This window comes from Argopecten irradians, chromosome 11 (assembly GCF_041381155.1).
Source record: "Argopecten irradians isolate NY chromosome 11, Ai_NY, whole genome shotgun sequence".
In the NCBI taxonomy this organism is placed as follows: domain Eukaryota; kingdom Metazoa; phylum Mollusca; class Bivalvia; order Pectinida; family Pectinidae; genus Argopecten; species Argopecten irradians.
Window position 1 is genome coordinate 8,240,701 of NC_091144.1, and position 121,896 is coordinate 8,362,596.

The window sequence follows — 121,896 nt, forward strand, 5'->3', positions numbered from 1 at the left end:
TTCTCCCTAGATACTTTTTCTATGACCATCAATAAAGTATCACCCCCCTAGATATTAACATTAAATCCCTGAACTTTTTCTATGACCAACAAATATGTATCCCCTAGTATTACCCCCTAGATATATACATTTTTCTCCCTAGATACTTTTTCTATGACCATCAAATATGTATCCCCCTAGATATTACATTAAATCTCCCTAGATACTTTTTTCTATGACCATCAAATATGTATCCCCCCTAGATATTACATTAATTTCTTCCCTAGATACTTTTTCTATGACCATCAAATATGTATCCCCCAGATATTACATTTATTTCTCCCTAGATACTTTTCTCGAATGACCATCAAAATATGTATCCCCCCTAAGATATTACATATAATATCCCACTAGATACTTTCTCGATTGCCATCAAAAATGTATCCCCCCTAAGATATTACATTAATTTCTCCCTAGATTACTTTTCTGTGGCCATCAAATATGTATCCCCCTAGATATTACATTAATTTCTCCTAGATACTTTTTCTATGACCATTCCAATATGTATCCCCCTAGATATTACATTTAATTTCTCCCTAGATACTTTTTCTATGAATTACCATCAAATATGTATCCCCCCTATTATAAATATTACATATTATTCTCCCTAGATACTTTTTCTATGGCCATCAAATATGTATCCCCCCTAGATATTACATTAATCTCTCCCTAGATACTTTTTTATGCCATCAAATATGTATCCCCCCTAGATATTACATTAATTTCTCCCTAGACTTTTTTCTACTTTCTCGATGGCCAATCAAATATGTATCCCCCCTAGATATTACATTTAAATTTCTCCCTAGATACTTTTTTCTATGGCCATCAAATATGTATCCCCCCTAGATATTACATTAATTTCTCCCTAGATACTTTTTCTATGACCATCACAATATGTATCCCCCCTAGACTTTTCTAATTACATTAATGTATCCCCCTAATTCTCCCTAGATACTTTTCTCTATGGCCATCAAATATGTATCCCCCCTAAGATATTACATAAATCTCTCCCTAGATACTTTTTCGATGGCCATCAAATATGTATCCCCCCTAAGATATTACATTAATTTCTCCCTAGATACTTTTTCTATGGCCATCAAATATGTATCCCCCCTAGATATTACATAATTTCTCCCTAGATACTTTTTCGATGGCCATCAAATATGTATCCCCCCTAGATATTACATTAATTTCTCCCTAGATACTTTTTCTATGGCCATCAAATATGTATCCCCCCTAGATATTACATTAATTTTCTCCCTAGATACTTTTTTCTATGACCATCAAATATGTATCCCCCCTAGATATTACATTAATTTCTCCCTAGATACTTTTTCTATGACCATCAAATATGTATCCCCTCTAGATATTACATTTAATTTCTCCACTAGATACTTTTTCGATTGCCATCAAAAATGTATCCCCCCTAAGATATTACATTAATTTCTCCCTAGATACTTTTTCTATGGCCATCAAATATGTATCCCCCCTAAATTTCCCCCTAGATATTGGCCACAAATATGTATCCCCCTAATATTATTCATTAATTTCCCTAGATACTTTTTCTATGACCATCCAATATGTATCCCCCTAGATATTACATTTATTTCTCCCTAGATACTTTTTCTATGACCATCAAATATGTATCCCCCACTAGATATTACATAAATCTCTCCCTAGATACTTTCTCGGTGGCCATCAAATATGTATCCCCCCTAGATATTACATTAATTTCTCCCTAGATACTTTTTCTATGGCCAACAAATATGTATCCCCCCTAAGATATTACATTAATTTCTCCCCTAGATACTTTTTCTATGACCATCAAATATGTATACCCCCTAGATATTACATGAATCTCTCCCTTGATACTTTCTCGATGGCCATCAAATATGTATCCCCCCTAGATAATACATTTATTTCTCCCCTAGATACTTTTTTGATGGCCATCAAATATGTATCCCCCCTAGATAATTACATTAATTTCTCCCTAGATACTTTTTCTATGACCATCAAATATGTATAACCCCCCTAGATATTACATGAATCTTTCCCTAGATACTTTTTTGATGGACATCAAATATGCATCCCCCCTAGATATTACATTTATTTCTCCCCTAGATACTTTTTCTGTGTCTATCAAAAATGTATCCCCCTAGATATTACATTAATTTCTCCCTAGATACTTTTTTTTCTATGACCATCCAATATGTATCCCCCCTAGATATTACATAAATCTCTCCCTAGATACTTATTTTCTGTGTCCATCGAATATGTATCCCCCCTAGATATTACATAAATCTCTACCTAGATACTTTTCTCGATGGCCGTCAGAAATGTATCCCCCCCTAAGATATTACATAAAAATCTCTCCCTAGATTACTTTCTCGATGGCAATCAAATATGTATCCCCCCTAGATATTACATTAATCTTTCTCCCTAGATACTTTCTTGATGGCCATCAAATATGTATCCCCCCTAGATATTACATTAATTTCTCCCTAATACTTTTTCTATGACCATCAAATATGTATCCCCCCTAGATATCACATTAACGTTTCTCCCTAGATACTTTCTCGATGGCCATCCAATATGTATCCCCCCTAGATATTTCATAAATTTCTCCCCTAGATACTTTTTCGATGGCCATCAAATATGTATCCCCCCTAGATATTACATTAATTTCTCCCTAGATACTTTTTCTATGACCATCAAATATGTATCCCCCTAGATATTACATAAATCTTTCCCTAGATACTTTTTTCGATGGCCATCAAATATGTATCCCCCTAGATATTACATAAATCTTTCCCTAGATACTTTTTTGATGGCCATCAAATATGTATCTCCCTCCTAGATATTACATTAATTTCTCCCTAGATACTTTTTCTATGGCCATCAAATATGTAACCCCCCCCCCCCCCTAGATATTACATTTATTTCTCCCCTAGATACTCTTTATGTGTCTATCAAAAATGTACCCCTCCCTCTAAGATATTACATATATTTCCCCCTAGATACTTTCTTGATTGCCATCAAAAATGTATCCCCCCTAAGATATTACATTAGTTTCTCCCTAGATACTTTTTCTATGACCATCAAATATGTATCCCCCCAAGATTTTACATAAATCTTTCCCTAGATACTTTTTTGATGGCCATCAAATATTTTTTGATATTACATTTATTTCTCCCCTAGATACTTATTTTCTGTGTCCATCAAAAATGTATCCCCTCCTAAGATATTACATATATTTCCCCCTAGATACTTTCTCGATTGCCATCAAAAATGTATCCCCTCTAAGATATTACATTAATTTCTCCCTAGATACTTTTTCTATGGCCATCAAATATGTATCTCCTCCCCCTAGATATTTACACTTATATCTCCCTAGAAATATTACTTTCTTGATAGCCATCAAATTTGTATCCCCTTTTAATATTATACTAATTCCATTCAAATTGAACGATAAACATATGCATGTGTGATAACTTATAGAATGCAGAATTCATGCATGGTGAAGTTTTCAAAGTTTTTGATGCATACCTTAATTATAATTTATGCAGGTTTAGATGAAAACATACCTGCAGAAGTCAATTCACATTATTGCTATTTGTAGACCACATTAATTTTTTTGATTAGTTTTCAATGTTTTAATGCATACATTTAAGTACACATTGCATTGCCCTAGCTGTTAATGTATGATTTTTGCATTACACTAATTTACTGCCAAAATTCATTTTTAACTCTTAAATTATGATTTGTACACATAAATCAAGATATGCATTATAAGCATCCTAGTTCTCAAAATATTAATAATGGTAACTTTTGGTGATGAAAATATATTAAAAGCTCTTCTTTACGTTCAGCACAATTTTAAAGATATATATTTACTTTATATTCTCCCCCTAGAATTTTTTCTTGATGAGCACCATACATGCATGTACAATATTTGTTTTAAAAGATTATTGACTTGATTTTCCTCTTCTTTTTTTGTCTTTCATACTTCAACCTTTGTTTGAACATTGATAAAAATATATATATATAACATATATCATGTTACAGCATGCACATTACATGGTTCTTATATGACTACAGTTACATATGAGAGACTTTTTAATAAATCTATACCAATACAAATATAAAAGCATATGTATTAATTAAAAATTAATTTAAGAAAATATCTTATACAGGGTTCAGAACATTAATTATTGCAGTATTTAATATATACGTACAAGAACTTGCTCTGGCCATTTTCTTCTCTTTGGATCACTTTGATAATACTCAACAATATGGAGATAACCCTCTTCATCCATGTTGACCCATCAAACACAAAAGCGCCGAATGATGTTATATAAAAATTTGAACAGGTAATTTTTCAAAACTCATATTGGCAGCCCAATATTCAACACAATCCAATATCTTCTGTCTGCCTCTGTGGCTGCATCCAAAAATTGCTAAAACAACATCAGGTCACCACCTATTGTATTAAGTGTTGTGTGGATGAAGGTGACACAATCCATTTATATTGATAAAACAATGCTAGCTATAGCCCTGAGATAATCCCTGATAATTATATCCTTTCTTCTATATGTATATTTCAAATTAATGTCAATTATTGATCATTGAATCGTATAATATACGTATTTGATGTTGATCAATGCATGACACTTTAACAAAACTAATTGATTTAACAAATTATTTTAAAATATATATATTATACATCACATGTCCAGATGAGAATGTATACACCATTTATTTAATGGAAAATAATGTTTCCAATTTGCAAGAATATATATATCTGTAGACATGTTAATAATGCTTCATTATATTAATGATCGAATCATATTGGAACATGCATATTTATCAGCATAATATTAATAAAGTTTCTGATTTTCCATTTAATTTAATTGTTTGTGAAGAATTTCTAAAAATTTGTTTTTAGATATTATCAATTCTCTAAAATCACTATTATTTTCTTACTATATTACACTTTTTTGCTAGTGCATGCAGTTAAGTATACACTATAGCTTTAATTGCAATTGCATGTGTATAAATTTAAATATAATGCAACTTTCATAATACATTTGTACACTAAAAATGTATAGTAATTTAATTTTCAAAACAAATTTTATCTCATAGTTTGGTTTGGGATTGATGTTTATTCTCACTGTTTTGATTATGTGGTAAGATATACCCACAGGTAGTTTTTATAGGTGCCCTCTACCTGTATCAGTGTCAGGTGTGACCCCCCACTCACACCCCGAGTGTAGGACGAAAGCCCCCCTGGACAAAAGCCCCCCCGGACATAAGCCCCTAGGACAAAAGCCCCTCCGGACAAAAGCCCCTTAGGATAAAAGCCCCTCCGGACAAAAGCCCCTTCTTTATAAAATAATGTATTTTTTCTTATTTCTATTTTTTTAGATATTTATTTGCTATTTGATACATTTGGGTATTATCAGAGAAGAGTGTCAAACACAAGAGATCCCAGAGGGATCTTGGCGCCCACCATAGAATGATCTATATCTGACAAAGGAAAGATGGATCTTTGCTCTACTTTTTAAACTTTTTCAAACATACTACGTACATATAAAATTTGAGACAGATCGCTTCAGTACCTTTTGAGAAATAGCGGTAACAAACTTCAAATATCAAAATCCAAGATGACTCCTTGGCGGCCATCTTGTTGATCAATCGGTCCCAAATCACTTTATACACATCTAGGGCCCTAGGGGAACCTACATGTGAAATTTGAGAAAGATCCATTCAATACTTTCTGAGAAATAGCGATAACAAACTTTGAATATAAAAATCCAAGATGGCTGCCTGGCAGTAATTTTGTTGACCGATCAGTCCCAAATCACGATATATGCACAACTAGGGCCCTAGGGGAAGCTACATATGAAATTTGAGACAGATCCCTTTAGTACTATCTGAGAAATAGCCATAACAAACTTTAACTATCGAAATCCAAGATGGCGGCCTGGCGGCCATTTTGTTCACGATTGGTCCAAAAATGCAATATGCACAACAAGGGCCCTAGGGGAACCTACATATTAAATTTGAGAAAGATCCCTTCAGCACTTTTTGAGAAATGGGGATATCAAACCTTAACTATCAAAATCCAAGATGGCGCCTGTTTTCTATCAGCCTCAAAATCCAAAATAGGGACCAGGGTAACTCCATGGCGTTTGAACATCTTCAGTTTCTCAAGAAATTTTAACCTTCAACTGCCAAAATCAAAGAGCCCGATCAGCCTCAAAATCTGTATGGCACAACTAGGGACCAAGGGTAACCTCCATGTGAAGTTTGAAGAAAATCCCTTCAGTAGTTCTCAAGAAATATTGATAAAAATCTTCAACTGCCAAAATCAAAGATGGCTGCCTGGCGGCCATCTTGTTTTTTCGATCAGCCTCAAAATCTGTATGGCACAACTAGGGACCAAGGGTAACCTCCATGTGAAGTTTGAACAAAATTCCTTCAGTAGTTCTCAAGAAATATAGATAACAAACTTCAACTGCCAAAATCAAAGATGGCTGCCTGGCGGCCATCTTGTTTTTCCAATCAGCCTGAAAATCTGTATGGCACAAATATGGACCAAGGGGACCCTCCATGTGAAGTTTGAACAAAATCCCTGCAGCAGTTTATAAGAAATAGTGATAACAAGCATTGTTTACGGACGGACGACGGACCACGGACCACGGACGCAGGGCGATTTGAATAGCCCACCATCTGCATCTGATGATGGTGGGCTAATAATAAAAAAGCATAATTATGATGTGATCATTTGAAATCTTTTAATTTTTGAGTTATTGATATCAAAGAAAGAATAAAAAACATGTATACATAGACATTAGAATGCTATATATACAAGAAACCATTAATGTTTACTTTATCATAACACACCTACCAGGCAAACAGCTTGATGTTTGCATTGATTATATATAGATAATTAGGAAAGTATGTTTAATTACAAAATATTTCTATCATATAGTGTCATAATTAGATTAACATCAACATAATTTTTTACATTTTTTTTCTATAAATCATGAAATCAATTTATAAATTTTTTAGTAAAATCCCAATAATCCAGTAAATTATTACATTGTGTCTTATTTTGAACTACATATATATTTGAAGAAAAAAAACTGATATAAGAAAATATTTTATATTTTTTTTTACTATATTTTTGAATTTAATTTTTTTGAAAAATGGAGGGGCTTTTGTCCTCTTTTCCATTAGTATGGAGGGGCTTTTGTCCAAGGGGCTTTTGTCCTAGGGGCTTTTGTCCTAGGGGCTTATTTTCTTAACATTACCAATATTTATTAGGAAAACATAAACAGACGAAGGGGGGATACTTTTTTGATAGGGGGGATACTTTTTTGATGGGCAGAAAAAATATCCGGATACTTTTTTGATGAGGGATACTTTTTTGATATGACACCGGTAGTATACGTATCGTATCCAGTATCCCCTGCCCCAGGTGTATGGATCATAGGCCGGGTTTGCTGCCGTGTCATGAATAATCCATTTCTCAAATACTCCTTATTTGATTGGTTCTACATACCTTTGTTAACAATTAATGAGACTTATCTATCTAAATTTTGTGTCTGAAAACACATCGGGTATTCTTTGGGACACGAATGCATAGGGATAATTTACGTCCTTGATGAATAGTAAACAAATTGTAATAATATAAGACTCTTTCATATGTGGATATGAAGGAAAGGGGGTATTCTACCCGAGGGTCACAAAATGTTATAAAACCCGAGGCTTGCCGAGGGTTTTACAACATTTTGTGATCCCGAGGGTAGAATATCCCTATCTGCATTGTTTTATGTGCCTGTGTATATATCAGAAATGTTTTATATATTAGAGATTTTGTGTAATGGAATGTGTCTACCATTAATCCGTCTGTCTTGTCATTTTCTATTTCTTTAAACCATACATTTATTCTGTTCTTATCTGCTGAAGTTCCATATATACATGTACCCCAATTACACTGTTGCTTTTGTGCCTCTTAGTCTAAATCTATAGTACTTCTTCCTTCCTTTGAGAATCCTTGATATCCAGCGTAGTAAAAGTTTGTTCTTTTAATCCAATTTCTTTTTACTTCTTGAGTTATTGCGAAGGACAATAAAAATGTCGTTACCTTTGATGCATTCAATATTTTGTACTAGTCATTTGTCTACCAAGACGCAGGCCTTTAACAAGCTTATGGGTATTCATCTGCCAAATTAGATACTGATTGTGTGCTGAAGTATTCAATTCAACCGGGAGCTATTACCTAATTACTCTATCAAATAGAATGCATATGATTATCTAACAAAGAATGGATTGGATGGCCATTGAAACAACTTTCAGAATCTAAAAGGTACATCCTGAATGTGTAATAAAGTATGTGAATTATTATATGGACATTGTTTTAAATACAATGCGCTTATAGAGACCGCAGAACCAAATGATTTCGCTATATACGATATATTAACGTTTGCCACTGTCCAGGTTAAATGGAGTTTTCAAGTCTGGTCACCTGTCACTAATTTTGAAGAATGGCACCTAGCATACCTGTGAATGAAAAGAAATAAAGATCTACCATCTTGCTAAACTTTTATGTGTGTGTGTGTGGGGGGGGGGGGGGGTGTTCCATCTTATGTTGAATTCCGCACCAAAAAATTGACCAAAATATTCATGAAATTCCCATATTGATTACCTCCCCCTGTCAGACACACACTTGACAGAATTTTAAAATTTCTTTACATATTTTACATCTACATGTATTGCCAAACCCACACATTAAACATTTGAAACTGATGCGCCCTGAATACCCAATCAGCAGGCTCCGAAACATTCACCTCTCTATGAAATCTTGTGCCCAAAAGGGGATTTCCAGGAATCTATTTTTGGTTTGATTCTGCGGTCCCTATAGCATTTTATATATTTTTTAAATTTACCATTTTTGGAAAGCTACATGTCCATAAGGTCTGATTCCAAAATGGGAGTTTGCTCTCTGCATGGGTTGGTCTGGTACTGCAAGCTATGTACTCGTATCGACGATGGGAATTCCTGTAAGAAAAATTATGAGAATTGAAACAGTTTAGAAATAAAAATTTAAATATTTCAATGAAATTTGAACCTAGACTTTTGACTTTTACTTATAACTATAGTATAGTTAGTGTACTACAGGATAATATGAACAACTGAATTAAACTTGAAGATCAGGGGGAGATAACTCATATTCTTTACCCCCACCCCCCATTTTTGGAATATCTAGCAAAAAATATCCAGAACTGAAAATTTAAGCAAAGCAAAGTTCCAAAACTGGCCCAATACTATAGATATATATAACTTAGTAATCAAAACAATATCATAAAGAAATGATTATAACATATTATGTCATAATCTATCTGATATCACACAGAGAAATGATGGTGCAGCTTTTAAAATATGGATACAAAACAGCCCCAAAAATTTCAAATTTGCCCTGATTTTCTGCATGAGATGATTCTAAAATTACAAATGTATACCAATTGATGTGAAAAAGGGAATTATTAACCTCTGAAAGATTCCAGGGACAGATAAAATCAAATCTAGAGCAACGTTTGAACCCGAAAGACTGGTCAGAACTTAAGAATCGTGGCTATCAGAAAGAAAATAATTTTGAAAAATAGAATAAAGCTTATCCTTCACTCACATCTTGATGTAAACTAGTCAGTTACAAATTCACCTCTAAAATTGCACCAGGCTGACTGCTTATGACTCCGTTTACCAGAGACCTACAGACAATGGAAGGGAGATAACTCGAATTTCACTCGACTATCCATCTCGAAGAAATTAAGAACACTGATAATTGAACCAAAGAGGTATATAAGAGAAATATATAGAGAAAAAAGACAAATTATACTCACAAATAAATACTCAGGTCATTTATGGAAAGGTAAATCTGTCTAGTATTTTCGTGAAATGAGTTAACTCCCCTTGGCGCTGTCTTCAAGTCAGGAATAAGCTGTTAAACTTGTCCGCCCAAAAGGTATCATGTTCAAAGCTCGGCTGAAACAGAAGAAATGAATAAATAAATGATAAAATAACTAAAATGAATGAGTGAAAGTCGCTGATTAATGAACACAAACAGAAAGTGTTTTATATAGATGGATTAGGTTTCATGGCCATTTAAGGATGTGTCAATTGTACTTGGAGGAACCCAGAGTACCCAAATGAAAACCACCGACCTACAACCTGAATCTATTACCTATTCCTGACCAGTCTTAAACACTTAATAGTGAAAAAGAAGACTATTCTGTATATTTTATAGAACCAAACAACACTATATATCCATATGATGAATAAATACATAAGATATTTGAGTTACATGTACAGATAAATAGATTAGTGATTATGATAAATAGATAAATAGAGGGAAAGAGATAATGCCTAAAGCCTAATATCATGCCTGAATAACTCCTAATCACAGTGTATCACGCGGATTCATAGAAGTTTACTAAATATCATTGAAATACACATCATATTCTAAGTCAGCTGACTTCTTACATGTACCCCCACCCCCAATAATCCGCGAAACGGTTTATGATGAGAGTACACTCAGTCAAAAACATGCAGATTGGGTTCAGTCAAATGGTGTCCAGGGACGCTGAATGATGAAAACGTCATATCCGGTTGTCATCCTATAGATACCGCAGAGCCAAATTTCATGTTATTTAACATACAATGTAGAAGGAAATGGATCAGGAGGAGAAGGCTGTTCTAGATCAGAAGAAGAAGTTGCAATAGATGTAAAATAATCATTTAAAGATATAACTTTATCAATGGGATGTTGGATACTGACTCCATCATGGATAAGAGGAGGTATGCTCTCAGATTACTCCCATAACATGAGAGTCGACTGGTCAGCCGTTTTTTTATCGGACGTTATTTTGCTGACTGTCGACTCTCATTTCCGAAGGCCTATTTCTTTGATGCAGCTTCCGACGTCAGATGAAAGCGGAAGGAAAAATGCAATTATATCAATATCTATAGCTCTAACATTGATAACATCGATGTGTATTTACAGTTTAGGTATTAATTATTCCATTTATCTAGGGAAAACCGTAAGTTGAGGCCTCATAAAATAGTATTTTAGCGGATTAGATATGATGAATCTTTTCCTAACATTTTGACATAGTTTTAAATATGGCGGCTGGTTACTACAAAAAACGGAACGTGAATTCAAGCGGGCAGAATGCAAGTAAAAAGTAAAGGCATATCAAGCGTTTTGGGGACTTTGCAATTCGTTTTTTCTATTTACCGGCCGGATCGCTTTCATCATGAAGTTTTGTCTGGGTCATGAAAGTTTACGTTAGGAGATGTAAATATTTGTTTTAGATGAATTTTACGGCTGATTTTGTCAAAATACTTGTTGATATATGAAAAGAGGTAGGTATTTGACATTGATGATGATTTAAATATGATTTAAACGTTTTATATTGTCACAATCCGAACTTTGAAAATGTTACCCTCAGCATCGGGTAAATGGCCTATCGGAAGTTAGAGGTTAGACACGACGTAATGTTCCAAAAGTGTCTCGTTGTGCTATACCTCTAACATTGTTGGAGTAGCTCTCAGATATACGTTCATTTTTCAGAACTGATTTGGCAATTTTCCACCATTTAGATGGGGGAATAGATTTATCACATAAAGATTTAAAAAAAAAATTAATTCAAAAATTTAAAAAAGTAATTCTGTTTTGCAGTTCTAATCAGATTTATTACCTCATTTCGAATATTTCTAAAGTTTTCTCTATGTACAGGATTTTTACTGCACATGGTTTTTGTCTTTTTATGGATTCCATTTTTTTTTGACGGAGTATCAATCTGATTTCTCTATTCATCAATGGCTTATTATTAGGTCTAATAGTTATAACTTTTGAAGGTATACACTCATCCATCTGATTAAGAATAGCACCCGTTAGTAGGCTGTTAAAACTTTCAGTGTCATGATTTTGAGACAATAGTGTCCAGTCAGTTTCACTCAGAGCTGTGTTCATTTTTTTCATAATTTGCATCATTATATAATAATATTTTCTTTTAAAAATTTTGATATGATATGTTAAAATGTATAGGTGAGTGATCACTATATAATTGAGGACTGATTACTGTATACTGATCAATCCACTATTATTTGAGACAAATTATATCTAAAAATGTGGAGCTCTGTGGTGTTATTCGAGTTGGTTCTTTTAACAGACCTGACAGATTATATTTGGTTAGTAGCTTATAGAGGTGAGAGGTGGGTCTTACTTTTAACATGTCTACATTTATATCACTTGTGATGATAACATCTAATGAGGTATCTACTGCATGGTTTAACATAATATCTAATTTGTTCCAATATTCTACATTAGCATCAGATGGCCTATAAATACACCCTAACAAATTTTTTTGTTTTTCAATACAAATTTCAACCCAGATAATTTCAATGTCGTTACTCTCCAAATCATATCTCCGTTTTGTTATAACACTGTTTTTATAATAAATTAAAATACTTCCACCATTACCAGCTACTCTATCTCTTCTATGTGGTGAATTAGGGAAAGAGTCACTCAATAGGTCAGTGCTTGGTATACTACTGTTGAGGTGTGTTCCAGTTACACATAAGATATCATTTTCTAAATGTTTTGCATAACCTCGTTTATCAGATTTCTTAAATTGTATTGTTTTCATCAGATCCGCTAACCAATCTGTATATCAGCCCGATTAGTAGTTTTTCCTGAGCATTCAGAGATATTTCTATGAACAGATTTTCTTGAAAATCTGTCTCTAAATGAACTTCTTTTGGTTGAAGTAACTTGTTAATATATAGAATCGTACCTCTCCCTATATCATTTTCTATATTTTTGTCGAACATGGAATAGTCAGTGTTCCCTTCTATCGAAAATTCTTGAGGTTTCATATTCAAAGATCTTGTTTTATGTTTGACCTCGGTGATCCCGATTATCTCTGATTTTAGCTCATTTACCCTTATTGCCAGTTCTGAGATTTTATTTTTTAGTTCGTCTTCATTAGTGTTAAAACATTTTAAATGATCAAAATTGATATGATTTCCTTTTTTTCGAGATGTGGGTATTATTTATTCTCCTCCCTTTGTTTTTATTTTTGCTATTCTCCGGTCCCATGGAGGCCCCCGTACTTTGTACGTGAATTCCCCCGATGGGTTGTGGTCCCGTTTCTGTTTTGCCTCATCCCAAAATTTCTTTTCTTGTTCCTTCTCCGACTTTGTGAGGTTGTTGCTAATTTTGATGTGTGAGCGCTCCTCGTTCTCCCCTAGAGATTTTATTGGCGAGGGTCACCTCGCCATTGTGATTGGCGAGGGTCACCTCGCCATTGTGATCGTGGTTGCAAAATTCTCTTACAGTCAATTTCCTCAATATGATTGGCTTAGAAATTGCTCGCAGATACTAGCGCTCCTAGCGGCAGTGTATTCAACAACTTCGATTTTACCGGGAATTTTAAATAGCAAATTTTGAATATGAAAGTTACTGAAATAAGCGTATCTGTAACGTTGAAATCGGAATAGTATATTACGGCTTTCATATCCTTACTATATACACTATCCAAAAGATCTTCTGTTTGAAAATTTTCACCTGAATTGTTTACAAAGTATCTAGACTTTTCGTCCCCAAAATGGTGTTTACAATGAATGAAGACGTTTCGTCCCAAAAATGCTTCGCTCCGAAGCTGGTTCCCCCTAGACGTTTACTCCCTATTAGTGACAGTTATCCCGCAACGGAAAAAAATGAAATCAATATTTCACCTCGAACATCAAAATTGATACTATAATGAATTTTGTAATATGAATCAAATTTGTCTCGGAGCAAATACATTTCATGGCGAAATGGAGATGCTATCACGGCTGTGTTATGGCACATGGCCTTATTACAATGGAAGAAAGGCAACTCTAACAAAATTTTGGACAAACTTGGTCTACTGATAAAATAGCACGTGACAGACGGTGAACATTTTGTAAATGTACAAGGTGGCGTAATCTTAAAACTAACGGCAGTTAATAAGGTATGAATATTTACCACATCCATAATTATCGATAATTTCATAAGCACATGTATAAATATCAGATTATATCTAACGTTATATACTAAAGCACGTTCAGAGATTACCACTAAACCATACTTTAAAATATTTTAGTTATTTTCACCACAGGAGCTTGACGTTCTGATCATATACATACAGCATATTCATTAAACTAGGTAATACGAAGTAAATTTTTGGCCGAATGACATAAATCGTATATGGAATGTTCATATAACTCGAAGTGATATTTTTTGAACTACTGGATCGACGAAAATGTCGATTTCTTTTTCATAATTCTTCCGTAAAACGGCACTTAAAAAGTTGTTTCAATCTGTAAAAATGTAGAGAAAACTTTTAATTGTTTAGCAATTATCCTGAGTTATATTTTACCAACAAGCATCAGAGATTAGCAATTAAAACTTACATAAACATACTCCCGACGCTTGCATTGTGTGATCACTCGAGCGGAACTAATCTCTACCATCTGGCACAGTCTTACAAATGCAATCGCACAAATGCCCACATGATCACTGTTTTTAGTGCGATTACATCTTAGGGTGTTAACAATGTTATTTTTTTTTTAACTTTTTACTCAACAAAATAGACTTTACGCTTTTCATGATCAGCACCATCATTTTCTGTATAACTTATTAATTTACCACTGTACCCATGCATATGATACGTGTGTATATTTATACTTCTTTGTGCACATTATATAACAACTGCTATATTACAATCAATTTATGAAGGACAAAACTCTTACATGTAAGAACAGGAGGACTGAAGAACAACGGGAATTAAACTTCAATAATATTTCCTCTATGCTGGTATTGATATTAATGATTAAAATGTTTAATTATATGATATTAGCCTTTTCAGTAATTACTCTGTTAATACATTTATTGTTTCCTTATGTTTAACAGAATGTCAGCACGCATGTATCATTTCAACTGGAAACAGTCTAGGAGAAGAATTGTGTGAACAAAAAGAAGTAATTTTCAACTGTGGAAGCTTAATATTGTAATCATTTTCAATCCGAAAATAATTACTATCATCATCTTCAAATTCCTTATTGTGAATTTAACTGTAATATGATTTAAGCATATACCTGATATTTGTTTATATTCTATGACATGTACATGCTTGAAATGAAATGAATAAATAAAAGATTATTTAAATTTAAAACACACTATGACATTAGCTGTTTATATTTTTTGTCGAAAACATATTAAGCGTATCGTTCATAACACACTTATCATCACCTTCGAGACAATTAATGAAAATCAATTAAACATTAATTTGTATAACACAGATCGTCTTATGTTTTCCCCGCCTTGACTATCAATGTTCCCTGATCACTCTGAAAGTATTGATTTTACCTTTTTTTCGGTCACCACATGAACTGCTTTTAAATCAATCACACCAATGAGACATACATTTACTACATTCATTATAATGCTGTAAGGCAATTATGCAAGATCAGCGAACATTGTTGATTTACCTTGAATATCTACATGCACAGTATGGTACCATATGTAACAGGAGAGGAGAAAATGTAGCGGCAAGACCGGGATTTGATCCCGGGACTCTCCGAACACTAGCTTATTATGAGTGCTCTACCGACTGAACTACCTGGTCATCGATAATCGACCCAGTCCAGTCCCGCTACACTCCTCCCTCCTTTTTTTAATACATACGAGACCCTTTCAAACACCACAGCCGTTGGTTATTTAGCTGGATGCCAATTCTGTAACAGGAGAGAAGAAAATGTAGCTCTTCCGACTGAGCTACCTGATCACCGATAATCAACCCAGTCTGATCCCGCTACAAATATTTATCTGGTTATTTTATCTCCCTTCCTATTTTCAATCTACCTTTATGACTTAGAATCTTACATGGTGGAGAAGAATATTTTGTCTTACAAATCTTGACAAATTATGCACACTGTGATTGTTGGAAGCTAAACTACGTATCCGCTAGCTGATTGCTGTTGATTGTTAATGATCTCAAACACACTAATTACTTATTGTGCCAATTTAAGTAAATATATTCTACTCTTTTCAAATATTCCTGATTACTATTCATGTGTAATATCTTAAACATTGACATGTGCAAGGAGAACGGCGGACCAGACCGCCGATGTTTTGGACATCTGCTAGATATTTCAGTTTCAGGTTACGGTGGCCAATAAAAGAAAACAAACACAATGCAGTTTTCATATGTTATTTCTTCTAAATACAACATTTTTTGTGCAAGTTGTCAAGCATTTATGGGGAATATTTTGCATTGAAATTGTCACCTTCATACATCGGTTTTGGGACTCCCTGGACATTGTTTTTCCCCATTTTTTTGATGCGCTAAATATACTGATAGTAGATTTTTTTAAGCATTTTCAGCCCTAAAAAGTACCTGCGCAAATTATACCAGTTTTTACGGTATATGATATTGGAATATATCCCAAACTTTTTATCATATCATTTGCCAATAACACTGTTATGATATCAGAAATATCTGATGGTCTACAACAAATTTTACATGAATTTTAACAATATTGCATAACATGGAAATTAGAACTTAATATCAGAAAGATAAAAATTGTGATATTCTCAAGACGTAAATCGGTACAAAAACACCAGTTGATGTTATGGAATACAGAATTAGATTTATAAGAATTGTTTACATATCTAGGTACAGAAAATAATGTTAATGGTAGCGTTTTTAAAGAAAGGGAAAAAACCTGCTGAACAAACAATTAAATCGGTGTTTGCTATTTATAAGAAATAAAGGAATGCATCTCTTCCTGTTCATCTTAAACTGAAAATATTTGATTAACTTGTAATGACAGTTTTATTTTACTCATCAGAGGTATGGGGATTTGAAAATAAAAAATGTAGAAAAATTCATTTGTAATTTTGTAAAACAATCCTGAAGTTAAGAAAGTGTACAAACAATTTCATGGTCTATGGTGAGCTAACAAGTTATCCGGTTTGAATTGAAGTTCGGATACAATGTATATCAATCAACTTGCTGTTTTACAAAAGAATAATTACAAAACTTGTTAAAAGTAGATCAATTCACCAATTTATTCAAAAATTACATGGTGATATTGATAAGTCTTCTAGAGGACAGACATTCTATATCTAAGACATTTTGACATAGAGAAGTTTGCCTCTTGTCTTTCTCTGCTGCAAAACAATACTTGTTAATTGATACTGTACGTGGTCCCAGGAACTTGATCACAATAGTCATTAAGAATGGATATTTTCATTAACATCAAATTAACAAGGAAAATGCTAAAGGTGTTATAAAATCATTTGACATATAACATCATAGGAAATATTAGAATGGGCTTCCAAGATTTTAGTATGTGTCTCTTATTTTACACCTTGGTGTCCAAGGAATCCTCAAAAGTCCAAACTGGAAGGAACACCAGCCAAATTTATTTCTTATTGTACAAAACTACAGTAGTATTGACCTTAGAAATATATTCCTCCTATCCTCGAGATCGAGCCATTTAGTACTTTCAGTACTTTGATATTTCTTAACAGAGCCTTTTTAGTATCCGTGTTTGGGAATGATACCTATACTGGCCTGTTTTTAGATTTGTTCTTTTGATCCCCATCTTTGTTCAATTTACCAAGTTGAATGACTTTCTCGATGTCATTTTCCGACTCAGCATTGCATGTATCCAGAATGATTACTTGTTCAGTGTCATGTACTATCTAATGTTCCTTTGACGTAAAACTGCTCTTTGGAACCCAGTATTATACAGTTGTAACGACTTGTTTCGCTACGACCGCAGTCATTAACGTAGAGTAAGAATGATACAATTAATTTGTTTTGCCCTGGGTTCGACTGCCGCGTTAGCTTGCAGATTCCTATGTCTCGCTACAATATTCAAGGGTACTAGTGAGTATGGACAATGGACGACATCAAATTCATTTTACAGTTTATTAATATTTAACATGTGTAAAGGTGACAACAAGAAATACCCGCGTGGCTCAGTGGGAAGTACTGTGTAATGGACAGTTTTGCTGCTAATAAACTCCTACCCATCAATGAAAGACCGAGCACGTGGCGCTACACACCGGGCCGATTATCGATAGTTTAACCTCCAATTTCACAAACACCGTTCTCCAGCGAAGATTCTCAAAATATCTCCTTAACGGTTAACCCCGAAACTCAACACAGGAGGCTCCCACTCTTTTCCAGCCTACCAACGGCTCTCAACACAAGAGTGAAGACTTTTAATTACTATCGAAACCCGTCTAAAAGCGAGACATGCCAAGTCCGACATTGCACAATTTCACAAGTATTTCAAACTCAAAAATATAGCAAAAATATCTACTGACAGCGAAAAATACACACACAGTAATGTTAATGCATTTCCATACTATACGATAACAGCAAATTAGGGAAAGGATGGGCGACAAATATACAAAAATTACATAGGATTCAAAAACACAACCCTCACCTCCCAAGGCCCGGTAGAAAACTGAAAGCCTCGGCGCAGTCCCGAGATCTCGTGCCCAGCAAATTCCCGCCAAAGTCCCGGTTAATATAATTTCCGGAAAATATAGCAACGAAGCGCACCACAGCTTCGTTACACAGTTATTGAATGGGTATGAGGGAAATAGCACTTTTATTGTCCCCCGAGACATAAACTATTTCCCGAGGCGAAGCCGAGGGAAATAGTTGTGTCAAGGGGGACAATAAAAGTGCTATTTCCCGAATAAACCCATTCAATAAGTGTTTTATTATACCGTTGGCGTTGAGAATAATGCTATAACATATAACCCGTTGATATTTTCACTTGTTCCACATTCCATATCATCGATAGTGCCCAGTGATTTTTCTCGTACGAAGTCCTTTAAAATATTAACTGCTATTTTAACAACTTGCTGTGTATTTCCAATGTCCCTATCGGTTAACAATTTTTCGAGAGATTCCTCGTATACAGTTAAAGTATGGGGTTGAGGGATATAGCAAGTTTCTGGTTTCCCGAGACTTGTCTATTTCCCGAGGCGGAGCCGAGGGAAATAGGCAGGTTCGAGGGAAACCGGAAACTTGATATATCACTCAATCCCATACTTTAACTGTTTTAATATACCGATACATACAAAAGCTATAAGACTAAAAATATATTTTCTTTCATACGCTAACGTTCTCTATTCCTGTCGCGTACGGCAATGGCCATTGGAGATTGAGATAATTTTACATTGTAATCGATCTACGTAATCTTATCTTCAAACATACAAATTATTCTGAGATGATAACTGTGATTCTATGTCCGTTTTGTTTTGCTTCTATTCAAACCGCAGGTTAAAATTTGATTCCGCTATGATTTCTCGATATTTCAGCATTTATACCACTAGGCATAATACTAAATTTGTATATAAATAATGTTGAAATTCCGAGACGTTAACCACTTACAGGTAGCCTAAATATATACATAACAACTGTACGTACATGTAAAAGGTATTGTCCTCTGACCCCATTACATTTTTTCATAAGCCTCTCACAAGATAAACATGACGACGTGTTCGGTAACAGTTTCCGATCGATACTAACGTCGTCTGAGTACGTCAACGGAGATGGCGTGATCCGAAACTAGCTCCGTCCAATTGTTACGTCACCTAGCAACTGATGGCGTGATCGGAAACAAGTCCCGCCCACCTCAAATCTGATTGGTTAAACGGAAATACTCGAGTGCAAGGGTGTGCTAGCTTCCAGAGGTGTGCTAGTTCGATGACTAACACACAGCTGAGAGAGGTTTTTGGAAAAAGCAGGGAGCTAGTAAATTTAACAAAGTATCTTTTATATAGTGTAAATAAAGTAGAGGTATATTAATCTAGGTTGATGCATCTGGAGACCATGTTGTAAACAAGTTGTCGTCTGCAGCGTCAAATCTAGATCACCTAAGCGCTTTGTGTTTTTTCGTTGGAAGTGAGATACAGTCAGAGAGGTTCCGAATGAAGTACTCCCAGTGCGTTATCCAATCAAATTCATGATTAAGCAAAAGTCCGCGAAAATTTGGATGCAGGTAAATAGTTCGAATGACTATTTACCCGGTAAATAGCGGTTTTAAACGACTGGATTACAATTGGATTTGAATAGCATTTCTATTCTCTACTCTTTCTATAGTGAAAAGGAAGCAAAGGTATAATAATAGATTCTAATGGGAGAGCTATTGTGACTTTATGTGTGGATTATTACAACACTTTGTGTGGATTTATTCATATTGCCTGGAACTTTACAAATCATCTGTGGACATTCATTTTCCTCTTGGATTTGTGATTATTGTTAATTTGAAACCTGGAAGGATAAAGGACTATTCCAGGACATTCGCATACAGATAAGTAACACTTTAAATCATCATATTACTCTTGTACCACCACCAGTTACTTTAGATATTGTAAACCATCTCTGTATAATATTGTATATATAATTAAATTGTGCTTTGAATTTAGCTGCTGGTTTCTCATTTCTGTTATTCGTTCATGTAACACAGTAAAATGGTCCCCTAATGTCAACAAGTGACATAACATGGTGTCAGAAGTGTGGGATAAACTCGCCTAAATAATCGTTGAAGCAGACATGGCGCCGTATCAGTTTTCCCCACCGAAATAGTTTAATTTCAAAGCTCCGGAGGATTGGGTAAAATGGGGAAAACGTTTTGACCGGTTTCAAGTGGCATCAGAGCTGTCTTGAAAGGACGAAGCTCTCCAGGTAAACACATTAATTTACGCCATGGGTCCGGAGGCCGAGGAAATATTCGGTTTCTTTTGAAATTACGGAAGATGAAAAGAAAGTCTATGAAACTGTGAAAGAGAAATTTGAAGGTTATTTTGTGGTCCGTCGAAATGTCATATTTGAGCGCGCCAAATTTAACCAACGTAAACAAAAGGATGATGAACATGTTGAAACATTCATTACATCGTTGCATGCCCTGTCAGAACATTGTAATTACGGGACACTCAGAGAAGAGATGATTAGGGACAGGTTAGTGGTTGGACTGAGAAATTTGAAACTGTCTGAGACTCCAACCCGTGCAAATGTTGATAGGCTTCACACTAGAAATAAAGGCCATGGCCGTGATCATCAACAAATCCAAAGATGAAAGCATAAACCGATGTACATAAGCTTGATTAGTGTCCCGCGCAACATGTGAAATGCCACCATTGTAAGGAAATCGAACATTACAGCAAAATGTGTAGAAATAAAAGCCGGAGGCACAACAGTCGGCGAGGAAAAATCAACGAACTTAAACGTTGAAAGTGATTCCGATTAAAACTGCTATGATACCGCCTTTCTAGGGTCAGTCGGAACGGACAAAAATGATGTGGACCTCGAATGGTCGATAAACCTAATCCTTGAGCAAACAAAGATTACTTTTAAAATGAATACCGGCGCGGACGTAACGGTTATCCCTGAGAAACTGTACATCAGAATCCGTAAACCGTTGGTAACGTCTACAAAAATCTAAATGTGATAGGGAAATTCCAAGGACAGATGAAAGGTAAAAGCAGTACCGTGCTACTAGACATCAATGTTGTAAAAAAAAAAATCTACAGTATCCTAGGTGTTATTATACGTGTGGAAGGACCTTCTGATTCATGCGCAGGAATGGTCGTAGTACCAAAACCTAATGGAAATATACGAATCTGTTCCAATTATACGAAACTTAACGAGGCTGTTAAACGCGAGATTCGTCAGATGCCAACTGTCGACCAAACATTTAGTCAATTGAGTGGCGCAAAAGTGTTAAGTAAATTAGATGCCAATTCAGGCTTCTGGCAAATTCCGCTCTCCGCTGTCTATGTTGACCTGTTTTCTTACTCCCTTCGGAAGATTGCGGTATCATCGTCTCCCATTCAGCGAAAAAAAATTCTCGAGGGGCTAGAGGGAGTCATTTGCCAAATGGACGTCACACTCGTATTCCGGTCTACACAGGAAGAACACGATTTTAGACTAACTGTCGCTCTCGTGAAGATTGAACAGGTCGGGCTAACGTTAAATCAAGACAAGTGCCAGTTCTCAAGGTCATAGGTCACCTTTCTAGGACACGTGATAGACAGTGAAGGCTTAAAGCCATATCCGAAACGAATAAAGGCACTTGAGGAAAAGCCAACGCCGGAAAACATTACAGAACTCCGTAGATTTCTCTAAACGGCAAATCAACTTGGAAAGTTTTTCCCGAGTTTAGCTGAGCTGACGAAACCCCTTAGAGACCTTCTAAGCGTTAACTCCGAGTGGTATTGGAGTGAGACTCAGGACGCAGCCATGGTAGCAGACAGACAGACATTCTTTATTTCCTCCTTCAAGGAGATTCTGTGTCATTTTACATAATAATGGTAACATAATATCAGAGTGAGAAACTACAACATACAATATTATAATATACAATGTATTTTCCAAATGCATCTCATAATAAGCCTATCCATTATTTAACAAGAATAATTCACATAATTAAACAATATTTGTTTAACATAGAATACATACACGTATATAAATAATAATAATATACAAATACACGTCACTTATTTGTTTACACAAGTTACAACACTTGTATAAAGTATTATAATAAAGTGTCCAAACGCATCTCATATTCAGTTAATTCATTATTTAACTATAATAATTCACTAATTTAAACAATAGTTGTTTAACATTGATAGACTATGTATACAAATAAAGAACAAATACATGTTACTTGTTATTTTATACTAATTAGAAGTAATACAAAATAAAAATATGATAATGTTAAGATGTTAAATTTATAATTATTTATTAATAAGTAAGTACTCGCATAGCATTTCTTTAGTATTACTCGCTACATTTATCATCATATCCTCCCGTTGTTCGTCTGGCAAGTATACATTTGAACGATCCCCAAGTAAAAATCTGCGTTGATTTTCGATATTCATGTTTGAAAAGATTATGTAAATGTTGCATCTATCGAATTCACAACACCATCCAGAAGTTTGTCACGACTCAAATATAGAGATGGACATTCTAGTATAAAATTAATATAATATCACTACTTGTTTTACTACAAAGTTTACATTGTAAAATATCATTCTCACATGATAGAGAGTACTTAAATAAATGTACTATATCCCACACATTGTGCCGAGAGATGTGCTTCATACTTAGTTGTAAAATAGGATTTACACCAGGATTACTGCGAATAGCGGAGTACCTCTCAAGCTCTTCACAATTTTTAAGATTTCTTTCCATCTTATGTAATAAAATCATTCAAAAATCTGTTAATGAAACGCTTCCAGCACATTGCTGGTGGCACAAAGACATTAAGAATATAGTCATTTATAAAGGATTGTATATTAAATTTAACCATTATATTGTATATATCAGGTATAAATCCTGTTTGAGTACAAGTATTACATATATCGCCATACAAAAACTGACATAGTCGAGTAATAAAAAGTGTTTTCCATATAAATTTAGCTTTACCCAGGTACACTTTATTCCAAAACAATAACTTCCGTCTTTCTACTTCGCTCCAAATATCAAACGATCCTAAACATTGGACTGTTACAGCTGATGAGGACGTTTTTGGGATACCAATACAACGTCTACAGGATTAACTTTGTGTTCGTCCTAATTCAGCAACCGCACTTTTGGTATACAAATTCCAGAGTTCACAACCATACAACATACTGGAGTAAACAACGCTTTTAACAATATTAAAACCTGAAATGGGGTTTAGCCCATTTGGATGAATACCAATTGTTAAAAGTGAATTTGAAATAGTCCTCCCTTTAACACAGGCATCTGTAATATTGCTGCTTGATTGCAGATTACTGGTGAACAGTATCCCTGCATATGTTTTTGAGATGATACTGGAATCCTATCTGGGCCAATTTTACACTGTAAATTATTATTATCCGTCTTTCCACGTTGACAACTAGACTCAAATATTACCACAAAACTTTTTTTCAGAGTTATAGTTTAGTCGCCAACGGGTACAATATGAAGAAGCTCTTTGGAAGCTGATAGTACTAACGTATCGTCAGCTAACAACACACATGGGATGTGTGATTCTGTTATAATAAGGCCAAGACCTCGATTATCTAACTCCTTTACGAGTCGATCAATCATGACAAGGAAGCACCATGCTGAGAGGACTTGGCCTTGACCTACTCCCTGCTCAACAGTGTAGGTCATGCTTTTCTTGCCATCAAAGAGGACAAACGCCTTTATATCAGTAAACGATATCCATTAGTATCCATTAATAATCTATCGCGTTTTCCACCTTGTTATAGTATCACTAGCAAACTTTATATGTTCTAATACCAATCCGTCATGACCCCCTGCTTTTCCACAATTCATATTAGATATGACACGTTTTACTTCCGGTTTAGATATCGGCTTATCACATATGTCCTGACAATTGTTAAAGCTTTCTAAATACATTTCGAAGAGCCTTTTCAATATTATCTTTAAATTCATCGTTGAAGTGGGGTTGATTTACTGGACATGCAAGCTTGCTAAAATGTCCACGCCATGCTTCTCTTAACGCTTCCGGATCACGCGTTATTGTACCGTTTACTAGCAGCTCATTAGGATGCAGATTTCTCCCTATGGACCTTTTCCGCCGAACGGCTTGATAGAATGTACCGAGATCTATCTCTGCCAACGATTCAAATTCCGCAAACTGTTTGCGTTCATATTCTTCGCTCGCTTTATGTCATTCCCGCCTGAATTGTCTTTTTGCACTTTTGTAGTTTGAATAAGAATCAAACTGAGAGCCTCTAGGTCGACCTTCACTCAGCCATATCAGCCTTGATGACCTCATGTTTGTGTGAAAGGCTCGAACTTCACGAGAGTTCTAGTTAAGTTTCAGGAAGTACCTATTTTTTTTGATAGGCAGAGTTAATTTTGCTGCGGTATGAAATAACTTTGATATTTGTTCAATGTCATTTTATCGACGAACTTCTGATTAATTTATCCAGTAACTGTTTATAATTGATAATATGAATCTCGATAACTTTTTTTCCAATTCACAAAATAATCGTTTGTCGCGATTTGACCCTTAAATAGTCGTACGTTCACTGTTAGTTGTATAGGTCTATGATCAGACACGTTAAGAAAGTAGTCATCGCATATACGACACGTGTCAATAAGGTCGACTTTAGACGAATGTATCAAGACATGATCAATCATTGACATTCTTTCACCATTACCAGATAAATAAGTGTAGTTCGGCCCCGAAGACCAATCTTGCGAATTAGCAGATATAAGATACCGATCTTGCATAAATTTTTGAAGAATTATACCACAACATAATGACATTACCAGGAAGACAGCTGGTCACAGAACAGTATTTGCCCTTGCTTGATCCTAAGAATAGCTCAAATAAACACAAATTTCTGTTTTTGTCACCTCTCATGCATGACCGTGTCGGTTGCACGTGCAAACTTTCCGATCAGTAGAAATCCTGTCGGAATTCTAAATTCTCACACAAACGTTATATAAGAATAATACTAATACACGACCTGTGATTCTTCCATAATAGTTCTTGAAAACTTCCCGTCAATCCAGTTGTAAATAATGCCGTAGTTCTAATAAGAAATTTACAAGTTTGTGCACATATGTGTTTCCAGTAATAACAAGCAAGGTTATTGTTGACATGGCCTCCAATGTCTCGGAATACTATCCCGTACTGATGACAGTGAAGGAAAGATAAGCAGGTGTAATATAGAACCGGCAAATTTGGGAAATGTGAGAACACGGTGGATAAAGTCGACACGGACATGTACAGGTCTGTGGTGAGTGGAAAGACGTTAACACCCTACTCAGGAGAGCAGTTGAAATATGTCAGCAAGGTCCGGCTCGGTGCAATAAAAAAATAAGACCATGGTCGCCAACATTGCCGAAGCCATTAAAAGAAAACGCCACTGTCACTTGGTATGGAAAAGTCAGGTTAGAACCAACGGGGCAGTCGATCTCTTGGTCTTAGCCAGAAAGATCTCGATAATAGACATGAGGAAATGTAACAGGATCGCTACTGCGAAGAAACAAATGGAGGAAAAGATAGAGATCATGGACGCCAGGGCGAACAACATCAACAGGATGTATAGACTCATCGGCAGGCACAGGGGCAATCTAGGAGACTGTGTGACAGAGAAACAGGCTGGGGACAATACTTTCAGCAATCAGGATATTCTTCAAGGCTGAATTACTCATTTTGACGCCTTAGCAGCCCCATGAACTAATAACTTGAAAATGAAAGCTACACATCGCAAAGTCCAGCTGGATGAAGACGACATAGTGGACATCTGCAAATCAAGTGATGAAAAGGTAATCTTCTCTAAGACAGAGGTCCTATAGGCTTTCGCCAAACTAAAAATGAAAGCAGAGGACGTCCACGGTTTGTTTACCGAGCATCTACTGGTGGCGAGGGAGGAAATAGTAAAGCCAATCGCCGCGATCATGAACGCAATTCTGGAAACGGTCCACATTCCCAGTGCTCTCAAACAAGGAACTACTACTCCAGTATACAAAAGGAAAGGAAGTAAAAGTTCGAGGCCAAGAACTGTAGAGGAATTACCATCAATCCGATCTTATCGAAGGTACTAGAGGCTCTCTTTCTGACGCTCATGCGCCTAAACTTTGAGCTGATCCAAAACCTACCCCGAAGAGGATTCACTTCTCGCGCCTCGACCCTGATGTGTGCCACCATCCTGGAGGAAGTATTGCGTGAAGCGTCGAATAGAAAGAAGGTGACCTACGCAGCATACTTGGATGCTAAGTCAGCCTTTCGGTTTTCGTGGGCGCAGAAAAAGTAGATAATTCAGACTTCAAATACAGAAAATGCACCGAATAAAGATTAAATTCTGCTACTGGTGTATAAAAACTTTGTAACTGCACGTGTAGATTAGTTTCCTGCTTAACCCGCATACGTGTATATATGAAGTGTATATATTTCAAGACCAAACCAGTTGCCCTTATTCAAACTTAGTTTTTTTTACTCTAACCGGAGGTTCTTCTATAAAGGAGGAAGTTACTACACAGATACAGATACAGATACATGGCTTTGAACAGGAAGCAGGAACTATGTGTCATGTATAAATTAGCATTCAGACATCTTAACATTGTAGTATAACGATGCCTTGATATGAAAATTTAATTTAAAGATTTAAGTTAAAGTAAGCTATATATAACTTGATAATTTGATTGACCAATGTGAATATATCTTCAGGCAGTTGATTCAGGAACATCGTCTAAGAATTAAGTCCATAAAGGAAGTTATTTTATATCTAGGAAGTTGTTATTCAATCATTGTCTGACATTATTTTAATGAAACGTGATCTTTACGCCATTCCTGCTTCTTGGTATCGAATATATTTATAAGCGACTAGGGATATTCCTTAAAACACAACACACTCCTGACACAACATACACAACAGACACTCCGGACACAACATACACTACAGACATGACACACTTCACACCAGGACACCTCTGTAGATACCAACACTATGAAGCATGAAAATTAATTGTATGAACATGTATTTTTCTCAGAACGTACTGAAGGGATCAGTCTCAAATCTCATATGTAGTTCCCTAGTGCCCTAGTTCTGCATATCGCATTTCAGGACCGATCGGACAGCGAGATGGCCTCAAATTTAATATATAAGTTCCCATTGAGCTCTAGTTATGCTTATTTTATTTTGGAACCGATCGGTTAACAAGATAGCTGACAGGCCGCCATCTTAGATTTTGACAGTTAAAAATTGTTACCGCTATTTCTAAGGAAGTACTGAAGGGGTCGTTCCCAAATTCTATGTGGGTTCCCCTAGATCCCTAGTTGTGCATATGAAATTTTTGGACTAATCGGCCAACAAGAAGACTGACCGCCATCTTTGGTTTTGATAGTTGAGGTTTGAAAAGCAGAGAAAAGATACTTCTATCAACTGTCAGTCATAGATCAATCTTTGGTTGGCGCCAAGATCCCTTTGGGATCTCTTGTTTGCAGTGTTTTGAAGTAAATTTGTTCTTTGTTCTAATTCGTACTTTATAATTCTACTGACGAATTTATGAAAATGTAAAATAGATATCTCTTTAAATAAACGACGAGAAATTATTCAAATATGTTCTACTATTTGCTTTTCTCAACGTTCACACAAATTTTTTGCTAAAAAGTTGGAGTCTAAAATGCTCAAAGGGAGGTAGAACATTATCGTCCACATTTGCCTACCAAGCGATACCGACATTAAAGGTGTGTAATGTATTATCTTGCCTTGACATGTGAAGATGAGTCAATATATGTGGTATAAGTATTTCGACAACATCGGGGATCTAATGCCCTAAGGTACTTTCATGCCAAAGGGGTTTATTGCATCATGACTTGAAGTCAAAAGACACTTAACCGGACCAAATCATCTGCCTCGTCAGTTTCATTTACAGGACCTTCAGGTTTGCATATGACATATCCCAGGGGTGTAGATCATGTCAGTGATAATAACCCCTGGACTATCGAGGATGTTTTTTGGTTAGATACAATGCAGTGTTTACTTTACAATAGTGTGTCAGCTATGATCGATGCGTCTTATGCAGTGTGATTGGATGAGAAAGGCCACACAAACAGATAACGATGAAATCAAATACGAAGAGAATATTTCGTAAATCAATATATTTTATTGCGAGAATATCGCTGAATTTACCGAGCTTTCTAGACAAGTGATCAACGATATTGTAACACAGATACACAAATCTAATACTGAAAAACAGTTAACAGCAATATGACTCAAAGTTTCTTTTCTGTATAATATAACTTTATAGTTGAAACTACATGTGCGATATTAAACATTCATTTCACTATAGTTTTAGATATATTCATATAATAACATGTAAGTGGATGCCAAGGAGGCACCAACAGTCAGGGTAATGTAAGGGCAGGTGTCAAGGAGACACCAACAGTCAGGGTAATGTGAGGGCAGGTGTCAAGGAGACAGCAACAGTCAGAGTAATGTGAGGGCAGGTGTCAAGGAGACAGCAACAGTCACAGTAATGTGAGGGCAGGTGTCAAGGAGACAGCAACAGTCAGGGTAATGTGAGGGCAGGTGTCAAGGAGACAGCAAAAGTTAGGGTAATGTGAGGGCAGGTGTCAAGGAGACAGCAAAAGTTAGGGTAATGTGAGGGCAGGTGTCAAGGAGACAGCAACAGTCAGGGTAACGTGAGGGCAGGTGTCAAGGAGACAGCAACAGTCAGGGTAATGTGAGGGCAGGTGTCAAGGAGACAGCAACAGTCAGGGTAATGTGAGGGCAGGTGTCAAGGAGACAGCAACAGTCAGAGTAATGTGAGGGCAGGTGTCAAGGAGACAGCAACAGTCAGAGTAATGTGAGGGCAGGTGTCAAGGAGACGCCAAAAGTCAGGGTAATGTGAGGGCAGGTGTCATGGAGGCACCAACAGTCAGGGTAATGTAAGGGCAGGTGTCAAGGAGGCACCAACAGTCAGGGTAATGTAAGGTGTGAGGGCAGGTGTCATGGAGACAGCAACAATTAGGGTAATGTGAGAGCAGATGTCAAGGAGACACAAACAGTCAGGGTAATGTGAGGGCAGGTGTCAAGGAGACAGCAACAGTCAGGGTAATGTAAGGGCAGGTGTCAAGGAGACAGCAACAGTCAGGGTAATGTAAGGGCAGGTGTCAAGGAGACAGCAACAGTCAGGGTAATGTAAGGGCAGGTGTCAAGGAGATAGCAACAGTCAAGGCAATACAAGGACAGATGTCAAAAAGGCGTCAACAGCCAGGGTCATACAAGAGTATGGGTCAAGGAGACACCAACAGTCAAGGTCATACAAGGGCACATGTCAAGGAGACACCAACAGTCAGGGTAATGTGAATGTAGGTTTGATATAAACAGCCAGGTTAATGTGAATGTAGGTTTGACATCAACAGCCAGGGTAATGTGAATGTAGGTTTGATATAAACAGCCAGGTTAATGTGAATGTAGGTTTGACATCAACAGCCAGGGTAATGTGAGGGTAGGTTTGACATCAACAGCCAGGATCATGAGAAGAGACACCTATTGTCATATAAGGAGTTCATATCAATGTGACATTATTAAATTGTCAAACACTCGGTGTTATATAATATACATTTCATGATGAGGGCTGATGTGATAAAGGGCTGTGCAGTTCTTTACTTCTCATTGGGAAAGTAACCATCTGTTATATCAGGGTGAACACAGTTCCCTTCTTCATTCTGTTTGATGTTGTACACCAGTATGGTAATTTCTCTTATTTCTCTCGTACCTACTGGTGTAATACTGCTTTATCCCAAGCAATACCCACATTGACTGAGGTTGTACTACATATCCATGCAACACAGCCTCATGACATTACTGCATCAACAAAATCATTGATTTCTCAGTAAAATTGTAAAATTGTTTTCAGCAACTACGATGATTTTACTATAGAAGATGCAAACAACAGGATCTGCGAGAAAAATATCATTCAATTTTCATTTATAGAGGGTTTTTTTCAAACTTATTTGTCAAAATGGCGGACTATCGTAATTGTAAAATTGTAACCAAATGTTGAGGTATGAAAGAAAAATATACTCTCATATGTGGATATGATGGATATAGGAATATTCTTCCTTGGCATCCCGAAATAGTGTGAACACCCTCGGCAAACCTCCGGTACTACAACGTTTTAGACTCTCTAGTAGAATATTCCTATCTTTCATATCCATATATGAAAGAGTCTTATAATCTCTGTTTGTGAGCTACCAGAAACGTTAGTGGAACAGTGTCTAGACAAACAAACTACCAGAAACGTTAGTGGAACAGTGTCTAGACAAACAAACTACCAGAAACGTTAGTGGAACAGTGTCTAGACAAACAAACTACCAGAAACGTTTTTTGGAACAGCGTCTAGACAAACAAACTACCAGAAACGTTAGTGGAACAGTGTCTAGACAAACAAACTACCAAAAACGTTAGTGGAACAGCGTCTAGACAAACAAACTACCAAAAACGTTAGTGGAACAGCGTCTAGACAAACAAACTACCAGAAACGTTAGTGGAACAGCGTCTAGACAAACAAACTACCAGAAACGTTAGTGGAACAGTGTCTAGACAAACAAACTACCAGAAACGTTAGTGGAACAGTGTCTAGACAAACAAACTACCAGAAACGTTAGTGGAACAGTGTCTAGACAAACAAACTACCAAAAACGTTAGTGGAACAGTGTCTAGACAAACAAGCTACCAGATCCGTTAGTGAAACAGCGTCAAGAAAAACAAACTACCAAAAACGTTAGTGGAACAGCGTCTAGACAAACAAACTACCAGAAACATTAGTGGAGCAGCGTCTAGACAAACAAACTACCAGAAACATTGGCGGAACAGCGTCTAGACAAACAAACTACCAGACATGTTAGTGGAACAGCGTCTAGACAAACAAACTACCAAAAACGTTAGTGGAACAGCGTCTAGACATACAAACTACCAAAAACGTTAGTGGAACAGCGTCTAGACAAACAAACTACCAAAAACGTTAGTGGAACAGCGTCTAGACAAACAAACTACCAAAAACGTTAGTGGAACAGCGTCTAGACAAACAAACTACCAGAAACGTTAGTGGAACAGCGTCTAGACAAACAAACTACCAGAAACGTTAGTGGAACAGCGTCTAGACAAACAAACTACCAGAAACGTTAGTGGAACAGCGTCTAGACAAACAAACTACCAGAAACGTTAGTGGAACAGCGTCTAGACAAACAATCTACCAGAAACGTTAGTGGAACAGTGTCTAGACAAACAAACTACCAAAAACGTTAGTGGAACAGTGTCTAGACAAACAAGCTACCAGATCCGTTAGTGGAACAGCGTCTAGACAAACAAACTACCAAAAACGTTAGTGGAACAGTGTCTAGACAAAAAAACTACCAAAAACGTTAGTGGAACAGTGTCTAGACAAACAAGCTACCAGAAACGTTAGTGGAACAGCGTCTAGACAAACAAACTACCAAAAACGTTAGTGGAACAGTGTCTAGACAAACAAGCTACCAGAAACATTGGCGGAACAGCGTCTAGACAAACAAACTACCAGAAACGTTAGTGGAACAGCGTCTAGACAAACAAACTACCAAAAACGTTAGTGGAACAGTGTCTAGACAAACAAGCTACCAGAAACATTGGCGGAACAGCGTCTAGACAAACAAGCTACCAGATCCGTTAGTGAAACAGCGTCTAGACAAACAAACTACCAGAAACCAGTGTCTAGACAAACAGTATCTGGTTACTCTAAGAACATGTTAAAATAGTAAATTAGTGAATATTTAAAGTTTTGTTCTTGTGTTACATTGAGATACACCAGTATTTTTAATGACTAGTTTAGATATTTATTCATAACAACTTCACAAAAACAAACACAACTAAAAGGGACTCCACTCCTTTGGTACAGGGCTACAAAATATTTATCAAATGAATGGTTATGATAATACAAATTTACATGTTTGGTTTACTCAGTTAGCTTTTTAACTAATTAGATGTGATATTGGTATGTAAATATTTGTCACCTATTTTGTTAATATTTTTACGGGATATGGATTTAAACAAAGGGAAGTCACTCTGATAGATTAGAATATAGCCCATAGAGATACAACTAAAAACTATATGACAGTTCAAAATATATATCCTTAGGTGTCACTCTTCAAAAACCATAAATAAATGATGTGGAAAATCATTATCATAACATTATTAAAAATTACTTAATTTAAAAACAAATACACACTATTGTTCTTATGAATACTTTCCTTCATTTATAGGTATTGGTGTCACCTTTTTATTCATTCCATTTGGGTATGAAAGAAATTTTATTTGCAAACAATTCATTTTTTTCAGTAAAATCCTAATAGCTGAATATTTATATATCTATACATTTGTTAAAGTTGTTTAGAATAAAACATATTGATTATAACACATTCATTCATATAAAGGAAACATCCGACACACCAACAGGCCAATATACATTGATTTATAAAATACTACCGTGGTAAACATAAATTTATGGTTAAATTGATTCAGAGGGAAAAACCAGTATAAACATAGGACATTTTTTTCCAATTTTTCAAACCTTTGTTTTCCTGCAGGAGCAAGTAGATTCAATCAACAGCCATTATGAAATAAAAAGAATAATTTCCCTTATAGACAAGACTGAATATTTATCTTTACTAAATGATATATAATCACACTTTTGAATCATCTTTAATATAATTTTCCATCTATTTTATTATACATAACTACATAATGTACTAATCACTCAAAAATCATACAAAATGTAATATATATATCTAAGGATCTTTAATACCTTAGTTGTAATATTCTTTGCTGAAAAACATTCCAAAATGTAAATATAAACTGTTCATCATTGCAAGGCATAGTTCTACAGCGATCTAAAAACATGATCTGCTGTTGTGTCAACACACCAGGAATGTGTAAGTTATACATGTTAGAGAAATTATCTATATACAAACTTAGATACACATAAACAAGTGAATGAAATTGTCAATGTGACAATGTCATATAGAACAAAACTTCAAATGATAGGAACTAACTGTTTTCGAATGTCATATACCTTGTAAACTGTATTTATACTACATATGATTTAAATACATATAGTTCACACATTTATAATAATTGTAGTAATCTATAAATTGAAGATATGTCAACAAATTTTCTGATAACTACTTGTGAATACAGCAGAAAAGTAATACATGTACCGGTATGTATATTTAAATATTATTTTCATGTTATTTCATTGTAACATTGATAACAAATTACATTGCTAGTTCATTTACTATTAATCTATCTTTTTAGAAAAAATGCAGCATCAAATTACTAAAGACGAGAATAATAACTTTCAAATTAATGAAAATAATGTTTTCCTTATTTAAGATGTAAAATGTATAAAGTTTGTAATCATTATGTATTAACAAAATCAATACTTAATGATGACATCTGTAAAATTACAAGTTTCATCTTTCATAAAAGAAACACTGTTAAGAATGTTCATAACAAAAATTTGCTAAAAAGACATTTTTTCTAAATATTATCTGAAAATGTTCATCAGATCAAACAATTAAGAAATGAGAATGTTATGTTAACATCTATATAAATACAAGTTGATCTGTTTTAACATAGATCGGTAACTATAAACTCTGACACAGCTTACAACAAATTGTAAAAATACATTAAAGGTTATCACAGAAAATATGTTACCCTATATAAATATCGTATTTCTTTAAAATCCTTACTTATATCACCTTACCTTAATACATGTGTATATGGTATCCAAAGCAACCAAGATCATGAAACCATCTAGTCAAATACACAGAGATGAAATGAACCATATATTGACTGTTGGTTGGAAATTTGTGCCAAGTTCCTATGATCAAACACTGCAAGACCAATCAAAGATACAACTACATAAATATAACAAAGATTTTGATTGGCTAAGCAATTTAAATAATTTTGAAATTGTTTCATGATCATGGAGCTACTATTGACAGTACGTGTACCATCCATGTGCCACACACACACCGTTGGATAACTGATGATTGCCTTACCTGAGCATAACAACATACCGTTATACATCCAAAACTGATTCATCAGGGTTAAGGTACGGTAAGTGTGTAAAATTTGTATTGATAACTCAAATACACCCTCCCAACTTAGATGAAAGCTTAATCAAGGGCAATTAACAAAATATATCTCCTGAGCGATAATATCAGACTGGACGGATCAACATTAGAAATCACAGTATAATACACATTAAACTTTAAAGTAAAGCAATGTATTTATTATCATAAGAGCAAGTAAGGGTGTACATATATTACTCCAAACCCAGAGATGAAGGGGTTGTAATTGATTACTTAACACCTTTTAATTAACCAATTGACTGCCATAATATGGTCCATGTGAAAATTAATAAGTTGAACGATCAAATGTGTATGTAACTGTAACTATCAATATATATATAATCAAGGAATAATGTACATGCGTTGTAAGTTTTTACAAACAAGGAATGTTGAATTTACACTAGGGGGAAATTTATGCTAATTACACGAAGGACATCTTAGTGTGAACATTTTCCATGAATATGATGTTTCATGTATTATACAGTATATAGGAAACTATGATGCAAAATGTTAACAGGTGTATTTATCGCGAAAATAACAACATTGTGAAATGTTTACATGTGGAAATTGCAAAATGAAGCAATTGCAAATATATCCACATGAAAAGTACTCCATTTGTCATTAATTGACTTGATAAAATATGAATGAACCTTTTTAACTTGTAACTGCACTCACATATACCGGTATTTTATATCTGCCGAGTGTTATTACATGTATATACATGTATACTAATCTACCAGTGTAAGTAATGGCACCTTTTAAACATTACATTTGCATTATAATGACCTATCTGGCACCTGCATTTATATACATAAAAAGTATGTAATCCATTTTATCTATAACGGCCTATGATTTATTGCACAAATAAGAAATGTGAAACACATGATAAATTTCATGCCAATCCTCCTCCTTCCCCAAAATACCCCCCTCCCTTACCCCATAAGAAAAACTGAAATCCATGCTTACATGCAGAATTCCAATAAATTATTACAATTTACTAATTAACATTATATAATAATGAAATAGCAGATACCTGAAATTGTTGGACTCAATACATTTAGCTGCTAGAATTAATGTTCAATCTTTATCAATGCATAAGAAATTTTAGCACATGTATTTATTAATTTTCAAATGATATTATGCAAATGTCTTAAATGATGTATTTTCACTATTTTCCTTTATTTTTATACTCATAAAAACCCTCTAAGATAGTTTTCTGGATCTGTCACTGTATGAATTGATTAAACATTATATAAAAAATCCAATATTATCTTTTATAACCATAGATTAATACATTGAAGCTGCTTCAAATATACTTATATCTGTATCTAGATAAAGAATATAAGCATATTTGAAGTATCTTCAATGTATCATTATGGTTACTGCATGTTAATCATTTATAAAAAAAAACCAGGGGTGATCTCAAACTCAAAATGAATAAATAAATAAATATAAAAACATTGAAAAATGTGGGTTATACTTCAACAGGAATATATCAGTTATCAACAACTTACGCTTTTATCACAAAGCCTACACTACAGTATACTATTTCTGACTACTGTACCCAAAAATATGCTTTATGAACACATGTATATTGTGAACAATTCTGGAGATCTACTTTGAAACAAGGGAGCAAACATTCCATAACCAAACATCTAAAAGAATAGCAAAATTATTTTTAAATAATTCTCTATTTTAAATTAATTGATTTTCAGTTTCCACCACTGAAGGAATGAGTAGCTGACCAATGTTGGTAAAGTCAGCTGTATCTTCTCCTAAACATTTTATGAATCACAGCACTTTCCGATATGAATATTACATACATATTCCATTTCAATAATAGTTAGGTTTGTAACAAGGTAGTAAATAGGGTTGTCAACACTCTTATCAACAGTCATGAATAAACCTGTACAGTTTACAGTTCATGACACACATTTAACCAATCATAACCGTCATGTTGAGGTCATGACCCTATAACCTTATTGAGTTATGACAGTTACTGTAGAGGTGAACCACCATAGTTGATAATAAATAATATTTTACATATATTAACAAAATATTTACTTATGATTCATTGATATCATTCTAGATATTAAAAGGTAACTTGCTGTCAATACTCTTTGTAGAAGGTGGTAGAGTTTATAATTCAGGTGTAGTCTAAATATTCAGGATGCATGTTTCTGGTGAAATTCGGTGACTCATCATTCCAGACCGAATCCCTCAGCGTTGTGGATGGCTGTTACGAGTTTCGTTTTGAGAACCTTACGGCTTCGGTAAGCTGGTAGAACAAGCTGGTTAAAGCAAGTGTGCGACATAGGGAGTCTGTAATAAAGGGGAGATAATTAGAGTACTCACAAACTAGAAAGCATGAACCCTCGGTTTAGAAGTAAGAAAATGATCATCATTTACAGACTATATACTACATGTGTAGGCCACGGTTACCTTTTAAAACACTTGTTGAGAACAAAGTAAATAAAGATGATTTTAAAATCCGCTCCAAGTTCATATAAGGTGTTAATTGTTACTATGTGTATGACAAGCTGTTTATAACAAATGACTTTGTTAGTCCCCAGATGGTTCGTTATGACCATGTTTTACAGTACATATCATGGATTGCACAAATATTTGCACCACAATAATACTTACAGATCAGTTCCTTCTATGCGCGAGATCTTGAAAGTCATTTCTGCCATGCCTCCAATAGGGATCCGGTCACTCCCCGTAGTAAACAACAGAAGTTTCTTCTGCATGTCAAAGGTCATGGACAGCACAGTATCCCAGAAGTACCTAAAACAGACAACAGATGACAACATGTCCATAGAGAACACACTCTCTTATTCTGTTAATAATTGGTTTAAATCATAATCATATTTGATTTATATCCCTTTGATATTATTGCCAATAAAACAGATTGAATTATTGAAATTGAAAGGTATGAATATCCATCAGACTCCAATCCCCTGTTTAACTCAAGTATTATATCATATATTCATTGTGCCAAACTGTTCTAGTTTCAATCTGACCAACTGATGTACATTTTTTGTATCTTCGTTTTGGTTATAAAGCTATGACTACCTTATAGTGGGGTCTTGAGCGTTGTAACCGTCATACGTTGCCACTTTTCGTAACTGATTCATGTCTATCTGAGGATTGCCACACACTAACATCTCCACTTCCTGTGGCCTCAGCATCTAAAGAACAACAAAAGACGATCTACATCAAGGTAATCACAATATTGCACACAGTGCACTTAATATCAATGTCAAGGTCATCTGCAAGTGTCAAGGTTATCCGCAACTCATCCTGGTGATCTTCTACATTATATTGTTTATGTGAAATGTTTGATGTCAAATTATTTCATGGGTGGAAAAAAATGTCGTAACAGACCAATTTTGAAAACCATGAAAACAACCAGATTTCCTGCACCATGAAAAGGACATGTTATACAGTATTAGTGTGTTTATTAAAGTGTGGTCAAGTGTGGTCAAGTACACGTCACTGTGTCCCTAAACAATGACCAATTACTTTGTATTTATTAAGCAATGATTAATAAATCTGTATTTTCATGTGGTTGCAAATTATGTTGAAGTATCACACTTTAGAAATTATATACTGAGTGAAATGATAATGATAAACCATTGGTATTCTTACAATAAGAGCGTTTGAAGCACAGACGCTATGGAAACCGTGGTAGAATGCCTTGAACTGAGCATAAATAGCTTTGTTGATGATCCAGTCAATGTATAGTTGTACATATTCTGTAAAATAGACATGCAAAATTAGCTACACAATCAACAGAGCAAGGAAACACAAAACTAGCTACACAATCAACAGAGCAAGGAAACACAAAATTACCTACACAATCAACAGAGCAAGGAAACACAAAATTACATACACAATCAACAGAGCAAGGAAACACAAAATTACCTACACAATCAACAGAGCAAGGAAACACAAAATTACCTACACAATCAACAGAGCAAGGAAACACAAAATTACCTACACAATCAACAGAGCAAGGAAACACAAAATTACCTACACAATCAACAGAGCAAGGAAACACAAAATTACCTACACAATCAACAGAGCAAGGAAACACAAAATTACCTACACAATCAACAGAGCAAGGAAACACAAAATTACCTACACAATCAACAGAGCAAGGAAACACAAAATTACCTACACAATCAACAGAGCAAGGAAACACAAAATTACCTACACAATCAACAGAGCAAGGAAACACAAAATTACCTACACAATCAACAGAGCAAGAAAACACAAAATTACCTACACAATCAACAGAGCAAGGAAACACAAAATTACCTACACAATCAACAGAGCAAGGAAACACAAAATTACCTACACAATCAACAGAGCAAGGAAACACAAAATTACCTACACAATCAACAGAGCAAGGAAACACAAAATTACCTACACAATCAACAGAGCAAGGAAACACAAAATTACCTACACAATCAACAGAGCAAGGAAACACAAAATTACCTACACAATCAACAGAGCAAGGAAACACAAAATTACCTACACAATCAACAGAGCAAGGAAACACAAAATTACCTACACAATCAACAGAGCAAGGAAACACAAAATTACCTACACAATCAACAGAGCAAGGAAACACAAAATTACCTACACAATCAACAGAGCAAGGAAAACACAAAATTACCTACACAATCAACAGAGCAAGGAAACACAAAATTACCTACACAATCAACAGAGCAAGGAAACACAAAATTACCTACACAATCAACAGAGCAAGGAAACACAAAATTACCTACACAATCAACAGAGCAAGGAAACACAAAATTACCTACACAATCAACAGAGCAAGGAAACACAAAATTACCTACACAATCAACAGAGCAAGGAAACACAAAATTACCTACACAATCAACAGAGCAAGGAAACACAAAATTACCTACACAATCAACAGAGCAAGGAAACACAAAATTACCTACACAATCAACAGAGCAAGGAAACACAAAATTACCTACACAATCAACAGAGCAAGGAAACACAAAATTACCTACACAATCAACAGAGCAAGGAAACACAAAATTTACCTACACAATCAACAGAGCAAGGAAGGAAACACAAAATTACCTACACAATCAACAGAGCAAGGAAACACAAAATTACCTACACAATCAACAGAGCAAGGAAACACAAAATTACCTACACAATCAACAGAGCAAGGAAACACAAAATTACCTACACAATCAACAGAGCAAGGAAACACAAAATTACCTACACAATCAACAGAGCAAGGAAACACAAAATTACCTACACAATCAACAGAGCAAGGAAACACAAAATTACCTACACAATCAACAGAGCAAGGAAACACAAAATTACTACACAATCAACAGAGCAAGGAAAACAAAATTACCTACACAATCAACAGAGCAAGGAAACACAAAATTACCTACACAATCAACAGAGCAAGGAAACACAAATTACTACACAATCAACAGAGCAAGAAACACAAAATTACTACACAATCAACAGAGCAAGGAAACACAAAATTACCTACACAATCAACAGAGCAAGGAAACACAAAATTACCTACACAATCAACAGAGCAAGGAAACACAAAATTACCTACACAATCAACAGAGCAAGGAAACACAAAATTACCTACACAATCAACAGAGCAAGGAAACACAAAATTACCTACACAATCAACAGAGCAAGGAAACACAAAATTACCTACACAATCAACAGAGCAAGGAAACACAAAATTACCTACACAATCAACAGAGCAAGGAAACACAAAATTACCTACACAATCAACAGAGCAAGGAAACACAAAATTACCTACACAATCAACAGAGCAAGGAAACACAAAATTACCTACACAATCAACAGAGCAAGGAAACACAAAATTACCTACACAATCAACAGAGCAAGGAAACACAAAATTACCTACACAATCAACAGAGCAAGGAAACACAAAATTACCTACACAATCAACAGAGCAAGGAAACACAAAATTACCTACACAATCAACAGAGCAAGGAAACACAAAATTACCTACACAATCAACAGAGCAAGGAAACACAAAATTACCTACACAATCAACAGAGCAAGGAAACACAAAATTACCTACACAATCAACAGAGCAAGGAAACACAAAATTACCTACACAATCAACAGAGCAAGGAAACACAAAATTACCTACACAATCAACAGAGCAAGGAAACACAAAATTACCTACACAATCAACAGAGCAAGGAAACACAAAATTACCTACACAATCAACAGAGCAAGGAAACACAAAATTACCTACACAATCAACAGAGCAAGGAAACACAAAATTACCTACACAATCAACAGAGCAAGGAAACACAAAATTACCTACACAATCAACAGAGCAAGGAAACACAAAATTACCTACACAATCAACAGAGCAAGGAAACACAAAATTACCTACACAATCAACAGAGCAAGGAAACACAAAATTACCTACACAATCAACAGAGCAAGGAAACACAAAATTAGCTAAAAGTTTATTGTAACTGAAGGATTAAGTCTTTAATGTTTAGTTACTAATAAACAAGTCAATGTGAGAATTAGCAGATACAATCCAAAGCGTGAGCAAACTTTCTCCTATAGACAGTCAAAGGTCAAAATATAGGTTACAGTTATCTTTTTGACCCCATTTTGAAGTAAATGTACAAGTGAAAAATAGTAATTGTAAATCATTTTACAATACTGTATTTCTGCTTAGAATCAAATATAAGATAAACATACAAAATCATGTTTGAAGCAGACTGTATTTAAGAAATCAAAGATGTCAGTTTTCACCAGCCCCAGCAATACTATGCTGAAAGTAAAACATTTGAATATATAAGTGAGCTGACCTGATCTGTTGCTATTGGTAACAGGAATGTTAGCACCACCAGTTTTGAGATCAACTGTCCTCACATCACCAAACTCAGTCAGGGAAATCTGAAAGATTTACATTTGTATTTAACATTTTACTAAAATACTTATATCACATTCCTGACTATAAAATTAAGAATGCTATATGCAGTGAAACATTTGAATCTTGGTTCCACTATACTTCCAATGAGCTAGCAGCTACCTAATGGTGCTCTTTGAAATGTTGTAGCATTCCTTACTTTGAACATGAAGTGAAATACCACATATGCTGAGCACATGTTACTATAATCATAAGTAATCAACGTTGTTTATGCTATAGAAGTTACAATTTTGTTGTATTAATCTCAAAATGAATATGAAGCATGGTTGTAGTTTACAATATGAAATCAGGAACTAAAGGAAAATATAACTGTGCATGCACTTTAATCTTCTGTACATTAATGGAAAACAGTTTAATACTTTAATAGGGTATGTGAGCATATTTCCTCCCTTCCTGGTAATCCTCACAAACATTTATTTACTGGTAATCAGACTATCTTTACCTGAAATGTCATACAGAAATCCTCCTCCACGTCTCCTTCGTAATTCAGTAGGTCTTCCAGTCCACTCGCCACGCCCTGAAGTATAAAATAACTCACTGAGTACATTACTAACCCAAGACGGTAGTAAATGAAACCACATAATAATAATGGACATATTGACTTCAGTTGAAAGTGGAAGGTTTAATGATTGTTAGAAAGTCTATTTTAATTTGGTATACAATCATGTACTTTATTTATACGGCACAATTTACATGGACCTACATTTGTACAAACTCTTGAAAAATTCATGGAAATGAAATTTTTAGAATCCTCAGTCTATATTAATTAGCCTTAGTTACTCCTTTACAGTAATCACTAGATATTCTGTAGATATAGATATTGAAATAAAATATAATGACATCAAAAAGTTAATGCACACCTTAAATACACCATCATAGTCAAAAACAGACCAAATAATTTTGGTGAAATTTAATCCAACCATCATCAAAGTTAATATTCTACATCAGATATTTCAGCATTTGACCACCTACTGGTTGTACGAGTTTGAAGTCCTCCAGGGTTATTGGAGTAACGCCTACAACAGCATTAGGGTTATTATACGGCACCACTGCTGGGCTGAGGAGCTTTTTGTAACAGCATGGTGGGAACCGTATATCTAAGTTAATACTGTTATACACAGCTAGTCCCATCAGCTGAGGAAGAGTTAAGGCCCTTTATTTAACATACTGTCAGCACTTACATCCTAGCCTAACACATCAGCTGGTGTTATCTCATGTTTCAAATGGAAATGAGAATGAAACCTTGATTGTTTTCTATCAATCGATTCCCATTTTACTTTAAAACAAGGCTACATCCAGCACTTTCAGAACAAAATTCTGGAAAATTTGCTACAGAGCAAATATTCGCTTGACAAGGCCACAAAATCACTTCGTATCAAAAGATAATTCATTATAAGCAAATTTGTTATAGTCACAACCTTTCTAAAAGAAGTATAGATGAAGAGGAGCCAGAACCAGGGATTTTAGTTTATATTGTATTCAAATAAGCAGAAATTCCTATCAAGAAGATTTGTCTCAAGAAAGTTTCACTGTATATGGTATTTCAAAATGAACAAAGATGGGTTCCATTTAGATTTACAGTGAAATCTCTATATTCTGTATTTGCATATTACAGAGTTATCTGCCCTTGGGGGTAGGTATTGATTGTGACATCATGTGTTGCGAGCACAACGTCATACTTTTCGGAGAAAACAATGTAAATTGCGCTCACAAAATAATGACATTACAATTAATATCTACCCGCAAGGGAGCTTACTCTGTAATATGTAAAGACCGAATAAACGGGATTACACAAGAAACATTGGCATTCTAAATAGAAACATGAACCGCTGTGTAAGTCAATGATCCAGCCAAACACTGTATAAAAGGATACAACACCCATCAGGTTGAACTCCTGGTAACTCTCACATGGCGCTGAACTGAACCAGTGAACTCCAGCCTTTTTATCATAAGTAAACATGCCTGTTGGAAAGAAGAAAGCTCCAATATCAAATTATAGTACATTGTGATCAAAGTTCATTGAAAAGTTCTGTGACAAAATTGAAAGGTTTTCTTTACAAACTTGTTTTAAAAATCAAAGCAAGGAGCTGACCAAAAGCAATACAAGCAGTTTTTTTAACATTCAATTTTTTTTGAAAATACACTTGTGTTACCAGCCATTATTATCATAAAATTGCATGTTTTCAAGAATTTTCTTATACATTTATTATTGGGTTTTCATTGCTCAAAGAATATTTGAAGCTTTTCAAGAGATAGCAGACTTTAGCACTTGTTTAAAGTTTTCAATAGTATCATTTAGTAAACATTTGGCAAATTTTATCAGATAAATACATTTTCATCTTATCATTCTACACTGACAGACTTGAAGTTCATCAAACTTACCGTAGTCAGACTGAAAAATCTGTCGGATTAGGAGAAGGAACCATTCCTTTGTCAGTCCCCCCATATCTAGTCCTGCTTCACCCATAAACGTCACTTTCAACTTCTTTTTTAGATCATGCTGCTTCCTTGCGATCTGTTTGTTATTAATCGTAAGAGATAAAATTGTGACAAAAGCAGACAGCAAACTTTTGTTTGCAGAATCCATCAAAGGTAGTCCCAAATAAAAAAGAAAAGCTTTTGGTTTGGTGAATTCTGCAGATCATATTGATGTACATGTATAATTATCATAAAACTGCATTTACACATGGTGTCATTAATCATAGAATTAAAATAATATATTATCACAAAATATTTTTTCCAAAAAAGTTTTTTCTTAGTTTAGCATGTAGCAGTAACCATAGTCAAAATTCTATGTTAATTCACATGCAATAAAAAAATATGAACTTTTAGGAAATGAAAGGTAACATGTTTTTTTTTAAACTGGAGTTTTTAGCTTTTACCTCATTAAGGGAATCTGACACAATGTGTGATCTTCTCACATTGAGATTCAAAAACAGCATTCCTACATCTGGTAGTTGTCGCCGCTGAACCTTAGCAACCAAGCTTCTCTATAAACAGGGCAATGACAAAATCAAGCTTTTGTGTGAAAGTGACCATTTTTCATCAATGTTTATACACAGAAAGCTATACATTAGATGATGAATACCTCAGTGTAACTGTATCTCATATATGATCAGGCATAAAAGTCTTTGTAATAAAAATTTGGATGGTGTTATTGTTGAACACTCTAATTTTAAATCTGGCAAAAATGAAAGAAAGTCATGACAAATAATTTTTTTTTACCCTGGCCATGATAATCATCTGTTGTTCAGAATCTTTCTGCAATATGGACCTCTTGGCTGAAATACTGAGTATGAATGGGTACTGGCAGAACGAAAACCTGAAATACAATATCACCTTTACATTAAAGCAGAATATACCAACAAAATTTCTACTGAGTTATCAATACATATTCATTACTAAAGACTTTTGTAATGTCTCAGAAATGCACAGAAAATTACTTACTGTTGAAGGTTACCGGTACCACTTTGTTCAAAAAATCTTAATACATGGTAAACTTAAGGTAAACTTAAATGCCATTATGATAACATATCTGATTCTAAGTAATCTTTACCCTCATACATTGTAGCAATGCAATATGAGAATTAATATTTCTTTTAAAATCCCACTTCAGTCATAGTGCCATTTAGCAAATTCTTAAACTTGTACAACAAAAGTAACTAGAACTGCTGTACAGGAGGTCAACCTTATATTATCCTCACCCCCGCCCCTACTTTACCATAGCCATATATTTTGCACTTTCAGTCTCACTTTACCTGGTGATGTCACACTTACCAAGAGCAGTGACTAGGATCTGATGACAAAAGTCCACTGTTTTACCCAGTGCTGACACACTTACCCTGAGCAGTGACTAGGATCAGATGATAAAAGTCCACTATTTTACCTGGTGATGTCACACTTACCAAGAGCAGTGACTAGGATCTGATGACAAAAGTCCACTGTTTTACCCAGTGCTGACACACTTACCCAGAGCAGTGACTAGGATCAGATGATAAAAGTCCACTATTTTACCTGGTGATGTCACACTTACCCAGAGCAGTGACTAGGATCAGATGATAAAAGTCCACTGTTTTACCTGGTGAGGTCACACTTACCCTGAGCAGTGACTAGGATCTGATGATAAAAGTCCACTGTTATACCTGGTGAGGTCACACTTACCCTGAGCAGTGACTAGGATCTGATGACAAAAGTCCACTGTTTTACCCAGTGCTGACACACTTACCCAGAGCAGTGACTAGGATCTGATGATAAAAGTCCACTGTTTTACCCAGTGAGCAGTGACTAGGATCTGATGACAAAAGTCCACTGTTTTACCCAGTGCTGACACACTTACCCTGAGCAGTGACTAGGATCTGATGATAAAAGTCCACTGTTTTACCCAGTGCTGACACACTTACCCTGAGCAGTGACTAGGATCTGATGATAAAAGTCCACTGTTTTACCCAGTGCTGACACACTTACCCGAAGCAGTGACTAGGATCACATGATAAAAGTCCACTGTTTTACCTGGTGAGGTCACACTTACCCTGAGCAGTGACTAGGATCTGATGACAAAAGTCCACTGTTTTACCCAGTGCTGACACACTTACCCTGAGCAGTGACTAGGATCTGATGATAAAAGTCCACTGTTATACCTGGTGAGGTCACACTTACCCTGAGCAGTGACTAGGATCTGATGATATAAGTCCATTGTTATACCTGGTGAGGTCACACTTACCCTGAGCAGTGACTAGGATCTGATGATAAAAGTCCACTGTTTACCTGTGAGGTACACTTACCTGAGCAGTGACTAGGATATGATGATAGGTAAGTCCACTGTTATACCTGGTGAGGTCACACTTACCCTGAGCAGTGACTAGGATCTGATGATATAAGTCCACTGTTATACCTGGTGAGGTCACACTTACCCTGAGCAGTGACTAGGATCTGATGATAAAAGTCCACTGTTATACCTGGTGAGGTCACACTTACCCTGAGCAGTGACTAGGATCTGATGATATAAGTCCACTGTTATACTGGTGAGGTCACACTTACCCTGAGCAGTGACTAGGATCTGATGATATAAGTCCACTGTTATACCTGGTGAGGTCACACTTACCCTGAGCAGTGACTAGGATCTGATGATATAAGTCCACTGTTATACCTGGTGAGGTCACACTTACCCTGAGCAGTGACTAGGATCTGATGATATAAGTCCACTGTTATACCTGGTGAGGTCACACTTACCCTGAGCAGTGACTAGGATCTGATGATATAAGTCCACTGTTATACCTGGTGAGGTCACACTTACCCTGAGCAGTGACTAGGATCTGATGATATAAGTCCACTGTTATACCTGGTGAGGTCACACTTACCCTGAGCAGTGACTAGGATCTGATGATATAAGTCCACTGTTATACCTGGTGAGGTCACACTTACCCTGAGCAGTGACTAGGATCTGATGATATAAGTCCACTGTTTATACCTGGTGAGGTCACACTTACCCTGAGCAGTGACTAGGATCTGATGATATAAGTCCACTGTTATACCTGGTGAGGTCACACTTACCCTGAGTAGTGACTAGGATCTGATGATAAAAGTCCACTGTTTTACCTGGTGATGTCACACTTACCCTGAGCAGTGACTAGGATCTGATGATATAAGTCCACTGTTATACCTGGTGAGGTCACACTTACCCTGAGTAGTGACTAGGATCTGATGATAAAAGTCCACTGTTTTACCCAGTGCTGTCACACTTACCCTGAGTAGTGACTAGGATCTGATGATATAAGTCCACTGTTTGACCCAGTGCTGTCACACTTACCCTGAGCAGTGACTAGGATCTGATGACAAAAGTCCACTGTTTTACACAGTGCTGTCACACTTACCCTGAGTAGTGACTAGGATCTGATGATATAAGTCCACTGTTATACCTGGTGAGGTCACACTTACCCTGAGTAGTGACTAGGATCTGATGATATAAGTCCACTGTTATACCTGGTGATGTCACACTTACCCGGACCAGTGACTAGGATCTGATGTTTACCCAGTGACATCTCACTTACCCGGAGCAATGACTAGGGTTCTGCCAGGTGTAGTATTCAGCCATGAGATCCAGAAAGTCGAGACTGCTATTGTAGAAATCAGATATTGGCACTAACAGGGGACTAGATAAATTGTTGGCAGCATCTGAAGAACAAAAGCATAACCTTTGTGTGCATCCTCAACAATGTCATCAATATTGGCGTGAAGTGGACAGACCAATGTTCATGTTGCAGGAGGATCATTTGTGACTAACACTACTTTACATGGAAACCGTGAAAAAAATATGAAAATCCCATGAAACTCCCATTAAACCATGAAAACATACCATGAAATTTAGTTCATGGTGCCATGAAAAAGTTGTAATATATTACATGGGACAATGAAAACACAATGAAATGGCTGGTATATACAAGCAATTACCCCATGAACTATTTTCATGGTCATGATTTCCAGTGACAACAACATTCATAGCCATGATTCCTTGCAATTTAATGGCCATGAAGAGAAAATGCAGTTGACAAAGTGATCATCATAGCCTTACAATCTCCTTTAAAGTTTGAAAGATTTTTCACCCCATGATCTCTATTTGTTATTAAGCTTTCATGGCCATGAAATATAACTTCGTTTATTTAAGTAAAATAGTTTTAGCTTTCATGGCCATGAAATAGAACATAATAGTTTATTTCAATTAAAATAGTGAGAGCTTTCATGGCCATGAAATGGAACTTCAAAATAGTTCAACTTAACATTAAACTAATTAATAACATTGATGAGAAACCCTTTCATATTGAATTAATTTTCTTTAAATTAAAGTTTCTAAATATCCAAGGTTTTACATGCTGTATCTTCTGAGTGAAATTTCTAAAGTTCACAAATAATTTCCTATCTCTTTGCTTATAACTTTTAAGTCACATGACTTGTCACATGACCACATGAGTCACATGACTTCCATATAATATATTTCCCGCCAAAACAGTGAAAATCGAAAATGGCGGTGGTGTCTGCAGGAATTTGGAAGGGGAAACATTATTTGTCTTAAAATAGGAAATTTGTCAAATTAGTGAAAGGATTATCTCATTCCTGAATTTCTTTAAGCAATTTGGGTAAGTTTTAATTTATCTGCACTTCTTTATCAAGAAGAAATCTTTGCACTGTTCATATACATACACAATGAAGATGGTTTGTTTATCTGTCAATTGTTATTTAATTATATGGTCCATATAAACTATCATGCTTTACCACTGTAAGTTTATTTTGGACAAATACTAATTTACTGAGAATGTATAATGACATCAATCGCTGCATATCACTGATAACAGATTTTCATGGCATTTATATGTGGCAGTATGAAAACATGATGAACACAGTAAACTGTTGGTGATTCCAATTAAGTTGAACTCTTCTGTTGAACATTATATATTAATGTAGGGATATATATTTACAAAAATGCTATGTAGCAAGCTAATGTAGCTTGTAATACATGTTCAAGTTTCTTGGTATTATCATTTTTCTCATGGTTTCCATGTGAAGTTACTGTAGTGAATTATAATTAAAGGCGGATGGAGAAAATGGAAATTTATCATGGCCTTGAAGTATATTCATGAAAAATCCAATTCTCTTCATGATGAAGTTTCATTGGTAAAGATTTGAAACAGTTGTTAGAAATATCAAAGCCATAAATAATTTCATTTAGTAATGAAAAAACCATGAACTTTCAACTACCCCATGATTACTTTACCTTATTCATGGCCATAATCATGTTCACGGCCAGGAAAATATATATATTCATGGTCATAAAAATACTGAATTATAATCATGGTCATGAAGCTATTGTGAAATTTCACGACTATGAAATTAAAATCATAAAATTTAATGGGCGTGAAATATGAATTTCATTGATTTTTTATGATCATGATTACTTTACCTTTTTCATGGCCATTTTCATGGGTTTGCCAATGGTTTTTTATTGCTTTTTTATAATCTAATTCATGGCATTTTCATGGACTATATTCCAGTAGTGTAACTCATCTTTTCAAGACTACTATAAGATCCTTTTCTTTTGTTTTTGGTGTAAAACATAACAATTACCTACCTTGAGAGTGTGACAACAAAACTGCAACTCTCAGGGAAATTCATGAATGTCCAACCTCTGCAAGCTCCAGGAGTTGGACATTCATGAATTACCTCATAGATTATGTTTTTGTTGTTACACCCTCAAGATAAGGAAACATTCTATTAATCTGGTATCTATACTTACTCAATAATGCCATAACCTTGGTGGCACTAGGGATCCACCATGTACACTTAGCAAGGGGAGGTAAGTCCTGGGGCTTAGTGGGAAACAGTCGCTGTACTATGAAACTGTGTAAACGTCGTAGAATTCGAGAAAATGTTCCTAGCCTTAATCTGTAATGGGAATTAAACCTAGCTATTAAAATGGCGAGTTGGTCAAAGAAACAATTTTAATTTATTAACTACATCAGCTTGTTTTTTAAACTTCATAGGAATAATACTCTAAGGTTTAAAATGCCACAAAAAACTGTAAACATTTAATAACAGCATCCCACACTTTCTCTTCCTTTTTGGATAAAATATATCAGGCAAAAAAATTTTTTAAGTAGAAAGTCTCTTTATAAAATATTCATGACAAATTTCATTATGATAAAATTATTATATGTATGTGTTATCAATTTTGTTCCAGTTATTAAGTAATTGACTATATTTACAGAGTTATTCCCCTTTACATTACTTTGAAAGTAACATTGCCATCCCATTGCCCTATCAAGATTCTTATAATTCTATTACAAACTTTCTCATCCAATGCACCAGGAAATGGTGGTCATGGTCGTTGAGAGCAGCAATCTGACGTAGTAGATGAGCAAATATCACAAACGTTGGCATGTTTTCAAACTGTGGATTCTGAAATAAATACACGATTTTATCAAAATCATGATCAAATTGATTGTGTACAAAAGTATAATCTAAGGAGTTAAAACAAACTTTTAAAAATCATGGCAATCATGTATTTAAGAAAATTAAGCCTGCATCAATCCATGCATTGATGGTTGTATATTCACAGGGTCATTTTAATTCCTAACTTTAAACATTATGTCACAAAAGCTAATCATCAGATTTATAATGCAATTAATTTCATTATTAATGTATCATATCTTTGTTCATTGAACAGGGTACATATTTATTAAAAGAAAGAATTCCTACACTGCAGTTATCAATGAAAGATGAACTTGTAATAGAGGACACAGTATTGACAATACTTGTAACACTGATGTTGGTATGAAATATCTAACTAAAGATTATATAATGAGATTAACATTAGCAGACAGAGCTAGGTCCTTAGCAATACACATCTAAACAGACCATAAATTCAATAAAAGATAGTTTATAGTGTTTATTATTAACTCATTTTAGGAGTTTTTGCATTAAGGTTTAAGTTAGACCAGGAAGAATGGTTATAAACAACAATATATGCAGGAACAGTTATTTTGATGGTAAGAAGGCAATGTTTCTACATATATGTCAACATTAGTGATGTCATAATGGCCACGTTTTGGGCATCAATTATATCCAAAAATAGATCCCTTTGGCCTGCTTGTTCATATATTAGAAGTGACAAGTGAATGTAAATATTTTCAAATGTTTTACATAAAATAACGTTTAGCGTCTTTATTTTAAGATTTGATTGATTTTCATGCTTTACCTGCAGAAGGACAAGATAGGCCCTCAGATCATCCTTGGTGTGAGGCCTGGAAGTAGGACAAAAACAATAACTCATATTAATACTACATGTATTAATATTACGTAAATAAAACAACCGAAACAAGCACCTGAGCTGTCATACTTATTACAGTAATTGTCATGTTGGTGAAATTTCAGGAAGTTATAAAATGGTCCTGAAAATGTCATCGGTAAAACATTGAACAAAGTGTTGAGCCCAGTGCACCCCAAGTGTAAGTGTACTATAAATGTATGAACACGTAACAGCTAGAGTTAAATTATACTATATTTGTTTGACTGAACAATATCAATGAATCATTTAGCAGAATATCTGACTCAGTAGACTGCAGTGTCACTGATCAGGAGCTCCTGTAATTGGTTACAATATAAGAGGCCCAGAGGGCCTGTATCGCTCACCTGGTTTGTAATGTTAAGCTATGTTCTGAATACAGGTTCATTGTTTCTTTTCTCAAGGAATTTTACCTCCAATATCCCTATTGGGTTCCACTCTTTCTACTCCACTGGGTCAGAGCCAAAATTTATACAAATTTTGCCCCACAGGCATGTTTCTTGTCAAATTTGGTTAACATCTAAGCAGAACTCTATGACATGTAGCGATTTAAATGATTTACCTCTATTTCCACTATTGGGCCCTGCCCCCCGGCGGTTGGTCAGAGCCAAAATTTATACACAGTCTATTACCCTTCCCCCAAGGATGTTTCTGGCCAATTTTGGTTACAATCCATGCAGAACTCAATGATGAGTAGCGATTTTAAACAAGAGGCCCAGAAGGCCTGTATCGCTCACCCCTTTTTTTTTAAAGTAATTATCACAAAGACTCTTACAATTCAAAAGATTAGCAAAATTGACCCCAACCATATAATGTACATGCTATAGATACCATACGACCATGAGTGCTATCCAAGACTTAGTTTCAGAGAGGAAGTAATTCAAATGAAAATAGTAGCCTAATTTACCCTTTTGGCCCCATTACCTCAGGCCCTGAGGGGTTAGCCAAATCATTTGTACTATTTTGAATCACTGCCCTATAAGGATGCTACCATTGCATTATGAGTGCTATCCTTTGCTTAGTTTAAGAGAAAAAGTTGTTATAACAAAATAGTCAAATTGACCCCTTTTGATCCCACCCCTCAAGCCCCCAGGGGGTCAGCCCCATCATTGGTACAATTTTGAATCCCACCCTATAAGGATGCTACCATTGCATTATGAGTGCTATCCCATGCTTAGTTTCAGAGAAGATGTTGTTTATAATGAAATAGCCAAATTAACTGCTTTTGACCCCGCCCCCAGGGCCTCAACCTGACCATTTGTACAATTTTCAGTCAGTAGCCCATAAGGATGCTACCAGTCAAATTTTGTTAAGTTCTGACCAGGTGAGCTAAAAAAGTATCCATTTTTCCCCTATTGAGCCCTATCCAACCTGCCCCCACGGGGTCAGAGACAAAAGATATGCAAACTCTGTTCCCCTTCCCCCAAGTGTGTTTCTGACTAAATTTGGTTACAATCCAAGCATAACTCTATGACTAGTAGCGATTTAAAGAATTTACCCCTGTTTCCCCTATTGGGCCCTACCCCTCCTGCCCTTGGGAGCCAGGTGCGCTAAAAACAAGAGGCCCCATGGGCCTTAACTATCATCTGACTGTTAATACAATATATAGGACAACTAAAATACACAATAAGTTGTTAAAAGATTGTAGTATTTTTTACCCCTGTGATGTTGAAGGTCAAGGTCATTCATTTGAACAAACTAGGGTGCCCTTCATCCCAGCATGCTGCAAGTTAAATATGAGTACCTTGGGTATTTTGGTTATTAAGAAGAAGTCATTTAAAGACTTTAGCCTTTTTGACACCATGTGACCTTGAATGAAGGTCAAGGTCATTCATTTGAACAAATTTGGTAGCCCTTCATCCCAGCAATTATTGCTATAGTCCCAATATGATTACCTTCGGTCATTTGGTTATTGAGAAGTTGTTTAAAGATTTTAGTCTTTTTAACCCCTGTGATCTTGAATGAACTTGTCAAAGTTATTCATTTGAACAAATTTTATTTCTTTATCCCAGCATGCTCAAGGCCCACTATAATTATCCGGAGCCTTTTCTTACTGAAAGGAAGTCTTTCTAAGATCTAAGCCTTTTTGACACCAGTGACCTTGATTGAAGTTCAAGGTCATTCATTTAAACAAACTTGGTAGCCCTTCATCCCACCATGCTACCGGCCCAATATGATTACCCTGGGCCTTTTGGTTATTGAGAAGAAGTCATTTATAGATTTCAGCCTTTTTGACCCCTGTGACCATGAATGAAGGTCAAGGTCATTTCATTTGAACAAACATGGTAGACCCATGCCAGCATGCTACAGACCCAATATGTTTACTCTTGGTATTTTGGTTATTGAAAAGAAGTTGTTTAAAGAATTTAGTCTTTTGACACCTAGCTGTGACCTTGATTGAAGTTCAAAGTCATTCATTTAAACAAACTTGGTAGCCCTTCATCCCACCATGCTACAGGCCCAATATGATTACCCTGAGCCTTTTGCCTGGTTACTGAGAATAAGCCGTTTAAAGATTTTAGTCTTTTTGACACCTGTGACCTTGATTGAAAGTCAAGGTCATTCATTTGATCAAAATCCCAGCATGCTACAGGCTCAATATCAGTACCAGGGCCTTTCAGTTAATGAGAAGAAGTTGTTTAAAGAGTTAAGCCTTTTTGACCCGTGACCATGAATGAATGTCAAGGTCATTCATTTGAACAAACTTGGTACTCCTTCACCTCTGCATACTACAGGCAAAATATCATTACCCTAGCCCATTTGATATTTAAAAAGAAGTCAACTGAATGAAAAGTTTAAGGAAGCAAAACACACATGGATAACACAGAACATCTAAGAAACATGAAACCAATTTAGCTAGAATGAAATTTATCTGTCAAAGAAAGAGCTCATAATACACCAGATTAAATTTGTAATGAAAAAAATTGGTGTGAAATGTTGGAGTGGTAATAATGCTAATCACGAGTGTTGAGAGAAACACCTGGAAAAGACACGTGGGAAAGACACGAGGGTTGGTTGATTATACTTATATAATCCTCATATAACTCATTCACCCCCAAAATTTCATAATGGACTAGTCTAGTCTCTAATTTAGAAGATTTCAAATGTGTCTCCAGGGTAAATGAGTTACCAGCTATACCTAGAATATTGGTGAAGGTATGAGGTGAGAGAAATTAGAGGAGATAAAAATTGGGCTGAGAACTCAAGAAATATAGAAGTAAGAAGAGAACAGATAGAATAGGAGAAGTAGTGAGAATGGAATAAAAGATACAAAATCATTTAGATGAGTGAACACAAGTGAGATCATAGAAACTATGTGGGAATATTGGTGAATGTATGAGTGGATTTAAAGGATAACTTAGTTAAAAGATCATAGGCTACTTAAAGCCAGAAGAAAAAATGAGAATTTTTTAATTTAATGTGTGAAAATATCATGTAACAGCTACATTTGTATGCATTTCATGCTGAAATGTTACTTCTGTTGACATTAAAAATCAGCAGATAATTTTTTTCAAGTTTTTTCAAAAGTCTTTCAAAGAAAATTATCAATCTTTAATACTGAAAATCTCTCTAACTAAGAACTTTTCATATAGGTACACAATGTACACAATATGACAGAAAAATCTACTGTAATGTTATAACAAATATCTGGGAACCAACAAAAACACTTGGTTATAAACACAGTTTGTTATACCCATGTAACAAACATCTTATAGGAACTATGACAGGGAATAAAATATGGTAACTGACTGCATTCTAAAGTATTTATTATAAACATTTTTTAATGTTAGTATATATATGTGATAGAAAAATCAAACAGTTTATGAACAATTTTCTATATATTTCATAGTTTATTTTAGGAACAACATATATCGTTATACATTGCAAACTTTTCAAATTTATTTTCATTGTCTAAAAAAGATTTTACTGATATTTTAATGTTTTACCAGCAATAATATATGGTATATGAAAGAAATGATATAATATGATATTTATTGGTACCATAAATAACTTTATATTAGTAACATTTCTATATCTTTATGTTAGGCCTGACATATCCAGGCATTAAATATTCATTTAGAACAAGAGGCCCAGAGGGCCTATATCGCTCACCTGGTTTGTAATGCCAAGTAATGTTCTGTATACAGGTTCATTGTTTCTTTTCTGAAGGAATTCGAATATTTACCTCTAATTCCCCTACTGGGTCCTACCCATCCTACCCCCGGGGGTCAGAGTCAACATTTATAGAAGTTCTGTTCCCCTTCCCCCAAGGATGTTTGTGGCCAAATTTGGTCACAATCCATGCAGAACTCTAGGACAAGTAGTGATTTATAGGATTTACCTCTATTTCCCCTATTGGGCCCCGCCCCTCCTGCCCCCAGGGGGTCAGAGCCAAACTTTATAAAAGTTCTGTTCCCCTTCCCCCAAGGATGTTTGTGGCCAAATTTGGTCACAATCCATGCAGAACTCTAGGACAAGTAGTGATTTATAGGATTTACCTCTATTTCCCCTATTGGGCCCCACCCCTCCTGCCCCCAGGGGGTCAGAGCCAAACTTTATACAAGTTCTGTTCCCCTTCTCCCAATGCATATTTGTGGCCAAATTTGGCCACAATCCATGCAGAACTCTAGGACAAGTAGTGATTTAAAGAATTTACCTCTATTTCCCCTATTGGGCGCTGCCCCTAATGCCCCCCGGGCGGTCAGAGCCAAACTTTACACAAGTTCTGTTCCCCTTCCCCCAAGGATGTTTGTGGCCAAATTTGGTTACAATCCATGCAGAACTCTAGGACAAGTAGCGATTTATAGGATTTACCTCTATTTCCCCTATTGGGCCCCGCCCCTCCTGCCCCCGGGGGGTCAGAGCCAAAATTTATACAAGTTCTGTTACCCTTCCCCCAAGGATGTTTGTGGCCAAATTTGGTTACAATCCATGCAGAACTCTAGGACAAGTAGCAATTTATAGGATTTACCTCTATTTCCCCTATTGGGCCCCGCCCCTCCTGCCCCCCGGGGGTCAGAGCCAAACTTTATACAAGTTCTGTTCCCCTACCCCCAAGGATGTTTGTGGCCAAATTTGGTTACAATCCATGCAAAACTCTATGATTAGTAGCGATTTAAAGGAAATGTTGACGGACGGAGGGACGGACGGACAACGGACGCCGCGCCATGACATAAGCTCATCAACCCTTCGGGCCAGGTGAGCTAAAAAGCAATCTCTAAATTTATATAGAGCAATATAAAAGTTTACCACATAAATAGATTGGCTCTTTATTTATATTATATCAAAAGTACATACACGACAAATATCTACAAATGTTTATCTTCAATGATGTATTTGTTTCTAAAGTGAAGTGATGACATTTACGTGACATGCTACATTATAGTATACATTTTGTACATCAATAATTGTCTAATCTTACCAATGCATCCGGCTTTCCTCTATCCTTTTAGTTTTAATAAAAAAAACAATAAAAATTACAGAATTCGTATTTAACAAATCACAATTTTTTGATACAGATCTTAAAAAGAGAAAGACTTTTTGTATCAAAGTGCTTAGAAATATTAATTTATCTACAAGTTACGTAATTTGTCATATTTGTTTTTATCTGCAGTATGAATAATGTAATGTGCATGAGATCACATGCACAGTGGTCAATTACAAGTGGTTTAGATGTCAAACTACAACAATTAAGTCCACCAACTCTGAGTTGACAGTTTGAGTCCTATGTAAGGAATTGCTAGCTACTGACGATGGCTGGTGGTTTTTCTCCCTGATATTCTGATTTTTTCTCTACCTTCCATAAATTGCTAATGCAAACCATAAATGCCAACGCTTTCTCGGTGAGTTAATTAACTGTTTGTATCCTGAATAATGATATGAGGTTTTCAGTGATTTATCAGCTTTAAGTTTTGTACCCTGAATAATGATACCAGGTTTTTTAGTGATTTAGCAACTTAGTTTTGTACACTGAATAATCATACTAGGTTCACCTAGGTATAGCCTGATATTTGGTTGATATCTGGTGACTAACCATGTGAAGCGCCTGATATCTGATCTGTCACTAACCAGGTAAAGCCTGATATCTGATCACTAACCCGGTATAGCCTGATATCTGATCACTAACAAGGTATAGCCTGATATCTGGTCACTAACCAGGTATAGCCTGATATCTGGTCACTAACCAGGTAAGCCTGATGTCTAGTCACTAACCTGGTATAGCCTCATGTCTGGTCACTAACCAGGTATAGCCTGATATCTGGTCACCAACCAGTAATAGCCTGATGTCTGGTCACTAACCAGGTATAGCCTGATGTCAGATTATTAACTATGTATAGCCTGATATCTGGTCACTAACCAGGTATAGCCTGATTAACGGCCTCTAACCAGGTATAGCGTGATATTTGATCATTAACCAGGTAAAGCCTGATGTCAAGTCACTAACCTGGTATAGCCTGATATCTGTCACTAACCAGGTGTAGCCTGATATCTGGTCACTAACCAGGTATAGCCTGATACCTGGTCACTAACCAGGTAAGCCTGATATCTGGTCACTAATCAGGTATAGTCTGATATCTGGTCATTAACCAGGTATAGTCTGATATCTGGTCATTAACCAGGCATAACCTGATATATGATCACTAACAAGGTATAGCCTGATATCTGGTCACTAACCAGGTATAGCCTGATATCTGGTCACTAACCAGGTATAGCTTTATATATGATCACTAACCAGGTATAGCCTTATATATGATCACTAACCAGGTATAGCCTGATATCTGATCACTAACCAGGTATAGCCTGATATCTGATCACTAACCAGGTATAGCCTGATATTTGGTCACAAACCAGGTATAGCCTGATATCTGGCCAATAACCAGGCATAGTCTGATATCTGGTCACGAACAAGGTATAGCCTGATATCTGGTCACTAACCAGGTATAGCCTTATATATGATCACTAACCAGGTATAGCCTGATATCTGATCACTAACCAGGTATAGCCTGATATCTAATCACTAACCAGGTATAGCCTGATATTTGGTCACTAACCAGGTATAGCCCGATATCTGGCCACTAACCAGGTATAGCCTTATATCTGGTCACTAACAAGGCATAGCCTTATATCTGGTCACTAACAAGGCATAGCCTTATATCTGGTCACTAACAAGGTACAGTGTAACTTGTCTTAACCGGACCCTGTATAAACTAGAAACCTGTCCATACCGATCAAATTGTGTGGTCCCAACATATTTCATAATAAATTATAGTACCTAAAACCTGTATAATCGGGAACCTGTCTATTCTGAAAACCGGACTTATCTTGGTAATTTTACTCTACTTTTCTATTCAAAATTAACTTGGGTAATCCGGAGACGATGTTTTCACTGCACAGAACAATCAAAACAAGCACTATCTATTCACTCCTTTGATTCAAAGGTACCGTCCGATCATAAGGAGCCTGCAGGAGTTTTACCTGTACTCAAAACAGTGACAGCTTTTTACTTGTACATGTTTTGTGAATACTTTTCACGTAAACGTACTCTGTGTGCAGAAAAATATTGTAGGTCATTTGTTAAAGGTAAACTGTAAATTTTTTTAATATATTTGAAACGTGAGAATTTCTAACAAGAAGTATCATGATGGCCAGGTGAGTCGCTTCGGAAAGGTGAGCCATTAAAATGTGCTAACAAAAAATAGACATGGAGGTGGACAAATAAATGATCAGTTAATGTTAGAAATGTTGGATATTGCTGAATTAATAATCGCAAATTTACTTGACTTCTTTTCAACGCTGGATGTTTAGCAACACAATATAGTTGATAGACCGGAGTCGTAGCTCTGACATCTGCCGTTCGTCATTCAGCATTACATGTACCTTATCACAGATAAGGTTATATTCTCTACAAGCCGGACAACTGTCGATAACGAAAAAATGGATTGGTCCCGTTAACATCCAGTTTAGACAAGTTCTACTGTATAGCCTGATATCTTGTCACGTGTCTGGGAATCTGTTCCTGAAGCTGTTATTGATCAGAGTGGAAACACAGTGACATCACAGTTACACAGCTTTATAAATAAGTTATCTATACTGATAGGTTAACCAATAATTAGTAGATCAACATCTCTAGCAGAGGTAACCTTATACAGACTTACATTCAAATTTAGACATTTTTGATTCAGTCATAATCCACATTCTGAACAAGCCATTTCACTTGAAGTTGGATGCCATTAACAATAATTGATTAGGAAATTGTTTACATGTTCATAATAAAACTCTTTCAAGCTAAGAACTCTTTACATAATGTAAGTGTGTGCATAGAAACTAGCTCAGCACAAGATAAATATTTATATTATTAAAATATTAGAAAAGGGTTTGAGGTATTTTTACTGAATTTTCATTCTTTAGAAATACATTTCATTTTTTTTCTTTGCGTTTTTTAAGCTAGAAGTGTATTTTTCGATACTTAAAATTTGTAAAGCAGCTCACAGTATAAAGAGTTCTCTAAACATTATGCAATATCAAAACACTTTACAGCCACATAGTATGAAATATAAAAACACATCTAAAAGCCTTTCCTTGTTGGTGTGTATGGGTAGATGTTGGGTACATTACACTCGTATCAGGTTAATTAATGAGATGTTACTAAAGGTTACAGTGTAGTTACCTATGTATACCCCGTACGGTTGGTAACAGAAATCAATATCAGCCTGCCAGGAGCACACAGCCGATTAATATTTTATGTCTAAACAGCAACCATCCATACAGACCCGAGTACCCACAGGCTCGCATTTACTTTTTTATTACATCAATTTTGTAACAACATGTTTACCACGAACCTAACAATACTTAATTGTACTTGATCAGGTTTGAAAAGTCTTTGGTACTGAAGACTGATCCTGTTAAAGATTCTAACTCTTCCACAAAATCAATGGAAAACACTCTTGTTTTAGGAGTCTGAATTCATTGAACCCCTTTTTTGTAAGTGATGGATTTATGCTAATTTAATTAATGTAGACTATAATTAGGCTTTATCTATGAGATTAAGATGTCTATAAGGGGATTGATGTTGTTGGGTTGGGGGGCTTTGTATGGTTAAATGTATGTTTATTTAATATGAATTTATATATCTATCTATGAAAGCCTGATAGACCTTTGGTTATAATTAGAAATGGCAGGTAATAAATATGAACACATAATTTTTTCTTAAACTATGATTTGTTTATCTTTATCTATAAAATGCCAACACATTAGCACTAACTTATCACTATTATCACTATTACGTTATATCACTACTTATATAACTTACTTTTTGTCCTTAAGAAGACTGTTTATAATAGACTTCAACACACATTTCTGGATATCCTGGGGCTGAAACAGACAGTCAGATATCAGTTTGTATCTCAATATCATTAAAGACATACAAAATAAAGGTAGTGAAGGAATATTCCATTTGAATTCATATAGAATGTATACTACATTTGTATTTGATCCTCAATCTTATACATGTATCAAGAACTTGTTACAATTTAACAGCATGGGCATAGTATGGATATACCAGGAACACAATTATAATGTTTGGGATTCAAATTGTGCAATGGTCAAATTTAGAATATAGTACAGTGGCTCCATTCTACAGGTGGTTAACTATTTACTGGTATCGTTATATTAACATACACGTATATTAACTGAAATCCATGAATTCTAGATACCAGTGAAATATTTGGAAATCTGTCAATGTATATCATAACAACAGTTTAAAAGTATTATTTTGAGCTACTGTTAACCTCTTTATTTTTGCAAAATACTAATTTTGCGTTATTTTCGAAAAAGGGCTTGATTGCAAACTCAAATGATTTACAAATATTTATTTAAAACAGTATAAATGAAAATAAAGTAATTACCCCTGTAATTTCATGATGAACTAATCCATCCATACAAAAAGAAGGGTCTAAATGAGTTTTAGGGGTGTACGAATTAAATGTGATAAAGAAATGGTTAATAACTTACCAGATTTGGCAACAGGTCATAGACAAAGTTGATCAATTCTAACTTTAGGCCAGACTCTTCTAGTGTCTTGTACTCCTTATTGGGGTCTCGCTGAGGACAAAGCAAAAACAACATCATAGATAGTTTATTCTACAGGGGTAATTCAATGTAGGTTTACCTGGAAGGTTGTAAATTTATTTTGCTACAGGTCAGTTTATATCCCATAAGTGCATTGGAGGACGTGCCAACTGAGTTTAGGATAGGTCACTGTGAGGCACATGCTTTTTGTTATAAGAATGACAATGAAATAAACATCTTGGTAATCAATTTTCTGTTCTCAAGGCGGGCAACTCCCGGTAAAATAACCAAACATGTTACAAACAAAGAAATTCTTATTTTAGAAGCATTTATCTTTCATTTACTGTGAGCGTAATGTCATTAATTTTCAGAGAAAATGACATGGATTTTGTTCACAAAATGATGACATCACAATGGTTAGATCTATATCGTTTTAAGGGAGGTTACTCTGCGATATGCAAAGTTGAATTACTTATAATTACATGGTACATGTATTGCAATAATATATGCAGATTTTCAAAGGAAACTTTAGTCTTCAATGATCCTAGATTTGCTCTAACCTAACAGTGAAATATTCTATGAAATCTCACTTAATTAAAGACCTACGTAGGTTCCATACACTTCATCATAACTGTAGGAATCTCTCTACCAACCCAGGATAATAAAAAAAAAACCATTGTAATATATTATTCATTACTTTATATATGTTTGGTAGCAAACCGCTGTTCATTTAAGCATGTAAAGCTGTATGTGTTTTGTCATGCGTAACAACATCCCTCGCACTCAAAGGCATTTTACACTCCAGTTATTTGTTATAATTTAAGATATTTAGGTACAATATAAACAGTTTGTTGTCTAAGTACTTATCATACAGTATATTCTGCCTTAGGGAACAACTCTCTATAAAGACCAACTGTTTAAAAAGAATGCTTCCTTGAAGTCACCATTGAACAAAATCATCACACCAAAGCCTGTATTAAACCCATCTGTTGTCTTTTCGTTGTCTATTATAGACAGGTTTGAACGTTCGATATTATGTAATGTATAGTACAGTTGTTTTCAAAATCACACATCAAAACAATCTAGTAACTAAATCATTGGTAAATTTAATAAAAAAAATTCTGAAGAGATCATTAGCACAATTCCAAAGCCTTTTAAACTCTTTGCTGAGTATATAACACTTCTGTGATTGATCATAAATTAAACCTCTTATTAAAAGTAAAATGACTGGACCCATTAAGTCTTGTTTAGTTTTAGTAAAGACTGGGTCCTGGGCCTCTTATTTGGACTCATTGGTAAAGACTGGGTCCTGGGTTTCTTGTTTGGATACATTGGTAAAGACTGGGTCCTGGGCCTCTTGTTTGGTGTCATTGGTAAAGACTGGGTCCTGGGTCTCTTGTTTGGTGTCATTGGTAAAGACTGGGCCCTGGACCTTTTGTTTGGTGTCATTGGTAAAGACTGGGTCCTGGGCCTCTCGTTTGGTGTCATTGGTAAAGACTGGGTCCTGGGCCTCTTGTTTTGGTGTCATTGGTAAAGACTGGGTCCTGGGCCTCTTGTTTGGTGTCATTGGTGATGATTGGACCTCTTGTTTGGTATTGTTGGTAAAGACTGGGTCCTGGGCCTCCTGTTTGCAATCATTGTTTAAGACTGGGTCCTGGGCCTCTTGTTTGCTGTCATTGGTTAAGACTGGACCCTGGGTCTCTTGTTTGGTGTCATTGGTAAAGATTGGACCTCTTGTTTGGTATTGTTGGTAAAGACTGGGTCCTGGGCCTCTTGTTTGCTGTCATTGTTTAAGACTGGGTCCTGGGCCTCTTGTTCGCTGTCATTGGTTAAGACTGGGTCCTGGACCTCTTGTTCGCTGTCATTGGTTAAGACTGGACCATGGGCCTCTTGTTTGGTGTCATTGGTAAAGACTGGACCCTGGGCCTCTTGTTTGCTGTCATTTGTTAAGACTGGGTCCTGGGCCTCTTGTTTGGTGTCATTGGTAAAGAGTGGACCTCTTGTTTGGTATTGTTGGTAAAGACTGGGTCCTGGGCCTCTTGTTTGCAATCATTGTTTAAGACTGGGTCCTGGGCCTCTTGTTTGCTGTCATTGGTTAAGACTGGACCCTGGGCCTCTTGTTTGGTGTCATTGGTAAGGACTGGACCCTGGGCCTCTTGTTTGGTGTCATTGGTTAAGACTGGGTCCTGGGCCTCTTGTTTGCTGTCATTGGTAAGGACTGGACCCTGGGCCTCTTGTTTGGTGTCATTGGTTAGGACTGGACCCTGGGCCTCTTGTTTGGTGTCATTGGTTAAGACTGGACCCTTGGCCTCTTGTTTGATGTCATTGGTAAAGACTGGACCCTGGGCCTCTTGTTTGGTGTCATTGGTTAAGACTGGACCCTGGGCCTCTTGTTTGGTGTCATTGTTTAAGACTGGGTCCTGGGCCTCTTGTTTGGTGTCATTTGTTAAGACTGGGTCCTGGGCCTCTTGTTTGGTGTCATTGGTTAAGACTGGGTCCTGGGCCTCTTGTTTGGTGTCATTGGTTAAGACTGGGTCCTGGGCCTCTTGTTTGGTGTCATTGGTTAAGACTGGGTCTTGTTTGTATTCATTAGTAAAACGACCAAGAAGCCTTTTGTTTTAGATTGAATGTGGCAGATTTGACAAAAAAGACCCATTGTTTGCATTAATTGTTGAAGGCTGGACCTTCAGGTTATGTTTGAAGTCAATATTTCTCGGATTCAATGTCCGTAAGCTTTATTTTTGTGGTCATAAGTTGTCTGGGCATTAACTCTCTTCTCTGAGATTGAGGCCCCTGGTGTATTGTTGGAGTCTTAGACTAGGTTATGGGCTGTTTGTTTGGACTCAATGAGAACAACTAGCCACAAGTCTTTTTATTTGGATTCAATGAGAACAACTTGGCACAAGTCTTCTTGTTTGGACTCAATGAGAATGACTAGGCACAAGTCTTCTTGTTTGGACTCAATGAGAATGACTAGGCACAAGTCTTCTTGTTTGGACTCAATGAGAATGACTAGGCACAAGTCTTCTTGTTTGGACTCAATGAGAGACTAGGCACAAGTCTTCTTGTTTGGACTCAATGAGAACAACTAGGCACAAGTCTTCTTGTTTGGACTCAATGAGAATGACTAGGCACAAGTCTTCTTGTTTGGACTCAATGAGAACAACTAGGCACAAGTCTTCTTGTTTGGACTCAATGAGAACAACTAGGCACAAGTCTTCATGTTTGGACTCAATGAGAACAACTAGGCACAAGTCTTCTTGTTTGGACTCAATGAGAACAACTAGGCACAAGTCTTCTTGTTTGGACTCAATGAGAATGACTAGGCACAAGTCTTTTTATTTGGATTCAATGAGAACAACTTGGCACAAGTCTTCTTGTTTGGACTCAATGAGAACAACTAGGCACAAGTCTTCTTGTTTGGACTCAATGAGAATGACTAGGCACAAGTCTTCTTGTTTGGACTCAATGAGAATGACTAGGCACAAGTCTTCTTGTTTGGACTCAATGAGAACAACTAGGCACAAGTCTTCTTGTTTGGACTCAATGAGAATGACTAGGCACAAGTCTTCTTGTTTGGACTCAATGAGAATGACTAGGCACAAGTCTTCTTGTTTGGACTCAATGAGAGACTAGGCACAAGTCTTCTTGTTTGGACTCAATGAGAACAACTAGGCACAAGTCTTCTTGTTTGGACTCAATGAGAATGACTAGGCACAAGTCTTCTTGTTTGGACTCAATGAGAACAACTAGGCACAAGTCTTCTTGTTTGGACTCAATGAGAACAACTAGGCACAAGTCTTCTTGTTTGGACTCAATGAGAATGACTAGGCACAAGTCTTCTTGTTTGGACTCAATGAGAATGACTAGGCACAAGTCTTCTAGTTTGGACTCAATGAGAACAACTAGGTACAAGTATTCTTGTTTGGACTCAATGAGAATGACTAGGTACAAGTCTTCCTGTTTGGACTCAATGAGAATGACTAGGTACAAGCCTTCTTGTTTGGACTCAATGAGAACGACTCGGTACAAGTATTCTTGTTTGGACACAATGAGAATGACTAGGTACAAGCCTTCTTGTTTGGACTCAATGAGAATGACTAGGCACAAGCCTTCTTGTTTGGACTCAATGAGAATGACTAGGCAAAAGTCTTCTTGTTTGGACTCAATGAGAGACTAGGTACAAGCCTTCTTGTTTGGAATTAATAACTAGGGCCTGGCACCATTACTTTTGTTTTGATTCAATGCTAAGGACTCAACATGAGACTTTTTGTTTGGATTCAATGTTATGGACTGTACCAGTTTTTTTTTTATTTTGATTCATTGACTAAAACTGGGCAAAAGTTTCTATTGTTTAAAGGCTCAATGCACAGAACTGCATAAGAACATTAAAATCATTACAGGTAACCAGGAACTGTTTGGTATTTATGTAATAACAAAATTTTCAAAAACGATATCAATGGCAAACATCATATCAGTACATGTATCATGTATTGATCTAAATTATGTTTGCCCATAAATGTTGATAATTGAAAAATCAATTGACTTGACGTTATTGAGACTATTTCATAATTGCTGATTTTGTACCCTGTATAACCTAAAGGCTAGAAGTAGTAGCATGACACGAGTATCGGCTTACAGACACCCCAACTGTGGCCCATACTAACTATTGATTTCAAACTTTCTACTTTATATTGATCTATGTATTCAGGTACACTGGGTAGATCCACCCGACAAAGGACGCGGGTCCAGAGCCTGCTGATCGATACGTATAACAACAGATAAATAGCTATACATACAATACATCATTGATTACTTATATATAAAACACAAGATCATTCTTATATACTGCCAAAATATCTACATGTTTAAACAATGGCTATAACATTTCACACCACATTGTATGGATATTGGACTTTTAGTCATCAGAGCTGAAAACTTTCTCAGTAGTGATATGTAAATACTTGTAACTAATTTGCAAACTGAAATACAACACAATAGGCCTGTATTGTTCACCAGTTCATTAGTATAACACGTTGAAGAAGGCTGTACATATATTTGAAGATTTATTATTTCAACCCCCTACTATTAAAGATTTATAAATAGCTATCTTTAAAAATTTATAAATATTGCAATATTTCATCTGACATTCTTTGTAAATAAAGGTCATTTATTGGAACAAAGTCTGACAACAAACAAGCTGGTACTCTTCAATTCTTTGTACCCTGACACAATAGTTATAAGGTCAAAACATTTTTTATTTATTTTTTTTTAGTTTTTGTGTGTGTGTGTGTTAGAATTTTTGCCATAAATTGAAAAGTTGATGCTGGATGGACGATTCAAAATAGAATCATAAATCCACATTAATTTACAGTTTAATAATGAAATGTTCGTTATATGTTCATTATACAAAAGATAATTAACTAATTTCTAGTTCCTCCAAACTGTAGTGCTATACTAATACAGAAAACTGTGTAGGACACATTATATACTAACTATAGGCTATCCAAATTAGGGATGGGTACTGAATGAAGACAGTACATGTATAATAACACATCAGTATCAATGATACTTGTATTTTACTGTAGCAATACCAATATACTGATATCAATGAAGAAATACACTAGATACCTAGCATACAACATATTTTGTGTTGTTTACACAACAGAAAATATAAAAGTTGTTTTACAGACGATATATTTCTCATTATGAAACATAAACTTGAAAAAGATGTTAATTTTTGAAAAAACCAATAAGATGCAGCATTTTTGAACAGGTATGTAATGTTTTCTTTAAAACGAGTAACGATACTTTATCAATCCGGTATCCAACCCTTATCCAGACACCTCACTCCAACTAGTGTGACCAGTGGGCAGAATTTTTAATATAAACTTTTTATTCTCTGTCATCTAATTTAATTGCAGAAAACAGAAATAAATATAAAATTAAATGGACTTGAAGTTGAAACAAGATAAATATCTTTATTTTTTTTTCCAATTGTTTTCAAAAACCGAAAGCCTTTCTTACAAATGCGAACAATTAACTCAGTGCTATAGATGAGCCAGTAGATATCTCTAGTGCTAGAACGGTTAGAAACAATGCCAACCAGTTAACCGGATCAGATTAACCGAGCGATAACCAGATAACTGACTTAAGATCTAGCTCTGTTTTAGTAACATTGCAGTCGTAAATCCATGCTAAAAATATCACACTTTGTTTGGATTCTATAACAATCGCTCATCTCTTTCAGGAAACAATCGTCTGACACAATTATTGCTTTGAATTAGATATATTTCATTTGTTTTTATTAAAACCAGATGCGTCATAGTAAATTAAATTCAATGTGAACACTTATATGATAGAGTACATCTTGGCACTTTTGCACATCACATTCACGGAAACACTTGCAAAGAAGCCTAGTGAAACCTAAGCATTTTTAGTGGCGACCCAATTTCCCATAACAACACTTCAAATGTCATTACAAAATTGCGTCTTTGAAGCATACCTAATACAAGACGTGTACAGGAGTTTTTGAGAAACATTTTTGCCTTATCAAATGTGTATGGCGGTTATCAGATAGCTACACATACAATGCTAACCAGACACATGCTCAAACCAAACCGTGGACAAGTTATCAGGTTACCTGTTCTAGCACTCAGAGCAAAAGTCAGAAAATATTCCTTTTAGAAAAAGAAAATTGATAACAAAATTGGTTGTTGTTAATTAATTATCATTACAATGCCATCAGGGCAACATACAGATACAGATCTTATATCCTATCATCAGGTTGGAATCAGGTGAACACGGGTATATACAATAAAATCCAGGTACAGATCTTATATCCTACCATCAGGTTGGAATCAGTTGAACACGGGTATATACAACAACAAAAGGCCCAAGAGGCCTTGACGGTCACCTGTGTGCTGCTACAGAAAAGCATTGCAAAGTTGGTTCAAATCTGTAAAAAGTATTTACGAATTAGAATAAACTTTAAAGTTGAACCTATTAGAATTTTTTATTTTTTGTTTTTCATTTTGATAGTGTTTTATGTTACCAAACCTTATGCTTAAAATTCCAATTTGCTTTGCCAATGTTAAACAACAAAACCAAATAAGAAGTCAGTCAATGTCAGTCATTTCATAAATTTCACTTTTTAATCTATGAAGATTATTTGGTTCCATCAAATCTGTGAATTCAGAATAAGATTTTTGAAGTTTTAGCCTATTTGACCCCTTTTGGCCCCGCCCCTCTGGCCCCTGGGGGTCGGCCTGAGGCCTGGACAAATATGGATATGGTGTTAAATTCTATTTCAGGCTAATAATTCTAACCCAGTTTGACTAATTTCCAATGAAAACAAAGCAAATAATGTTCATAAATGTGTTTTTCCTATATAAACTATAGTAAATTTGACACCCTACCCAGGGGAAAATCTGAGATCCCAGGGCGATGAGATTCACAATTTTTGTAAAGGGCCTTATGACCTTCCAATCTATGAAGAGTATCAGGTTCCATCAAATCTGTGAATTCAGAAGAAGATTTTTGAAGTTTTAGCCTATTTGACCCTTTTTTGGCCCCGCCCCTAAGGCCCCTGGAGGTCCGCCAGGACCAATATGATTATGACGATAAAATGCTATCTCAGGCTAAACATTCTAACCCAGTTTTACTAATTTCCTATGAAAAATAAGCAAAAAACATTCATATATGTGTTTTTTCCTATATAAACTACAGTTAACTTGACCCCCTCCCCAGGGGGGAAACATGAGACCCCAGGGTCATATAATTCACAATTTTTGTAAATGACCTTAAGACCTTTCCATCTATGAAGAGTATTTGATTCTACCAGTTCCAGAATTTTAGAAGTAGATTTTTGAAGTTTTAGCCTATTTGACCCCTTTTGGCCCCACCCCTAAGGCCCCTGGGAGTCAGTCATGGAAAATTTGTTAATAGAATTCAATGGCCATTTCATAGGGATAATTCTGACAACATTTGACTAATTTTCTATTATAAATGACCAAGTAATGCTCTAAAATGTGTTTTCACTATATAAACTATAGTAAACTTAACCCCCTCCCCAGGGGGAAACCTGAGACTCCAGGGTCATATAATTCACAGTTTTTGTAGAGGGCCTTGAGACCTTTCTATCTATGAAGAGTATTTGATTCTACCACATCTGTGAGTGGAGGAGAAGATTTTTGAAATTTTAGTCAATTTTACCCCTTTTGGCCCCTCCCACAGCCCCCTGGGGGTTGGGGGTCATATAATTCACAATTTTGATTGGCCTTATGCCTTAGAAGGTTTGTGCAAAATTTCATTGAAATTGCTTCAGCGGTTTTGGAGAAGAAGTCGAAAATGTAAATTGTTTACGAACACACGACGCACGACGCACGACGACGGACAAAAGGCGATTAGAAAAGGTCACTTGAGACTTTGTCTCAGGTGACCTAATAAAATCCAGATACAGATCTTATATCCTACCATCAGTTTGAAATCAGGTGAACACAGGTATATACAATAAAATCCAGGTACAGATCTTATATCCTACCATCAGGTTGGAATCAGGTGAACACGGGTATATACAACAATAAAATCCAGTTACAGATCTTAAATATATCCTACCATCAGGTTGGAATCAGGTGAACACGGGTATATACAATAAAATCCAGGTACAGATCTTATATCCTACCATCAGTTTGGAATCAGGTGAACACGGGTATATACAATAAAATCCAGGTACAGATCTTATATCCTACCATCAGGTTGGAATCAGGTGAACACGGGTATATACAACAATAAAATCCAGATACAGATCTTATATCCTACCATCAGGTTGGAATCAGGTGAACACAGGTATATACAATAAAATCCAGATACAGATCTTATATCCTACCATCAGGTTGGAATCAGGTGAACATGGGTATATACAATAAAATCCAGGTACAGATCTTATATCCTACCATCAGGTTGGAATCAGGTGAACACGGGTATATACAATAAAATCCAGGTACAGATCTTTTATCCTACCATCAGGTTGGAATCAGGTGAACACGGGTATATACAATAAAATCCAGGTACAGATCTTATATCCTACCATCAGGTTGGAATCAGGTGAACACAGGTATATACAATAAAATCCAGGTACAGATCTTTTATCCTACCATCAGGTTGGAATCAGGTGAACACGGTATATATACAATAAAACCAATAGATAATCATCAGGTACAGATCTTATATCCTACCATCAGGTTGGAATCAGGTGAACACAGGTATATACAATAAAATCCAGGTACAGATCTTATATCCTACCATCAGGTTGGAATCAGGTGAACACAGGTATATACAACAATAAAATCCAGGTACAGATCTTATATCCTACCATCAGGTTGGAATCAGGTGAACACGGGTATATACAACAATAAAATCCAGATACAGATCTTATATCCTACCATCAGGTTGGAATCAGGTGAACACAGGTATATACAATAAAATCCAGATACAGATCTTATATCCTACCATCAGGTTGGAATCAGGTGAACACGGGTATATACAACAATAAAATCCAGGTACAGATCTTATATCCTACCATCAGGTTGGAATCAGGTGAACACGGGTATATACAACAATAAAATCCAGATACAGATCTTATATCCTACCATCAGGTTGGAATCAGGTGAACACAGGTATATACAATAAAATCCAGATACAGATCTTATATCCTACCATCAGGTTGGAATCAGGTGAACACGGGTATATACAATAAAATCCAGATACAGATCTTATATCCTACCATCAGGTTGGAATCAGGTGAACACGGGTATATACAATAAAATCCAGATACAGATCTTATATCCTACCATCAGGTTGGAATCAGGTGAACACAGGTATATACAACAATAAAATCCAGATACAGATCTTATATATCCTACCATCAGGTTGGAATCAGGTGAACACAGGTATATACAATAAAATCCAGATACAGATCTTATATCCTACCATCAGGTTGGAATCAGGTGAACACAGGGTATATACAATAAAATCCAGATACAGATCTTATATCCTACCATCAGGTTGGAATCAGGTGAACACGGGTATATACACAATAAAATCCAGATACAGATCTTATATCCTACCATCAGGTTGGAATCAGGTGAACACGGGTATATACAATAAAATCCAGATACAGATCTTATATCCTACCATCAGGTTGGAATCAGGTGAACACAGGTATATACAATAAAATCCAGATACAGATCTTATATCCTACCATCAGGTTGGAATCAGGTGAACACGGGTATATACAATAAAATCCAGATACAGATCTTATATCCTACCATCAGGTTGGAATCAGGTGAACACAGGTATATACAATAAAATCCAGATACAGATCTTATATCCTACCATCAGGTTGGAATCAGGTGAACACGGGTATATACAACAATAAAATCCAGGTACAGATCTTATATCCTACCATCAGGTTGGAATCAGGTGAACACAGGTATATACAATAAAATCCAGATACAGATCTTATATCCTACCATCAGGTTGGAATCAGGTGAACACGGGTATATACAATAAAATCCAGATACAGATCTTATATCCTACCATCAGGTTGGAATATCAGGTGAACACGGGTATATACAATAAAATCCAGATACAGATCTTATATCCTACCATCAGGTTGGAATCAGGTGAACACGGGTATATACAACAATAAAATCCAGATACAGATCTTATATCCTACCATCAGGTTGGAATCAGGTGAACACAGGTATATACAATAAAATCCAGGTACAGATCTTATATCCTACCATCAGGTTGGAATCAGGTGAACACAGGTATATACAATAAAATCCAGGTACAGATCTTATATCCTACCATCAGGTTGGTATCAGGTGAACACAGGTATATACAATAAAATCCAGGTACAGATCTTATATCCTACCATCAGGTTGGAATCAGGTGAACACAGGTATATACAATAAAATCCAGGTACAGAGGTACTTACCTTGAACACAGCATTAATCTCCACAAAAGAATTAAATGTCGTAGAGTAAAATTCCAAAACAACTTTCCAATTTCCGTTTTCTTTGGCATACTTAACATCCTCTCTGAAACAATGACAAAGCATTCATTCATGCATACATTATCATATATCAAAGTTTTTCATGTATTCTATATATCAAAACAAGCCAGGGATGTGGGAATTGGTTGTGGTCCAATTTTTACTCTCAAGAAAACTTTAACATGGAGACCCTGAAATGAAATTAATCATATATAGGGAATCTTACTAGGGGGAATGAGTCCAGGTGTTTCTAAAGGGCAAGCACTATTTATACTTCATCATTTTTAAGACATTGTATACCCAAATATATATTCTCCTTAGTCTCCCTGGTAAAGACTTCCATTTCCATATATTTATGGTCAATTTCATTTTACCCTAAATGACTATTAATAGGACTAATTCCAGGTGTTCCTGAACATTAATCATCTTCTACTTTTCCTTGTGCAAATTCTAATCATACTCTTCTTAGAAAGTCATCCAAAACTAAGTGAAAACTTTAGAAACCTTAAAACCACATGTAGATTCTGACAAAATGTTTTACCTTTATCCAGAATGTTACCTTATACCAATGCAATACAGACCTGATCTGTTCGATGGTCTTGGTTCTCACAGGGTATGCAGTCTTGCTCTGGATCGGATTTGGACTCAGTCGGTTTTTGCTGTTGCTACGTATACTGTTAGTCAATGTGATTGTAGAGGAGCCAGACGGGGCTCGGTGAGACCGTCCTGGACTGAGTAAGGTAGAACTGTTACTTTTATCTGATCGGTACGACACTGGACGACTTGATGGGGTTGTGGTCAGGTGACCTTGACTGTCTATGGGAGGTAACTCTGTTTTACTGCCAGTACCATTGTCTAACAAACTAGACGAAGAACTTTGGCTATCAGCTGGTGACAAACTTCTCTGATGCTTATTTTTCCGACTTGGTCCCATTTTTTGAAAAAAGTTGGCTATAGAATTTAACGGCCCTTGTTGTTTATTTTTTTCCTGGAAAGGAAAATAAATCTTTTCTTGACATTGAAAGAATTTGTATGAAACAGTTAATTTTTGTAATAAAATCTACCGGTAATTTGTTTTTCTTCAAATATTTCTGGTCATAAATCTGATATTTATTTATTATGAATGTGGCAAACATTTATGTTAACAGTTAGATAAATTTTGCATTTTCACATCTTAACACTATTTTGCAGCGATTCTATTTAGCAATTTAAAGTCATGTTTTTTTTTTGTATGTATGCTTGAAACTTTTCCACAGCAATTAATTTTCTCAATTTCTATTTTACCGCAAAATTGAATCTCATGTGAAAATAAGTTTACAGCAGCTAAAATAAAACTACAACAGATCATTGATATTAATCATTCAATGTGTGCACACATTCATTGTGATGTGACATAAAAAAAATGTCATTATGACAAAAAATAGCTCAGGACATAATACTGTAGCTTAATTAGTGAGAACCTGATTAAAGTACAGATCTATACATTACTTTTCCTTACAAATAATATGATTCTGGATATTTTGTTTAACACTACTATAACTATAAAAACTTTTATACCATCATGAAGAAAAAAAAACTGAGTTCAAGAGAAAAATATTTAAGGTCCGACTGGTTTATTAGTTTAACATCCTTAGGGCTTTTTGTCAGCATAATTTGGGGCCAATTTTCGGCCCCTTTCCCCATTGCAAAGCCTCTAAATTTTTCCCAATTTAAGCCTTAAATTTCCCAAAACCAAAGTTTCTTGAAAACTATCCAAAAATATTGCATGAACTTAGTAGGCTACGGCTTTAGATATTTGTGAATTGGCTTCAGAAAAGTACATAAACTACACTGGAAATAAAATATCTTATTTGTTATGCTTTATTTCATATTTCATAATTTTTCCAAAATCTTGGTTTTGTCACACATTTTCCAAAATTCAAAGCCACGGGCCCCATTCCCAAAGCAATGAGAAAAAGCACTGGTCCTATTAACAGCCAGGGTCATTTAAGGACGTGCCAGGTTTGTTGGTGGAGGAATGTCGGAGTACCAGACAAAAACCACCGACCAGCGGTCAGTACCTGGCAACTGCCCCACAGAGAATTAAAACTCGCGACCTAAAGGTGGAGGGCTTGTGGTAATATGTCCGGACATCCTTAACCACTCGGCCACCGCGGCCCCTATGTTCAAATGAAAATAAATCAAAAAGATTTATCCAGATATGACTAGCATGTTCTTCAAATAATCAACATGTTATTAGCCTTAATTCAAATGATGTGAACTGATAATCAATATATGGCTTTTACTGTTAACTATTTTTTGTGTAAGTTTTGTACTGTCACACCTATGGAGGCCATGGTTTGTTTTGATAAAGTAAATGACTCTTATGATACTAGGACTGAACTAGACGTTAAAATCATTGATTTACAACACACAAAGTGTATGCATGTTAGGCTTGCCGCTTAAAGATTGTACAATATATGGCTATACCAATCAATATCATAAATATTATTTCAGAAAAAGAAAACATTTCTGAACATAATTTGCCAGACAGATACCATGGATATGAATTCTAAAATCATTTTAAAAAGCCTGTGATAGATACATGTATTACTCCAACAATGTTAGATGTATAGCAGGACTTGACACTTTTGAAACATTAAATCAACATTGTCTATCATAAATTTCTCAATGCCCACATTTAATATGATTGGATTAATACATGTTGTACATGTTAATGTATATCCCAATATTCAGTACTGGACCAACTAGGTAGTCAATCAAAATATATAGTTATTTTTAATTGGCTATCCATCAGTATACACTGTAGCTAAAAATAACACCAGTATGCTGCATATATGCAGAAATGCCAGAATTGCTTTGAACCAATTTCTGAAATTAAATATACATGTATGGATCCATTAAAGATGTGATGGGAAATGGAATTTAGATATATATCTACTACCCACAAATCATAAATGCTGTCTCCAAAAGTTCAGACTTCTGTTATTAAACTTTCATTTTTATATGATTAAAATACAATAAAATCAATACATATATGTGCATATCATATCTTCTAATACCATTTCACACTGTCCTCAAACCCTTTTTAAGCATACATAGAAAATCAAAAAGACAACACTTTTTGTCTGGAACTTATGGAACATCCATAACACAAACACTGCCATTTGTGGATACATATTATTATTTAATTTCTTTGATGTTTAAATAAATGTTAAATGTTTGTTAATTTAAACTTTATTGATTTGATATCAATTCTGTGAGTGGGCTTTTCGGTCTGTTGAATTGACAGTAAATAAGCTAAAGATTCGCTCAAAGTACATCGTTGAAATTGTTTAGTGTCACTTGTTTAAATATATTAATAGTTCTTTCCTTTACTAATGCATAGCGTACAACGCGTACTTAGAAATTGACGAATATATATGCATAGATAGATTCTCAATGTTAATTAATTTTCAACATTGCCTTCATCTTATGTTACATTATATAACTATCTCTTTCTGCAAATGTTTGACTTCTTTGGAAATATGTCATATGGAAACAAAATTCAACAAAGTTATAAGTTTATCTTGAATCATTGGAGCTGACAAATACAAGGAAGCCTACTGCAATCAACCATATGCATGGGTCTCTGACGACAGCTGAATTGAGGATTTATGTAAAATCTGGTGTCGTCCTGCAGCGATTTTGATTGATACATTGTACAATTACAGAAAGAAAAACAATAATTTCAATATTTCTTGATATAATTAAAGTATCGGCAAAATTTTATAACCGTTAGCAACTTAGCATGTACGAATGTGACGAATTAAATTAATTGGTACATGAACATGAGCTGCAGCTTTGCATTACATTGCATATTCCTGCTGGGCGTATCAGGGAAAGAAAAAGATAATGTGTCTCACCTTATCCAGATCGGGGAGAGGCTGTTCCTCTGGGTCGTTCCTTCGACCCCCTCTCCGCTGACCCCGGGCCCGAGGAGGCCTGCCGGATTCATCTCTGTTGTAAAAATTCCCACAGTTAGGACAGATGGTTCTGTTTGAACCTGGCTGGCATCTTACAGTATGGTCACATGTTTGACAGGTAATGCTAGATCCTCCTCCATTTGAACGGGTTGTTGCCAAAGGCATTTCTATACAAACACTTTAAATGCAACCCATTTTCATTTTCTCGTTAATACCAGTCTGCCACTTCTAACTGGACCCTTTCTCTCCATTTTGGTTTACATTAGTGACGAAACGCATTTTACGGAATATCTCATAAACAATAACAAACGAAACAACCTCGAAAAAGAAAACTTAAAATTCAGTACAACTAACACCCAAGAAGTTACTTGAGTTTTTAAACACTAAAATTATTTGAGGTTTAGTTCTTTTGGGACATTTGGGACATGTAATCAAAATAAATATATTATTATCACATTTCTTATTTTCTATTAACCATCTGAACTCACCTCGCACGGAGGTACAAATGTCAATCGGCGGGAATCCAATGTTGACATTTGTGGTGAAATGAGAAATGCTTACAAAGCTCGTTTTGGATTGTTGGTTGTGTATAGCTAGGAAATGAAAAGAAATCTTCAAAAAAGTGTGGCTAATGGAGACAGTGAGGATGATATATGGGAATATAAAAGTCTTAAGCGTGAAAAACGAGATTCTTTGAAACAATCTCAAAATGACAAGGAATCACAGAATCGCTTTTCTTGTCTTGACTCCGGAAGATTAAAAAGTAAAAAAACATTACAGACAAAACCAAAGGAAAAGAATGTAAGGCAACAGAACAAGCAGTCAAAAAAAGACATTAAGGGAACAGAAGTTAAAAGTGAACCTTCCAATAGACATCCCCAAAAGAATGAAATAACACCATATTGCCAGGATATTTTGGAAGGATTTTGTCCACAATGCCAGGTTCCTTACTCCGCTCTGAGCTTAAAATCTCCAACATGGCATGTCAACGAATGTATGGAAAGAGAAATGGCAACAGAGGGTACATATATATATATGTATTCGATAAATAGCTTAACAACAGAATCATAACACAAGAAAACTCACTGGTGGTTATACATGTAATTAAAAAGAAATGATATCAAACGTTGAATTGAAATATGGTTTAATGTTTATAGATAAAAAATAAAAATGTTTACCAGCTGTGCTCATTCATATAATGGCTTGGACTGATGAGATGCACACAATTCTGTTTACTCCTTCACACGCATTGTCAATAATATGTACGTTATTGAGTACAATCTTATTTAGTTTTTTCTCCTGTGACTGGGACCAGATACCTATATATTTGTAGAAGAACAGGGAAAATACACATTTCTGTCGAGTGTCCCGGCCAGAAATCTAACCCGGGTCTCCGGCGTGGAAATCTACGGCTCTACCGACTGAGCCAAAGAAGCATGCTCCGTCAGCTGAGTGAGAGAGACCGTATTTAACACTATTTACAAGTCACACCGACCCGCTCCTTTTACACTACTCCCCCTGTTTTTCTTGAGATTTCCTAAATCTCAACCCTAGACTCTTTAACCACCTACCATGGGTTATTTAGTTGGTTTTTTTTTGTTTTGTACAGAATGCCCAGCAGGACTAGCCTGTGATAACAACCTACCAAACCACTACTGGAAATTTTCTCACTGGCAGCTGGCACAGTTACGAGGAAGTGGTACGAAGATCTTGGACGATCAAAAAGGTGACCTACAAATATTTAGGGCTGTAACGAGTGCAAAATGTTCACCTCGTGTACCCGACTTTTGCAACCCAACCCGTACCCGGTTACACATAGCTTATAAGAGTAATGCATCAGAACATTCAACATTGATAGTAAGATCAACAAATAACACATTCTTCAATCTTTTTATATGAAAAAAAACAACCTTAAAGAAATCATTCATTACTAAAAATATAACAATTTGAATTGTAATGGTAATATCCAGATGTAAATGATACTGATATGGGTATTTCATTGATTCTATTTTGATCACCGAAGCCATGTTGATTGCAATGCTTGTGCACATGAACAGAAGCACTGCCTGCTTCCTTTCAGGGCAGAGGAAAATAATAAAAATGTTTTCGGAAATGCTTGATGGTTTACACAATGTGTTAAATGTTTGTACACACACAATTAATTGCTTACAATATTTACATTTCAAATTAGTAGTTTTCTGTTGTCAAGCTTACATTGTGGATTCTCGCGATCGACAATAATCAGGCACGAGTAGATTTTAACAGCATGTGAAACATGGTAACATTAAATCACTGAAACCCTGTTTAACTATCGAAATGTGTGTCAGATGAAGATCTTCTCATTTAAAGAAACCCAGATATTAATTAGGTAGTGTAGGCTTGCTTAGCTTGTATAAAATAACAGGTTACCAAGCTTATTTAGATAAATGCCATAGTCTTCATTTTTTTCCTTCTCATAACTGAAATACTCAAGAAATCTGGTATTGCATGTGTCTGTGAATATATAACTATCAAGAGTGCAGAACTACCAAGTTGGTCAAACTTTACCTTGATTCAAAGTTGCATAGGTTTTCAATAAACATGCTGAATCACATGAAAAAATATATATAATACTAAATGTATATAGAATTATTTTTATTTTGTAGGCCAACAAAATGCTTCTCATGTGAAAATCAACTTGTTTGATGAAAATCAACCAGGACATTCCAGAAATAGCAGCAGGGAACATGTCCATGGTGATGCTGCAGCAAAAGTTCAAACAAACAAGGTGAAGGTGACAAGAAATGATATAGAGTCGGATGAAGAAAAAGATCTGGACGATATGCTAGCCAACGCATTCGATGAAAAATCTGTAGACTCAATTGGGTCAATATCATCACCTGTTTCTAAATCAAATGCCAAAAATTATGATGAATGTAGTGATCTTGTAATAACTAAGGAGACATTCGGTGTGCCTTTGGACAACAGTATTAGTTTTAGTCCTCTGAGTAGTCCTGACGAAAATCTAACATTGAGAAAATCTCTGTCCCAAGGTAGTCTTGATAACTACATAGAGATTGACGGTGGCATTAAAAGGCGAAAATCTTCACCCTCTCAAGGACAGATGGCATTTAAAACACCACCCAAATCTGCACCACCATCTGAAAGAAAAAGTTCCAGCAAAAACTCTACAAACAAAAGATTAAAGAAAACATTTGATTCAGATTCAGATTCTCCAAGATTAGGATCTTTGACTGAAAAAGGAAATAAAAGTTCAGGAAAGAAAACAAAAAAGGACAAAACTAGTGACCTTATGCTGGAGTCATCCTCTCCAAAACAGCCATCTATGAAATCTTTTTTCAAGTCTTTAAATGCAAAAAAGATTCTTTTTGAGAAATCTGAGGAGAACGTTAGACTATCAAATGACAGTAACTATGTCCAAATGACATCAGTAAGCAAGATGAATAGAGACATACCCCTGGCCGATTCTGAAAAAGAAACAGGTACAAATAAAACAGAATTTCTTATTGGAGAAAATTCTGACATCCAAGATACAATTGATCCTCCTGGAACTGTAGAATCTAACTGTGATACAAATATTGACTTTACCACTGTAAAGAAGGAAATACCAGAGAATGTTCAACAAAATTGTACTGTAATGGAAAACACAGAAAAATCTCTTAAATGTGTAGAGAATAGCAAAAATGCTTTCAGTATTCTAATGAAAAAAACAAAATCCCAAAGTGAACCAAGTCAGAGTCAGGGTTGCCAAGGTAAAGTTGATGCTACGTCTGTGTTGATGAAAGCCAAACAGTGGGGAACAAATAGAGCCACAGAGTCATACTCTAGGAGAGCAGAGGACAACCGTGCTAACCTGACCATTCCAGAACCAGAACCTGAGAAAAAACAGTGGGATGGCCAAAGAAAGTGTCCATTTTACAAGAAAATGCCTGGTAATTATGATAATTGCTAGAACCCCTTTAATTAGCTCCATAGGATTGGAATTTTTGTCCCATCATAACAAAAACATGTCTTTTATGTTATAATATTAATATGGAGAATATTTATGATCAGAATCCCGTCTTAATGTTTCATGATTAGTCTGATTAGTGCGAGAAGATTTTTGCCGTTTTAGGAAAGAAAACAAATGAAAAATAATTTTTATCCCAATGTCTTTATATCTAGATACAGGAATAACAGTGGACGCCTTCAGCTTTGGAACAATACCAGACTGCTCTGCTTACTTCCTGTCTCACTTCCACTATGATCACTACCGCGGCCTCACAAAGAAGTTTAAACATCCTATCTACTGTAGTAAGGTACAGATTAATAGAGTCTTATATGGTTCTGTCAAGTGGACAGGGATATCTCAACCCAAGTGAAAGATTTTGGCTGGTCAACCCAAGGCTTGCTGAGGGTTGGCGGTCAAAATTTTTCAAGAGGGTTAGATATCCCTGTCCACTTGACAGATCCATGTAAGATTATTTTTCTCCCATATTTAAAAAAAAAAAAACAGGTAAGAAATTATCTTTATAGTGTTGACAACTCATTACTTCCTCGACGATTATCTACGCATGTATCAATGACGTCATTGTATAGCGCGTATGAGCTGTCTTTTCCCTACCCCGGTAAAAGACAGAGTTATCATTTCCCTAGCAACCGCGGGATAACCCTGTCAGGTATGGGAGAAAATATTGTGAGAACCGTGTATTAATTGTAAAAGTCAAGAATGATCTATTTCGTCTTTGCATACTACAGAGTTTGCTCCCTTGCGGGTAGGAATCGATTGTTACGTCATTATTTTGTGAGCGCAATTCACTTCGTTTTCTTCAAAACGTATGACATTAAGCTCGCAAAAACATGACGTCATAATCAATACCTACCTGCAACTGCAGATAACTCTCTAATATGCAAATTCGGAATATAAGGCCCAAAAAAATGTCTGTTGAGGGTTACCCGACCGACTCTAATTTTTTACCCCTGACCCTATTATTTTTTCTCCACTTTTCTATGAATAAATCATTAAAAGTCTGGATTTTGATCTCAGACCGTTCCGGCCATTAATTACTTTAGAGTAAAAGTCCCGACCTACAGAACCTAGTTTTTTAGCTCACCTGGCCCGAAGGGCCGGTGAGCTTATGTCATGGCGCGGCGTCCGTCCGTCATCCGTCCATCAACATTTCCTTTAAATCACTACTAGTCATAGAGCTCTGCATGGATTGTAACCAAATTTGGCCACAAACATCCTTGAGGAAAGGGGAACAGAACTTGTATAAATTTTGGCTCTGACCCCCAAGGAACAGGAAGGGTGGGGCCCAATAGGGAAAATAGAGGTAAATCCTATAAATCACTACTTGTCCTAGAGTTCTGCATAGATTGTGACCCAATTTGGCCACAAACATCCTTGGGGGAAGGGGAACAGAACTTGTATAAATTTTGGCTTTGACTCCCCCAGGGAAAGGAGGGGCGGGGCCCATTAGGGGAAATAGAGGTAAATCCTATAAATCGCTACTTGTCCTAGAGTTCTGCATGGATTGTGACCAAATTTGGCCACAAACATCCTTGGGGGAAGGGGAACAGAACTTGTATAAATTTTGGCTCTGACCCCCCGGGGAAGGAGGGGGGGGCCCATTAGGGGAAAATAGAGGTAAATCCTATAAATCGCTACTTGTCCTAGAGTTCTGCATGGATTGTGACCAAATTTGGCCACAAACATCCTTGGGGGAAGGGAACAGAACTTGTATAAATTTTGGCTCTGACCCCCCGGGGGAAGGAGGGGCGGGGCCCAATATGGAAAATAGAGGTAAATCCATAAATCGCACTACTGTCCTAGAGTTCTGCATAGATTGTGACCAAATTTGGCCACAAACATCCTTGGGGGAAGGGGAACAGAACTTGTATAAATTTTGGCTCTGACCCCCGGGGGCAGGAGGGGCCAGGCCCAATAGGGGAAATAGAGGTAAATCCTTATAAATCGCTACTTGTCCTAGAGTTCTGCATGGATTGTAACCAAATTTGGCCACAAACATCCTTGGGGAAGGGGAACAGAACTTGTATAAATTTTGGCTCTGACCCCCAGGAACAGGAAGGGGTGGGGCCCAATAGGGAAAATAGAGGTAAATCCTATAAATCGCTACTTGTCCTAGAGTTCTGCATGATTGTGACCAAATTTGGCCACAAACATCCTTGGGGGAAGGGGAACAGAACTTGTATAAATTTTGGCTTTGACCCCCCGGGGCAGGAGGGGCGGGGCCCATTAGGGGAAATAGAGGTAAATCCTTTAAATCGCTACTTGTCTAGAGTTCTGCATGGATTGTGACCAAATTTGGCCACAAACATCTTGGGGGAAGGGGAACAGAAACTTGTATAAATTTTGGCTCTGCCCCCGGGGGCAGGAGGGGCGAGGCCCAATAGGGGAAATAGAGGTAAATCCTATAAATCACTACTAGTCATAGAGTTCTGACATGGATTGTGACCAAATTTGGCCACAAACATCCTTGGGGGAAGGGGAACAGAACTTGTATAAATTTTGGCTCTGACCCCCAGGGGCAGGAGGGGCCGGGGCCCATTAGGGGAAAAAGAGGTAAATTCCTATAAATCGCTACTTGTCCTAGAGTTCTGCATGGATTGTGACCAAATTTGGCCACAAACATCCTTGGGGGAAGGGGAACAGAACTTGTATAAATTTTGGCTTTGACTCCCCCTGGGAAAGGAGGGGCGGGGCCCATTAGGGGAAATAGAGGTAAATCCTATAAATCGCTAGCTACATGTCCTAGAGTTCAGCATGGATTGTGACTAAATTTGGCCACAAACATCGTTTGGGGAAGGGGAACAGAACTTGTATAAATTTTGGCTCTGACCCCCCAGGAGCAGGAGGGGCGGGGCCCATTAGGGGAAATAGAGGCAAATCCTATAAATCGCTACTTGTCCTAGAGTTCTGCATGGATTGTGACCAAATTTGGCCACAAACATCCTTGGGGGAAGGGGAACAAAACTTGTATAAATTTTGGCTCTGACCCCCTGGGGGAAGGAGGGGCGGGGCCCAATATGGAAAATAGAGGTAAATCCGATAAATCGCAACTTGTCCTAGAGTTCTGCATAGATTGTGACCCAATTTGGCCACAAACATCCTTGGGAGAAGGGGAACAGAACTTGTATAAATTTTGGCTTTGACTCCCCCGGGGAAAGGAGGTGCGGGGCCCATTAGGGGAAATAGAGGTAAATCCTATAAATCGCTACTTGTCCTAGAGTTCTGCATGGATTGTGACCAAATTTTGCCACAAACATCTTTGGGAGAAGGGGAACAGAACTTGTATAAATTTTGGCTCTGACCCCCCGTGGGCAGGAGGGGTGACCCAATAGGGGAATTTGAGGTAAATCCTATAAATCGCTACTTGTCCTAGAGCTCAAGTTCTGCATGGATTGTGACCAAATTTGGCCACAAACATCCTTGGGGGAAGGGGAACAGAACTTGTATAAATTTTGGCTCTGACCCCCTGGGGGCAGGAGGGGTGGGGCCCAATAGGGGAATTAGATGTAAATATTCAAATTCCTTCAGAAGAGAAACAATGGACTTGTATTCAGAACATTACTTGGCATTACAAACCAGGTGAGCGATACAGGCCTGTCTGGGCCTCTTGTTTGCCTAATATGTTGTAAACCACTTCACCAGTATTTACTGCACAAAATCCAAATTCTTATGGAATTTTGTCAGATAGCTCAAACACAAAATATAATATTTTGCCAATAATTGTATGAAACATATAATTACAAAATGAAAAAATACTATGTCCCTAGATTCTGAGAACACAGTTAATTACTAGAAGTTGAATGAAGTTCTATAAATTCAGGGACTACAGTATATGCATGAAGATCTTTTTTTTTTAAATTAGAAGTTGGGGAAAAAAGCAACACTGGGTCATCTGACCGAAGGTCAGGATACCTATTGTCATCGTGTTTCGTCCGTCGTCGTGTGCGCCGTCCGCCGTGCGTCGTGCGTAAGGACTATTTATAACAAAAGCCTACTCCTCCTTCATCCTTTGATGATTTCATCCATAATTTGGTTTGAAGCATCATTAGGGAAGGACAATCATCATTTTATATAAATGAGCCTTGGTCCGACCCCTAGGGGGCTGAGGGTGGGGCACCAAAAAGGGCAAATTTTCTTATTGTAAGCTTTAAAATCCCTACTCCTCCTTCATCTTGGATGAAGGATTTCTATCCATATTTGGTGTGAAACTTCATTGAGGGAAGGACAATCATATTTTATATAAATGAGCCTGGTCCGACCCCTAGGGTCAGAGGGGGCAGGGCCTAAAAAGGGCAAATTTTCTTAATTTAGCTTTAAAAATATCCTACTCCTTCCTTCCATCCTTGGATGATTTCATCCATATTAGGTGTGAAAAACTTCATTAGGAGAAGGACAATCATATTTTATATAAATGAGCCTGGTCCGACCCCTAGGGTCAGAGGGGCGGGGCCACAAAAGGGCAAATTTTCTTAATTTTAGCTTTAAAATCCTACTCCTCCTTCATCCTTGGATGGATTTTCATCCATATTTGGTATTGAAACATCATTGGGGGAAGGACAATCATATTTTATATAAATGAGACCTGGTCCGACCCCTAGGGGCTGAGGGGTGGGGCCCCAAAAGGGCAAATTTTCTTATTTTAGCTTTAAAATCCTACTCCTCCTTCATCCTTGGATGGATTTCATCCATATTTAGTGTGAAACATCATTAGGTAAGGACATTCATAATTTATAATATTTGAGATAGTGTGACCCCTAGGGGCTGAGGGGTGGGGCCCCAAAAGGGCGAATTTTTTATATTTTAAGCTTTAAAATGGGCGGTCTACTCCTCCTTCATCCTAGGATGGATTTCAATCCAAATTAGGTGTGAGAACACATTATTGATGAAAGGAACAATCATATTTTTATATAAATGAGCTTGGTCCTACCCCTAGGGGCTGAATGTCAAGAGAGGGCCTCAAAAGGGCAAATTTTCTTCTTATTATTTAGCTTTAAAACCTTACTCCTACTTCATCCTTGGATGGTTTCACAATCCAATATTTTGGTGTGAAACACATTTGGAATGACAAACATATTTTATAGTAATGATCTGGGTGCCGAACCCCTAGGGGCTGAGGTTAGGGCCCCAAAGAGGCAAATTTTCTTAATTTTAGCGCTTTAAAATCCTACTTCATTACTCCTTCATCCATGGATGAATTTCATCCATATTGTGTGTAGAAACTTGTTCCATTAGGAAGGACAATCAGTATTATTCCTTTTCAAAATGAAGGGAGGCAGATACTACTCCGAACCACTATGGAGATTTCAGAGCTGTGCCACTAGATGTTCAAATTTTTACTTAATTTTAGCCCTACAAGAATTATATACTCCAGCTATATTCGTTGACTACGTGGAGTGAATTTCACCAGATATGGTCTGAGACATCATTTGGGGAAGAATGGGATCATAGACTCAATAATGACCCAGGTCCATTCCATAGGCAATCAGGGGTGGGCCCCCAAAAGTATAAATTTTGAAGGGACACTTATAGGTCCTTGGACTAACATTTCATAAGATTAATGCACATTCACTACATTAATCAATTAGAGAAATGCAATGGAAAACCTAGTGTGTTTTTGCAACAGTAGGATAAGGACATTGTTATTTGATATAGTTGAGATGTTTGGACCCTCTAGGGCTGAGTAGTGGTGGGGCCTCAAAGGGGCAAAATTTCGTTTCTTAATTTTAGCTTAAAAACCAACTCCTACTTCATCCTTGGATGGATTTCATCCATATTTGTGTGAAACATCATTTGGAATGGACAACTCAAATTTTATAAAAATGAGCCCTGGTCCGAACCCCTAGGGTGCTGAGGGGTAGGGCCCCAAATAGGGGAAATTTTTTCTTAATTTTAAGCTGTTAAAATCCTTCTCCTCCTCACCTTGGATGGATTTCATCCATATTTGTTGTGAAACATCATTGGAAATGGACAATCATATACAAATGACCTGGTCTCGCGACCCCTAAGGGGCTTAGGGGTGGGGCCTCCAAATGGGATAATTTTCCTTAATTTTAGCTTTAAAGACCTACCTTCCTCCTCCATCCTTTGATGAATATTTATCCATATTTGGTGTTGAAGCATCATTGGAAACGACAATTATATTTTAGTATAAATGAGTCAGGTCTGAACCCTAGGAAACTGAGGGGTGGGCCAAAAGGGCAAATTTCTTAATTTTAGCTGACTCACTTCCCAGTTTTAAGGAATTCAGTCTCCGATTCTCAGATAAAAATTGGTCTATAGGTGTTTTAAATTGATGCCAAACAACATGCAAACATATTTTCGTAAAGAATTTTGGTTATTCCAAGAAGGCCGCGGGCCCACTGTCCAGTTTTAATGTTTCAGTCTCCGATCTCAATGAAAAAATTGCTGTCTCTAGGGTTTTAATTGTTGCCGAACAATATGCAAACATTATCGTAAAATTTTGGTATTCCAATATGGACCGCTGTGCCCAGCTTCCTGTTTTTAAGGTTTGTACGTTCTTCCGATCGTCAATTAAAATTGGTCTATAGTGGTTTTTAATTGATGCTGAAACAACATCAAACATTTCCGTAAAGATTTTGAGTATTTCCAATATGATGCGCTGTGCTCTCCTTCCTGTTTTAAGGTTTATCAGTCTCCGAATCTCAATGAAAATTGGGTCTATAAGGGGTTTAATTGATGCCGAACAACATTGCAAACAACATTTTTCGTAAAGATTTTGGTATTCCAAGATGGCCCGCGAGCCCACTTCCTGTTTTAAAGGTTTCGAGTCTTCGATCTCAATGAAAAAATGGTCTAGATAGGGTTTTAATTGATGCTGAACAACATGCAAACATTTTCGTAAAGATTTGGATTCAAGATGGTCGCTGGCCCACTTCCAGGTTTTTTCCGAAATGAAGGTTGGACTTCAGTCTAATTCCGATTGTACTGGAAAATTTAACGTATAAAATGTCTGTGTCTGCTAGCTTATTATGCAGCTGGTCTACACATCATTAGATGTACACTCTATAGATGTAGTATTAAAGGGTCTGTTGTTCTCCTAGCTTATGATTGGGTCTACACATCATTTGATGGTACACTCTACTATTTGTAGTATTAAAGGGTCTGTTGTTCTGACCCTATTTTTTCATGCTATTCAGTCTTCCGATTTCAATCCTATGATTGATGGCTGCTCTACACATCATTTGATGAATACACATACTATAGATGTAGTATTAAATTTTGGTATGTTGTTCTGCTAGCTTACTGATTGCTGGTCTACACATCATTTGATGGTACACTCTATCTCAAGATGTAGTATTAAAGGGTCTGTTGTTCTGCTAGCATGTGCCCAAATGGGGCTGGTTTACACATAATTTGATGGTTAAAATCTACAAGATTTTCGTAGTATTAATGGATTCATGTTGTTCTGCTAGCTTATGATTGCTGGTTTCTACATCATTTTCATGATAAATGGTACGACTCTACTGAATTGATGGGGTACAAAGGGTCAAACATTTTCGTAATTTGCTAGCTTTGATTGCTATTCTACACATCATTTGATGGTACACTCTACTTTAGATGTGTATTAAAGGTTTCAGGATCTCATTTGTTTGCTAGCTTATGATTGCTGGTTACACATATTTGATGGTATACACTCTACTAAAGCAAATGTAGTATTAAAGCCTGTTGTTTTGCTAGCTTTGCTTGATTGCTGGTCTACACATCATCATAATGATACACTCTACTAGATGTAGTATTAAAGGGATTTTCTGTTGTTCTGCTAGCTTATTTGCTGGTCTACACATCATTTGATGGTGTAACTCTACTAGATGAAGTATTAATAGGGTCTGTTGTTCTGCTAGGGGCATATGATTGTGGTCTACACATCATTTGATGGTATTAACACTCTCTAGATGTGTAGTATTATTAAAGGGTCTGTTGTTTCTGCTATTTGATTGCTGGTCTAACATCATTGATGTACACTCTTCAAAGATAGTAGTATTAAAGGGTCTGTTGTTCTGCTAGCATTTCATTGCTGGTCTACAATTATTGATCCCTTCATACTCTACTTGATGTAGTATTAAAGGGTCTGTGTTGTTCTGGCTAGCATATTGCTAGTCTACCAAATTATTTTATGGTACACCTCTACAAGATGTAGTATTAAAGGGTCTTTTGAGTTCTGCTTAGCGTATTTGCTGGCTACACTCATTTGAAGCGTACACTCTTAAAAGATCGTAATATAAATGTGTCTGTTGTTCTTGCTAGCATATGATTGCTGGTCTACTCATCATTTGATGGTACTCTACTAGATAGTAGTATTAAAGGGGTCTGTTGTTCTAACTATCTTATGATTGCTGGTTCTTACACATCAATTGATTGTAACACTCCACGAAGATTAGTATTAAAGTGTCCTGTTGTTCTACTACGCTTATGATTGCTGTCTAATCACACATCATTTCATGGTACACTCTACTAGATGTAGTATGAAAGGGTCTGTATGTTCTGCTAGCATGTGATTGCTTGTCTACACATCATTTGATAGTGTATGACACTATACTTGATGTAAGTATATAAAGGGTCGGTTGTTCTGCATTAGAGCAATGATTGCCAGGGTCTACACATCATTTGATGGTATACACACTCAACAGTGATGTTAGTATTAAAGGGTTCTGGTTGTTCTGCCTAGCATTGTTATTGCTGGTCTATCAAACATAATTTGATGGTATACACTCTACAAAGATGTAGTATTTAAAGGGGCTGTTGTTATTGCTAGCTTATGATTGCTGAGTCTACACATAATTTGATGGTACTAGATAGTGTTCTGCTAAGCATATGATTGCTGGTCTACACATCATTTGATGGTATACACTCTTCTAGAGGTTGTATTAAAGGGTCTGTTGATCTGCCTAGCATTGGTGATTGCTGGTCTCCACATCATTTGATGGTACACTCTACAAGATGATTAGTATTAAAGGTGTCTGTTGTTCTGCTAGCTTATGAATTGGCTGGGTCTACACATCATTTGATGGTAACACTCTACTTAGAAGTAGTATTAAAGGGTCCTGTTGATTTCTACTAGCTTATGATTGCTGTCTACATAATCATGTTGATGGTATACACTATAATAGATGTAGTATTAAAGGGTTATGTTGTTATGCTAAGCTCGTTATGATTGCTGGTCTACTCTACAAGATGTAGTATTTAAGGGTTCTTTTGTTCTTCTAGCTTGATGATTGCTGGTCTACACTCATTTGATGGTATACACTCTACTAGTTGTAGTATTAAAGGGTCTGTTGTTCTGCTAGCATATGATTGCTGGTCTACACATCATTTGATGGTATACACTCTACAAGATGTAGTATAAAGGGTCCTGTTGTTCTGCTTAGCTTATGATTGCTGGTCTACACATCATTTGATGGTATACACTCTACTAGAGGTAGTATTAAAGGGTCTGTTGTTCTGCTAGCATGAATTGCTGGTCTACACATCATTTGATGGTATACACTCTACAAGGATGTAGAATTAAAGGGTCTTGTTGTTCTGCTAGCTTATGATTGCTGGATCTACACATCATTTGATGGTATACACTCTACTAGATGTAGATATTAAAGGGTCTGTTGTTCTGCTAGCTTATGATTGCTGGTCTACACAATCATTTGATGGTATACACTCTACTAGATGTGTATTAAAGGGTCTGTTGTTCTGCTAGCTTATGATTGCTGGTCTACACATCATTTGATGGTATACACTCTACTAGATGTAGTATTAAAGGGTCTGTTGTTCTGCTAGCTTATGATTGCTGGTCTACACATCATTTGATGGTACACTCTACAAGATGTAGTATTAAAGGGTCTGTTGTTCTGCTAGCATATGATTGCTGGTCTACACATCATTTGATGTATACACTCTACAAGATGTAGTATTAAAGGGTCTGTTGTTCTGCTAGCTTATGATTGCTGGTCTACACATCATTTGATGGTACACTCTACTAGATGTAGTATTAAAAGGGTCTGTTGTTCTGCTAGCTTATGATTGCTGGTCTACACATCATTTGATGGTACACTCTACAAGATGTAGTATTAAAGGGTCTGTTGTTCTGCTAGCTTATGATTGCTGGTCTACACATCATTTGATGGTATACACTCTACTAGATGTAGTATTAAAGGGTCTGTTGTTGTTCTGCTAGCTTATGATTGCTGGTCTACACATCATTTGATGGTACACTCTACTAGATGTAGTATTAAAGGGTCTGTTGTTCTGCTAGCTTATGATTGCTGGTCTACACATCATTTGATGGTATACACTCTACTAGATGTAGTATTAAAGGGTCTGTTGTTCTGCTAGCATATGATTGCTGGTCTACACATCATTTGATGGTATACACTCTACTAGATGTAGTATTAAAGGGTCTGTTGTTCTGCTAGCTTATGATTGCTGGTCTACACATCATTTGATGGTATACACTCTACTAGATGTAACGTATTAAAGGGTCTGTTGTTCTGCTAGCTTATGATTGCTGGTCTACACATCATTTGATGGTACACTCTACTAGATGTAGTATTAAAGGGTCTGTTGTTCTGCTAGCTTATGATTGCTGGTCTACACATCATTTGATGGTACACTCTACAAGATGTAGTATTAAAGGGTCTGTTGTTCTGCTAGCTTATGATTGCTGGTCTACACATCATTTGATGGTATACACTCTACAAGATGTAGTATTAAAGGGTCTGTTGTTCTGCTAGCTTATGATTGCTGGTCTACACATCATTTGATGGTATACACTCTACTAGATGTAGTATTAAAGGGTCTGTTGTTCTGCTAGCTTATTGCTGGTCTACACATCATTTGATGGTATACACTCTACTAGATGTAGTATTAAAGGGTCTGTTGTTCTGCTAGCTTATGATTGCTGGTCTACACATCATTTGATGGTATACACTCTACAAGATGTAGTATTAAAGGGTCTGTTGTTCTGCTAGCTTATGATTGCTGGTCTACACATCATTTGATGGTACACTCTACTAGATGTAGTATTAAAGGGTATGTTGTTCTGCTAGCTTATTGCTGGTCTACACATCATTTGATGGTATACACTCTACTAGATGTAGTATTAAAGGGTCTGTTGTTCTGCTAGCTTGTGATTGCTGGTCTACACATCATTTGATGGTACACTCTACTAGATGTAGTATTAAAGGGTCTGTTGTTCTGCTAGCTTGTGATTGCTGGTCTACACATCATTTGATGGTATACACTCTACTAGATGTAGTATTAAAGGGTCTGTTGTTCTGCTAGCTTATGATTGCTGGTCTACACATCATTTGATGGTATACACTCTACTAGATGTAGTATTAAAGGGTCTGTTGTTCTGCTAGCTTATGATTGCTGGTCTACACATCATTTGATGGTATACACTCTACTAGATGTAGTATTAAAGGATATCTGTTGTTCTGTTAGCTTATGATTGCTGGTCTACACATCATTTGATGGTATACACTCTACTAGATGTAGTATTAAAGGGTCTGTTGTTCTGCTAGCTTATTGCTGGTCTACACATCATTTGATGGTATACACTCTACAAGATGTAGTATTAAAGGGTCTGTTGTTCTGCTAGCATATGATTGCTGGTCTACACATTATTTGATGGTATACACTCTACTAGATGTAGTATTAAAGGGTCTGTTGTTCTGCTAGCTTATGATTGCTGGTCTACACATCATTTGATGATACACTCTACTAGATGTAGTATTAAAGGGTCTGTTGTTCTGCTAGCTTATGATTGCTGGTCTACACATCATTTGATGATACACTCTACAAGATGTAGTATTAAAGGGTCTATTGTTCTGCTAGCTTATGATTGCTGGTCTACACATCATTTGATGGCATACACTCTACTAGATGTAGTATTAAAGGGTCTGTTGTTCTGCTAGCTTATGATTGCTGGTCTACACATCATTTGATGGTACACTCTACTAGATGTAGTATTAAAGGGTATGTTGTTCTGCTAGCATATGATTGCTGGTCTACACATCATTTGATGGTATACACTCTACTAGATGTAGTATTAAAGGGTCTGTTGTTCTGTTAGCTTATGATTGCTGGTCTACACATCATTTGATGGTATACACTCTACTAGATGTAGTATTAAAGGGTCTGTTGTTCTGCTAGCTTATGATTGCTGGTCTACACATCATTTGATGGTACACTCTACTAGATGTAGTATTAAAGGGTCTGTTGTTCTGCTAGCTTATGATTGCTGGTCTACACATCATTTGATGGTACACTCTACTAGATGTAGTATTAAAGGGTCTGTTGTTCTGCTAGCTTATGATTGCTGGTCTACACATCATTTGATGGTATACACTCTACAAGATGTAGTATTAAAGGGTCTGTTGTTCTGCTAGCTTATGATTGCTGGTCTACACATCATTTGATGGTATACACTCTACTAGATGTAGTATTAAAGGGTCTGTTGTTCTGCTAGCATATGATTGCTGGTCTACACATCATTTGATGGTACACTCTACTAGATGTAGTATTAAAGGGTCTGTTGTTCTGCTAGCATATGATTGCTGGTCTACACATCATTTGATGGTATACACTCTACTAGATGTAGTATTAAAGGGTCTGTTGTTCTGCTAGCTTATGATTGCTGGTCTACACATCATTTGATGGTATACACTCTACTAGATGTAGTATTAAAGGGTCTGTTGTTCTGCTAGCATATGATTGCTGGTCTACACATCATTTGATGGTACACTCTACAAGATGTAGTATTAAAGGGTCTGTTGTTCTGCTAGCATGTGATTGCTGGTCTACACATCATTTGATGATACACTCTACAAGATGCAGTATTAAAGGGTCTGTTGTTCTGCTAGCTTATTGCTGGTCTACACATCATTTGATGATACACTCTACAAGATGTAGTATTAAAAGGTCTGTTGCTCTGCTAGCTTATGTGATGAATTAAGGCTGTGTCTACACATCATTTGATGATACACTCTACAAGATGTAGTATTAAAAGGTCTGTTGCTCTGCTAGCATGTGATTGCTGGTCTACACATCATTTGATGGTATACACTCTACTAGATGTCCTATTATTAGATAGTTGCATACAAAAATCTGAATACATTATTATCTTTTTTTAGCTATAGCCAACGCCTTGAACATAAGAATGTGTTTAATACATTATTATCTTTTTTTAGCTATAGCCAACGCCTTGAACAGTAAGACATGTGTTTAATACATTATTATCTTTTTTTTAGGTATAGCCAACGCCTTGAACACTAAGACATGTGTTTAATACATTATTATCTTTGTTTTAGCTATAGCCAACGCCTTGAACACTAAGACATGTGTTTAATACATTATTATCTTTGTTTTAGCTATAGCCAACGCCTTGAACACTAAGACATGTGTTTAATACATTATTATCTTTGTTTTAGCTATAGCCAACGCCTTGAACAGTAAGACATGTGTTTAATACATTATTATCTTTTTTTTAGGTATAGCCAACGCCTTGAACACTAAGACATGTGTTTAATACATTATTATCTTTGTTTTAGCTATAGCCAACGCCTTGAACACTAAGACATGTGTTTAATACATTATTATCTTTGTTTTAGCTATAGCCAACGCCTTGAACACTAAGACATGTGTTTAATACATTATTATCTTTGTTTTAGCTATAGCCAACGCCTTGAACAGTAAGACATGTGTTTAATACATTATTATCTTTGTTTTAGCTATAGCCAATGCCTTGAACACTAAGACATGTGTTTAATACATTATTATCTTTGTTTTAGCTATAGCCAACGCCTTGAACACTAAGACATGTGTTTAATACATTATTATCTTTGTTTTAGCTATAGCCAACGCCTTGAACACTAAGACATGTGTTTAATACATTATTATCTTTGTTTTAGCTATAGCCAACGCCTTGAACACTAAGACATGTGTTTAATACATTATTATCTTTGTTTTAGCTATAGCCAACGCCTTGAACAGTAAGACATGTGTTTAATACATTATTATCTTTTCTTTAGGTATAGCCAACGCCTTGAACACTAAGACATGTGTTTAATACATTATTATCTTTGTTTTAGCTATAGCCAACGCCATGAACAGTAAGACATGTGTTTAATACATTATTATCTTTGTTTTAGCTATAGCCAACGCCTTGAACAGTAAGACATGTGTTTAATACATTATTATCTTTGTTTTAGCTATAGCCAACGCCTTGAACACTAAGACATGTGTTTAATACATTATTATCTTTGTTTTAGCTATAGCCAACGCCTTGAACAGTAAGACATGTGTTTAATACATTATTATCTTTGTTTTAGCTATAGCCAACGCCTTGAACACTAAGACATGTGTTTAATACATTATTATCTTTGTTTTAGCTATAGCCAACGCCTTGAACACTAAGACATGTGTTTAATACATTATTATCTTTGTTTTAGCTATAGCCAACGCCTTGAACAGTAAGACATGTGTTTAATACATTATTATCTTTGTTTTAGCTATAGCCAACGCCTTGAACAGTAAGACATGTGTTTAATACATTATTATCTTTGTTTTAGCTATAGCCAACGCCTTGAACAGTAAGACATGTGTTTAATACATTATTATCTTTGTTTTAGCTATAGCCAACGCCTTGAACAGTAAGACATGTGGTTTAATACATTATTATCTTTGTTTTAGCTATAGCCAACGCCTTGAACACTAAGACATGTGTTTAATACATTATTATCTTTGTTTTAGCTATAGCCAACGCCTTGAACACTAAGACATGTGTTTAATACATTATTATTTTTGTTTTAGCTATAGCCAACGCCTTGAACACTAAGATATGTGTTTAATACATTATTATCTTTGTTTTAGCTATAGCCAACGCCTTGAACACTAAGACATGTGTTTAATACATTATTATCTTTGTTTTAGCTATAGCCAACGCCTTGAACAGTAAGACATGTGTTTAATACATTATTATCTTTGTTTTAGGTATAGCCAACGCCTTGAACACTAAGACATGTGTTTAATACATTATTATCTTTGTTTTAGCTATAGCCAACGCCTTGAACACTAAGACATGTGTTTAATACATTATTATCTTTGTTTTAGCTATAGCCAACGCCTTGAACAGTAAGACATGTGTTTAATACATTATTATCTTTGTTTTAGCTATAGCCAACGCCTTGAACAGTAAGACATGTGTTTAATACATTATTATCTTTGTTTTAGCTATAGCCAACGCCTTGAACAGTAAGACATGTGTTTAATACATTATTATCTTTGTTTTAGCTATAGCCAACGCCTTGAACACTAAGACATGTGTTTAATACATTATTATCTTTGTTTTAGCTATAGCCAACGCCTTGAACACTAAGATATGTGTGACACGCGAGAAGAAAGCAGTACTGGATTGTCTGGAGGATAAAAAGCTACTCGAGTCAATTACACTCCGTCCAAACGAGGCTCAGGTCCATGTTCTTCAAATGACCAAACTTAATCTCACGGTAAAAATCACGTAACAATTTATTACATCACGAACCATTCTCTATTTTAAAATATACCTGATAATTCAACTCGGACACCTTGTTATTATAATTGAGATAAACTGATGTTTGCTATACTGCTAGTTTATACAGTTTGATCCCCTGGCTTGACATAACATGGGGTACTCTTCTCTTCTCCCTCCCATCCCCCTTCCTGACAGGTTCAAAAATATATTTATTTTAACCACACAGGAGGTGTGAATATCTTATCAAAAGGGAAAGAGAAATTAATATCATAATTAGATTCATCTGATTATATACGGTCTAGCTTTAATTGATAAAATAACTCTGAATGTTTATATATATTTTCAGTCACTAACAGAACATTTGGCAACCATGAAGAACCACACAGAGATTCTGGCCTTTGAACCAACTGGATGGACCCACAACAACAAGATTACCTCCCTTGATCAACTTCGCCCCAAATGTAGCAGAAACGGCATACACATATATGGTAAGGCCCCAGTATTGTTGTACTGACTGTACGACTAGTGCCCTTTGTACTTGTATTGCTGTTGTGTGCAGGAATGATTTACTATTTTAAACTCATAATTACTATTGAAAAAATGTGTTCATATCAAGCTTTGAATATAAAACCATTATTAGCTCACTTGGCCCAAAGGGCCGTTGAGCTTATATCATGGTGCGGCGTCCACCATCTGTCCGTCAACATTTCCTTTAAATCTCTACTAGTCATAGAGTTCTGCATGGAATGTAACCAAATTAGGCCAAAAGCATCCTTGAAGGAAGGGGAAAAGAGTTTGTATAAGTTTTGCTTTGACCCCCTGGAGCAGAAAGAATGGGTCCCAATAGGGAAATTAGAGGTAAATCTTTAAATTCCTTCAGAAAAGAAACAATGAACCTGTATTCAGAACATTACTTAGCATTATAATAACCAGGTGAGCGATACAGGCCCTCTGGGTCTCTTGTTGAATTTCTGTATCGCCATAGATCTCTTATTGGTCAAAAGAGAAAATGCATATTATTTTTCTGTTTTTAATTTTGAATACGACCTACTAATTTTTTTTTATTCTGAAATGCAACCTTAGAAGATTCTGATTAGATTTTCCACACTGAAAAAAGAATTGTATGAAAAACATATATGTTTCTAAAGATCATATCATTGATCGGTAACACTAGAAATTCTACTTTCTGTTTAGGTTTTCCATACAGTGAGCACAGTAGTTACCTGGAGATGTTTTATAAATCTTCTGATCTGTAACACTAGAAATTCTACTTTCTGTTTAGGTGTACCTTACAGTGAACACAGTAGTTACCTGGAGATGTTATATAAATCTTTTGATCTGTAACACTAGAAATTCTACTTTCTGTTTAGGTTTTCCATACAGTGAGCACAGTAGTTACCTGGAGATGTTATATAAATCTTCTGATCTGTAACACTAGAAATTCTACTTTCTGTTTAGGTGTACCTTACAGTGAACACAGTAGTTACCTGGAGATGAAACGCTTCACACAATATGTAAAACCTGACAAGATCCTTCCAACTGTCAACAATGGGAATGCACGGGCCAGATCTAAAATGGAGCGCTTGTTTCAATCTTGGCTGCAGGAGCTGAAAACAAGCAACAGAAAACAGAATCCTGGTGGATCTAAACAGGGAACATTGACTTCTTGGACATCGTGATATAAGAATTGTTATAGAAATAATTTTGTAATTTTATATTAACATTTCTCTGTTACATGGGCATTAATCATTAATCGGCATTTTGAAATATTTTACAATTTTATTTTATACATTTACAGTTCAGGTTTATTTAAATTTATTGGTTTGTATTTATGTGTAATCTTAATATTTATGATTATTTACTTTTTATCAGTGCTTTTATTTGACTGCTGATTTTGGGATGGGTTTTTGAGATATTTTTGAATAGGAGAACAGGTATTTCTATTTATTTCATAATCCGCCTGATATCCAGTGATTTCACCCATGTAATATTTTTGTGTATGTCACTAGTGTACTATGACAGATTGATTTTCATTGCCTGGAAATTCATTGCGGCGTCATACAGAAACATTGAAATGATGTCAGGAAAAATGATGTCAGGAAAAATAATGTGACGTCAAGAATATGATGACGGTGGGACAAAATGGCGGCCTGTGCTGGATTTTCGGAATACATTTTGATGTGAAATTCTTTGTTATGTAGGTATTTGTAGTTATGTGACCTTAATTTTGTGTTCATTTCATATATAAGATTTTATGAAACTCGTCTCGAAGTTTTAATTTTTGTTCACCAAGGCTCACAAAATTAAAACTTCTTAGACTCGTTTCATAAAACCTCTTATGAAATATACACTCATGTAAGATCCTATATATATCATATGCATGTGTTTAAAGATTGTTACAAGTGCATATCGTGGAGCAAATGAGAAATGTTTATGATGCTCCACTGCTGACAAATGGTATTTTTCTCTATCAAAAACAGGAGCAGACAAATTAGTATTTTTCTCCATTTACAAAAGTTACTTGCTTTACACCATTACCACCATTGAATAGTTTGGGCTTCTAGTTTTACTTCAAGATAAAAATATTAAAAATAATAAATTGCTTCCCGAAAAAATTCTGTTGCACTATGTCCTATATGGAATGAAGTACTGATTGTGCATACACCAAAGACAAAATAAATTATTTTCTATTGTTTTTTGGTTAATTAAACATATATATATATGATTTAACAATTATTGTTCAAATGATGAGTATCTTTTATGCTCTGTCGGCGATGGAGCATTTTTAAGGATAGATATTGGATTGATGTATAATATTAATTTTGATTTACATTAATAATTATTATGCATTTCTTTAGTTCCTCTTGTTGTTTTATCATCAGTCTGTGGGCTAAAGTAACCATAGTTCAAAAAGCACATGTTGACCTCAGTTTGGGAAGGCTTTTTCAGATGTAAACTGTACCTGTCCGAATTTTTTTGAAACTGGAAAGAATGCCTTTTGGAATTATTTCCAACAATTTTCCATGAAAAACCCAAGAAAAAAATCGTAGAAAAAGCCTATATCTTGTTACTGATGCTTGCATTGATGATGAACGGATGTGAACCTAGTGTACATAAAATCACAGTAATGAAATGGTCCTATATATTATAGACATGAAAGTTCCATTTAATCAGTGCATGCTATTTCTTCCCTCTATTATAATGATATGTTGGTGCTTTTATTGATTTGATGCATCATACATATATGCATCCATATTTACACATTGTATGTTTTACAACAGTTTGTTAGAGTGAATATTAAAGGAAACTTAATATCAGGTATGTGGATATATTAACCAATGAAAGATTTCTAATTATATAAGAACAATGACTTTAACATTACTGTTTGTTTTCCCATACTGTAGGGCAGTATATGTCATTTATGCTGGAGTATTGGGTAAAATTAATGGATTCTATCTGTAAACCAACTTATTTTCGTGGTAATAACATTTTTAGGCATTAAGAAATCATGAAAATTTATCGCTGCGAAAATGTTTCAAATACAGTACAGGCAAAGTATGTATGAAAAGGGAAAATTAAGTCACAGTGAAAGTAAGTTGGTTTACAGTAAATATCCACAACATGTGTGTCTTAATGTACCTTACAGTGCATTAGTATGGTGCTGAATGATATTACAACTCGGTAAATAAAACAGATACAGAAGGATAAAAGTTCTATTCTGCATGCCTAAATGCATGTAATACTGTATAGAGAAAAATGTGATTATTTTATTTTGTAATACATGTATTTAAGCATTTTGAATAAATAAATTTTTGTTTGGAGAGATTTTAAAGCTTTATTTTATGCATTTGTTAAATATTATAAATACATAACCAATGTGATAGCTATTGAAAAGGGAAACTGGTCTATAAAGGAATAAGTGTTTTAGGAATCACGATACTTGTAGTACGAGTAGGATTGTCTCCCTTTCTTTTGAATCACTTTTTAGCCCACCATCATCAGATGGTGGGCTATTCAAATCGCCCTGCGTCCGTCGTCCGTAAACAATGCTTGTTATCACTATTTCTTAAAAATTCAGCAGGGATTTTGTTCAAACTTCACATGGAGGGTCCCCTTGGTCCATATTTGTGCCATACAGATTTTGAGGCTGATCGGAAAAACAAGATGGCTGCCAGGCAGCCATCTTTGATTTTGGCAGTTGAAGTTTGTTATCAATATTTCTTGAGAAATACTGAAGGGATTTTGTTCAAACTTCACATGGAGGTTACCCTTGGTCCCTAGTTGTGCCATACAGATTTTGAGGCTGATCGGAAAAACAATATGGCCACCAGGCAGCCATCTTTGATTTTGGCAGTTGAAGTTTGTTATCGATATTTCTTGAGAACTACTGAAGGGATTTTGTTCAAACTTCACATGGAGGTTACCCTTGGTCCCTAGTTGTGCCATACAGATTTTGAGGCTGATCGGAAATACAATATGGCCACCAGGCAGCCATCTTTGATTTTGCATTTTGGATATTTCTTGGAAGTTGAAGATTTTGTTATCTTCACATGATTTCCCTAGTGTGAGAACTACTGAAGGCAGCATCTTTTTTTCAGTTGAATTTGTTACATATTTGGAACTAGAGGATTTGTTCAAACATGGAGGGTACCCTTGGTCCCTAGTTGTGCCATACAGATTTTGAGGCTGATCGGAAAAACAATATGGCCACCAGGCAGCCATCTTTGATTTTGGCAGTTGAAGTTTGTTATCAATATTTTTGAGAAGTACTGAGGGATTTTGTTCAAACTTCACATGGAGGTTACCCTTGGTCCCTAGTTGTGCCATACAGATTTTGAGGCTGATCGGAAAAACAATATGGCCACCAGGCAGCCATCTTTGATTTTGGCAGTTGAAGTTTGTTATCGATATTTCTTGAGAACTACTGAAGGGATTTTGTTCAAACTTCACATGGAGGTTACCCTTGGTCCCTAGTTGTGCCATACAGATTTTGAGGCTGATCGGAAAAACAAGATGGCCACCAGGCAGCCATCTTTGATTTTGGCAGTTGAAGTTTGTTATCAATATTTCTTGAGAACTACTGAAGGGATTTTGTTCAAACTTCACATGGAGGGTTACCCTTGGTCCCTAGTTGTGCCATACAGATTTTGAGGCTGATCGGAAAAACAAGATGGCCGCCAGGCAGCCATCTTTGATTTTGGCAGTTGAAGTTTGTTATCAATATTTCTTGAGAACTACTGAAGGGATTTTGTTCAAACTTCACATGGAGGTTACCCTTGGTCCCTAGTTGTGCCATACAGATTTTGAGGCTGATCGGAAAAACAAGATGGCCGCAGGCAGCCATCTTTGATTTTGCAGTTGAAGTTTGTTATCATATTTCTTGAGAACTACTGAAGGGATTTTGTTCAAACTTCACATGGAGGTTACCCTTGGTCCCTAGTTGTGCCATACAGATTTAGGCTGATCAAAAACAATGATGGCCGCCAGGCAGCCATCTTTGATTTTGGCAGTTGAAGTATTGTTATCGATATTTCTTGAGAACTACTGAAGGGATTTTGTTCAAACTTCACATGGAGGTTACCCTTGGTCCCTAGTTGTGCCATACAGATTTTGAGGCTGATCGGAAAAACAAGATGGCCGTCAGGCAGCCATCTTTGATTTTGGCAGTTGAATTTGTTATCATATTTCTTGAGAACTACTGAAGGGATTTTGTTCAAACTTCACATGGAGGTTACCCTTGGTCCCTAGTTGTGCCATACAGATTTGAGGCTGATCGGGAAAAACAAGATGGCCGTCAGGCAGCCATCTTTGATTTTGGCAGTTGAAGTTTGTTATCAATATTTCTTGAGAACTACTGAAGGGATTTTGTTCAAACTTCACATGGAGGTTACCCTTGGTCCCTAGTTGTGCCATACAGATTTTGCGGCTGATCGGAAAAACAAGATGGCCGCCAGGCAGCCATCTTTGATTTTGGCAGTTGAAGTTTGTTATCGATATTTCTTGAGAACTACTGAAGGAGTTTTGTTCAAACTTCACATGGAGGTTACCCTTGGTCCCTTTTTGAACAAGATGGCCACCAGGCGGCCATCTTGGATTTTGATAGTTAAGGTTTGATATCCCCATTTCTCAAAAAGTGCTGAAGGGATCTTTCTCAAATTTAATATGTAGGTTCCCCTAGGGCCCTTGTTGTGCATATTGCATTTTTGGACCAATCGGTGAACAAGATGGCCGCCAGGCCGCCATCTTGGATTTTGATAGTTAAAGTTTGTTATGGCTATTTCTCAGATAGTACTGAAGGGATCTGTCTCAAATTTCATATGTAGGTTCCCTTAGGGACCTAGTTGTGCATATTGCATTTTGGGACCGATCGGTTAACAAGATGGGGGCCAGGCAGCCATCTTGGATTTTGTTATTCAAAGTTTGTTATCGCTATTTCTCAGAAAGTACTGAAGGGATCTGTCTCAAAATTCATATGTAGGTTCCCCTAGGGCCCTAGTTGTGCATATTGTGATTTGGGACCGATCGGGCAACAAAATTGCTGCCAGGCAGCCATCTTGAATTTTTATATTCAAAGTTTGTTATCGCTATTTCTCAGAAAGTATTGAATGGATCTTTCTCAAATTTCACATGTAGGTTCCCCTAGGGCCCTAGTTGTGCATATTGTGATTTGGGACCGATTGATCAACAAGATGGCCGCCAAGGAGTCATCTTGGATTTTGACAGTTGAAGTTTGTTACCGCTATTTCTCAAAAGGTACTGAAGCGATCTGTCTCAAATTTTATATGTAGTATGTTTGAAAAAGTTTAAAAAGTAGAGAAAAGATCCATCTTTCCTTTGTCAGATATAGATCATTCTTTGGTGGGCGCCAAGATCCCTCTGGGATCTCTTGTTAGGTCATCTGACCTGAAGGGTCAGGATGACCTATAGCCATCATGCTTCGTCCGTCGTCGTGCGCCGTCCGCCATCCGTAAACTTTTCACATTTCAATCTTCTTCTCAAGTTTGACCAGTGGAATTGAGCTGAAACTTACCTGAAATGATCCTGAGATGGTCCCGACAAAGTGTTCTTATTTTTCGGGTCAATCCGAAATCCAGGATGGCCACCACAGCAGCCATCTTGAAAACACATTTTGAACTTCTTCTCAAGTTCTACCGGTGCGATTTGGCTGAAACTTGCATGAAATGATCCTGACATGGTCCCGACAAAGTGTTCTTATTTTTCGGGTCGATCCGAAATCCAAGATGGCCGCCACAGCCGCCATCTTGAAAACACATTTTGAACTTCTTCTCAAGTTCTACTGGTGCGATTTGGCTGAAACTTGCATGAAATGATCCTGACATGGTCCCGACAAAGTGTTCTTATTTTTCGGGTCGATCCGAAATCCAAGATGGCCGCCACCGCCGCCATCTTGAAAACACATTTTGAACTTCTTCTCAAGATCTACCAGTGCGATTTGGTTAAAACTTGCATGAAATGATCCTGACATGGTCCTGACAAAATGTTGTTATTTTGCGGGTTGATCTAAAATCCAAGATGGCCACCACAGCCGCCATCTTGAAAACACATTTTGAACTTCTTCTCAAGATCTGCCAGTGCGATTTGGCTGAAACTTGCATGAAATGATCCTGACATGGTCCTGACAAAGTGTTGTTACATCTCTGGTTGATCCCAAATCGAAGATGGCTACCATTACACGATATCTAATTAATTTCCTATGTGATTATTGCCAAGGTAATCAGATGACCGTTAAGGCCCTTGGGCCTCTTGTTTTAAATGTTTACTGTTGGTTTCTGTTGGTCTTTTGTTGTGCCAGAAATCAGCTTGATTCAATTGTAACTTACAGATTTATTGCCCTTTGCACTAATGATTATTGAACCTTCGTAACATAAAACTTTAGTAAATATGCACTGAGCGTAATGAAACCTTGCATATAGACTAACGTTTGAAATATCTCGAACAAGTTTGAAAATAAGCTTGATTCCACTGTAACATATGATCAAGTTATTGACCTTTGCACAAATAATTATTGAACCTTGTGAACACTATAATGTCAGTTTATATGCACCAAGGAAACTTTTGTATGTAGACCCATTAGATCTATATTACTATTTGAACAAAAGTCATAGATCAGTTGACTAGAAAATGACATAACTAATTTAAAGGGACAATTCACTCAGGCTATTTCTTTACATAACCAAGAAGCAAAATATGGCATAAATGTATTGTTCTACATTTCTTATGAAACATATAACATAAAATATTGACAAATTCGACGTCATTGTTTAATATTTTAATTAATATCGTTGAAATATCAATTCGTTGATCAATACGATTAACAGGCACAATATGGACGCTGTACCCCATACCCGAGCCAAAGTCACGCACGTTAAACAATTAAACTACATAACCACTGAGAAGGTGATGATAAAATGATTTTTAGGCAAGACAATTCGCCTAATAAGGTAAACACACTACTGTCAGAGCGATTTGAGCAGTTCTAGACAAAAGTTGCATTACTCTACGAGCAAGGGACAGGGTTCGGCATACAAGAAGTTCGACCACAATGTGTAATGGCGGACAGCGAGCGAGTTTGAACATCTACACACATGTCACAACCATGGGCTTTTCAGGCATATCACAGTAAAACCGACTGATCTAATTTCCATTAGAACTGGGTTTTTTTCGATATATGTACAAATTTTAATGTTTTCTTAGACTGAATTGTCAAATATCTGGTGACCCTTAAGGCCCATGGGACTCTTGTCATTATGTACAATGTATGCATATTTCATGTGGTTACCATGGCAACTGAAACTACAAAATTAGAGACCTATCTTTACAATTAAATTAGGTATGTAATAATATGTAAAATCCAACAATTTAAATACTAAAAAACAGTTTTGAAATACGGATTTAGGGGCCAAACCATTAATAGCCTTTTCATATGTAAATTCCTCTCGGACTCTATATAGAATCTAGATGTACAAATTGTGTTTTGAACCAATCTTAAAACAACATGGCTGATAGACAGCCATCTTTGAATCTGCGAGGATTGTTATCTCTATTTCTTAAAGATGCTCCACCGCTGACAAATGGTATTTTTGATGCTGTGAAACAGCATTCTTAGGTACGCTTGGAGAGCCTGTGCACATCAAAACAGTGAAACCACTCTGCGATGAAAATTAAAAGTTGTTTTGTTCATTTCACGTAATACTTGATGGTATGAAAAAATAAAACCCCAATATCCAAAACCAAAGACATAGAATTTGTACATACGTATACACCATGGATGGAGTGTTTTAAGTGTTCAGTTGGGACTCTATGATATTTGTATTACTCCCGAGAACACTGGTCTACCGAAAATCATGAACAACGCCTTCTTCGCTGTCTTCCTCCGCGACAGACTTTCGGTGGATTTTGGATTGTGTATGTTTATTGAAATTTTACGTAATTCATGCTAATGATCGATTATTGTAATCAAATGTTATTGGCGAGGGTCACCTCGCCATTGTGTGACCCTCGCCAATGTGATCGTGGTTGCAAAATTCTCTTACAGTCAATTTCGTAAATATGATTGGCTTAAAAATTGCTCGCAGATACTAGCGCTCCTAGCGACAGTGTATTCAACAACTTTGATTTTACCGGGAATTTTAAATTGCAAATTTTGAGTATGAAAGTTACTGAAATAAGCGTATCTGTAACGTTGAAATAGGAATAGTATATTACGGCTTTCATATCCTTACTATATACACTATCCAAAAGATCTTCTGTTTGAAAATTTTCACCTGAATTGTTTACAAAGTATCTAGACTTTTCGTCCCCAAAATGGTGTTTACAATGAATGAAGACGTTTCGTCCCAAAAATGCTTCCTCCGAAGCTGGTTCCCCCCAGACGTTTACTCCCTATTAGTGACAGTTATCCCGCAACGGAAAAAAATGAAATCAATATTTCACCTCGAACATCAAAATTGATACCATAATGAATTTTGTAATTTGAATCAAATTTGTCTCGGAGCAAATACATTTCATGGCGAAATGGAGACGCATCACGGCTGTGTTATGGCACATGGCCTTACTACAATGGAAGAAAGACAACTCTAACAAAATTTTGGACAAACTTGGTCTACTGATAAAATAGCACGTGACAGACGGTGAACATTTTGTAAATGTCCAAGGTGGCGTAATCTTAAAACTAACGGCAGTTATTAAGGTATGAATATTTACCACATCCATAATTATCGATAATTTCATAAGCACATGTATAAATATCAGATTATATCTATATACTAAAGCACGTTCAGAGATTACCACTAAACCATACTTTTAAAACATTTTAGTTATTTTCACCACAGGAGCTTGACGTCCTGATCATACACATACAGCATATTCATTAAACTAGGTAATACGAAGTAATTTTTTTGCCGAATGACATAAATCATATATGGAATGTTCATATAACTCGAAGTGATATTTTTTGAACTACTAGATCGACAAAAATGTCGATTTCTTTTTCATAATTCTTCCGTAAAACGGCACTTAAAAAGCTGTTTCAATATGTAAAAATGTAGAGAAAACTGTTAATTGTTTAGCAATTATCCTGAGTTATATTTTACCAACAAGCATCAGAGATTAGCAATTAAAACTTACATAAACATATTCCCGACTCTCACTTGCATTGTGTGATCACTCGAGCGGAACTAATCTCTACCACCTGGCACAGTCTTACAAATGCAATCGCACAAAAGCCCACACGATCACTGTTTTTAGTGCGATTACATCTTAGGGTGTGAACAATGTTAGTTTTTTTTTAACTTTTTACTCAACAAAATAGACTTTACGCTTTTCATGAACAGCACCATCATTTTCTGTATAACTTATTAATTTACCACTGTACCCATGCATATGATACGTGTGTATATACTTCTTTGTGCACATTATCTAACAACTGCTATATTACAATAAATTTATGAAGGACAAAACTCTTACATGTAAGAACAGGAGGACTGAAGAACAGCGGGAATTAAACTTCAATAATATTTCCTCTATGCTGGTATTGCTATTTAAGTTTAAAATGTTTAATTATATGATATTAGCCTTTTCAGTAATTACTCTGTTAATACATTTATTGTTTCCTTATGTTTTACAGAATGTCAGCATGCATGTATCAACTGGAAACAGTCTAGGCGAAGAATTTTGTGAACAAAAAGAAGTAATTTTCAACTGTGGAAGCTTAATATTGTAATCATTTTCAATCCGAAAATAATTACTATCACCATCTTCAAATTCCTTATTGTGAATTTAACTGTAATATGTGGCCTAATATCTCATGGTGTGTATGTATGTTAGTCTGTCAATAAATGAGCATGATTCTTATCCCTATCCAAAAACTACAATCACTAGGAATATGAAATCCAAATAACTAAACTTGTTCTGAAACATTTTCTATAAAAAATATAATTGGAGTTATCCCCCTTTAATTAGTAATTATTAATATTATTATCACTATACTGTAATTAATTCAATTTATTTGTATATATAAATATATGTATTAATTAATTGCAGAATGAATTCATGTTTATACTTTAAAATAAGATCTGGAGAGGACTTAAATAGGCGTAGCCTGATGTCTGATCCTATTGATGTACATAATATCAATAAAATATTGTTGAAATTGAAATTGAACTGTAATATGTAATAACTGTAATAAAGCATATACCTGATATTTGTTTATATTCTATGACATATACATGCTTGAAATGAAATGAATAAATAAAAGATTATTTAAAATTTAAAACACAATATGACATTAGCTGTTTATATTTTTTGTCAAAAACATATTAAGCTTATCGTTCATAACACACTAATCATCACCTTCGAGACAATTTAATGAAAATCAATTAAACATTAATTTGTATAACACAGGTCGTCTTATGTTTTCCCCGCCTTGACTATCAATGTTCCCTGATCACTCTGAAAGTATTGATTTTACCTTTTTTCGGTCACCACATGAACTGCCTTTAAATCAATCACACCAATGAGACAAACATTTACTACATTCATTATAACACTGTAAGGCAATTCTGCAAGATCAGCGAACATCGTTGATTTACCTTGAATAAGTAACAGGAGAGGAGAAAATGTAGCGGCAAGACCGGGATTCGATCCCGGGACTCTCCGAACACTAGCTGAGTGCTCTACCGACTGAACTACCTGGTCATCGATAATCGACCCAGTCCAGTCCCGCTACCCTCCTCCCTCCTTTTTTGAATACATACGAGACCCTTTCAAACAGCACAGCCGTTGGTTATTTAGTTGGGTGCCAATTCTGTAACAGGAGAGAAGAAAATGTAGCTCTTCCGACTGAGCTACCTGATCACCGATAATCAACCCAGTCTGATCCCGCTACAAATATTTATCTGGTTAATTTATCTCCCTTCCTATTTTCAATCTACCTTTATGACTTAGAATCTTACCTGGTGGAAAAAAATATTTTGTCTTACAAATCTTGACAAATTATGCACACTGTGATTGTTGCACGCTAAACTACGTATCCGCTTGCTGATTGCTGTTGATTGTTAATGATCTCAAACGCACTGATTACTTATTGTGACATTTTAAGTAAATATATTCTACTCTTTTCAAATATTCCTGATTACTATTCATGTGTAATATCTTAAAACATTGACATGTGCACGGAGTACGGCGGACCAGGCCGCCGATGTTTTGGACATCTGCTAGATAATTCAGTTTCAGGTTACGGTGGCCAATAAAAGAAAACAAACACAATGCAGTTTTCATATGTTATTTCTTCTAAATATAACATTTTTTGTGCAAGTTGTCAAGCATTTATGGGAAATATTTTGCATTGAAATTGTCACCTTCATACATCGGTTTTGGGACTCCCTGGACATTGTTGTTCCCCATTTTTTTGATGCGCTAAATATACTGATAGTAGATTTTTTTAAGCATTTTCAGCCCTAAAAAGTACCTGCGCAAATTATACCAGTTTTTACGGTATATGCTATTGGAATATATCCCAAACTTTTTACCATAATATTTGCCAATAACACTGTTATGATATCAGAAATATCTGATGGTCTACAACAAATGTTACATGAATTTTGACAATATTGCATAACATTTTTTTTTTTTTTTTTTTTAATTTTTTATTTTCGAACATTTTACACAGTATATATAAATGGACACTAACACACAAACACTTGCATATGCACTCATTCACAATACTTAAAAACATCAAATTGTACGTTACGAGACATCCATAAAAAACATATATTTACCATTAATAGCAAACCATAACGCACATATATGCATGCTCTCACTCTCTCTCTCTCTCTCTCTCTCTCACACACACACACACACACACACACACTCACATACATACAGACAGACAGACAAGACAGACAGACGGACAGACATACTAAAGAAGAAAGATAAGAAGGAAGAAGAAAGAAGAGGGAGGAGGTACCGTTACACATACACTATATTATAGTTTAAATATATTATATTAAATAAAAAAATAAATAAATTGTTCTGAAGAATCGTGCTGATCGGCTATATAAACCGGTTAACCCTAACCAAAGATAAAAAGAAAATTAAAGTAAGTTAGCAGTAGTAAAATACTAAGTGAAAGACTAGGGTAAAGGTATATACTTAAAGGTCCAATAAAGGTTTCCATTTCCTCCAGCCTATTTCAAATTGCCTTTTAATATGGTCACTTTGACTAAAAAACATATCTTTTTGAACTAAAAAATTATCCTTAATTACATTAATAAGAGCATTGATATTTAAAGAGTTGCTAAGACATCTGGTTTTATAAATGTAATGTTTCATAATTATCAAAATTTCATTGTCAACAGATCTACAATTTGTAAAACTATTCCAAAAAGAAATGAATCTTTATTATATGAAAAAGGAATAAACAATAAATCTAATAAAGTTTCAAAATTTTGAAGCAGAGTTTGCACCCCTTTGCATTCCCATAGGCAATGTATAATTGTCTCCCTTTCTGTATTACATAAAGTACACATTGGACTAGGATTTATTCCTATCTTATGAAGGAAGGTATTATTAACTAATATATGATGAATAATTCTGACTTGAAACCATATCAATTTGGAATTTTTTGTTACCTTAAATGGAAGAGTATATATTTTTAACCACATTTCTGTATCAAAGTTAAAGCTCAAATTCCATTTTCTAGTACCTGTTGGAGTTGTAGATGGAGTTATGATAAACCTATAGAAGTCTGTCACACCCTTTTTGCTTTTAAAGAAAATTTCTAATAATTTTGGTATAAAAGGGTATGAAAGTTTCTCTGGTTTTATTTCGAGATTTCTTAAATAGCGCTTTATTGACAATATAAGTCCATGGTATTGTAAAAAATTAGTATCTATTCCAAATTTTTGTATAAATTCCTCAAAAGAAAGAAAAGTAAAATTGTCAGAATTTTTCATCAAATCATTTAAAATTAAAATACCTGACCTAAACCAATTGGGGTAAAAAACAAATTTATTATCAATTTTAATATCATTGTTGTACCAGAGAGGTGTTTTGAGGATACACACTTTTCTCGCACCTCGGACAGGGAAATCTCACATGATACCCAGTGCTAGATTTTTCTATCTCGTTCGATCTGTCTGGTACCTTTACGCGATTTTTGGCGGAATTGTACGCCATGTATGTAACAGTCCGCGCATGTGACGTCATACTCTCGAATCGATGACGTCACACGCTTCGGACAATCAATATTATTAGAAATATGTACATTCAAGTATTTACCATGCATTGTTTGGTTGTTGTTTTTAATGAGTAAAAAAGTATGTACCGATTGATCAGATTTTTTATTTGAACCGAACCATAGTTTTACGCGGAATGACTAAATTCGAAGCGCAGATGAAATGGTAAATCGGCTTTGAACCAGGAGGCCAAAGACGGGATAATTTTACTTTGAATGCGTTTATAGATGGTTTTATTTTATCTTAGAGGCGCGAGAAAAAAAATCTATTACCTTTAAGTGATCAAGAACGGGTTATCTCAGTCTCGGGCTAAGATTTTGTAACATCCCAACCTCGGCTAACGCCTCGGTTGGGATTATGTTACAAAATCTTAGCCCTCGACCGAGATAACCCGATCTCGATCACTTACAGGTAACAGATTTTATTAGTCTATTTAGCCTCATATCTTCAGAATAATTTAATTTATCCCATGCTTTAAAGACATCTTTCCAAAATTGATTACGACATCTGGATATACACAATTTTACATAATCCTTCCCACAATTATATATCTTATTTAAATCTAGAGTTGACTTGAGGATCAGATACCATTTGCCTGAAGACGAAAATAATCTTCTAACCCATCCTGACTTTAATGAATGGATGAAAGCATACAAGCCCACCATCTGCATAATTTTAATCATAACATCTGATTAATATTGCATAACATGGAAATTAGAACTTAATATCAGAAAAATAAAAATTGTGATATTCTCAAGATGTAAATCGGTACAACAACACCAGTTGATGTTATGGAATACAGAATTAGATTTATAAGAATTGTTTACATATCTAGGCACAGAAAATAATGTTAATGGTAGCGTTTTTAAAGAAAGGGAAAAAAACCTGCTGAATGTATCTCTTCCTGTTAATCTTAAATTGAAAATATTTGATTCACTTGTAATGACAGTTTTATTATACTCATCAGAGGTATGGGGATTTGAAAATAAAAAATGTAGAAAAATTCATGTGTAATTTTGTAAAACAATCCTGAAGTTAAGAAAGTGTACAAACAATTTCATGGTCTATGGTGAGTTAACAAGTTATCCGGTTTGAATTGAAGTTCGGATACAATGTATATTAATCAACTTGCTGTTTTACATGGTGATATTGATAAGTCTTCTAGAGGACAGACATATTCTATATTTAAGACATTTTGACATAGAAAAGTTTGCCTCTTGTCTTTCTCTGCTGCAAAACAATACTTGTTAACTGATACTGTGGTCCCAGGAACTTGATGACAATAGTCATTAAGAATGGATATTTTCGTTAACATCAAATTAACAAGGAAAATGCTAAAGGTGTTATTAAATCATTTGACATATAACATCATAGGAAATATTAGAATGGGCTTCCAAGATTTTAGTATGTGTCTCTTATTTTACACCTTGGTGTCCAAGGAATCCTCAAAAGTCCAAACTGGAAGGAACACCAGCCAAATTTATTTCTTATTGTACAAAACTACAGTAGTATTGACCTTAGAAATATATTCCTCCTATCCTCTAGACCGAACCATTTAGTACTTTCAGTACTTTGATTTTGTATTGGTTGTATTGACGAACTATATCTGAGATATTATTGCGGTATTTGGTTAAATCGGCCCAGCGTAAAATCGGCCCGGGGACACCCAAGTAAAATCGGCCCAGAGTCAAATCGGCCCTATATATAAGTTAAATAGTAACACCAATGTAGCTATGTTTTATATTATTTCTAATGGCTTTTATTAGGTCACCTGAGTGACCTATTCTAATCGCCTTTTGTCCGTCGTCGTCCGTCGTGCGGATATAGAGTCAAATCGGCCCAGAATGAAATTGGCCGGGCCGATTTTACGTGTATGTATCACCATATGTATGTGTGTTGTTTTTGTAAATGTGAGTATTGACTAACATTAGCAATATTTCTGCTAATAGACGTAATCTAAATACATAGTTTTGAATATATATTAAAGAGTACAAAAATCAATTATATGTCTCAGTGTTGTTTTTTAAGAAGTTATTACTTGTGAACGTTAATTAACAACACGGTAACATTTAATGTTATACCCCGTGCAGGAATTATTCAGTCTCAATTGATACTAATTCGATTTCAGTTTAATGTACTTAAATTTTAGATTTACCCACACTTTCAGATAACGGTATTACAGCTTTATAACTATAATTATCTTTATCAAAACACGGTACTTGGTCCAGTTCAGAACCGCTCATTGTTGTTGTAACAGAGTAGCTCATATACTTAGTTACTCATTACCAACATTATTTACCCATCGTGTAAATTTATTTTAATTAGATTATTGATAAATATATTCAATTTTAACATATTTCTATTTAATAATGCGATAAAATAAATAAATTTTAAAGGCCCACTATCTTCCCGAAACGGCTTTTATTTTTTTAAATGGGATATAGTAAAACGAGATCGATTATTTTGTAGAGTCACAAAAGTAACTTACCGTTAATACTGTACGTATCATTACCTTATGAAAAATTCGATTAAAATAAATAAAATGTTTATTTCATAATGCGGGGTCAACTTATGTTTCCCGCCGTATCGAGCGGTGGTTGAGTATCATTGCGTCAGACGACAAAACAACTAGATGACTCTCCACTGTTATCATATATTACGCAGGAAATCGTGTATATGGTTTGGTGTTGTAAAGCCTCATCTTAGGTTCATCGGTATATATTTTCTGGTGATATTATGTTTTTAAGAAACCTATATCATGCTCCGGAAAGTAGTGGGCCTTTAATAATATATTTTAAAGTCTATGAATAGTCTGTATCTTAATTAATATTTCTGTATGTTGTTCTGCTAGCTTATGATTGCTGGTCTACACATCGTTTGATGGTACACTCTACAAGATGTAGTATTAAAGGGTATGTTGTTCTGCTAGCATATGATTGCTGGTCTACACATCATTTGATGGTACACTCTACAAGATGTAGTATTAAAGGGTATGTTGTTCTGCTAGCATATGATTGCTGGTCTACACATCATTTGATGGTACACTCTACAAGATGTAGTATTAAAGGGTATGTTGTTCTGCTAGCATATGATTGCTGGTCTACACATCATTTGATGATACACTCTACTAGATGTAGTATTAAAGGGTCTGTTGTTCTGCTAGCTTATGATTGCTGGTCTACACATCATTTGATGGTATACACTCTACAAGATGTAGTATTAAAGGGTCTATTGTTCTGCTAGCTTATGATTGCTGGTCTACACATCATTTGATGGTATACACTCTACAAGATGTAGTATTAAAGGGTCTGTTGTTCTGCTAGCTTATGATTGCTGGTCTACACATCATTTGATGGTACACTCTACTAGATGTAGTATTAAAGGGTATGTTGTTCTGCTAGCTTATTGCTGGTCTACACATCATTTGATGGTATACACTCTACTAGATGTAGTATTAAAGGATCTGTTGTTCTGTTAGCTTATGATTGCTGGTCTACACATCATTTGATGGTATATACACTCTACTAGATGTAGTATTAAAGGGTCTGTTGTTCTGCTAGCTTATTGCTGGTCTACACATCATTTGATGGTATACACTCTACTAGATGTAGTATTAAAGGGTCTGTTGTTCTGCTAGCTTATTGCTGGTCTACACATCATTTGATGGTATACACTCTACTAGATGTAGTATTAAAGGGTCTGTTGTTCTGCTAGCTTATTGCTGGTCTACACATCATTTGATGGTATACACTCTACTAGATGTAGTATTAAAGGGTCTATTGTTCTGCTAGCATGTGATTGCTGGTCTACACATCATTTGATGGTATACACTCTACTAGATGTAGTATTAAAGGGTCTGTTGTTCTGCTAGCTTATTGCTGGTCTACACATCATTTGATGGTATACACTCTACAAGATGTAGTATTAAAGGGTCTGTTGTTCTGCTAGCATATGATTGCTGGTCTACACATTATTTGATGGTATACACTCTACTAGATGTAGTATTAAAGGGTCTGTTGTTCTGCTAGCTTATTGCTGGTCTACACATCGTTTGATGATACACTCTACTAGATGTAGTATTAAATGGTCTGTCGTTCTGCTAGCTTATGATTACTGGTCTACACATCATTTGATGATACACTCTACTAGATGTGGTATTAAAGGGTCTGTTGTTCTGCTAGCTTATGATTGCTGGTCTACACATCATTTGATGATACACTCTACAAGATGTAGTATTAAAGGGTCTATTGTTCTGCTAGCTTATGATTGCTGGTCTACACATCATTTGATGGCATACACTCTACAAGATGTAGTATTAAAGGGTCTGTTGTTCTGCTAGCTTATGATTGCTGGTCTACACATCATTTGATGGTACACTCTACTAGATGTAGTATTAAAGGGTATGTTGTTCTGCTAGCTTATTGCTGGTCTACACATCATTTGATGGTATACACTCTACTAGATGTAGTATTAAAGGGTCTGTTGTTCTGCTAGCTTATTGCTGGTCTACACATCATTTGATGGTATACACTCTACTAGATGTAGTATTAAAGGGTCTGTTGTTCTGCTAGCTTATGATTGCTGGTCTACACATCATTTGATGGTACACTCTACTAGATGTAGTATTAAAGGGTCTGTTGTTCTGCTAGCTTATGATTGCTGGTCTACACATCATTTGATGGTACACTCTACTAGATGTAGTATTAAAGGGTCTATTGTTCTGCTAGCATGTGATTGCTGGTCTACACATCATTTGATGGTATACACTCTACAAGATATAGAATTAAAGGGTCTGTTGTTTGGCTAGCTTATGATTGCTGGTCTACACATCATTTGATGGTATACACTCTACTAGATGTAGTATTAAAGGGTCTGCTGTTCTGCTAGCATATGATTGCTGGTCTACACATCATTTGATGGTACACTCTACTAGAGGTAGTATTAAAGGGTCTGTTGTTCTGCTAGCTTATGATTGCTGGTCTACACATCGTTTGATGGTACACTCTACTAGATGTAGTATTAAAGGGTATGTTGTTCTGCTAGCTTATTGCTGGTCTACACATCATTTGATGATACACTCTACTAGATGTAGTATTAAAGGGTATGTTGTTCTGCTAGCTTATGATTGCTGGTCTACACATCATTTGATGATACACTCTACAAGATGCAGTATTAAAGGGTCTGTTGATCTGCTAGCTTATTGCTGGTCTACACATCATTTGATGATACACTCTACAAGATGTAGTATTAAAAGGTCTGTTGCTCTGCTAGCATGTGATTGCTGGTCTACACATCATTTGATGGTATACACTCTACTAGATGTAGTATTAAAGGGTCTGTTGTTCTGCTAGCATATTATTGCTGGTCTACACATCATTTGATGGTATACACTCTACAAGATGTAGTATTAAAGGGTCTGTTGTTCTGCTAGCATATTATTGCTGGTCTACACATCATTTGATGGTATACACTCTACTAGATGTCCTATTATTAGATAGATGTGCACTACAAAAATCTGAATACATTATTATCTTTGTTTTAGCTATAGCCAACGCCTTGAACAGTAAGACATGTGTTTAATACATTATTATCTTTGTTTTAGCTATAGCCAACGCCTTGAACAGTAAGACATGTGTTTAATACATTATTATCTTTTTTTTAGGTATAGCCAACGCCTTGAACAGTAAGACATGTGTTTAATACATTATTATCTTTGTTTTAGCTATAGCCAACGCCTTGAATACTAAGACATGTGTTTAATACATTATTATCTTTGTTTTAGCTATAGCCAACGCCTTGAACAGTAAGACATGTGTTTAATACATTATTATCTTTGTTTTAGCTATAGCCAACGCCTTGAACAGTAAGACATGTGTTTAATACATTATTATCTTTGTTTTAGCTATAGCCAACGCCTTGAACAGTAAGACATGTGTTTTAATACATTATTATCTTTGTTTTAGTTATAGCCAACGCCTTGAACAGTAAGACATGTGTTTAATACATTATTATCTTTGTTTTAGCTATAGCCAACGCCTTGAACACTAAGACATGTGTTTAATACATTATTATCTTTGTTTTAGCTATAGCCAAAGCCTTGAACAGTAAGACATGTGTTTAATACATTATTATCTTTGTTTTAGCTATAGCCAACGCCTTGAACAGTAAGACATGTGTTTAATACATTATTATCTTTGTTTTAGCTATAGCCAACGCCTTGAACAGTAAGACATGTGTTTAATACATTATTATCTTTGTTTTAGCTATAGCCAACGCCTTGAACAGTAAGACATGTGTTTAATACATTATTATCTTTGTTTTAGCTATAGCCAACGCCTTGAACAGTAAGACATGTGTTTAATACATTATTATCTTTGTTTTAGCTATAGCCAATGCCTTGAACACTAAGATATGTGTGACACGCGAGAAGAAAGCAGTACTGGATTGTCTGGAGGATAAAAAGCTACTGGAGTCAATTACACTCCGTCCAAACGAGGCTCAGGTCCATGTTCTTCAAATGACCAAACTTAATCTCACGGTAAAAATCACGTAACAATTTATTACATCACGAACCATTCTCTATTTTAAAATATACCTGATAATTCAACTCGGACACCTTGTTATTATAATTGAGATAAACTGATGTTTGCTATACTGCTAGTTTATTCAGTTTGATTCCCTGGCTTGACATAACATGGGGTACTCTTCTCCCTCCCATCCCCCTTCCTGACAGGTTCAAAAATATATTTATTTTAACCACACAGGAGGTGTGAATATCTTATCAAAAGGGAAAGAGAAATTAATATCATAATTAGATTCATCTGATTATATACGGTCTAGCTTTAATTGATAAAATAACTCTGAATGTTTATATATATTTTCAGTCACTAACAGAACATTTGGCAACCATGAAGAACCACACAGAGATTCTGGCCTTTGAACCAACTGGATGGACCCACAACAACAAGATTACCTCCCTTGATCAACTTCGCCCCAAATGTAGCAGAAACGGCATACACATATATGGTAAGGCTCCAGTATTGTTGTACTGACTGTACGACTAGTTCCCTTTGTACTTGTATTGCTGTTGTGTGTCGGGAATGATTTACCATTTTAAACTCATAATTACTATTTAAAAATTTGTTTATATCAAGCTTTGAATATAAAACCATTATTAGCTCACTTGGCCCAAAGGGCCGTTGAGCTATGTCATGGTGCGGTGTCCACCATCTGTCCGTCAACATTTCCTTTAAATCTCTACTAGTCATAGAGTTCTGCATGGAATGTAACCAAATTAGGCCAAAAACATCCTTGAAGGAAGGGGAACAGAGTTTGTATAAGTTTTGCTTTGACCCCCTGGAGCAGAAAGAATGGGTCCCAATAGGGAAATTAGAGGTAAATCTTTAAATTCCTTCAGAAAAGAAACAATGAACCTGTATTCAGAACATTACTTAGCATTATAATAACCAGGTGAGCGATACAGGCCCTCTGGGTCTCTTGTTGAATTTCTGTATCGCCATAGATCTCTCTTATTGGTCAAAAGAGAAAATGCATATTATTTTTCTGTTTTTAATTTTGAATACGACCTACTAATTTTTTTATATTCTGAAATGCAACCTTAGAAGATTCTGATTAGATTTTCCACACTGAATGTTTCTAAAGATCATATCATTGATCGGTAACACTAGAAATTCTACTTTCTGTTTAGGTTTTCCAAACAGTGAGCACAGTAGTTACCTGGAGATTTTATATAAATCTTCTGATCTGTAACACTAGAAATTCTACTTTCTGTTTAGGTGTACCTTACAGTGAACACAGTAGTTACCTGGAGATGTTATATAAATCTTCTGATCTGTAACACTAGAAATCCACTTTCTGTTTAGGTTTTCCATACAGTGAGCACAGTAGTTACCTGGAGATGTTATATAAATCTTCTGATCTGTAACACTAGAAATTCTACTTTCTGTTTAGGTGTACCTTACAGTGAACACAGTAGTTACCTGGAGATGAAACGCTTCACACAATATGTAAAACCTGACAAGATCCTTCCAACTGTCAACAATGGGAATGCACGGGCCAGATCTAAAATGGAGCGCTTGTTTCAATCTTGGCTGCAGGAGCTGAAAACAAGCAACAGAAAACAGAATCCTGGTGGATCTAAACAGGGAACATTGACTTCTTGGACATCGTGATATAAGAATTGTTATAGAAATAATTTTGTAATTTTATATTAACATTTCTCTGTTACATGGGCATTAATCATTAATCGGCATTTTGAAATATTTTACAATTTTTTTTATACATTTGCAGTTCAGGTTTATTTAAATTTATTGGTTTGTATTTATGTGTAATCTTAATATTTATGATTATTTACTTTTTATCAGTGCTATTATTTGACTGCTGATTGTGGGATGGGTTTTTGAGATATTTTTGAATAGGAGAACAGGTATTTCTATTTATCACATAATCCGCCTGATATCCAGTGATTTCACCCATGTAATATTTTTGTGTATGTCACTAGTGTACTATGACCTAGAGTGATTTTCATTGCCTGGAAATTCATTGCGACGTCATACAGAAACATTGAAATGATGTCAGGAAAAATGATGTCAGGAAAAATAATGTGACGCCAAGAATATGATGACGATGGGACAAAATGGCGGCCTGTGCTGGATTTTCGGAATACATTTTGATGTGAAATTCTTTGTTATGTAGGTATTTGTAGTTATGTGACCTTAATTTTGTGTTCATTTCATATATAAGATTTTATGAAACTCGTCTCAAAGTTTTAATTTTTGTTCACCAAGGCTCACAAAATTAAAACTTCTTAGACTCGTTTCATAAAACCTCTTATGAAATATACACTCATGTAAGATCCTATATATATATCATATGCATGTGTTTAAAGATTGTTACAAGTGCATGTCGTGGAGCAAATGAGAAATGTTTAAGATGCTCCACTGCTGACAAATGGTATTTTTCTCTATCAAAAACAGGAGCAGACAAATAAGTATTTTTCTCCATTTACAAAAGTTACTTGCTTTACACCATTACCACCATTGAATAGTTTGGGCTTCTAGTTTTACTTCAAGATAAAAATATTAAAAATAATAAATTGCTTCCCGAAAAAATTCTGTTGCACTATGTCCTATATGGAATGAAGTACTGATTGTGCATACACCAAAGACAAAATAAATTATTTTCTGTTATTTTTTGGTTAATTAAACATATATATATATGATTTAACAATTATTGTTCAAATGATGAGTATCTTTTATGCTCTGTCGGCGATGGAGCATCTTTAAGGATAGATATTGGATTGATGTATAATATTAATTTTGATTTACATTATTATGCATTTCTTTAGTTCCTCTTGTTGTTTTATCATCAGTCTGTGGGCTCAAGTAACCATAGTTCAAAAAGTACATGTTGAACTCAGTTTGGGAAGGCTTTTTCAGATGTAAACTGTACCTGTCCGAATTTTTTTGAAACTGGAAAGAATGCCTATTGGAATTATTTCCAACAATTTTTCATGAAAAACCCAAGAAATAAAATCGTAGAAAAAGCCTATATCTTGTTACTGATGCTTGCATTGATGATGAACGGATGTGAACCTAGTGTACATATATATTATAGACATGAAAGTTCCATTTAATCAGTGCATGCTATTTTTTCCCTCTATTATAATGATATGTTGGTGCTTTTATTGATTTGATGCATCATATATATATGCATCCATATTTACACATTGTATGTTTTACAACAGTTTGTGAGAGTGAATATTAAAGGAAACTTAATATCAGGTATGTGGATATATTAACCAATGAAAGATTTCTAATTATATAAGAACAATGACTTTAACATTACTGTATGTTTTCCCATACTGTAGGGCAGTATATGTCATTTATGCTGGGAGTATTGGGTAAAATTAATGGATTCTATCTGTAAACCAACTTATTTTCGTGGTAATAACATTTTTAGGCATTGACTTCCGGTTTCCGGTTTGAGGCAAAATGGCGTGCCTTCACATGGACTGAGAAACTTAAACCCGGGAGATGCCCCATGGACACGGAAAGGGGTCAAAGGGTAATTCTAAGGGAAGACCGAATCATCAGATCGCAAAATACTTTCTAAGAAGCGAAGACACTACTCCCGAGAGCACTCCTGGAGAGGATAGTACTCTGACAGAAAACAAAATGGCGGACTCCAGGCAAAACACGTGTGCGAGAGGCAACAGTAGCCGAGAAAAGGAGAAAGGCACAAATGTACACAACACTGAGGTAACAAACAAAGATTTGAAAGAACTCATTGTCTCATCTACAAATAAACTCACCAGTAGAATTGATTGTGTTTTTGAAAAAGTCGCTACTGTAGAAGAACAGGGAAAATACACATTCCTGTCGAGTGCCCCGACCAGGAATCGAACCTGGGTCTCCAGCGTGGAAATCTACGGCTCTACCAACTGAGCCAAAGAAGCATGCTCCGTCAGCTGAGTGACAGAGACCGTATTTAACACTATTTACAAGCCACACCGACCCGCTCCTTTTACACTACTCCCCCTGTTTTTCTTGAGATTTCCTAAATCTCAAACCGAGACTCTTTAACCACCTACCATGGGTTATTTAGTTGGGCGCCAATGTAGAAGAACAGGGAAAATACACATTCCTGTCATGTGCCCCCGGACCAGGAATCCGAACCCGGGTCTCGGCGTTGCGAAAATATTACGGATCTACCCGACTGTGACCAAAAGAAGCTATCGGCTCCGTCTTGCTGAGTGACCATGAGACCGTATTTAACACTATTTTACATGACTCATACCGACCCGCTCCTTTTACATCTACGTTTTACGTGTAGCTCGCGCTGTGTCTTGTCTCGTCGTTGGCTGGTCAT

The 121,896-nt window shown here is 35.9% G+C and overlaps 4 protein-coding genes across 5 annotated transcripts; 3 read left to right on the forward strand and 1 right to left on the reverse strand.

Annotated features, from left to right (window-relative positions):
- Positions 1-28,750: 28,750 nt before the first annotated feature.
- On the reverse strand, positions 28,751-76,991 carry LOC138334680 (probable E3 ubiquitin-protein ligase HECTD2). Of its 2 annotated transcripts, XM_069283341.1 has the most exons (21): positions 76,659-76,991; positions 73,335-73,741; positions 72,697-72,799; positions 61,638-61,727; positions 60,937-60,998; positions 57,049-57,072; positions 51,540-51,585; positions 50,631-50,740; positions 50,079-50,227; positions 47,842-47,965; positions 45,020-45,116; positions 44,677-44,784; positions 44,177-44,309; positions 43,668-43,756; positions 42,767-42,928; positions 42,237-42,311; positions 41,673-41,760; positions 38,443-38,549; positions 37,867-37,982; positions 37,438-37,578; positions 28,751-37,113 (listed from the first exon to the last, which is right to left on the reverse strand). In XM_069283341.1, exons 1-21 carry the CDS (start codon positions 76,881-76,883, stop codon positions 36,993-36,995), a joined length of 2,577 nt encoding a protein of 858 aa, XP_069139442.1. In that variant the 5' UTR covers positions 76,884-76,991; the 3' UTR covers positions 28,751-36,992. The 2 variants fall into 2 exon arrangements, with proteins under 2 accessions (XP_069139442.1, XP_069139443.1); XM_069283342.1 differs by lacking the exon at positions 57,049-57,072.
- Positions 76,992-77,228: 237 nt separating this feature from the next.
- LOC138335709 (DNA cross-link repair 1A protein-like) lies at positions 77,229-81,079 on the forward strand. The gene is made up of 4 exons (XM_069284869.1): positions 77,229-77,739; positions 78,328-78,444; positions 79,364-80,650; positions 80,883-81,079. Exons 1-4 carry the CDS (start codon positions 77,319-77,321, stop codon positions 81,077-81,079), a joined length of 2,022 nt encoding a protein of 673 aa, XP_069140970.1. The 5' UTR covers positions 77,229-77,318.
- A 14,970-nt stretch (positions 81,080-96,049) lies between these two features.
- Positions 96,050-100,076, forward strand: LOC138334682 (uncharacterized). Its single transcript, XM_069283343.1, has 3 exons — positions 96,050-96,245; positions 96,597-96,738; positions 97,709-100,076. The coding sequence occupies exons 1-3, from the start codon at positions 96,225-96,227 to the stop codon at positions 97,927-97,929; spliced, it is 384 nt and encodes a 127-aa protein (XP_069139444.1). The 5' UTR covers positions 96,050-96,224; the 3' UTR covers positions 97,930-100,076.
- Positions 100,077-105,615: 5,539 nt separating this feature from the next.
- LOC138335710 (DNA cross-link repair 1A protein-like) lies at positions 105,616-121,632 on the forward strand. Its single transcript, XM_069284870.1, has 7 exons — positions 105,616-105,676; positions 116,669-116,689; positions 116,909-116,929; positions 117,150-117,170; positions 117,390-117,544; positions 117,891-118,032; positions 118,978-121,632. The coding sequence occupies exons 1-7, from the start codon at positions 105,616-105,618 to the stop codon at positions 119,196-119,198; spliced, it is 642 nt and encodes a 213-aa protein (XP_069140971.1). The 3' UTR covers positions 119,199-121,632.
- Positions 121,633-121,896: the final 264 nt, after the last annotated feature.

Bases quoted from the DNA above. Each gene is read 5' to 3' on its own strand.
- LOC138334680 (XM_069283341.1), bottom strand. From the start codon at position 76,883: ATGCCTTTGGCAACAACCCGTTCAAATGGAGGAGGATCTAGCATTACC. The intron at 50,741-51,539 runs GTAAAGCATGAA...TATTTATTTCAG, and splicing joins CCTATCTTGTCCTTCTGCAG to AATCCACAGTTTGAAAACAT. The intron at 37,983-38,442 runs GTAAGAATACCA...GTTGTTCTTTAG, and splicing joins GTGCTTCAAACGCTCTTATT to ATGCTGAGGCCACAGGAAGT.
- LOC138335709 (XM_069284869.1), top strand. From the start codon at position 77,319: ATGAAAAGAAATCTTCAAAAAAGTGTGGCTAATGGAGACAGTGAGGAT. The intron at 77,740-78,327 runs GTACATATATAT...TGTTTTGTACAG, and splicing joins AAGAGAAATGGCAACAGAGG to AATGCCCAGCAGGACTAGCC. The intron at 80,651-80,882 runs GTAATTATGATA...CTTTATATCTAG, and splicing joins ATTTTACAAGAAAATGCCTG to ATACAGGAATAACAGTGGAC.
- LOC138334682 (XM_069283343.1), top strand. From the start codon at position 96,225: ATGACCAAACTTAATCTCACG. The intron at 96,246-96,596 runs GTAAAAATCACG...ATATATTTTCAG, and splicing joins TGACCAAACTTAATCTCACG to TCACTAACAGAACATTTGGC. The intron at 96,739-97,708 runs GTAAGGCCCCAG...CTTTCTGTTTAG, and splicing joins AAACGGCATACACATATATG to GTGTACCTTACAGTGAACAC.
- LOC138335710 (XM_069284870.1), top strand. From the start codon at position 105,616: ATGAACAACGCCTTCTTCGCTGTCTTCCTCCGCGACAGACTTTCGGTG. The intron at 117,171-117,389 runs GTAAGACATGTG...TCTTTGTTTTAG, and splicing joins TATAGCCAACGCCTTGAACA to CTATAGCCAATGCCTTGAAC. The intron at 118,033-118,977 runs GTAAGGCTCCAG...CTTTCTGTTTAG, and splicing joins AAACGGCATACACATATATG to GTGTACCTTACAGTGAACAC.